We start from the raw sequence: 143,435 nt of genomic DNA on the forward strand, positions 1-143,435 counted from the left end.
ACAAATTCCTGCATCATCAGAAATCCAGAGACATTTTTTCCATTCAGCTGTATGGTTGTGTCTGCTGCTGCCTTGACAGCCATCCACGATTTTGTTTATTTTTTCTGTTTTTTTTTTTTTTTTTGGAAAGATGACGATTACGTATTTATATTGTTCGTCTTGTATTTTGCAATAGATCATTTGTTGTATTGGCAATACATGAATGTCATGTAATTTTACTCGTATTATATTTTACATTGTTTATCGTTTAACTTACCAAGCCCATAAAAACTTGGATATTTGTTCCTGCCACGTGCCAAGTCAAATTCCTGCGCAGTAAAAGAATATGTTTTGCCAAATGAAGAACGAAATAACCGTTAAATGTGTTTCCAGCCGCTGTGAAAAGTGAAATACAGTATCAGAAAAAGGAATGCGTACATTTGGAGGAGATAATTCCTCTCCACTTCGAACACAATAACACAACAGAGATGATTAACATATTACAAACAAATGGAATAGGATACTAACATGATTTTTCTTAGGTCCCCAATCCCACTAGACCAAAGGCTCCTACAATCGACACACTTGAACACTTATTTGTACAGCGAAATCTGTTTATCCTCTCTCCAACTTAGTCAAACATTCTCTCAGTTGAAAACAAAGCTTGGACATTTCTGAGAGCAACTTACATTGTTGGTCTCTTGATGTTAATGTCTGATACATTAGGGGCGTCACTGGGCCCCTAAGCAGTTGTTGGAGGTCACGGCATAGCTTAGAGGCTTCCTGATTATTACCACAAGCTTCAGCAACAAGTTGAAGCAGCATATAGCCTTGCTCTTGGGGTAAGGATTGTTGGGGAGGAGGGGCTGGGGGAACAAGGAAAGGATGTTCAAGTAGTTGAGGTATTCTCCATCTTTCATTCCGATCCCAAGCAAGACATTTTTTCATAAGATCAAGAAGCCAGGGATTAGAAACTGGACCATAAGTTATTTCATGATTCGGGTCTGTTATAACTTTGAACTTAGCCCAGAAAGTCTTGTACTCTGCAAAGGGGGTTCTCCCATATACCATCTGGTAGAGTATGCAGCCAAGCGACCAAATATCTGACGGCCGACCACACTTTATGATGTTTCCATTTGCATCACTCTCATTGCACATGAATGCCTCAGGAGACATGTAGCTTAATGTACCCACCTGCACTAGTAGAACATAAACTTTAAGCAACCAATATGACGGAAAACCTGCAGTGAGGAATACCACATAAAAACAAAAGCATAGCAAGTAGATTTGTTAACTGATATGAAGTCCCAGATTGCAGATCTAACAAACAACCTAAATTAGAAATTCCAATTGTTTTTTTGACAAGTAAAAACAATGAAAATGAGGATAAATTTTACAATCCCAAAAGCAAGAGGTAGCCATTCAACAATCTGAAAAGATATATGACTCTTTGCAAATTTATCGGCATAATAACTTCTTAGGACCAATATTCAGTATCCAAAATTAACGGATAACTTTAGAAGAGAAAAGAGACTAACATCATGTCTAAGATTACGTTGATCCAGAGTCTCAATAAAATCTTAATCCATGATGATGGGTAGAATTTAAATACCCTTTATAAACAGCACAATTTTACTTAGAAATTTACCTGATCAACAAGTGAAAGTAGAAAAGGATGTACACATATGAGAACATTACTTTTGCAGGCAAAAAGCATTAGTAATGAGCATTTGTATTCTGAGCTTGCACATTAGTGAGCAGCAAATGGCATAAAATATCCACCAAATGCAATATGCTTAATAATAAGAGTCTGCCTTTTGGCCTATCAGAACAGTGAAGTACTGGTGCTCCTTAAATTCAATTGATCAATCCATTGCCTCCAGAAGATTTAACAAAAGTAAAGCTAGAGCCAATATTCCTTAATAGCAAGTATAGCAAGTCACCAGAGCCCCATAAGTGGAAGCAATCTACATCTTGGTTCCATATAATGAAAAAATAATTTGAAGAGATGTGAACAGTACAAGTGAACATTACCTGTGAATCCCTTTGGATGTTAGTTGTATCACTCATTATGGCTTTGGCAATACCAAAATCAATCAACTTTAGAGCACCTTTGACAAGAAGAAAATTAGCAGGCTTCAAGTCAGAATGCACAATGCGTTCCTCATGTATGGTGTTGACAGCTTGCAGGATTTGCTACAAATATTTAAACTAAAAAAGTCAGTCTTTCATTTTTTTAAAATGAGATTGATAAATATGACTAAAGATGAAAGTTCATTGTGTTCCCAAGGTCATTTCAGTGCTATAATATTAAGAAAATGCCAAGATCAGTGACTTAAAATGGTTTCTTTAGGAATAACCTATATAAGAGCTCTTAAACTCTCAAGAAAAAACCTATTAAGAAAAACCCTCAACTTTTCTCTTAAAGTATTGAGCCCTTGAATTTTTATCTTTTTTATCTATTGGATCTGATTCTGTTTCATGTATATGCGTATAAAGGTTAGCATGGCAGTACATGTCATGATGCCTCAGGATATCGAAATTAAAAATAAAATCTTCAAAACAAAACAAATTATATTTTGATACACATTGCTATTGCCATATTATGATATTACTCAATCCTCCCACTTTGCACACATTTTTACTCTTCTGTAACCCAATCCTTAACAATCATGACTTGTGAGTTTATTTTGGACAAATTAGACTCAATATATTGAAACATTAAGGCTTAAAGTTAAATAAAGCTGAAGGACTTAATAGGTTTTTCTTTAAACTTCAAGTGAAATGAACTATTTAAAGTCAAAATGAATCATTACAGAGAAAAAAATGGAAAGGTACAACATTCAGAAAATGAATAGTAATCAGCAACAACCAAGGTGATATCAACCAAGCATAAGAGTTTATTCAACTTATACAGTCTTGCTTGTGAGACTAGTTATTCAACTTATACAGTCTTACTAGTGAGACTAGTGTCCCTAAAGAGCAAAAAGAAAAAGTACCCATCTTTAAAGTCAGTTATACTTCATTCAAGTGGTAAGACCAACACAGACACAAATGTTAATAATTAGTAACTAAAATCACTGAATTCTTACACTGACTTTACAGAATAAACCAGTAAAAATTCCCCCAAAAAGTCCTTTAGAGTGTAGAGCACTACTGCAAATATAATTAGCAACTATGACACAGTGTAAAGAGTAGTCAAGTACCTGCCAGTAAAATCTTAGCCAATTCTCATCTATGATCTGATTGGTGCTATCCAGTTCCTTCCATTTCTGTGAAAGCATGTGAGCCAAATCAATTTCTCCATATTCAAGGACCATGTATATATACCCATCATCCTTAACTCTGCCATCTTTGTTGCTTGCAGATCCATTCATGACTTCGCGGAGCAAATTCTTATCTGTCACCTAATACCACGAGTAAGTATTAGAGACACAACTCATACAAAAATCTAGAGTAAAGCCTTTTAGATGCTATGCTTTTGAAATATGACTATGGTTACACATAATAAAGTAGGAAAATAAGTCCCTAAAGCATGAGGTACTTAGTATGTTCAACAATAGCTTGACTAGTGCACCCACCACTATGGAGCAGTGCATGTATGCATAAAGAAGTAGAGCAAAAGATATCAAATGATTCATCCTGGGCATGTCTTGATTATATATAAATACATTACATAGGCCACCTTGAGGCATCACATCTTTAATTGTTAAAATATATTTTAAACCATCCTTCCCCGGTTAAATAGCACAAGGACTTGCTTTGATGGTGGTTACCCCATTCAAAGAAGTTTGCAATAAAAATTGATGTGATATACCAATAGATAAGTCATTATATGCATAACCCTTCTAAATTTAGAAATACAAAAATCATATGCAAGGAAATTTTAAGTCACTCCAAAGATGATTCAAAATTATATCATAAGCAAAATATTAGTATCCAGCATAGCACCAAATTAAATACAAGGCATGTTCTTCCCAAATCTCGCCAAAGTTTCTGATCAAAGCACAACAGGAGATATGACATGGGAATATTCTATCTGTTATCAGTGAATATTTGTGTGTATTTTCATGAAAATATATACAATAGGTTCCCTAACTAATTAGGAATGTAGATCCTTATTATTGAGCTAATTATATACATTAATATGATTGAATTTCCTTAAAAGTATGCAATTCGCAAAATAGGAGATACGACATGGGAATATTCCATATGCAATCATGATTGAAATAATGCTAATTAATGCAGAAACTTCTCAGTAGCAAGTAAGTACCTCATAGTCTACTAACTGTATGATATTGTTCTTTCCCTTCAATTTGTTTAGATACTCGATTTCCTGACAAAAACCATATGCAGTTGCATAGTCACGACCCTTGAGTTTGATTTTCTTGAGTGCATAGATTGTACAGTCCGAAGATATGACTTTGTGGACCTCACTACTCCCTCCGCTCCCTATCTTACCAAGCCTTTGATACAGCTTCCCATTAACTTTAAAGAACATGTCAGCGTCATAATTCCTTTTACGAGGAACTGAAACACCTTTACCACTTGTGACCTTTTCTTGCTTTTCCTGTTTAGAAGGCTCCACCAACTGCACATCTGAGGAAGGGTTTTTTGACAATGGATTCTGAGCTTGTTTATCATGAATATCCTCTGATGGTTCTCTCTCTTTAGTTGGATTATCAACAACAAATGAAGGATTCTTGGATGTGTCATTCTTGTTGGCCAGCTTCCCCTGTTTCTCCCTAGGCAGGTGATGTTCCTTAATTTGGGTATCAATAGCACAAGTAGAAGTTTGGGCTGCAACAGATTTCTGGTCAGTTCGTAGCCCATTGGTGTCCTTTAGTGAAGTATAAGACAGCTGCTCCATATTTCGTTGATTAATATGGTGAGAATTCATATTAATATCTCCCAATGGTTCAACTGCCATATGAGTGCCACTCTCTGGATGTGAACGGGAGTAATAACTTGTTGAGTTAAACATGGGTGCTGAAGTAGAATGGACAGATGTTGTTGTGGCACAAGATGAGCCAGCAACTGAAGATTGAGTAGCAGGTTGGCCTAAAAAGTTTCTAAATTGATGCAGTTGATCCTGAACTGTTGTCCTTTTTGCTAACAAAGATGTTGCACCATCAGTCCTCAAACAGATGTCAGACTCCATGTTCTGAGAATTCTGATGCTTTGATTCATCATTGAAAGCATTCAATGCCTCTATTTGATTGCTTGCATCCCATTCCATTTCTGTCAATGCAAGTGAATCCATATGAGAAGATAAGTTCTCCAATCCAGTGGCCATTTGATCATGGGCCCCTGCATGTTGGAAGACAAGGGAAAAAGAAAATATATCCAGAACATAGTGACAAATTCAAGAATGATTTCCCATCAGCAAGAATTCAGAAACTTTTATTGCACATCTTATAGAATGAGACAGAAAACTCCAACAGCAAAGCTGACTTTGAAAGAAGAAACTCGAAGCAATAGCAAGTGGTATGTTACCTTGGGAATTAGAATTTTTTGCCATTGAAAACTGGACCCTTCTCTTGCCATCAACTTGTGACAAGGACATTGGATTATTCTCTTGACAATGAATAACAGATGTGGATTGATTTCTCTGCGCATCAAATGGGTTGAAACTCTCATCAAAGGTCTTTGTGGTGATGCCTGAAATGGAAGGAGTAGTAATAGATTCTTCTTGAGTTTCCCTAACAACAGCAACTGGATTTTTGGTTGGTATAATTGAATCTTTTACAGCATGACTGGATGGAATTAGATTTTCACACTTCTTCATGCCTGTCTTAGGATCCACATCAGAGACTGCAGCTTTAGACGTTTCACGTTGCTGAACCAACATACGCCTAGGCCCTATACCATGGATTGGCATGGTACCTAAAGTAAATGTACCAAGTATTAGGAAGTTAACAAGCTTTGCAATTGAAGGGCCAATTATATGAATTCTTATCTTTCTTTTAGATAAATGAATTTCTTAGAACCATCAAAACTCATCTTTGCAGAGAAGGCTTGCAATTCCAACATTTTACATTCACAGAGTCTCTAATGCATATAGTCATCCACATTCCCAGATGGAAAACATCAACAGATGGAACATATAAAGGTTTGTATGGCACATAATTTAGCCAATCAAGCTTATTCTGATTAATTTTTTCAAAACAAAACAACAAAAGAATGCAGCTATTTTCGAAGAAGCCAGCAGTCTCAGTTGAAATTTCAACAGAAATACCCAATAAATTCACTAACTTAGCAACATCTATCACTATATTTATCGCTGTAAGTGACAACAATAACACTCAGTTTCACCTATATCAATTGACAATGGATGCTTACCAGAATTAGAAAAAAAACCCTAATTTTTCCCAGTTGCAATGAACGACGAATCTAGGGAAAGAAAACACGATAATAAAACCGTTTCATATACAATGCATATGCATATACGTATAGAGAGAGAGAGGCGGGGGGTACCGAGGGGGCGGTGGCGCTTGAAGGCAGCTTGAACATGCTTGAGAAAGTCCGGCGGGGATGAGGAAGAGAAAGACGAGGATGAAGAAGACGTTGTGTCAGCGTTGATGATCGGACGGACGAGATTCCTAGGTGGAGGAGCAGCTGAGACCGGAAGGTTAGCCTCCCCGTCCATAGCTGGATCTCAACGGCATTTCCGTATGGAAGAGTGGCAACTTTTGATAATAGAGAAGAAAATGAAGCTACCGAAACTGATTCAATTGGAGAAAATTAAGGTTTTTAGTCCGTATCCATGGAGGAGAACTGAGATTCAACATCAAGTGAACAGTGAAGGACTGAGACAGCACTCACTGATCTAACTAGCCAGTGGCCACTAGAGAGGAGAACTGGAGGAGAGTGAGGATCAAGAGTCAAGGCAGCGATTTGAAATCGGCTGATTGGCGCTCTCGAGATTTAATGGGCCGTAATTGGGCTCTTCCTGTTAATGGGCTCTAGTGGTATTCAGCACTTGGGCTGTCAGAGAAATGAGCTGATGTTGTAGGAAACTGGAGGGCCCACCAAATACATCAATTTTGAATGCAAGTTAAGTTTTCTCGACAAAGGGTAAAGTAGGAATGAGCGAGGATCATCATTACAATGCTCTAATTTGTGCCGAAATACTTGTTGAATCGGGTTAACCATGGATAAAAATATAAATAAATGAATCTTTCTATAAAATAAATAAATAGACTTATTTTAATAGTTTTTTAATATATTATAAATAATCGGATTTAACTAAAAATTTTCTTCAATAATAATTGTGTTTCGGAGTCCAATCTCTGAGGAAGAAGGTCCTGCATGCATAGACAAGGCTATGGATGCTGAGGTGTCGATTGGTTTTGTTAGAAAGATTTCCTCCTTACCAAACATACTACTTAGTACAAAGCTTAGCACTGTCCCAGTATATACTGATGTTGTTTTAACTTCTTGTGCCACATCATTGGTTTCACAAATTGATGTTAAAGTAGGATTTTTGCGTGTGTAAATTTGGTCCTCCTGCTCTCTCTTTTTTATCTATATTTTTCCTCTTTTGTTTTAGTAATATGTTTCATAATTCAGGTTCATACGTACGGATATTTTTTTTTTGTCAAATGATTATTTAATTTTTTACTGCACATATATGAGTTTAGAATATAGTTTTTGTGTATCTAGGGGCCTGTAATCCTGTAACCCTGTTGACCCATCCAATCGAGTAAGACAGATTTCAATGTCTTGGACTATAATTATGATATGATGTGCTGGATTATCATAAGATTTTGACCTGCTCCTCTTTTTTTGTGTCTGAGACCTAATTGTTAAGAGTCCCAAATCAATTCGGCCTGCTCTAAACGTGGATAGAATTGTGTGTTAATAAATTAGTTTACATAAGGAATTTTAATAAATTTTAGGTCTGACTCTCATATAAAACTCAATTACGATTTGGGTGACAGTGGTCCAACGATCATAAAAAATAATACTAACAAAAAAACCTACGTCGTAAAATACTCGTATTAAATATAATAGATATCATCATGTATTGAAGTTTCCTTGTCATGAAGAAACTAATATCACATCCCTTTGGCTCTTTAGTTAGTTAGCACAGTTAATTAGAAATGTTCCAAAGAGTTTAGATTCCCTCCGCACAGTTGTATATATATATATATATATATATATATATATATTTTTTTTTTTTTCTTTAGCTTGTTGATCGATATATAAGAAAATATAACTTTTAAAGTTTGTACATGATATGCTTTCAAAAAAAAAAAAGTTTGTACATGATATGAGAGCTACTGTTATTTTCTTTGTCATCATAATCTTTTTTTTTATATAAAATATGGATGATTTTTTTTATTTGTGATTTTAATTGTTTTATTATGGCTTCCGAGGTTAACCCTAATTGCATTCAAAATTCAAATAGGGGGCTCTATTTGTTTTTCATTTCTTTTTCTTAATATTTTATTTTCCCCTTTTTCATGTTTTCCACCTTTATAATATCCGGATAACAACGGTTCCTAGAGCCAACTTTTTTATGTATTGAATGGATTTGGATTTTGGAATAAGATTTGGGTTAAAGCGTAAAGGTGAGTTGACAGTACATTAATTTTGAGGTAATTGTTATTATTATTATTATCATTAAAGTAAAAAAGAGCTTTATTCCAGGGCGTTGGATTGGGATGCTCTGATGATTTTGAGGCTCAGAAGGAATCATGCAGCTTTTTGCTTGAAGAAAGCACTATTATGGTGTAATTAGTGTGCTACTTCTCGGTGATGCGTGTGGCTCTTACGCCTAAATATCCTTCTCGGGTTTGTCTTTTTTTAAAAATTTAATTTAGATTAAACTCGTTTTAATAAAGAGTAATTTCAAGCTTTCCCTCTTAAATGTTAAATACAAAGTTTGATTTTAATTATTTTTAAATTGAAAATGTTTAAATTGTTGTTAAAAAGTGTCTATTTCAAAAGTTTTTTTTTTTGTCCAGCATTGTTTAGAATAGACTTTTATTTTTGTTTATATATAAAAGGCATGCATTCTTAAGAAATGAAAACATTTTCTTTGTTCTCTTTCTACAAGGGGGAAATTCATCAAGTTACAGTTTAAATTTGAACATGAAAATTTGATTATTATTATTATTATTATTATTGATAACCTCCAGATCTTTCTTAGCACAGGAATAAGGTCGGGTCCAAAAGAAGGCCACAGGTCCAAAACCCATCAGATCATACGCTCGAGAGGCGGCTCGACTTCACGAACCTGGGCCGGCAACCCAGGGTGATCCGGATCAGATATGAGCACAAGCCCCATAAGGGAGTTGGCCCAATCACTCACCAGCCCTACCCGCATGCGCTCTGGAGAGCATTAAATGGCCGTTACGCATGGAGCAGGTGCCTGACACGCCCGTACGTACGGGCCTGAGTGACAAGGACAGGAAGCACTATATACTGGAGGGTCTTCTCTTGCAAGGGGGTATCTTCTTCTTTTTCTTCTCCGGCCTGGACTCCATTTTATTTTCTCTGCAACTCTTGTCTAAGGACACGACTCTTATTCAGGTAACCTGACTTGAACATCGGAGGGTCTCCGCCGGGGCATCCCCGGTGGACCCCTGACCCCCTTTTCCCTTGATTTGCAGGTCCTTTCCTCAAAGAAAACATGGAGAGACCCATTTGACAGACCCAACAGAGAGCCCAAAAAGGAATCAGATCTATATAACAGGGGACGAGGGAGAACCAGATCTATCGGATATGGAGCCCAGGGAGATTTAGAGTTATCAAAATGGCGCCGTCTGTGGGAACGAAAGAGAATTTACTATCTCTAAAGTTTCCAGATCCACCCATTGAGATCCACATAAAGAGTGAAAAACTGGAAATCTGCTGCTTTGGGTTCACGATAGCAGTGACCTCATGCTTGATGAACGGCGTCGGGGCAGCTGACGCAGGAAGGTGACAATCCAATGTCGCATCCAGTCATGGGTGTCACCGGCGAAGCCCGAAACCGTGCGTTGTAACAGCAGGGAAAGATCGGTCGTCTTGAGACGAGGAAGACAACTGCGGGAGATCGCGGGTCTCTTGCGATGCCTTCGACTTCGTACGCACCTGTGGTGGAAAGGAAAGCCGGCGAAGCACAAAGGTGGCTCTGTCATCGGCAAATCCGACGACCACAACGATAGATTGCTCGTTCAGGTCGGATCCGTGCTCGAGCTCAGAGCCGTGTTTGAGATCGGCATCACATATCAGGTCGGATATTCCAGGTTACATGGTGGTGGGATTTGAAATGGTTCCCTATAACTTTATGCATAATGCTCAGTCGGTGAAGAACATGAAAATGTATGAAAAGCACCCATCTCTAATTAAATGTGATCCTACTACTTTCTCAACGCCAATTAAGGAGAGTGAGCCAATTGTATTTACCTATGAGGTCACATTTGAGGAGAGTGATATCAAAGGTGCATTGATTCTCGAGTATGAATTCTCTAGTGGTTATCACCTTCCTTGCTGGTATTGTCCTTGTCATTTTCTTGAGAACTGTGAGGCGGGATCTGACCCGTTATGAGGAACCCGACAAGGAGGCTCAAGCACAGATGAATGAGGAATTATCTGGGTGGAAACTTGTTGTAGGGAATGTGATTCTCTGTAAAGATTCTCTGCTTTCGTTTCCACCTTAAGCACTGCAGATCCGCTATTTGCTACCTACCTCATTTATTATTTGTTTCACATGCTGATGATAGATTGATATTTTCAGTAATGTCAAGGATCACTAAATGGAAGTTGGAGAAAACAAAAGTGACGCGTCAACACAACTCACGCAAAAGTGGTCGACATGGCTCTTAATTACTGGGAGGTAAGTACCCAAATTCTTTACAGATATTACAACAATGCTATCATAAATGATTTATTAAAATTAGCTTATGCACGATCCACAACTACTGCAAGCAATTAATTATTTATCATCATCACTGTAATACCCGGCTGGCGTCCGGCATCGGAATTCTGCTTTCCGGTGGGATCCGGGATGTCGGAAGTCTCTAGAAGGGTTTGATTTATGTTTTTCTTCAATGTTTTGGTATGTTTCATAGTTTTAAAGTATAAGAAAATGAGTTTTTGAGTGAAATGAACCAAGGCAGAAAAGCCAGATTCGGCCGCCGAAGTTGAGGTTCGGCCGCCGAACATGCATGGCTTTCGGTTTCACGTGTGGCCGCCGAAGGTGGTCTGGCCAGCCACCTATAAATGGCCCTCAGTCGGTTGAAGCGGTCAGAGCACCGTTTCTTTTGTCTTCTGAGGTGAAACTCTGCCCTTTGTGAGTCTTTCTTCATGTTTTCATTAACTCATACAAAGATTTGATTAGTTTTCATGATTATTTGAAGGTTTTAAGTTAAACACTCAAAGTTTTGAAGTTTGGAGAGTTTGAAGGCAAGTTGCTCCAAAACTCCACGTTAGGATCGTTCATCTTCTTGATTTCAAGAGGTAAGTGAAGATCCTGAGCTTATTTTTATGTTTTCTGAAGGTTTTATGGGGTTTATGGAGAGAGTTGCATGAATAGGGTTCTTTGTGAGGTTTTGATGATTTTGTGCATAAAGCTTGTTTCTGTGTTGTTTGTATTGTGTGTTTGGAGTTTTTAGGTAGTTTTTGACCCCTTTGAGCATATACATGAGTGTATGCAAGTGGAGGAAGTGAGGTGTTTGAGTTGGAGAGAGTTTTGTGCATTTGGCGAGAGGCAGGGCAAGTTTCTGCCCTGCTGATGAACTCAGGTTTGGCAGCCGAAAGAACATTCGGCCGCCGAACCTCTGAAGTGGTGAGAGGAGGTGGCTTCGGCTGCCCAAGCTTGCCCCCGAGCCTTTGGACTTTCGGCTCTGGAGGGGAGTTCGGCCGCCGAAGGTTAGAGACTTTCGTCTCTAGAGTGCCTTTTGGCCTCCGAAACTTGCCCCCGAAAGGGTTCGGCTGCTGAAAGTAGAGCTTCGGCCGCCGAAGGTGCTTGAGTTTCGTCTCTGGAGAGGACTTTCGGCCGCCGAACCTGCCGCCGAAAGTGTCCTGTCCAGCTTTCCTTTGCATGCTTTGCATGGATGGTAGAGTGAGTTTAAGGGAATTCTTGGGACGTTTAATAGAGTTATTCATGAGCTAGTTTGGTCCCTCATTTGAGTCCATCTGTATAGGTACAGACCAGAGGAACCAGAGAGAGCAGCAGTGAGTACTGCTCCAGAGTTTTCAGAGCCTGCAGAGTCAGTCAGTCCAGGTAGCCAGAGGTGAGTGGAACTAAACTTAACTCTTTTACTTGACCAATGGAATGTTTTAGCATTTTTCATGCATCATGATTATGCAATAGGTTGCTTGCATTAGTATCCACGAATATGTTGCATTGTATAGTTATTTGTTGAGGTGGGTGAATGCTGAATGATTCAATAGTCTCAGACAGGAAGTCCAGGAGCCTTTGACTACGCCCTGGCAGGTATAGTAAAGTCCAGGAGCCTTTGACTACGCCCTGGCAGTTATAGTAAAGACCAGGAGCCTTTGACTACGCCCTGGCAATGGTAAGTACAGAGGTGTTATATACACATATACATATATGACAGGAAGACCAGGTGCTCGATTCTACGCCCTGGCACAGAGTTACTGGGACTATGTGGTGACAGGTTTACTCTTGTTGTGAATTGACTGTGTTATGACGCATTCCATGAGATCATATTGTAATGAATTATTTTACTGTTCTACTCACTGGGCTATAGAGCTCATCCCACTCCCTTAACCCCAGTCTTGCAGGTTCAATGTACAGTGTACAGGGAAGGTTCAGCAAAGTGCAGAAAAAGAAAAGAGAATTGTAATAGTGTAGAGTGGACATGTAATGTTAAAGAGATGTAATAGTTATGTTTGCAGTTACAGATGTGCTTGACTTAGTAGTTTGTGTTGTAAATCTATTGTTATGTACATGATCTGTATATGTATATGTTTTACTGAGTATGTGAAAAACCAGGCTTAACAGGTATGAGTTAACCCATCTAGAGCAAGCTCTAGTCAGGGGGACAGAGTACAGAGTACAGAGTACAGAGTACAGAGATAGTGCATGCACAGGTTAAGCCTTGGTTCAGAAAAGAGTTTTTATTTTCACAGAAAATGTATGATCATGTATGAGATTTACAGGGACACAGAGAGTATAGTAGGCTTGCTACAGGTTCTGGCGGCCTTACGCCGACCTGAATCCTAGCGCCGGTGACGGTCCATTTTGGGGTCGTTACAGATTGGTATCAGAGCCCTAGGTTCATATGATCGGACCTATAGAGACAGTGTCGGGCTCATAGAGGTTAGAAGTGGTCAAGCACAATAGGAAATCATGTCCACTAGGATAGGGTGTTGAGTCCTATCTGTTTCATGCTATGAGTTATGCATGTGCCTTATTGATATGTGATGTTTATGTGCTAAAGTGTTATCTTTTGTGTTGTTTTCCAGAGAGTAAAGATGAGAGGAACTCGTCGATCAGCTCGATTGACTGGAGTCCCACCAGATAGTGAGAGACCAACTGCTCGTCCTCCTGTATTGCCAAGGGCAAGGTCTCAGAGATCTAGCAGGGAAGGTACGTCAATAGACCCTAGAAGGTCTGTAGACGAGAGCAGAAGAGGTACAGCGAGAGAAGAAAGATCAGAGGAAAGGAGGGAGGCTATGGAGATTGACCAGTCTAGAGATGACAGTATGGGTATAGGCAGATTTGAGGAAGGTATGGGAGAGTCGCAGGGAGGCGTTCAGACCTCAGGTTTTGGCTATCCAGAGTATCCGATGGGAGGTATGTCGGAGTACTCTAGTTTTGTCCCATATCCTCCTTACATGCCATATATGCCTTATCCTCCTTACTATCCACCATATCCTATGTATCCACCATCCCCTACCCATCTAAGTGCAGCACACCCAGAGCCAAATGACCCAGTACCACCACCACCAGAACCAGTAGCCCCTGTTGTTGACAGACATCAACCTAGCGCATCTGGAGGTAAAGTACAAATGACGGAGTACTTGAAATTGGATGCTCCTAAATACAACACGGGAGATGATCCATTTGAATACCTCAGATCCGTTAGGATGATAACCAGTGAGTTGGGAGCTGATGATAGTAGAGCCATTGAGATGGCAGGGTTTACACTTAAATGTAAGAAAGCCAGAGAATGGTTCAAGAATTATGTGGAACCCAGGGTGGACAGTATGTCATGGGGAGAGTTCGCCAATGAATTTGCAGGGTGGGCTTTTCCAGACAGTTCTAGGGAGATGAAAGTCATAGAGTTCGAACAGTTGAGACAGACAGATGAGATGTGTAACATCCTCTGGGCCCACAACAGTAGATATTGTCCGCTTCGGGTTCGAGGGCCTTGGCCCAGCCTTCCCCTCACGGTTTTGTTTCTAAGGGTTCACGCCCAGGGTTCATGCCCAGCGTCCTTCCCCTGCATCCTTCCCCTCAAAACGCGTCTACTGTGATCTCTTGGGGCTTGCCCTTATAAGGCTTTCCCCCTCCTTACCTCTTTCCGATGTGGGATACTTTCAATCCACCTGCTTAGGGCTTCTACCCCCCTTACAGGCCTGAGCGTCCTCGCTCAGCACACCGTACTCGTGAGGCCCAGGCTCTGATACCAATTGTAACATCCTCTGGGCCCACAACAGTAGATATTGTTCGCTTCGGGTTCGAGGGCCTTGGCCCAGCCTCCCCCTCACGGTTTTGTTTCTAAGGGTTCACGCCCAGGGGTCACGCCCAGCGTCCTTCCCCTGCATCCTTCCCCTCAAAACGCGTCTACTGTGATCTCTTGGGGCTTGCCCTTATAAGGCTTTCCCCCTCCTTACCTCTTTCCGATGTGGGATACTTTCAATCCACCTGCTTAGTGGGTAGAAGCCCTAAGCAGGTGGATTGAAAGTATCCCACATCGGAAAGAGGTAAGGAGGGGGAAAGCCTTATAAGGGTAAGCCCCAATAGATCACAGTAGACGCATTTTGAGGGGAAGGATGCGGGGGAAGGACGCTGGGCGTGAACCCTGGGCGTGAACCCTTAGAAACAAAACCGTGAGGGGAAGGCTGGGCCAAGGCCCTCGAACCCGAAGCGGACAATATCTACTGTTGTGGGCCCAGAGGATGTTACAAGATGAGTGTTGATGAATTCACATATAAGTTCCTGGATTTGCTTCAGTACGTGGGTCAAGCCTATGATACTGATCAGAAGAAGGCAAGGAGATATACTATGAGATTGCATCCCAGGTATTCTTCCTTGATTCTTCCAGCAGAAAAGGAGAGTTTCCACACGATAGTGGATGCAGCCAGGTAAATAGAAGCTAGTGCCAATATTCAGAAACAGTCAAAGGCACAGGCTTCGGGTTCTAAGGCCCCTAGTTCAGGCACTTCAGGCAGTAAGAGATGGGATAGAGCAAAAGGAACAAAGAGTAAGTTCTGGAATAAAGTGAAGTCAGGTCTGGGAATAGGTAGTGGCTTAAGCTCTGGCACAGCTCCAGTCTGCAGAAGATGCGGAAAACCACATGGAGGAGTTTGTCGGTTGGGATCTACAGCTTTTGATATGTTATTTGTTTGTTTTCGGAATATTCGAGGACGAATGTTCTTAAGGGGGGAGAATGTAATACCCGGCTGGCGTCCGACATCGGAATTCTGCTTTCCGGTGGGATCCGAGATGTCGGAAGTCTCTAGAAGGGTTTGATTTATGTTTTTCTTCAATGTTTTGGTATGTTTCATAGTTTTAAAGCATAAGAAAATGAGTTTTTGAGTGAAATGAACCAAGGCAGAAAAGCCAGATTCGGCCGCCGAAGTTGAGGTTTGGCCGCCGAACATGCATGGCTTTCGGTTTCACGTGTGGCCGCCGAAGGTGGTCTGGCCAGCCACCTATAAATGGCCCTCAGTCGGTTGAAGCGGTCAGAGCACCGTTTCTTTTGTCTTCTGAGGTGAAACTCTTCCCTTTGTGAGTCTTTCTTCATGTTTTCATTAACTCATGCAAAGATTTGATTAGTTTTCATGATTATTTGAAGGTTTTAAGTTAAACACTCAAAGTTTTGAAGTTTGGAGAGTTTGAAGGCAAGTTGCTCCAAAACTCCACGTTAGGATCGTTCATCTTCTTGATTTCAAGAGGTAAGTGAAGATCCTGAGCTTGTTTTTATGTTTTCTGAAGGTTTTATGGGGTTTATGGAGAGAGTTGCATGAATAGGGTTCTTTGTGAGGTTTTGATGATTTTGTGCATAAAGCTTGTTTCTGTGTTGTTTGTGTTGTGTGTTTGGGGTTTTTAGGTAGTTTTTGACCCCTTTGAGCATATACATGAGTGTATGCAAGTGGAGGAAGTGAGGTGTTTGAGTTGGAGAGAGTTTTGTGCATTTGGCAAGAGGCAGGGCAAGTTTCTGCCCTGCTGATGAACTCAGGTTCGGCAGCCGAAAGAACATTCGGCCGCCGAACCTCTGAAGTGGTGAGAGGAGGTGGCTTCGGCTGCCCAAGCTTGCCCCCGAGCCTTTGGACTTTCGGCTCTGGAGGGGAGTTCGACCGCCGAAGGTGCCGCCGAAGGTTAGAGACTTTCGTCTCTAGAGTGCCTTTTAGCCTCCGAAACTTACCCCCGAAAGGGTTCGGCTGCCGAAAGTAGAGCTTCGGCCGCCGAAGATGCTTGAGTTTTATCTCTGGAGAGGACTTTCGGCCGCCTAACCTGCCGCCAAAAGTGTCCTGTCCAGCTTTCCTTTGCATGCTTTGCATGGATGGTAGAGTGAGTTTAAGGGAATTCTTGGGATGTTTAATAGAGTTATTCATGAGCTAGTTTGGTCCCTCATTTGAGTCCATCTGTATAGGTACAGACCAGAGGAACCAGAGAGAGCAGCAGTGAGTACTGCTCCAGAGTTTTCAGAGCCTGCAGAGTTAGTCAGTCCAGGTAGCCAGAGGTGAGTGGAACTAAACTTAACTCTTTTACTTGACCAATGGAATGTTTTAGCATTTTTCATGCATCATGATTATGCAATAGGTTGCTTGCATTAGTATCCACGAATATGTTGCATTGCATAGTTATTTGTTGATGTGGGTGAATGCTGAATGATCCAATAGTCTCAGACAGGAAGTCCAGGAGCCTTTGACTACGCCCTGGCAGGTGTAGTAAAGTCCAGGAGCCTTTGACTACGCCCTGGCAGTTATAGTAAAGACCAAGAGCCTTTGACTACGCCCTGGCAATGGTAAGTACAGAGGTGTTATATACACATATACATATATGACAGGAAGACCAGGTGCTCGATTCTACGCCCTGGCACAGAGTTACTGGGACTATGTGGTGACAGGTTTACTCTTGTTGTGAATTGACTGTGTTATGACGCATTCCATGAGATCATATTATAATGAATTGTTTTACTGTTCTACTCACTGGGCTATAGAGCTCATCCCACTCCCTTAACCCCAGTCTTGCAGGTTCAATGTATAGTGTACAGGGAAGGTTCAGCAAAGTGCAAAAAAAGAAAAGAGAATTGTAATAGTGTAGAATGGACATGTAATGTTAAAGAGATGTAATAGTTATGTTTGCATTTAGAGATGTGCTTGACTTAGTAGTTTGTGTTGTAAATCTATTGTTATGTACATGATCTGTATATGTATATGTTTTACTGAGTATGTGAAAAATCAGGCTTAACAGGTATGAGTTAACCCATCTAGAGCAAGCTCTAGTCAGGGGGACAGAGTACAGAGTACAGAGTACAGAGTACAGAGATAGTGCATGCACAGGTTAAGCCTTGGTTCAGAAAAGAGTTTTTATTTTCACAGAAAATGTATGATCATGTATGAGATTTACAGGGACACAGAGAGTATAGCAGGCTTGCTACGGGTTCTGGCGGCCTTACGCCGACCTGAATCCTAGCGCCAGTGACGGTCCATTTTGGGGTCGTTACAATCACCACCAGACAAACCTCAAAATCAAGAGTCTTTTACGCTACCTTCATTTATTGTTTTGCAGTTATTGTTAATTATAGAATTATAAAGTGTAAATAATACTTATACTTTTCACAATATTTTACATGTTCAAGCATAGTATTTTATAAATTGTTCATCTGAAGTATGAAACTAAGTGACATGTGCGACATATTATTTATTAATGAATATTATTGAATTAACAACGAGCATTCTCGTTATATACGCTCTGTGCAAGCTCTTATTTTGCAGAAAAATTCAGAAAAATGAACAAGACCTCAGTTAGGCACAAAATCAGCTGAGATGACAAAGCGACAGTAAGGCCAATGAGCTTGAATCTTACCCAAGACCTCAGTTAGGCACAAAACCAGCTGAGATGACAAAGCAACAGTAAGGCCAATGAGCATGAACCTTGCGCAAGACCTCCTAAGGGAGCAAAGAAGGCCGGCGGGATCACAAAGATCTCCCCGGAATAAAAACGGCCGGTGAGGATCTTAAAAGACCTCCCGGAGCACGAAGACCGGGATTCCCTAGAACTCCCGGGAAAACAAAGAAGACCGGGATCCCCTAGAACTCCCGGAAAAACAAAGAAGACCGGGATCCCCTAGAACTCCCGGGAAAACAAAACAAAAATGGCCGGTGAGGATCTTAAAAGACCTCCCGGAGCACGAAGATCGGGATCCCCTAGAACTCCCGGGAAAACAAAGAAGACCGGGATCCCCTAGAACTCCCGGGAAAACAAAATAAAAATGGCCGGTGAGGATCTTAAAAGACCTCCCGGAGCACGAAGACCGGGATCCCCTAGAACTCCCGGGAAAACAAAATAAAAACGATCGGTGAAGATCTCCAAGATCTCCCGGAGCAACAAAGACCAGGATCCCCAAGATCTCCTGGCATAAGAAGACCTCACTGAGCCATAGAAGACCTCAGTGAGGTCCTGGCAAAAGAAGACCTCACTGAGCCATAGAAGACCTCAGTGAGGTCCTGGCAAAAGAAGACCTCACTGAGTCATAGAAGAGTTCAGTGAGGTCCTGGCAAAAGAAGACATCACCGAGCCATAGAAGAGCTCAGTGAGGTCCTGGCAAAAGAAGACCTCACTGAGCCATAGAAGACCTCAGGAGGAAGAAGACCTCACTAAGACATAGAGATTTCAGGGAGGTAGAAGACCAGGATCCCCAAGATCTCCTGGCAAAAGAAGACCTCACTAAGACATAGAAGACCTCACTGAGCCAAAGAAGACCTCAGTGAGGTCCTGGCAAAAGAAGACCTCACTGAGACATAGAAGACCTCAGTGAGGTCCTGGCAACAGAAGACCTCACTGAGCCATAGAAGACCTTAACTGCATACCAAAATACAAAGCCAAACAGAGAATCAGGGGCAATCATAAGAGGCACCGACCTCGAGAATTGACTGCTAGCACTAAACCAACTCAGCTGGCCTAGAGAGAGATCCAGGCAACAAAGAGCCCGCAAAACGCTCGAGAGCAGACAGCCCATAAATACTCGGGGGCAAAAAACATACACGAGAGTCCAACGCTCAGATAAAAAATCAATAAGGCAAGACGGTCAAATCCAAAACAGATAGTCCGACCTCTGCAATCCAGGTTCGATCTCCCTAGAAGCTTGGAGGGGCTCTAGGTCTGCACCAACAGGGCTGTGAGCCTATAAAAGAAAAAGTTAAAGCCGAACAAACAAGCAGTCAGACTGAAACACAGCTCGTATAAGGCTCGACAAGAAAGCAAGAAATCAAGTCTGACTTTACAAAAGAGCTCGGGGCATCAAAAGTGAAGAAAGTGAAATTCCGAACTTCGGAGCTCGCGATATAGGCAGCATCACAGGCTATAGGCACAAAAGCCTAAGCAAAAAGCAAAGAACCGAGCTCCCAGCTCGGATGAACTCGCAACAGGAAAACACTCAAGTAGAATAAAGCTAAATACAAAAAAAATAACAGAGAACCAAGCTCCCTCTACAAAAAGGCCCACAAATGCAGGAACGCATAAAAGGATAAACGAAGGCGAAGGACCATGCTCACAGCTCGGATTAACTCACAATAAACAAACGTTCAGCAAGAATAACCCAGGAAGAGGAAAACAACAAAAGAACGAGTACTCTATCCCAGTGGAGCTCACAGCTCAAACCGTACCGACTACCAGAAGGTTATCTCAAGAGGAACAAGGTATTATATTCCTGAGCTCGCAATAATGACGAGATCGTGAGCCAAAAACAGAAATGCCCTCATGAGAATAAGAAAAACTCGCAAGTCAGAAACTTAACCAGACTCCGAGCTCTTAGCCCGGGTCGGTTCGACCAGCAAAGACCCAGTAGAGCCGGCCTGGTCCATCAAATAAGTAAAGTTGACAAAACCAGAAGACAGTGTGAGTAGAAAATAATGACGAGGCACAGACCGAGGTGAAATATCATTCATCATCAAATACACATCTCCAGATCGCCATACATTTAAACACCAAAGTAAAGAGATAAAAAAATAAGGCAAGAAAAGGACGTTTTGACAAGAGCCGTTCTTGAGCTGCACGGTCATTAGTGGAGCCTAAGTATTTACCCCCTCACCAGTCATGGAATAACTGCTGAGGAGGTAAAGGGGCAATTGATAACTTCCAGATCTTTTCTAGTCCAGGAATAAGGTCGGGTCCAAAAGAAGGCCACAGGTCCAAAGCCCATCAGATCATACGCTCGAGAGGCGGCTCGACTTCACGAGCCTGGGCCGGCAACCCAGGGTGATCCGGATCAGATATGAGCACAAGCCCCATAAGGGAGTAGGCCCAATCACTCACCAGCCCTACCCGCATGCGCTCTGGAGAGCATTAAATGGCCGTTACGCATGGAGCAGGTGCCTGACACGCCCGTACGTACGGGCCTAAGTGACAAGGACAGGAAGCACTATATACTGGGGGGTCTTCTCTTGTAAGGGGGTATCTTCTTCTTTTTCTTCTCCGGCCTGGACTCCATTTTATTTTCTCTGCAACTCTTGTTTAAGGACACGACTCTTATTTAGGAAACCTGACTTGAACGTCGGAGGGTCTCCGCCGGGGCATCCCCGGTGGACCCCTGACCCCCTTTTCCCTTGATTTGCAGGTCCTTTCCTCAAAAAAAACATGGAGAGACCCATTTGACAGACCTAACAGAGAGCCCAAAAAAGAATCAGATCCATATAACAAGGGACGAGTGAGAACCAAATTTATCGGATACGGAGCCTAGGGAGATTTAGAGTTATCAATTATTATTCATTAAAATCACCTAGCCAAATGTAAAAGATTTCCTGTTTTTTTCCTGGACAAATTTTTCTCCACATGACCCACCATCAATGTCTTTGTTTGATGATCTAAGTAGAGTAGCAGTAGTAGGCAACCAAAAAGAAACTTCTTCAATAATGAATAAAGATAGAGTGACGTAAATGCAAATGCGCAAAATAAATAAATAAATATTTGTGCAGAGTGCAGGCAAGTATCAATCAATGTACTAGGCAAAGCAGACAGTCCATGTAGTAATTTAATAGGAGGGACCCATATTGATTTCCTTGGCAACTGATCCAAGTATCTCTCATTTAATCGAACGGTCAGATTCCCGTCATGATCAAATATCAATATGATGATGCACAGTGGAATTAATCTACTATAAATCCAACTTTGTCCATTTCACTAGACCACCACAACTCCCTAATCCAGAGAAGAACACCTACAGAACAGCATTTCAGTTCTCTGATCTCCACAACCAGCTGTTTAGAGCATGTGAAAGAACTCATTTCTTTAGCTGAAGCTCCACTTCTTAGTTACTTCTCCATGGCTAAACCTAAACCCACAGCAAAATCCATCAAGGAAATTCACCAGAACCAAAACCAGCGTCCCAAAAGATCAGAAAAACCAGCTTCATGGTCAGTTGTTAGAGGTCTTTTTACCTGTAAGGACCAACAAAGGCAGCAGCAACAGCAACAAAAGCAACCACAGCAGGAAAAGCAAGAACAGCAGCAAAAGAAGAAACATCAAGAACAAGCCCTGGAGGAAACCAGCAGCAAGAAATGCAAGAAAATGAAGTGTTCAGGCTCACTATGCAGCAACACAAAGGTGATGCAAAGGCCTGAAACAGCCTCACCTGATGTCCAAAAGAAAAGGGTTTCAATGGGATTAACTACTGGCAATGATAACTCAAGCAGATCAATAAAGGCTCCTTTAAATGAAATTAATGGGGTTCCTTCCTCTACTAATTCTTCATTATCTGTATCTTCTAATTCATCCATTAACAATGGTGGGTCTTTCAGAGGAATGCCATTCAGGAGATTATCTGGCTGCTATGAGTGTAGAATGGTTGTAGATCCTGTTCTTGGATTCACCAGAGATCCTTCTTTGAGAAGTAGTATCTGTTCTTGCCCTGAATGTGGTGAGATCTTCGCAAAAGCTGAAAATTTGGAGGTTCATCAGGCTGTTAGGCACGCAGGTAAATTTCTATCAGATTTTCGCTCCATCTTGTAAACAACCTTTTTCTCTTTATCTCTTTAACTTTCCATTTTTGCTACTTATTTTAATGCCTTGTCTTATACCAATTTGGCTACATATGCCTTATTCAATAGCAACACCAATTCAAACTCTTTACCTCCCTCATTTTGGAATCAAACTTTACAGTATCAGAGCTGGGTCCCGAGGACACAAGCAAGAACATAGTAGAAATCATATTCCAGTCTAGCTGGCTGAAGAAACAAGCACCCATTTGCCAAATAGACAGGATCCTGAAAGTCCATAACACCCAAAGAACCATCTCCAAATTTGAAGAATACAGAGACTCCATCAAAGCAAAAGCCACCAAACTCTCAAAGAAACACCCACGTTGCATAGCAGATGGCAATGAACTCCTCAGGTTTTACTGCACCAGCTTTGCCTGCTCACTAGGCCTAAACGGCTCATCCAATCTGTGCAACTCAGTTCCTCACTGTGGCGTATGCAGCATCATCAAGAACGGGTTTAAAGAATCCAGTGGTGGAGGAGTCAATGGGAATGGGATTCTGACCACAGCAACAAGTGGCAAAGCACATGACAAAGCTGCAATATTAGACGGGAGCAATGGCAGCAGTGACAAGAGGGCAATGCTGGTGTGCAGGGTGATAGCAGGAAGAGTTAAGAAGAGTGTGGAAGGTAACATGGAGGAGTATGACTCAGTTGCTGGAGCTGTGGGATTGTATTCCAATTTGGATGAGTTGCATGTGTTTAATGCCAGGGCCATTTTGCCTTGTTTTGTTGTTATTTACAGTGGGTTTTAGTAGGTTCTAAAGTTTATTACTTGTACCTTGTGACCACAAACAGGGAGCTAATGCTGCCTATTTTGTTTCATTGCTTTGTGGGTTTTTCCAGGAAAATCTCAGAATTTCCCTTTTTTTTTTCTTTTAATGATGTTTGGCTTTATATGAGGATTCACTAGCAAAACTGCCAGAGTACATTGCAAATTTACAAGGACACACAGTTGGGATTTGTGAGAATAACAAAATAATATTTAACAATAAAATCCTCTGAATTTTAATAAAAAAATATTAAATTTTTAGATTTTATTGAGTTTTTTTTATTTTTTTTTATTTTATATCTATTAAGTGTAATTATACAAATCCTGCTATTCTTGGATAGTGGACTTTGTTTTTCTTTTTAATAGATAAAAACAACAAAGGAGAGAGAAAAAGAAGTTAATTAAAACTTGAGAGATTGTATGGCAGAAAAGAATGCATATATAAAACTTAATTCTGGAGTTTGATGTTAATATAGTACGATAATATTATTTTCTTAATATAGTACGATAATATAAAAAGAAGAAAGATTTTAATATTTCCATGACCATGCATAAGATTATCCCAAGAAAAGAAAAAGAAAGATTAGTGCTGCCAGCCTACCGCCAAACGACATCTCAAATATTCCTTTTTTTTTTTTTTTATGGTTTAGCATATACGTTTTGACTGTATGAACAGATAAAGAAGACGAGCTCATAAAACGACCCACTAGATTATTATAGAGTAAATATGATTTTAATTTTTTTTTAATTTTTAAGATTAGAATGTGAAATTTTAATTTCTTTTTATTTTTTGAAAATAAAAAATACGATTTTATTCAATCTCTTTTAACAAACTTATTCTGAAGATGCTCAGTTTGTTCCCTAAGAGCTGATTATATAGCTCTGACCATTCATGAACCACCAACGAAGACTAGTGGGTGACTAGTCACTGGGGTGAGGGTGGTGAGTCACCACCATGGCCAAGTTTTATATGTAGCTTTGTTTTGTAGCCTGTAATTGCTGTCGCGCATGGATTCTTGAATTGTGTTGCGTTTTCCATACTAGGCTAGATTTTACTATATTTATTGACTCTTGTTTTGTACTCATTGCCTCATCATTTCGAATTTTCTTGATTTCCGAACACAACAGAGGTAAACATCCAAGCATGGGCTTAATTGTGCACTTAAAATACTGTACGTGACGCGAGTAATAAACACTCATCACTTGGAAAAGATTTTGAAAAATGGATATCACCAATGGCAATGGATGCCAATGAAGTTGCCTCATCTTTGATCACGTAGATGCAAGTCAAGAAAAATCTAATAGCTTAATTACAAGGATTCCTCACCTTTCCATGGTAAACAAGTTTCATGACATTCTACTTTTTGAATCTCCCACTTTCTGACATAGTTTGAAAAAATTAAATGTCAAAATCTTACTTGAACAAAAACATGAATCTATATAACTGCATAATAGACTTTGACAATGGTTGAAAATTGCACTTATATTTAAATCATAATCATTAATTAATTTTAAAAATGAAATAATGTGATGGATTAATATGATCCATATTAATACAACCGACCAATAATGATGAGACATGAACCCAGAATCTCAGCCTTGGGTAGTTTTATAAGTAGTTTGGTCTGATCCGTTCAGATAAAAACAAACTTACGTTAGACTAAGTAAAATTTATCATATATTATTAACTACTTTCCTAGAAGTCGTGCCATTTTGCTAGAGATGGTCCTAGAGGAATTTTCCCTTTTCTTTTTGGGCAGTAGCTCTTTTTGCGGTGCTTTTGGTTTTAGAGTCGCTAAAAAGATGAAAAAGAGAGAATTGCACATCTTAAAAGAAGAAACACAGGCACGATTCATAATGCAAAAGCAGTGGAGACGGACAGAGTCAGAGAGGTTGAAATGATTGAAGAAAGAAACGTAACTTGAGAAAACTGAGAAATTGAATGAAGCCTTACAAAACAAGGGATCGAAGCTTTGAAATCAACCGAGACAAATGGGTGTGGTGGGGCTCAGTGGTGTGGGTCAGCTGGAACCCACCCATTTGCAGTTTCTGGCTCGTGTGTGTTGGGTCGTGGTCAAATGGCTGGACTAGGATAAGGGGCAAGGACCATTCCATTCTTTATCCACTAGAAACTTTGCCAGTCTCTGTCAGAAGCAATGATATTGAAGTTGCGAAGTGGGTCATGTGCTCATACTTGCTGAACAACTCTGATTCAACATACGCCTATGGCTTTGGGGGAAAAAAAACATATGCCTATAGAAAGTAAATCATGCTGCGAATGAAAGGATAAATGCCATCAATGAGATTAATCATTAGGAAACTAGGATCATGTTTGAGTTGACAAATTTAGGTTTTCAAACCCTATAATTAATGCAGCAAATCATAAGAATTATCCTATGGCAAAATTGTATATAAAATCATAAAACGAAGTCCGACAGATTTGGAGAAGGCCGTGTTCGGTCTTCTTTCTCCTTCTCAGATATTTTCTCTCTTTTTCTAGGAGTTATTTTCTTTGTCTCTGCCGCGTACAGTCAGTCGTGGGGTAGAGAGCGGTTGTCGTTCCTCATCCGGATAGCGAGTTTCTCCTCATCACTTCCGAGTGAATTGTAATATATTTTTATTGAGTTTTTTACTAGACCGTGCTTTTCTTTGAGAGGAGTTTCGTTGATCCTAGATGAGCGCTTCCACCTTGCATGTTGTTGGATGTGCTTTATCTTGTGTTGTTGTTGTTTGCTTCTTCAGCTTTTTACAGGTTGAGCTCATGGGCCATGGTTGAGCTTCAACATCTCAGGGAACACTCACAATGCTAGTTGTTTTATGGTTTACCCGTTTCTCTATGTCTAAGAGAACTTTCTGGTGTTTTTATTTCTTTCCTCCCATTTGAGTATATCTTGAGCCTAAAGTCCTCATCTTTTATTTTTCTGGAAAGAACCTTTTGCTTCTTTCCCTGATGTCCAAAAATCAACCATGCATCCAGGGACGACGCTACACAAAGCGATGACCGAGTCTCTTTTACGAGTGTGGAGCTCCAATAGCCTAGGATGTTTGGTTTGGGCTTGCTTGGGTTCTTTGGTTTATGGGCTTGGAATGTAATTACCTGTTTCCTATTAATGAATTGCCTACCTTGAGCAAAAAAAAAAAAAGTCTGTTTGGTAAAATCATCAGTAGGGAAAATTTGACTGCGAAGGTTTACCTCAGATTAGTATCTTTGTTCAAGAAGAAATTTAATTTGCATGTAATAACAACTCAATAGTGAATATAAATATACTCCATGTATTAATTTAAGATACTTACCTAATTCCATGTATTAATTTTACATATGATAGCCATAGAGAAAATTTATAATGAATCAGTGATTTCATTTAAGATATTCTAGAAATCTATATGAAATTACAACTTAATAAATTGTAGACAAATATGCACAAATGAGTCTTAAAACAAAATTCAAAATTGAAAAGAAAAATATCATTTCAGGGAAAAAACATATAAGAACTGGATTGTGAAACACTAGGATTCAGAATCATTTTAGGGATCGAATTGTGAAACACTACCACGTGGTATGTTCTATCTCAGACATGTGTTCATGCATCTGTAGAGCAACTTTTCAATCTAAATTTCAGTAAAATAACTAATACAGGGAAGAATTGTTTGTCTCTTTATCCTTCAAAATATTTATGTATCAGAAAAAAAATTAAGATTTTCGTTACATTGAAATTAGAACAGGTAATTTTCAGAAATATCCTGTGCATCAATGGGACAAGTTTTCAACTTCAAAAGACGTCTTAATCTTTGTTCTTCAAAATATTTTTTTTTCTTTTAAAAAAAAAAATATTTTAAGAGACATGAAAATGAAAATTTTTGAAAAATAAAAACAAAATGAAGAATTAAGAAAAAAAAAGAACATGTAGGAACTGGATTGCGAATCACTAGGTTCCAGAATCATTTCAGAGACTGGATTGTGAGACACTACTTACTCTCAGAATGAAATTATCCTCCAGTCTCAAAATCGGCACTTAAAGAGAGCATATGCAATGTATAATACCACATCCCATGTTGTATCTCAATTCAGTGTTTATGCATTTGTAGAGCAACTTCTCAATTTCGGTGAAAGAACTAGTATGGGCAGAATTATTTGCTTCCCAGATCTTTGTAGCCTTTTTTTGATATATTGTATTTATCACCAATCGAATTTGGATAGGATTTTTAAATTTTTATTCTCTTCATTTGGAATAAAAAATTTTATAATTAAATTATTTTTTTGTAAAATTTTTATTTGAAACAAAAAGAATTTAAAAATTTTTCATTATATATAATAATGAAATTATGAATGATTTTGTTTGTGGAAAACCATTCATACGAAGAGATTATGTTTAGAAATAACATAATTATGAGATTTAAAGTAAAATATTTTGGATTACGTGAAGAATCTTTTATTTTATTTCTTATTATTAAGAAATAGGAAACAATTAATGAAATAGGAATTCAAATGCGACCAAGAACATAACCATTAACCAGAATATCAAAAAGGTAAAAGAAAGTTAGATTGAATTTAACGTTACATCCGGATAATTGCAAATTGGTTCTTGGCATTGGACGGAAGAAAAACAATAGTAGTAAGACAAATCTACATTACATTTCCCCATTTGGACACTTCCTCCAAGCAAAGAGAAGAGAAAATTATATAATCCTTCCACAAATTGCACTGGTTAATCACAAACCCAATAGCTAAGTCTTCAATTAACTACTATACAATCCACCAATTAACCATTAATGGCAATGTAAGCATGAGAGCCCACCATCTTCCAATCAAAGATTTTAATCCTTGAGATCCACCACAAACAAGCTTCTTATCATGGTAAGTGCAAACCTGTTGGTTCCTGGAAAAAAAAAATATCAACAAATACAAGCTCAGGATGTAATCAAATCCTGTCGAAATCAAAACCCATGAGAAAAATTAAAAAAACGTAAAATATTTTTCCCTTATTACCTTAGATTTACTCACCTAGATGCACAAAAAGTGATAACATAATCAGTTCCAGAGCAAGTAAAAATGCTCGTGGGATCATCGTATGCATAACTGTAAGCAGTAGGGCAAGCTTCCTTAAACTTATTGGAGTAATACGTGGGTTTGCAAATTACAGGATTCCCATAAACTCCTTTACAGCAATACTCATCAGTGTTAAACACATCACATGCACTCCGGCAGCCGATAATCTTCCCTTTTCTCTTCATGGCAAGCTCCGACGGGCAGTTAGATCTTAAGTCCATATCACATCCGGCGACGCTGCAATTTCCTTGACCGTTGATCGGTGTTACGACTAATGGCAAATTGAACCCATCCACTAAGCTAACATCGTAGTAATCGACTGCTGCCAAAGTGAATTCAGCTAGTGAAGCTGGAGTTTGACCTGAAGCCTTACACTTTAAGGATGTGCCACAAGCACCGGTTTGACATGATCCGTTGCCGTTTTTGTCGAAATTGCAACCGGTTCGAGCCCATATTCTACCAACCCATCCAACCGGGGCATTGAAAACAATGGATTGTCCTGGTGTTAATGCAAATCCACCTCCATTGAAGTTGTCACCTGGAGTTATTGCAGGCCATACTGTCTCCTTGCAGTCGTTAATTATGGTAAAGATTCGGACACCTTCAATCACTTTCATCTCTAACATGAATTTAAAGGTAATTAATTACTTTTTTTGTTAAAATAGGAAGTAATTTTCCAAAACGACATTTATTATGGAATAGAGACGGTAAAAGAGAGCACAACATGTTAGGAAAGATGTACCTGAGGAAATGATGAGCAGAATAGAGAGAAGTGGTAAGAGCACCTTGAGACTTGCCATCTTTTCTCTGGCATAGAAGATTGAAAATGGAGGTAAAATATAAAGCAAAGGTGGTGAAGAATACGTGTGGGAGGAGAGATGTTAAAATGACAACCGACCATTAGCTCATTGTAGGAAGGCTTAAGGACTAAGGTAGATGATTCCTTCCCTAATCCTTTCATGCAAGTTTATTCAGGTTCCATTCTTCCCTTTTTTTTCTACTTTTTGATACCTTATTCTCTGTGGTCAGTAGTTCAACAGAACCTTAAACATCATAGCAATTGATCGGTTTTGAGACACAGTTGCTGAGCTTTGAGGAAAAGCTTATGTTTTTCCTGCACTTTACTAATGGGAATGAAAACTCATACGATGTGTCTAGTAAGATTTGATTCAGTAGTTAAACACTCGCGTTCAAGTCATGCACTTCAATTCCTTATTAGAAAAAATAAAGTTAAAAAAAAAAAAGGCAATCAGAAAATTACAAATATATCTTGGGCTTGACTAACACATACTTTAAAACCAAATTACTTTCTTTTTTTTTTGTGGGTGTTTTTGGGTGAAATGTTGTCGATACTATTTAATGAGAATTTTGAGGACGTTAAATCTGAAAAAGGTTTTTCATAGCAAGTTGGCATGTTTGGACCTTAAAGTTTAACAAAGTGAACTAATTGGAAAGATTGGAGGAATCTCTGAGGACGCATCTATAATTCTTTAACGGGCCGTGGTCCGGTCTCGGTTTGTAGTCCGCAATTTTGTGATTTGGCTAGAAGTCTTGGACCGAATAATTGAGTATCGATTTGTGAAGGCTCTAATTTCAGTGTGATTGTAGTTTGATTATAATTGGATAAGTCAATAATCTAAATATTTTTTTAGATATTTTTTCCCCAAATTTATAAATCGAAACGGATTAATGATTCATGGTTTAATAGAGAAAAGAACCGATTCCGTCCCTTAAACTTACCGATTTCAAATCAGATTCCAATGATAATTAATCAATGATTACGAGTTTCACTTTGATCGAATTAATACCATCCTTATTTTTGACATGATTTTTTTACTATATCACAATTCATAAGAATAAAATTGCATGTAAAAGAATAATATTTTCAGAATCTTAACATGAAATAAATTTCAAATTTATAATATAATTACTCAACCATTGAGCTATATAAGAAATGAAAGTTGTAGTTGATAATCGTAATGATAATATCGATGACATTTGAAAAATTAATTTATTCATGATATTTTTATTAATCATTTAAAAAATGAATTAGACATTTCTCTAGCAAAGAGAACGAACATATCATTTGACTAGTCGTTAATACAAATCTTAATAATCAAAAACCAAAAAATGTGTCTTAATACTATACAATCCACCAATTAACCATTAATGGCAGAGCAAGCACTAGCAGCCACCATCTTCCAATCGACAATTTTAATCCTTGAGAATGAGATCCACCGCCGCAAACAAGCTTGTGATCATGATACGTGCAAGATTGTTGATTCCTGAAATTATTACATATAAAATGTAATAAACAGACAAAAAGGGATTTATAGCATTAACTAAATAATAATTTATTAAAAATTATTATGTTATATTGCTCACCTGAATGCACAAAAGCTGACGATATAATCAGTTCCAGTGCAAGTAAAAACGCTGGTGGGATCATCATATGCATAACTATAAGAAGAAGGGCAAGCTTCCTTGAACTTCTTGGAATAAAATGTGGGTTTACATGTTACCGAATTTCCATAGATTCCTCTACAGCAATACTCATCAGTATTGAACACATCACAAGCACTCCGGCAAGCAATAACTTTTCCGTTGGACTTCACGGCGAGCTCCGACGGGCAATTGGTCCTTAAGTCCATGTCACAACCACCAACAGTACAATTTCCTTTACCATTAATTGGTGTAACAACTATTGGCAAATTGAATCCATCCACAAGGCTAACATCATAGAAATCCAGTCCTCCTGGAAGATTGAATTCAGCTAGTGAAGCAGGTGTTTGACCTGAAGCTTGACACTTGAGTGATGAACCACAGGCTCCAGTTTCACATGATCCGTTACCCTTTTTGTCAAATTTGCAACCTGTTCGAGCCCATATCCGGCCATCCCAGCCCACGGGGGCTTCGAACACAATGGCTTGACCTGATCGCAATGCAAATCCGCCTCCATTGAAATTTTCGCCTGGGAAAATTGCAGGCCAGATTGTCTCTTTGCAATAGTTTATTATAGTAAAAATTCGAGCACATTCGATCACTTTCATCTCTATTGGAATCCAGGGAATGACAAAATAAGATAATTTGAAAACGTTGAACTTAAAAAATCATAAAAAAAAAGAAGGAAAAATTGATTAATTACCTGATGAAACGGTGAGAAAAATTATCAGAATAGGTAAAACGACATTAAGATTTGCCATCTCTTGACTCAGTAGCTGTGGGAAGAAGATTGAGAATGGAGTTTAAACATATAAGAGAAATGGTGAAGAATACGTGTGGATTGAGAGGAAGGGAATGATAAAAAATTAAAACCAACAAATTAATCCTGCTAGGATTCTTTTCCTAATTATTTCCTGCAAGTTTTTTGACATTCTATTCTTGATTCTTCCCTTTTCTTGAACCTTTCTTCTTTACGTTCCATAATGTTACTGTGGTTACTGGGTCAACAGAATCTGCCACATGCATTGAAACAAATTAGTGATTTGGGTTTCTCATTCTGGCTTAGCAGCTTATGCCATTCAATAGGAACTTAGCCCATTAATTTGCTTTTGGCTTGATCCTTTGCATGTGTTTTAAAATGTAATTAACTATTCAATGCTAAAAAGTTCCTGGTTTCTTGAGTCTTTGACGTCAAGTTTTGTGAAAGCTTTGGAATATTTTCTCCCCAGTACTCAATTGCATATACATTTTGATTATCTTTGGATGTATAAACTGAAGTATATCTTTTTATTTTCCTAAATAAATAAAATTTCGGAATCAAAATGGATATGTATGTATTCAATAATGGCCATGATTCAGTACAATGACCATTGCTTAAATGCTAAATCATAATCCAACGAACAGTATGAACCCATTAAGGAAGCTGGTGGTGGCACCCCTTTGAAAGAGGCACAAACATTGACTCTTTGAAATTAAAAATTAATTTAAAAAATTAAATTCAATTGAATTAAATTTTAGTAAAATTATTTTATTCTAAACAGGTGTCTCCTTGGAAAGAAGTCCATCATTGTCAAAAGAAACAAGTTTAAAGATGGAGTGGGAACTTGAACACTGGATTGATGTGTAAATAGCAACCAAGTCAAAGTGGGGTATTTCATAATCTTTTCCATGGTTTTTGAAGATCTGCATCCTGCAACTCCTCCTTTTTATTCACACAAACAGATCCTTATCATGTTTGTATGGGCACATGTATCAATCTACATATTGGCCTACTGAAAATTATTAAAACCATCCCATTGATAATCATTCACAATATGCTCATCATTGTCTTGTGGCTATCAAGAATCCAAAGTGTTAATATTTGCTATATTGATCCAAAGGTTAAAATAAGTTCAATCATGGGTTTCAAACAAGAGAATTAATTAAAAAGAAATAAATTAAATTGAATTATTGTAAAAATATTGTTATGGCAAATAAGGGAAATATGAATTTAATATCTATTTACAAGAAAATTTTCAAACATATGGCTATATCATTCACTAGGTTTTTATCACAATCCAAGTGCAAAGCTTCAGATGAACAGGCTTTAATATGAATGGAACTGGCCCATCTTACTTTTGTTATGGAAATAAAGGTCCAGTTTTTGGCAAACTTAGCTTTCAATGCTGCTTTTTTTTTTTTTTTTTTGGGTTTCCACTTTCATATTTTCTTTTAAAAAATATAAATATATAGAAATTTGTAATATAATCAAGGTTGGACACATCAAATATCCCAATTACGACATGCCACCCAACTCAAAATTAGGTACCCTTTTGAGACATTCATTCAATATCATGATTGGGATGCCTAATCAATGGGCCAAAAGGAAAAAAGACACTTGCATAAGAAAATGAAGGGCCTAATCAAATTTTCATTCTCCTTTTTCTTTTCTTTTCTTTTCTTTTCAATTTAAAATCTCATCGGCCAAACAAAAGGAAAAAAAAGGTGTAAAATCTTGTGGAAAACCAGTTGGCACACGTGTGGTACTAATCATGTTTAGCACTAAACCCACCCCAGAGTAATCATTCAATCCATCTCTCTTAGATTAACCCATCAAGCCCTAAAAACCCATTTCCATCCTAATAATTCTTTTTAAAAAAATTCTTCCTCATTATTTAAATAAAAAAACTAAAATCCTTTTTCACCACTTCCAATTGTGCATCTTTTCATGTTCAATCAAATATAAAATGGGCTCTTTGATATTTTTAAAGTGGGCCACCCCGCTCGTGCATTGCATGAGAGCTTGGGTCCACTGCCCTCCTTTCAAGCCCATAAGAGAAAAATTAAGGAGGATAAAAAGATAATAATAATAATAATAATAAAGCACATTAAATGAGTTTCTCACATGCAGAGCACATGGCTGTGTCACCCACCTATGAAACTTAGCCTGTTTGGTTAGGAGGATGGAAAATCAAAAGGAAAGGGAAGGAAAGGAATAATAACGTAGAAAATATAAAAGAAATAAAGGAAATTATCATTATTTTACCAAAAAAAAAAACATTTTTAGGCACTTTTTCCCATTTCGTGCAGGATGCAAATTTTATGGGTTACATGCAACGAACAGAAGTCACTCTTTTTTCCTCTCTAGTCTCTATCATTTTTCCTTTTCTTCTTTTTCGTTCTTCCTTTTTTCCACCCAACCAAACATAGAACTTATTAGCTGACCCTTGGAATGAGCATGAGATCAGACTAGTGTAAATTAAATTAAAAAATGAGGGTGACAAAAAATATGTAGGTCCCCACTAAGGTGATTCAATAATTGCTCCCAAAAAATTTTCTTATAAAGATGGGAGGAGGAGGAAAAGTGTAAGCTGTAGAAAGAGAAGAAAAGGGAAGAAAAGAAAAGCTTCCTTTATCTATTTATTGACTCTAAATTGGTCAATTGCTTTTCCCACCATTACAAGCTTGCAAGTTTAACAATGGCTTCTGAGAAGGTTGAGACTGTGATAGCAGGAAACTACATAGAAATGGAGAGAGAAGAAGGAAACTCCAACTCCACTAAAAGCAAAATATCACAGTTGTTTTGGCATGGTGGCTCAGTCTATGATGCTTGGTTTAGCTGCGCTTCTAACCAGGTGAATAATATTATATATTCTCATGCAAATTAATTTTTCAGTTAACATTTTTCATGCAAGTTGATTATTTCTTCATTTTTTATGTGAATTTTGCAGGTTGCACAAGTGCTTCTCACATTGCCTTACTCATTTTCACAACTTGGAATGCTATCTGGAATTCTTTTTCAACTCTTCTATGGTTTGATGGGAAGCTGGACTGCTTACCTTATAAGTATTCTATATGTTGAATACAGAACTAGGAAGGAAAGAGAAAAGGTGGATTTTAGAAATCATGTTATTCAGGTAATTAATAAATATTTCCACTGTTGAATCCATGGCTGTACTTAGAGAAAATATACATTAAAGGATTTCTGCTTAAGGTTTCTCACTTGGGTTGTTATTAATTTTCAGTGGTTTGAAGTCCTTGATGGGCTACTGGGGAAACACTGGAGAAATGCAGGCCTCATTTTCAACTGCACTTTTCTTCTATTTGGATCTGTCATTCAATTGATTGCCTGTGCAAGGTATGCTTAGACTTCATGGGTTATTAACTCATAGTAGCTATGTGTTTTTTTTTTTTTTTTTCTAATTTTTGGATAATAATTAATTTAATTGCAGCAACATTTACTACATAAATGACAATCTGGACAAGAGAACATGGACCTACATCTTTGGAGCATGTTGTGCAACTACTGTCTTCATTCCTTCATTCCATAATTACAGAATTTGGTCTTTCTTAGGCCTTATAATGACTACTTATACTGCATGGTATCTCACAATTGCTTCTCTTATTCATGGACAGGTTAGCATTCTATATATCTAACTTAAAAAGTTCAATTTTGGCTAGATTTATCTATAATCCAATTAAGCTGGGTGTTCTTTAATTTATTATTAACTAATTTCTTCTCTCCTTTTTTTTAATTTAATTTATCGATTTGTAGATTGATGGAGTGAAACACTCTGGTCCATCCACAATGGTTCTCTACTTTACTGGGGCTACCAACATTCTTTACACCTTTGGTGGGCATGCTGTTACAGTGTAAGAAGGCTTATCACAACAATATATACTAAAAAAGAAAATATGTAATTACTTATTTTATTTATACCCATAATTACTGGAAAGAGGTTCCAACTGAGGAAACATCTTTTCCTGAGAAACTGGTAATCAACTTTTTGATAACTTTATTCTCACCGTGGGTGCCAAGATAATGAGTAAGAAATGAAAAAGTTAATATTTGGGATTTCAAGTTGATCATTACCCAAAGCAAAGATGCTGGTAAATTTGAGATAAATTTTGATTAGTGAATTAATTTTTTTTTATTTCAGGGAAATTATGCATGCAATGTGGAAGCCACAGAAGTTCAAGCTAATATATCTGATGGCAACATTATATGTGTTAACTCTAACACTTCCCTCAGCTTCTGCTGTTTATTGGGCATTTGGGGACCTTCTACTTACCCATTCTAATGCTCTCTCTTTACTCCCAAGAACTGGATATAGAGACACTGCAGTAGTCCTCATGCTGATTCATCAGGTTTAATTAATTAATCACCATTCATTAATTATTATATAAATATGACTTCAAAGATGGATTCTTTTAGGAAAAGGGTAACAAAAAGTTTCATTCTTTGGTTGCAGTTCATAACATTTGGATTTGCTTGCACTCCCTTATACTTTGTGTGGGAAAAATTCATTAGAGTACATGAAACAAAGAGTGTGTTCAAGAGAGCTTTGGCTAGACTTCCTGTGGTGATACCAATATGGTTCCTGGCTATTATCTTTCCTTTCTTTGGTCCTATCAACTCAACCGTTGGATCTCTTCTTGTCAGCTTTACAGTCTACATAATCCCAGCATTAGCACACATGATTACTTTCTCAACTGCGTCTGCTCGAGAGGTCAGCTTAGCCATCTTAATATTACTTTCAAAGGCAACGAATATTAGAATTAGAGCTAAAAAATTTATAGTTTCATCATTGCTTATGCTGATTTTTTTTTTTTTTTTTGTTTTTTTGGAAACAGAATGCAGTAGAGAGACCACCATCATTTCTTGGAGGATGGGTTGGCCAATTTTGCATGAACATATTTGTAGTAGTATGGGTTTTCATTGTGGGATTTGGATTTGGAGGATGGGCAAGTATGCTTAACTTCATACGTCAAATTGATACATTTGGGGTGTTCACCAAATGCTACCAGTGCCCACCTCACAAGGCTTGAGTATTATAATTAAATCCCTACTTTCACAAAAGAACTTTATTAACATTTTTAAGATAAAAGTGTGTAAAGAGATTGGCATTTGTAACTTTTTATTTTCTTCTTTCCTTCTAAGAGCTATTATTGATGGTTTTCCAAAAGGTGTGATGGCAATCATGGCCATCCCCCCTTATACAGACGCTATAGTTGTAACTTGTGTGTTGATTAGTTTTTTCAAGAATGCAACTCCCTTTGTTTTTGTGGGATATACTCCTTTCATTCCATTTCTTATATATAACATATTTTATAATTATTTTTTTGAAAAAATTACTATCTAGTCCCCACAGTTTAGTGAAGCTAAACTGCATAGTCCTTCTGTTATAAAAAACAAACTAAATAGCCATTGTTTTTTTAGACTTTTAACTATTTAGTCCCTAGTTGTTATTTTGAAATTATAAAAAATAAATAATTATATCTTGAAATTATAGATTCCAATTGGATCAAATAGTTAATGGTTTGAAAACACAATGACTATGGAAAAACAAGAATCACAGATTACAGTGATTTTCAAATCATGATCAAGATGAGATGCTATAAAGATTTGGAGAGTTAAGAAAGGTCCACAACTGAAATTGGGGATGGCAGTGTCATGGAGTAAGGACTGAGAATTGAAGACATGACATTGGTCTAACTTTAGCACAGATTGAGATTGGTTAGGTTCACATCCTTTCACAAGTCGCTCTCTTTTAAGTGCCAAAAAGCTTCACGTGCCACAGGAAGACCGTTGAATTGTCAATTGTTAAAATTTTGAATCAGAATTAGAGGCCGTAGTTTTGGTGTGCTTGGTTAATATACAGCTTTGGGTATTTAAGGTTGCTTTCAATTTGTTAAGGGTCTTTTCGGCTTTTCCTTTTTCTTTTTCTTTATTAGAGGTAAAATCTGTATTGATGAAAAATCTAAGCTCAAATACACGAGGGAAAACTAAGTAAATTTACATAATAGAAAACCCATAGTCTAAAGAGCAGCTAAAAACAAAAGGCCCAAAGCACAAAAAAGCCCTAATAACTTTAGTCGGTTGCCGCAAAGAAGCATCACCACCACCGACTAGAGTTAGTGCCCTAAGGTGTCGTTGAAAGAACGATTCTCCACTCAAGGATAGGAAATTACCCAACAAACAGCAATTCCGAAAATGGTGGCAATGGGCAGTCTACTCAGAACAGAGGCCAAAGGAAGGCTTTGTTCTGGTACTGAGCATATTTGGAAGGGAGACCCAAAAGAAGGGAAGGTGAAAAAGCCAAATAAGCAGGGAGGTAGGCTTTACGACATCGAAGACGAAGCGGAACCATGCTTAAAAGGCTACCATAGCATACTTGTCGATATTGAACAGAGGAGTATTGGCTAGGGGTGAGCATTCGGTCGGTTCGGTTTAAAATTGAACCGAATTAAAAAAATCGAAAACTGAAATTTTAGTTTTTATGAAAATCAAATCGAACCGATTTTGGTTAGAAACCGAATCGAACCGGTCTGATTCGGTTCGATTCGGTTTGATTTTTAATAATTTTTTTATTTTTTACACTTTATTTTTAATATTTAAAATTTAATTAAAATATTTTAATTTTAATATGATTTAATTTCTCTATATTATTGAAAAAATATATTATTATCACTAATCGATTCGGTTCGATTTTTTTAGTTTTTTTCTGATTAAAATTGAACCGAACCGAAATAATAGAAATTTCTGAAATTAAAAACCGAACCGAACTGAAATATATAAAAAATCAAACTAAATTTTTAAATCAATTCGATTCAGTTGATTTTTTTAATTTGAACCGAATACTGCTCACTCTTAATATTGGCTTAGAGAATCTCTCTCTAAGAAGAGGAGAGAGAAAGAGTCTATGGTTGTTAAGGGTCTTATCTACCTAGCTAATTGGAAGTATCTGAATGTTGGTCGGATCTCTTTGTATTTTTCGACTAAAACAAATGAATACCCAGCAAAAAATTAGTGTGAAATTCATCAATTTAGTCATTGTTTCATATAGCTCAAATTTTACCTCTAAATTATTCTTGTCCTCTAAAAATCGATGTTTTAAAGTTATTTTTGTAGGCCTCAATTTCTTTATTTTATGTTGTGACATCTATTAATAATAACTATATTTAAAAAAAAACACTATACTTAAATAATTAATTTTTTAATATTATAAGATAAATACTCAACTACTAAACTCTTGATCATGACACATGGACATATGAAAAAACTATTATTTTTACATTTATACTTGAATTACAATTTGTATTTATCGGCTAAATGTATTTAAGTAAATCTTTTTTAATCTTCAATTTTATTTTGAAAAAAAAAATATTTAGATTATTATTTATAATTATTTTATGTGAAACTGTAAAATATAAAAAAGATATTATTTTTAAATTATATAAGAAATATAAATATAAATAATAAATATCTAAATTACTTAGTGTGAAATAAACACATTATACTACAAAAGTTTTTCAAATTATCCATAAATTTTTTTCGTTATTAATCTGAAAAATAAATTAATAATTAAATTTATCAATAAATAATGAATGTGTATCTGTCTGTTGCTATGAATTTTGCTGATAATTTTTTATTGATGAATTTTAAATTTATTGATAATTTATAAACGTTTTGGAGTGGAATCAAAGATATAAAAGGAGAATGAAAAAATCTGCATGGTTATGCTTAAAACCAAAATATTGTGTGGAATTTTGGGCTGTCACGTAAGATGTAGGTCCTCAACCAAAAGGGAAAGTGGGCATATGTGTGATACAAAAGTTTATGGGGCCATTGGCTTGGGTGGTCTTATCATGACTGCTATTTAGTTGCATAGCTAAAGTCACTTGATTATCTGAATATCGAAAAAAAAAAAAAAAAACAGCTCACAAAAAGCAATCAGATCAGCACTAATACTGCTAAAGCCTCTACAACTTAAAAGCACATCATGCCTCAAAATCAACCAATGGAAGACATCAAATTTTAATTTCCAAACAAGTGATTGGACAAAAAGAGTGAAAAAAAAGGAAAGAGAGAAAGTAAAAAGGGTTTCAGTTTTGAGTCGGCTTCCTTTATTTTTCGGGATAAAGGTTGTCACTTGCAAATAGAAGAAAGCGATATGCAAGAGCAAAAGAGGGCATATGAAGAAACAATAAAACTCTACTTGCATGCATCAAACGGTAAAGTATTCAACTAACAAAATAAAGAGAGCACAAATGTTAAAAATGAACTCTCAAAATAAGTTCAGATTTATCTAAAATCAATATAAATAAAAGACAACTCCGTTTAGAGGTGGAGAGGGAGAAACTCACGTTCTAAATAAAAGATGGGTACATGACAATGGTAATTAAAGGCGAACAAAGCACCAAAAAACAAAATAAATCAAAGAGACTTTCGCCCTCCAGCGAACGAGAGAGAGAGGGGTTCACAATTAAAGTTTTTGTTCACAGGAGCATAGGCTTGAATGCAACCAAAAAAAAAAATTAAAAATGTAAGGAGTAGGTGGGTCATTTGACTAAAGATATGAACAGGTATATAGTGGCAAGTGGGTGAGGTTAACACACATGAACATGATCAGTTCCTACGTGGGGTACCCTTCACATTATGTTAAGAACTTTCTAAGGCAAAGGACTGTCTGGTCTTTTACTTGGAATATTATAGTACATATATATGAATCTAGCAATCTACTTAGCAGAAATGCTTTTGACCAGCTGCAATTGGACTTTCAGCTTTCAAGCTTCACAACTTAATGGTCCTAACTAGGGCTAGTCAAGGCCCATTAATATTAGTATTTTAGTAATTTTTATATATACCTAATTTATGTGAATAATATATCTATAGTAGATCTGTTATAAAAAAAAATAAAAATTGAAATTAAGTTTTGTATGTGTTTGCAGCGCATGCATGCCGGTTGTAAGCTTGCGGGAAGGGAGAATCAAATATCAATCAGGGGTCATGCAAATCAATTCAATAGTGTGGATGGGGTATAGGAGGAATGTGGGTCCTAATTGCTACTCTTTTTTTTTTTTTTCTGAGATATCATTTCATTAAAATAAAATAGTAGGTTGAATAAAGTACAAATTAACCATAATTAATAGACATACTAATTTGTTATAATAAATTAATAATTATATATATATATTAGGAAATATAATATAAAATTTATTGCTTTATAAACTATATTTTTTTTCAAAGTATGTAAATGATTTGTAGAGTTGAATGATTACAATTTAAAAAGTGTAGCATATATTAACATGGGAATTGGACAGATCATCAAATGCAATGATATTACAAGTAGCTAGATTTTTCTAATGCAAGCTTTTTGGGGAATTATTTTTACGGTAACTTGTGCTTGGAATCAAGCCCCTGAATTATTCAGGATTGGGCATGATATTGACAGACTCGAGAGACAACACTGGCCATGATATCGACAGACTCAGGAGCCTCCAACTCGCAAAAGCCACACATATGGCTTCTCTCTTCGTGTCTGTAGCTTGACCATTGTGTGAACCCAGAGAATAAAGGATAATATTTATAAAGGAAAAGGTGCCGACTGCCGACGGCCTCGTGGCATTGGCATGGAGATGAAGGGGAAGCAATTTTTGTCGATCAAAACTCTAAGGGTCCATGGAAGCTTCTGTGATGATTTTAAAGCTGACACTAGTAAAGTGGACTCATATTGGCTCCTCAGGAGTTGTCTCTGTCAAAAATGATCCTTTGATTATGGCAGGATAATGCTATGATATTATTATATAGAATAAGAGACCTCTTGCTGGAATACACCTGGAATGCAGCAGCTTCACAAGGACGCCCCACAAGTAAATATCTCTACTTGAGCTCCTTTAAAAAAAAAAAAAAATCTTTGCTTGAGAAAATAAATTTTCTATAGATATTTTCATGTTCATGCGGCTGAAGCATTATATTACTGTGTGCTCGTCTTCTTCTTCTTCTTTTTCCTGTCTTGGAGATGTTGGATAAGTGTAGAAATCAGCAAATAACACTAACAAACAACAAGATCCGAGCAGAAGATTTTTTTTAAAAAAAAAGGAAGGAAGAAACCTAGAAAATGAAACTTATGCACAAGTTTTAAGCTTTTAAAATGTTACAATGATCCTCTCTTAGCAAAGACCTATTCAGCTGGGCCGTCTCTTTCACTATTTAACTTGTTATTAAATATTTAAATTTAAATTTGTTAATAATATTTTAAAATTTAAAAAATAAAATTTTCAGCATAAATTTAACTTGGAATGATGACATTTTTCCATCTTTATTCTTTTTTTATGATCATGTCTCTCCTTCTTTATCTTTTTTTTTCATTGACGCATAACTGTCAGATTCCAATCACTCAGACCCATACGTACGAATATACCAGCATATGTTAGTTAGACCCGCTTTTCTACTTCCCATCATGTCACCGAACTGGACTCTCATTTGGTGGACCCAAGTATAAGGTCAGTTTAGCATATTTGGTGGACCCGAATATAAGGTCAATTTAGCATGTTTTTGTCACGGACAAAATGGCGCAATATTGAACTGGTCTACTCAGCAAGATTTAATGGACTTTGGGTCTATGTCCATATTCAGAGTGCCGCCTCAGTCTTAGTGTCAAAAATCCAACGATCATTAGTTTACATAGATTTTTCCTAATTTGGTTTCGCAAATTACATGAACATTGAAGATATTATAGATCGACTTATGATTAATACCTTATACATTTAATTTCTTAGAATTTTACAATTGCATTTTATTAATGCTACTAGAATTCAATTTTGTTGCATGTCTACCCAAATAAAAGTTGAACTCATTTCACATAAATTCAAATCGCGTGAATCGTATGGACAGCAGTGCTAGGAGCAGATTCTGTGTTGTTGAATGGTGGTGGGTGGCTGTCGTTTCTCGTTAGTTTAGTTAGGGCTCTCTGCAGATGTTTGGGCTTTAGCTTGTTGGGTCTTGTTTGTTTGAGTTTTCTTATTGTCTGGCTTTGAGTCTTTACAGGTTACACACATGTTTGTTTGAATAAAAATATTGCAAATTTATTTAATATTCTGAATTTAAATATTGCAAATTTATTTATTTAATTTGACAAAATTAATTAATAGAATTTGCAAATAAATTCTGAACTAACAAAATTATGAGTTAAGATTTTAGAATGAATTATATAATTAATTCATACAACAACAGATTACCTTTAAAAATTTAATAAATTTTATATTCATTTGATCCAGCAAAATATATATATAATTTTCTCCATTCCCGGTACTCATGTGAATGCTTTGAAACATGAAAATTTGCAATTCTTTATTTATATTTACGAAGTCATAAATTTTAATTAATTAAGAATCTACAGTGGAAGAGAAGCCTCAAATACAAAAACATTAGAGAACCGAGAAAATTTTCTTTTGTTTATCAAACAATAAAATAAATCCCTTTTCAGAATTCATATTTATATTTATACAGCATATATATTCATTTTCAAAGGAGTTGACACCTCCCCAAGTGTTTATCAAAATTAATTTTGATGGTGCGGTGGATAGAGCCAAGAATGAACCAGAGCATGATAGCCCAAACCATGGTTCCAACCACTTGTGAACCGATGACTACAAACACATAAGCTTCAAAGAGTTGCTAGAGATTAAAATAGTACACAAGGTTTTTATCTATCAATGTAATAACTAAAAGGGAATCTTGTTGAGCTTACAATAGCAATAATCACCAAACTTTTTGGTCTTGTACTTGGGTGGATTCTCTTCATTAATGAGCTTGGGGTGAGGACCTACGCTGAACTCCGACGGCGGCTCCAGGAACACTGGCCATGACATTCTTACCTTGTCTTTGTTCAATGTGCTCCTGTGAAGCACACTCTTATACTTCCCATTGCTTAAAATCTGTCAAAAACAATCCAATAATGAAAATCAGTCCATGCAATTAATGATTCATTAGGGTTGAGAAGGAGAGAGAGAGAGAGAGAGAGACCTGGAGCTGGTCACCAATATGGATGACTAGGGCATTTGGGATATAGCTGACATCATACCATTTACCATCTCTAGAGACCTGGAGGCCCTGCACATCGTTAGGTACAAGAATGGTAATGGAGGACATGTCAGTATGAGCCACCACCCCAAGAGCCAAATCTGGGCGTGGACAAGGTGGATAATAGTTTATTTTTAGTAGAAATTCTAAGTTCTCCCCACCCACTGCCTCCTTTAGTTCATTCTCTGCAAGTCCTAACCCTAATGACAAGATCTTCATGAGTTCGTCCGCGACCTTCTGCAGGTGCTTTGCGTACTCCTCGTTGGCCTCCCTGCAGCCACCGCTAACAACTGGTTAAAAGTTCATTCATTTTACCAATGGGCTTTAGCACATTGATTATAGAATTGATTATAGAGACTAAGAAATTTCAAATTTAAACGTAAATACATTGCCCTATATACATTGACCTAAGCAAAAATAAATATCAATTTTTTTTAAAAAAAAAAAAAGCCTGGAACCTGTAAGAAGGTGGATTTTTAGGCCAAAACTGGTAGTTGATGGAGGAAGTAGGCCATATCTTATGGAACAAATGATCAACCCAAGCTTTCTTGCCGTCCACTTCTTTTTGAAGAAATGTTCCATAGCCTTCTTTAGAACCTGGTGGTTTAGCATAAACTTCTTTCTCTTCTTGCGGAAGCTCGAAAAAATCCTTACCCACATTCTGTAATTTCATTATCACCTCGCTGGGTATGCCATGGTTAACGATTTGGAACATCCCCCATTCCTCGCTTGCTTCGACGACCAGATTATTGACCTTTTCTTGATCTGGGTCGCTCATATCAATCACCCGTATGCCGGCGTCGAGCCCATGGACGGTGGTGAGAGCAGGCTGCTCCTGCTCCGATCTGATGAATTCTTCAGGGATGATGTCTCTGTCTCTGTCTCTGCTGTTAGAGGCAATGACTTGAACTCTTTCCACCACCATTGAGATCCAGTTGAAATCCGATCCCTTTTCTTTTTCTTTGGATTGATGTTTGTAATTGGTTAATTTCTTCTTATATAACGGAATCAGTATCAATATCTTCAACGTTTTCAATTAATTTTCAGTTTAAACATGGGAATTCAATTAATGAAAGGTGAGTTATTGTAGAGTTTGTATTTTAATCAACATAGGTTTTTCTATTAGGAAAAAAGATAACAAAAATTTTAAATTTTAATTATTTTATACACATTCCATCTTCCATTCATTTTTATTTATTGTTTACATTAAAAAATAAAAATACCTTAATTTTTTAAAAATAAATTATTATTTTATATATATATTTTTTTATTAACTATTTTTAATTCATTAATTAATTTGTTAAATTAAAAATAATGAAGAATGAAAAAGCAAAATGGTAATTTGCCCAAACCATAGTTCCAAAGAAAAGGTCAAATTAGTTAAAATATGCTTTGATATCCTAGAATATCGGCATTGATTAGCTGGGGAGATCAATTATATATATAAATTTTGTTTAGTTGAAGAAACTACTTGTAAATATAAAAATTATTTTTGTTTCATTAATATTTTTTTATTTTATAAAAAATTAATAATTTTTTTAATAAAAAAATAAATTACTTAATTTAATTCAGTTAGGTGAACTAAACAAAATTGATAATCTGAAATCCAGAAAATAGGATTTTACAGAGGTTTTGTAGGTAATGAGAAAAACTTGGAGGTCTGAAGGAAGGGTCTCCCCTTTTATCCTTTTCTTTTCGTCCGCTAATGACATATAACGGAGTCCGCGTCGTTGGGCCACGTGTCTCTGCTGTACAGATACGGACGTACGAATATATCAGGTTCCTGTTACATGCATAACGATTTTTGATTCGCCTCTAACACGCATGTAAGGGGACCCGCTAGCAAGAAAGGCTAGCCGTTTTCTGTCTTCCGGGTCGGACAAGAAGGTGGGATTGTGGCCGAGAATGGAGAAAGCTGGACTGTGGACTCAAAGGGTTTGGGCCAGCTTGTAAAGAAAGTTTAGGTGGATTACAATCTCGCGGCGGAATGGGCCAGGTCTGGCTCTTGGGAAAGATCTGGAAACTTTCATATCGTGGGCTGTTTTCATGGGCCGATCCTTATACAGGGGTGAAGGAACCCAACGGTTATCAAAAATCATAAATTTACTTTAATTACGGCAAATTGCGAACTCATATATATTTTAAACCACCTAATCATTTTAAAAATATTTAAAATAATATAATCTGACATTTTTTATTAATAATATTTAAATTTGAGAGATTAAGCCACCTCACTTTTTAAAATTAAATATACATGTGTATGTATAAGAGTTATAATATTAGGCATCTAATCATTTTATAAAAAAAATTAAAATAATGTCACGTGCTATTTTTTGTTAATGATATTTAAATTTCAGAGATTAAGTTGAAATCTAAATGTTGAGATCTAAACTCGATAAAATTTAAAGATTATGATAGAGTTTTTTATAATAAAAATATCGTGCTGGATTATATTTAAATCTCCCATTTTAAAAAAGTTGGTATTTGAATTAAAATTTTAACTCAGCTAAATAAAATATCTGAACAGTTTTGCTACAATCACAGCAGGTCAAATATGAAGGCAACACAAACCACTAATGAAAATGCTTATGGCTTCTCAATAGCATTAGTAATTCTATTGTTATAAATAAACGATACAAATTGATGTTAATAGAGGATTGATTACAGGTTTTACATTTTTTAAAGACCTGATCAATATTTTTTTAATAAAAAATTATTTTATTTATTATTTTAATAATAAAAAATTAAAAAATTATTATTGATTTTTAAAAAATCAGTTGACTTATATGTTTTATTCATTATTTTTCTTATTTGTTATTATAGTAAATAATTTTAATTTTTAAAATATAAAATAAATATTCTGTAATTATAAAAGTTAATAATTAATAAATTTACTTTTTCTTAAAAATTAATTTCTATATTCCTGTAAGTATAAAAATTAAAGATTAATGTTATACTTAAATAAAAATTAATTTTATACTTAAAAGTCCATATAAATTGATTTGTATAAGTATAAAATTTTTTATATTTAATTAAAATTAAAAATTAATTTATATTTACATATTATAGTTGAAATCTGTCTAAATTGATTTTTTTTATTTTTATACTATAAAATATTAATTTTTATATTTTAAAAATTAAAATTATTTTATAATGTTAATAAACAAAAAAATAATGGATACAACTCACAGAGTCACCCATTTTTAAAAATTAAAATAGTAATTTCTCAATTTTTTATTATTAAAATAATAAATAAAAATAATTTTTAATTAAAAAATAAAATATTGACCATTTAGAGGAATATTTTAATCATTAAGAAATATAAAATCTACTACTATCTCCAAAATTCTCTTGGATCTGGGATTTTTATGAGCTTTTAAGTGGGTGGATTCTGTATGGGCCTTGGTTAGTTGATGGGTCAAGATGCGCATGATGTGTAAAATTTTGTCCAATTTCAACTTTAAATGCAAGTTTTGCATGACAATCAAAGAGTAATACTCTCATCCTTATATATTATTTTTAGTTGTTTTAATAATTTATTTTTTTACACTATAATAATATATAAATTAAATTATAGAACGAATAGAGTATAATATTTAATAGGCAAAAGTGAATTTTGTAAATTGAATTAAATTCAGAACATTATTTTACGTAATCTTATCTCGTTGTTTTTCTCCCTCTAAAGTGGTTGTCATCAATAGAACTACTGTCAAAGATTGGATTGATTGAGGGGCGCACTCTAATAAATGGGCGAAAAAGACATGAAGGTGGAAACACGGAGAGGTCATTCTAAGGCTGTTTGGTGCGATTTGCTTCAAGGAATTTTTAATTTGATTGTGATTTGGAATGCAATAATTAATTATCATCGACTATTACATATGTGATTGTTAAAAAATAATGTGTACATGGAATAGTCAAAAAGGGTTTAATGTTTTTCTCTTACTTTGAAATTATATTTTAATTTATTATCTTCCACATATGTTCGTACTTACAGGAGCGAGTGGTTAAGAAAAAAAAAAAAAAAAACAGAAAAAAAATGCGAGTGGCAAACAAACCATGACGGTGGTTGGTAAGATTTGTGAATGGCAGATCGACGGATGTGAACGCCTTTCCAATGGCCACGTGGACAACCAAAAGACCGCAAGAGAAACCTAACTCACCTGCGAGGGAGAGAGAAACTAATTCAGCCACGTGCACCAAATAATTTTTTGTGAAGACCAATATTTTAAAAAATTGTTTAATTCAATTGGACTATTTAAAAAAAATTCACTTTCCAAAGCATTATAATATATATTTAAAATTTTAGATTATTTTTAAAATTAAATTTTCAGTTTAATAAAATCAAAATAATTAAATTGTACAGTTATGTGTCAATTTTAATATAATTTAGTGATTAAAAATACTTTACCCTATATATATTTAAGCATCTTTCCTAAAATGCCCCTAGTCTTAGACCTGAGCTTATCTCATTGTTTTTGTTTCCCATCGAAGTTCTTTAATTTGTCCTGATATTTTTATCAAATAAGGGTTAGAGAAAAAAAAAAAAAAAATCAAGAGTGGCAAGAGAACATTTTACCAAACAAAGGTGAATTTGTCAGAACAACGCCAATTTCTTTTTTTTCAAGAAAAAATAATAATAATAAAATTGAAGATTAACATAAACTTAAGGCAAAGGCAAGGACAAATGCTTTATTTTAAAAAATTACATATATAATAAAATATAATATTATATATTTTTATTAATTATTATTGTTAATATGATAAAATTTATTTAATAATATTTTTAAAATTTTATATAATATAATTATTAATAATAATATACTCACTTAATTATAATTTTTATATATCTTATGTTTTTATACATATTAAAAAAATATTTTTTATTAATATTTTAATTATATGTTTTAAAAATATAAATTTTCATTGAGAGATATCTTAAATATTTAATGTGATATAATAATTATCAAAAGTAAATTATGAGTTATTATTATAAAATAGGATTATGTAGTAACGATTTAATAAATTTCATATGTCAAATGTTATAAATAGATGAAATGTTTGTGAAAAGTTACCGTTATTAAATATAATTTAGCAGATTCTTACTATATCTACAAGTATGAAATTTCTTATTCATTAGTCGATATCAGATAAATTTTTAAAAAATTTGATAATTAATTTTATTTTTTTATAATATAAAAATAAATATATACAAAAATCAAGATATGCATTCTTACCCATCCATTATAAACTCAAAATAATTTATTACATTCATTTATTTTATTATATTATTAATTTGAATTTTAAAATTGCTACTTATATGCACCAACTATCTAATATATATTTTTTTACAAATTTATTAGCCGCAGTTCAATTTTATTTTTAGATACATCAATATTCACTTAGAAAAATAATATTTAATGAAAATTATTTTATAAATAATATAAAATTAAATACGATTAAAATAGTCAATTTATATATTGATGTTTTGTGATCCAAATGATAGAGTTTATAGTGATTGAGTAAGCTTGAATGGAGAGAAAAAAACTTCTCCTCTTTTATTCCCTTCCATTTATCTACTAGTGACGCGTAACGGCCTCTCTGTTACAATGCCACTCGTCCTTGCCATTCAGATCCGTATGTACGGATGTGCCAGAACCCCTCTTCATGCCAGGCAGCCATTTAATTTCCTCCGGCACACATGTGGGCAGGGCTGCGAAGTGACTGGGCCTTTGTCATTCATTATGTCACGTCACCGGGCTGAGCTTCTTCCTATTGGACCTGGGCTAGGGAGTGACTCGGCTAGCTCCATGTAACGACCCAAAAATCGGACCGCTACCGGCGCTAGGATCCAGATCGGCTTAAGGCCGCCGGGACCCGTAGCAAGCCAAACATTCATCCTGTGAACCTGTTTAATCCCATACATGATCAACAACATACATGACAATTTGAACTTTTCTTTCCATTCAATCACCAAACTCAACCTGTGCATGCACTAAACATAAACATAATCATTAACCCCACCTTGGAATCCTCATCAACGCTCCAAGGGGGTGACATAACATAAATTAAGTTTGGTTTACAATAATCATCATTAAACATTAAGATCATGTATTAGAAAGGGATTAACATAATACTATGGTCAAGCACAACTCTAAACTTTCATAAGCACCATTACATAACATTACTATATCATACTTTTACATTACATATTATCCATGTCCACATCTAGCTATTACAATAACATAACTCTACTCCTGCTGACCTCCTGGTCTACCCTGTACCTGCAAACCTGGGGGTTAAGGGAGAGGGGTGAGCTTCTAGAGCCCAGTGAGCAGAATAATAAAACATAGTATTTAAAACATATGATAACATGGAATGCGTCACAACACAAACAAATCACATCAAGGATGAACTTGTCACCATTTAGCCCTCTACATATTCCAATCATGCCAGGGGCGTAGTGCAGGCCACACCTGGTCTTTCTCTTATACATAACATATCATACATAACCAATTGCGCCGGAGGCGTAGTGCAGGCCACACCCGGTCTTTCTCTTACATAGTGCCAGGGGCGTAGTGCAGGCCACACCTGGTCTTCCATATCATATCATCATGTCATAACATATGAGGGCTAATGGATCATTCAACATTCATCCACATCAACAACATATTATGCAATACAACATATTCGTGAATTCTAATGCAACACCCTAATACATCTCATGGCATTCATGATGCGTGAATCATGCTAAAACTTTCATTTAATTTCTCAATTTAAAACATTAAGTTTAGTTTAATTTCTCAATTTTCATTGAGAGATATCTTAAATATTTAATGTGATATAATAATTATCAAAAGTAAATTATGAGTTATTATTATAAAATAGGATTACGTAACAACGATTTAATAAATTTCATATGTCAAATGTTATAAATAGATGAAATATTTGTGGAAAGTTACCGTTATTAAATATAATTTAGCAGATTCTTACTATATCTACAAATATGAAATTTCTTATTTATTAGTCGATATCAAATAAATTTTTAAAAAATTCGATAATTAATTTTATTTTTTTATGATATAAAAATAAATATATACAAAAATCAAGATATGCATTCTTATCCATCCATTATAAACTCGAAATAATTTATTACATTCATCTATTTTATTATATTATTAATTTGAATTTTAAAATTGCTAGTTATATGCACCAACTATCTAATATATTTTTTTTTTACAAATTTATTAGCCGCAGTTCAATTTTATTTTTAGATACATCAATATTCACTTAGAAAAATAATATTTAATGAAAATTATTTTATAAATAATATAAAATTAAATACGATTAAAATAATCAATTTATATATTGATGTTTTGTGATCTAGATGATAGAGTTTACACTGATTGAGTAAGCTTGAATTGAGAGGAAGAAGATTCTCCCCTTTTATTCCCTTCCCTTTATCTGCTAGTGACACTTGACGGCCTCTCTACTACAAGGCCACTCATCCCTGCCGTTCAGATCCGCATGTACGGATGTGCCAGAACCTCTCTCCACGCCAGGCGGCCATTTAATTCCCTCCGGCGCTCATGCGGGCAGAGTTGCGAAGTGACTGGGCCTGTTGTCATTCCTTATGTCACGTCACCGGGTTGAACTTCTTCCTACTGGACCTGGGCTAAGGAGTGACTCGGCTTGCTCCGCATGTTTAGGTCAGGGTAGGAAGCATTGGACCGGTCTGCCGGGTGGACTTTGGGAGCTCTGGTCTTGATTCGTTTCTTTGGGCCTTGCCTTTTCCTAGGTGGTTGTGGCCCGACGGTCATCAATTGCCCCTTTACCTCCTCAGCAGTTATTGCATGATTGATGAGGGGGTAAATCCCTAGGACCTCATAATGACCATGCAGCCCAAGAGCAGCTCTTCTTAAAATGTCTCTTCCTCGCCTGTGTTATTTCCAAATTCGAATTTTTAAATCTCTGCCAAATCTTTCTTCTCTTTCTGCTCTCTGTGTGCTCCTTTCTCCAGTCTTCCTGTGAAATCATCCTTAAGGTACGTTTCTCATACTGCAATGGACAGTCCCAAACTTCTTGATATCATGAACCTAGAGTCCAATGTTACCCCTTATTCTCTTGCGACCCTTTTTTTTCGGGAGTATTTAGATACCCCTCTATTTCGAATTAGGGCTCCTTACCGCAACGAGAGGATTGCTCTTCCCGATCCTCCTCCCTCTGGTCTTATTAACCCTCAGAGGGACCTAGCCTAGTCTTTTTTGTCAAAAAACGCAAGTTTGGCTTAACCTTCCCTTTCTCCCCGTTATTTGTTAAGGTCTTTTAGTATTTCAGTACAACTCCTCGTATGCTCGCTCCCAATTCGATTCTCTTCATGTGCTCCTTTGAGTCTGTCTGTCTAAGCTGGGTTTCACCCCTATAGCTCGTCTGTTTTTTACCTTTTTTCTTCTGGTCCGTGCTAGCCAGTGTTTTTACTATTTTGCCATTCGAGGAGGGTTGTCTATCTTCTCGAGGCACAAAGATTCCATCAAAGGCTAGGCAGAGGGGTTAGCCATGGTAGAGCTGAAAAGGGGTCCCAGATTATCCTAGCAAGTAGATCTCCCTTGGAGGGATGTGCCCCCAGGCTGCAATGACTTTCCTCAACTGACCCTCTCTGAGCAGGCCGGCCTTCTCAGACTGACTTCTGTTAAGTGAAAATATGATGTTGAGAAGTACATGTTTGTGTCCAGTTTTCAGGACTGCAAGGACGCCGGTATTTGCTTTGTTAATGTATTGTTCTCCCTTATTTTCATCTTCTATTGGACATACTTCTAACTCGTTTGATTTTTATTTTTTGCAGCTTCCGAACTCCCCATGGATAAGATCAAGTCACCAAAGAATTTTGTCTTATCTCGGGAGAGCATGAGGACTGCTCTGGACGCCTTCCGAGCTAGCATGTTAGTGGCTAATGCGACTCAGGAGGTCGCCAAGATTATCTACCCCAGTCAACTGGTCGGGTCATTCCTCCTACCACGGCTTCTTCTCGCGCTCTGGCGTCAGGCTCTAAGGGTTCTCACTCGGGAGCTTCTAAGGCCTCCAACCGCAGCCGGTCTCACTCTTCCTCCAGGTTGTAACGACCCGAAAATCGGACCGCTACCGACGCTAGGATCCAGATCGGCTTAAGGCTGCCGGGACCCGTAGCAAGCCTGACATATAACCTGTAAACCTGCCAAATCCCATACATGATCATACATACTCAAAAACCTGTGAACTTTTTCTTTCCATAAACCAAGCTCAACCTGTATATACTCATAACATAACATAACCCACACACTGGAGCTCTCATCAAATGCTCCAATGGGGTAACCCAACATGCATACATTAGCTTGGTTGAACATAAACATCATAAAAACATTCTTTAGATCATGTATCCAAAGGGATAACCATACATATAGGGTCAAGCACAACCTCAAATCCTCAATATCATTATTACATATCATGACTACATAAGACATTACATTACAATTTCATCATGTCCACAAATTTCTAACTATTACATGAAATCAGACTTTACTCCTGCCGACCTCCTGGTCTACCCTGTACCTGCAAACCTGAGGGATAAGGGGGAAAGGGGTGAGCTACTAGAGCCCAGTGAGCAGAATAATATAATATTCAATTTATTTTTCATGCTTTCATGAAATGCAACATATCACAAACAATTCACATCAATGATGAACTTGTCACCAATAGCCCACTACTGAATCCAATAGTGCCAGGGGCGTAGTGCCAGGGGCGTAGTGCAGGCCACATCTGGTCTTTCTCTTATACATAACATATCATAACATATCCAATCATGCCAAGGGCGTAGTGCAGGCCACTTCCGGTCTTTCTCTTACATAATGCCAGGGGCGTAGTGCAGGCCACATCTGGTCTTTCCGCATCATATCATAACGTAGTGCGGCTAAAGGATCATTCAACATTCATCCACATCAACAACATATTATACAATGTAACATATTCGTGATTTCTAATGCTAACAACCTAAAATATCACATGGCATCCGTGATGCATGATTCATGCTAAGATTTTCATTTATTTAAAAGATAAGAGTTTATTCTACTCACCTCAGCTAGCTCTGACAAAGACTGAAGCAGCTGACTCACTGCTGGGGTCCTCGGTTCCTCGGGTCCGAACCTACACAGATGGACTCAAATGAGGGACCAAACATACTAGAACATAACTCTAAACTACTCCCCAAAAATCCCCTAGAACATCATGAAACAATCATAGAAAAACATGCAAAGAAGGGCTGGACAGGGCACTTTCGGCGGCAGGTTCGGCGGCCGAAAGTCCCTCCAGAGCCGAAAGTCAGGCAGGTTCGGCGGCACCTTCGGCGGCCGAAACTCCCAGACAGAGACGAAACTCATGCATGTTCGACGGCACTTTCGGCGGCCGAAACTACCCTCCAGAGACGAAAGTCCTCTTTCGGGGGCAGGCTTCGGCAGCCGAAGGCTGCTTCCACAAGCGGGTTCGGCGGCCGAAAGTTCATTCGGCAGCCGAAAGTTCCTTCAGCGGCCGAACCTGAGTTTCTCCAAAGTGGCAGAAACTCAGCTCCAACATGCACAAACGCCTCCCAAACCTTTCAAACATGCATAAACCTATTCTACAACACTCCCAATCATACACAATCAAGCATACAAGTTCATAGGGGTCCCAAACTAGCCTAAACCCCAACTACAACACATCAAACATACCCACATTGCTCAAAAACACACATTAAACCCATAAACTCAAAACAACCTAAACAGGCATTTCTACTCCATACTCTTGTATAAAACTTGTTTAAAATATATAGTGAGCTCAAGATCGGCCCTTACCTCTTGTAGATCGAGAGGGAAACGACCCTAGCTCGGAGATGGGAGAGATTGGGTTTCTTGAACCTCAAAGCTCCAAAACTTGCTTTATACTTGAAAATCTTCAAAACAAAGTGAAAACTAGTGAAAATCGTGAAAGATTTGAAGGAAGAAACTCAAGATCGGTGAGGGACGGCGGAGAGCTCACCTTGGCCGAAAATGGAGAGAAAAACTCGTCCGTTTTCGGCTAAGGGACCCCTTTATAGGTGGCTGGCCAGGCCACATTCGGGAGCCGAACGTGCCTCCGCATGCATGCCATGTTCGGCGGCCGAACATAAGGTTCGGCGGCCGAACCTGGTTTCCCTCACTTATGCTTTCGGGGGCCTAAGGCACACCCGAAATGCCTGCATGTTCGGCGGCCGAACTTGAGGTTCGGCGGCCGAACCTGAGTTTTTCCTCCAAGGTTATTTCATGCAAAAACTCATTTTCTTTCTTGATTAAAACATAAAACATATTAAAACATTTTATGAAAACATGATTTTACCCTCCTAGAGGCCTCCGACATCCGAGATTCCACCGGACGGTAGGAATTCCGATACCGGAGTCTAGCCGGGTATTACACAGGTCTAGGTCTCTTCTCCAGGCGATACCCTTTCTTCCACTCTTCACTCTCCGTCCTCCTGGCAGTTTCCGCAAAATAGCTTTATGCCTTGTCATTCTTGATGAACTCTCTCACTCTTCTGCCGTGAGCTCTAGCCATTGGCTCCTCCTCCCTATCAACTCCTCTGCTCCTTGCTCCAATTCTATAGCTGCTTTGCTGAGGGATTGGGTGGTTAAAGGTGGGTTGGGGTTCTATGGTAGGGGTTCCCTCTACTACGGGAAATACATTTAATGAGGTATTGAGACCCCTTTGTTGCATCACTTGTCCCAGCTAATGGGCAGTATTTTATAGTTGGAGGGCTATAGTTTGGAGTTTTTGGTTGGAAATAGTGTTTCGGGGGGTGTTCCCTGCCAAGCTGGGCAAAGGGTTAAGCAACATTGGTGATTGGTTGGTCGGAGTTGTAGGGTTGGAGAAAGAGAACTGCTGCCCTTCTTGGGCAGAGCTCAGGTCATTTGGAGTGTTAACAGTGTGATTTTCATTGTGGTTTGCCATTGTGGATTTCAGTGGGTTGTTGCAGGAAAGGAACTCCGGTGACGAGAAGATCTCCTTCGTTTCCACAGACGGCGTCAATTGATGTTCTGTGATCCAGAGAATAAAGTTTACAGTGATTGAGTAAGCTTGAATGGAGAGAAAGAAGCTTCTCCCCTTTTATTCCCTTCCCTTTGTTTGCTAGTGATGCCTAATGGCCTCTCTACTATAATGCCACCCATCCCTGCCGTTTAGATTCATATGTACGGATGTGCCAGAGCCTCTCTCCACGTCAGACGGCCATTTAATTTCCTCCGGTGCGCATGCGGGCAGGGCTGCGAAGTGACTAGATCTGTTGTCTTTCCTTATGTCACGTCATCGGGCTGAGTTTCTTCCTACTGGATCTGGGGTAGGGAGTAATCCAGCCTGCTTCGCATGTTTGGGTCAGGACAAGAGGCGTTGGACCGGTCTGCCGGGGTGGACTTTGAGAGCTCTGGGCTTAATTCGTTTTTTTGAAGCTGACCTTCTCTTGGGTGGCTGTGATCCGGCGGTCATCATATATTATTCTGTATCGTAACTTTTATCTACTTATCTTTTTTATATATATTAAAAAATATAATTTTTTAATTATATTTATTTTAAATTTATTAAATTTTATTAAATATTAAGAGATATTTTGAAAGATTTTTTTAAAATAAAATAAAGTAAAATAAAATTATAATAGTGAATTTATGTGTTATTATAGTTTAAAAAGAAAAATAAATAATAATTTTAAAATAATAAAAAAATAAATAAAAATTATAAAATGAAAAGAGTAGTATATATAAAAAAAGTATATAATAATTTTGAAATTAAAAAAAATTATAGAATAAAAAATAATATTTTTTAAAGTGGTGAATGCTCTGCATCCTGGGGTATTCCTATTTATGAATGTCCACAACCTATTCAAATGAATCAGATAATTGAGTCTCAAAACTTATATAATTGAAAAAATATAATTTTATTAGGAGCTAACAACAATTATTATTTTCAAAATTATAACCTTATGCAGAAAAAATTAAATTAAAACGGACTATTAATTTAATTTTATTGTTCAAAATTAGTTCAATTACTCAAAGTGCATTTGACTGCCAATCATAAATTTGATTCAGAATTTGTCTTGCCTTAAAATTATTTTAATGAACATTTCGCTTGTATGACCGTTGACGGGCTGACTTAAAAAAAAATAATTATTTTTTATTATGTAATTTTTATCCACTTTAATTTTATATATATATATTAAACAATAAATTTTCATTAATTTTTTAATTATATTTATTTTAAAAATACTAAAATGCATTAAATATTAAAAAAATTAAAAATAAAATAAAATTATAATAATCAATTTATATATTATTATAATATAAAAAACAATAAATTTAAAATAAAAAATTATTAAAAAAACATGTAAAAAAAGCAGCATTTTGATGAAATAGACAAATTCACTTTGATAAAAAAAAAAAAATTTCTTCAACATCCAGTTTGATAAAAAGCCCCATCCAATCACGGTCAAATGTTGGGGAAAAAAACAGTAATTAAAGAAAGCAACTGCTGATACATAATTAATGGTAATTAATGATCCGTCGCCTACTGTAATAAATGAAGATGGAAAGGAAAGGAAAGGAAAGAAAACAGAAAGGAAAGGGAGAGAAATTTTAATAGGTTCAGCTAAAAAAGGATAAAATAACGGTGCGTGGAAGTTGGTGAGACTTGTGACTGTCAAACGAAGGACGTGGACAAACCGATAGCCGTACGATAAACCTAATCCATACGAGAGGGAGAGCTCCTCATTGATAATAAATAAACAGATAAAAAAATTAAACTTATTCGGTTAATACAATTTTAAAATTTTTTATCATCCTTCTTTTCATTTAAAATTTGTAGATATAAATTAAAAGAGAAGCAAGTATATTAATTTTTAATAAAAATAAAAGTAAAAAATAAAAATTTTATTACCCTTCATTAAAATATTTATATATGATGATCTGAGATCCAATAGAATAGGATTTTACAAGAGTTTATGTATTGAAGAATAAAACTTGGCCTATCTCTTTAAAGGGTATCCTTTTTATCCTTTTTTTCCTGCTGGCTGGTGACGTATAACGGCTCTCCCATAATTGGACCACGCGTCTCTGCCATACAGATATGGGCGTACGAGGATATCAGGCGCCTGCTCCATGCGTAACGGCCTCTGATTCTCCCCCGTGCATACACTTGAGCGGATCTGTCAGGCTGTACGACGAGTCTCATTCTGGATTCTGGGTTGCACCGAGAGCTGGGCTGGACGCTGAACCCAGGAGGAGAAGAAATCCGTGGGGAGGTTATACGGGCTGGGCCGATCTCGATGGGGAAGAATTTGGTGGAGTCCGGCCTCAGGGGTCTAATGATCCGGGCCTATTTTACTTGAGAGGGCGTGCGGACCTTCCTTTCATAGGGCGTGGCCGTAATCTAAACCCAAGATTGGGAGTAGGAAAATCCAGCGATCATCAATATAAATATGATGAATTTAATTAATATTTTTAAAATATTTCTGTTATTTAAAAATAAATTAGAAAATAAAATATTTAATTTATATGTTTATATGAGAGAAAAAAATTTAAAAAAAATAAAATTATTGCTGCTTAGCACTCCGAGACTTAGCCTGGTGGAAAGTGCATCCTAATAGATCTGAGAGTATGAGGTTCGACTCCCAACTCCTGTTTACAAAAAAAAAAAATTATTGCTGCTTAATCTATTTTAATTTATTTTTCAATAATCAAATGACAGAGAATTAATACAACTTATCATTACTAGATAATCTCAATAAGCCTCCTTAAGTTTATTTCACTCTCACATTCTTCCACCACTCATCTCAGCACACAACTACCACTACTGGGGAACCTTGTTGAGCTTACAATAACAGTAATCTCCATACTTTTTGGTCTTGTATTTGGCCGGATTTTCTTCGTCGACGAGCTTGGGGTGAGGCCCCACCGTGAACTCCGTCGGAGGCTCCAAGAACACTGGCCATGACATTCTTGTTTTGTCTTTGTTCACCGTTGTCCTGTGAAGCACAGCCTTGTACTTTCCGTTGCTCAATATCTGCCAAAGCCCAAATCCATCAATATTATTTGTTAAGTTAAAATTTCACAACCTGATTATTAGTCTCGCAATGCAAAAGGACAAAATATTTAAAAATTCACTTTTTGTTTTTTGGAGAGAACGACAGAGTTACCTCAATCTGGTCACCGATATGGATGACTAGCGCATTAGGGATGTACTTGACATCGTACCAGTGACCATCTCTAGAAGCCTGAAGACCTTGAACATCATTGGGCACAAGAATGGTGATGCACGACATGTCAGTGTGAGCCACCACCCCAAGCGCCAGATCTGGCCGTGGGCACGGTGGATAATAGTTTATTTTAAGAAGGTAAACCAACTCATTCCCACCGGCAGCTTCCTTCAGTTCAGTCTCTTCAAGTCCTAGCCCTACTGACAAGCTCTTGAATAGTTTATCTACCACTCCATGTAAGCTCTTTGCGTACTCTTCATTGGCCTTCCTGCCAAGACAAAAACACCAAACAGTGTCGGAAACAACAAAAGGACGACCATGAATATTAAAAAAAAAAATGTCTCAAACCTGTAAGAAGGTGGATTTTTAGGCCAAAACTTGTAGTTAATAACAGAAGGCGGCCATATTTTGTGGAACAAATGATCAACCCAGCCTTTCTTGCCCTGAATTTCTTTCTGAAGAGATGTTCCATAGCCCTCTACAGAGTTGGTTCCCGGTGTTTTTGCATAAACTTCTTTTTCTTCCTGTGGAAGCTCAAAAAACTCCTTACCCACACTTTTAAACTGGTTCATAATCTCATCAGGGATGCCGTGGTTGATTATTTGGAACATTCCCCATTTTTGGCTAGCATCGACTATCAAATGGGTAAGCTTTTGTTCATCTAGTTCGCTCATGTCAATGACTGGCACCTCAAGGTTTACGCCATGAACGGTGGTTATTATTGGTTGCTCGTTCTCTGATCTAATGAACACTTCTGGGATGGTGTCTTTTGAAAGACAGGCAATGTCTTGCACTCTCTCAATCTCCATCCTCTCTGATAAGCTTTTCTAGCAGCCACTTCTTGTTGATATATATAGACTGGAAGACTTTTTGGATTATTGCATTTACATTGAGCTCTGCCAAAACGAGCTCAATTATTGCTAAATTAAATAATTTAGATATTTAAATTAATCAAAATACATAAATTTGAAATAAATATTTAATCTGAGATCTGTCTTTTTACCGCAGCATCCTTATTAGATGCTCTTGTGAAATTTATAATTCCACGATTCTTTACGATTTGTCAAAATCAGTTTTTTCTTTTTTTTTTTTGTTCTTCAGTTTTCTAATATGATTCATTTAAAACGAAGCCATTTATATTTGGAAAGCAAATCCGAACATCACATGAAATATTATATGGGCATGGGCTTGCAGCAAGTTAGCGATGGGATTGGTCAGAGTTAAAATTTTAAATAAATTAAACCATACCTAACCCCATCAGTTTCGGTTTCCAACCAAATCCAACGTGAAAAATTAAATATCCAACTCTTTCAGAGTAGGAATCGTATTGAACAAAGAATAGAGATAAATTAAACAGAGCTGAATTTGTCCATTTCGAAATCATCACTTCTCTAAACAAGAAAAAGCTATGCTCATTAAATTTCCCTATTCATTCCGCCATCAGGGTTGCAGATATACAGATCCTAGTTCAAAATCCTCACAAATTAATCCCAATCCAACGAATAAGTATCGGCTAATTAAATCGATTTCTCTTAGATTTTGAATCCAAACCGTTTCATGCTTAGCCCATCAAACTGTGACTATAATTAAACATGGCTTCCATATCAATTGTAGTCACAGTTGGGATATAATTTTTTTCCTTGGAAAGGAAAAGAAAAGAAGAAAAGTAAAGAAAGTAATCTGTCACGAGCAGAGGCAAGTTAAAGCAAATTGCATGCATTGCTAGCAATTAATACATGAGATGTTGAGGACATGAAGCTTGATGTTGATTTTATGATGAATCTTATCAAAAACATCTTTTCCTTCCGTGCTGATGACCGCCGGGCTTCCGGAAAGATTAGGCCCTAAGGAAGAGTGCAGACCCAAGGCTCATCAGGCTTACTCAAGCAAATCAGCCTTAAGCCACATATTCCAGTCCGATAATGTGAAACAGGCTGGGCAAGGCGCGGGTCTATCTGGAGGAAGCTTAGTCCGGTAACGTGATAAGAGGTAGGGAAAAATGTCCAGTCATCTCATAGCCCTACTTGCATGTGTGCCGAGACAATTAAATGGTCGTCTGGCGTGGAGATAGACCCTGACACATCCGTACGTACGGATCTGAACGACAGAGACAGATAGCACTGTAACAGCGAAACGGTTAGACGTCACTAATAAATAAAAGAAAAAAGAATAAAAAGAAAGAAAATCTTTTTTTCCGATCAAATTTACACCAATACTGTAAACTCTATTTTTTAAATCTCAAGATATGAGAGTGAATGAATTTTTTAGTAATAAGTTAGGCACTATTTTATAATTATCAAAGGTGTATTAAACTATCTGATCAATAGTCTATTATTGATGAATAATGATTCATTCCACTTGCATCCAATTGATAAAATCCCTATTAAGGAAGTGAGGGTAAACACACTTCCATATACAATTATTTATTATTAATTCTATATATTATTCATACAAAATCAATTAATTCTTTGAATTTTATCAAAAACCCACAAGTTAGTGTTTATATAAAATTTATATAGTAAATAAGCTCTTAAATTTCAAATCTATTAAACAAATTGGTAATTGTATAAAAATAAAACTAATTCACCATTAATCAAACTTCAACCCCTTTTTCACTCTTGAGCAGGATCCATGAATTTCTGCCCATTTGTGCCAACATCTCCCAAGCGTCTATCTGTAATTCGTGTCCTTGCCATTACCATTTTAAATAGCTCACCAAAAGCGTGCATAAGTCCAAAACTAGGCATGCTGTGGGGAGTATATAGACGTGGCCACCGTACTGTCCAAACCGGACTGGTTAAATTTCGGACCAATCGGTTAACTGAAAATTTAGATTAAGAAGTCAATTATCATCAGTACTGTTAAAATTGGTTCGAGTCCACGAACAATTCGAAATCACACGTTTCGAATTTGTATAAGTGATTTGAAATTCACTTTTAAAATAAATTTTTTTACTCGATCCGTTTTGAGATTGAATTTACGCGAATCGGATGAATTTATAAACTATTCATTTTAAAAATATTAAAAATAATATTATTTTATTTATTTATTTTATTTTTTATAGATAAAAATTAAAATATAAATGATAACTAAAAGATAAATAGTGGAGATATATTAATTTTCAAATAAGTCGTTGATTTAAAGAAATATGATATTGATATTTTTTTATTTTATATAATTTTTATTATTATGTTATTTAGAGGATTTTAATAGATTTTATTTAGATTTTAATTTAATTTTATGTGAAGTTATTTTCCATTATTTAGAGTTTAAATTATAAAAATAGTTAAAATTATAATTTTTATTATTTTTTTATATTAATTTCTTCTTATATGTGATTAGGTAATTATAATATCTGATTGAATGATGAGATAGAGTTTGAAACTTATTTATTGATTATAGTGTTTATTTTTATTTATTTGTTGATTATAGTTAGTATGATGTGGAATTTAATTAGTTTTTTTAGTTCAATTTAAATTATTATTTTCTAAATTATGAGCTATAATCGGAACATATGGGAAATTAGATGATTTGAATTCATCAGATTGATTCAATTTCAATTTGATTTTTTTTTATAAAGTAAATAATTTTAATAAATAATGGACTAATTAATTTAATAAATTTGATTTTCTTTTTGAAATATTAATGAATTTAAAATTTAAAGAGTTAACTATTATACAAATTTTGAATAAGAACTAATTTATAGGTTTTGGTAAAACTCATATATTTAATGATCAGCGTATTGATACGACATTTCATATTTTAGTTGAATGGTCTTTTACTAGAGAAGCATGGCATTGGTGTAGTTATAAGAGGAGTTGATGAAATGGTTGGAGGAATGTACAGCAGTTCTGTGGGAGTTGTGGAGGTATCGTAATGATTTAGTTTGGAACCAGAAAGGAAGAACTCCAGATGCTATATCAATAACAGCAAATCAATTAGTTATGGAATGGAGAGTGGAAGCGACAAGGAGAGCTCTGAAGTTGCAGTCGATTATGACAATGTCGGCAGCCACATGGAGTCTACTTAAATTTAATATGGTGAAGTTAAATGCGGATGCGAATTTCAATAAGTTTAGGTATTGCGGGAGTTGGCTGGATTTTAAGGGATCATATGGGGTGCTTTCTTGGAGGAAGTATGACTAATTGTGGTTTAATGGAGAGTTCAGTTTGGGCCGAAACAACAGGAATGCATGAAGTTCTGAGCTGGTTGAAGGCAGTAGATGAAGAAAGAGATATTTTTATACTCTCAAAATACCAATTGAAAAAAAAAAAAAAGAGTTTAAAAAAATTATATACTCATGAGTATTAAGTTTTTAACTATTGATTACATATAAAAATATAGAAAGTATTTTGTTATTGTAAAAATATTGTAAATATATTCATTCCCACTTGTATAAATGGTCGAAAAGCTAATATTTATTGTTTTTCTTAATTTTTTCATTAAAAAAAAATTAAAAATCACGCTTTTATTTGATAAATTATAATAAATATAATGACACTCTTAGAAAAAAAATAATAAAAAAAATTCAAAAGGCAGTACATCATTGACCTCTTAACGGTTACATTTTGCAACAACCCACTCATAATGGCATTAATGATTATGATGACTATACAGTTGTCGGCACTGGTGGGTCACTTTGAATTGATGCTTGTGATACAATAGACCTTTCATTTTACTTTTTTTTTTTTTAAGAATTAATTTTTAATACATAAACAAATGGTCATTTTTACTTCTAAAAATTTTAATTTTATAAATATTGTTTTTATAATATTTTTTTATAAATATTGTTATAAAAAAAAAGAAAGTTTTTTCATTTATATTATTCACCCATTTATAAATTTCATCATCAAAATTTTTAAATAATGAATTTAATAATAGATAAAATTAATTTACAAGAATTCATCATGGAAAAAATTATTAGCAAGGTATTTTTATTTTTTTTGGGTGGGCGATATTTTTAAATAGGAGATGAAACAATAGGACTCTAACTTGAATCTCAATTTAAGTTGCATATACTTTCAGTCATTAAACTAAACTAAACCAAACCAGGTGGCCGTCAGGTTTAATCTCCTACTCAAATACTTGCTAAAAAAATTATAATTTCAGTATTGATGAAAACTTATAGGCTTACATTCTGTCTGAATAGTTTGTAGGGGAAGAAGAAAAATAATGAGATAAAATTAGTTTTTATTTTATACTCTGTATGAGCTTGTCTATTTGGATATGTAGAAGTCTCTTAGCATAAAATATTTTCTGCTTTTATTTTAGTTTTTTGATAGTGTTTTTACCCTTAACTCTCATCATTTGAAAATTGAAGTACAGTGATTGAAGTGAGGGACTAAGAGAGTCCTAACCTCCTAAACTTTTAGAAAAAAATTATGTATATGTTAAATTTATTTCAAGAGAGTTCTAACCTCCTAAACTTCTACAAAATATATATACATGTATATATATTTTTATATCTTCTATAAGAATTAACTTAGTTTATAATATATAATTTACGCTATCATTTATTTTAGTCTCCTAAATTTATCTCTTAACAAATCTGTACTCTTTACCCTTTTTTTCTCAAGGGAACTCATTCACTGAATATAGAAGCATTATTGCCTTCCATGCAGATGAGCATAATGTCACATTATTTGCACAAAGTTGTTTATCTAGCAGCCAAGGCACCTATACATTCAGAAGATATGCCTTTAGAACTTGCAAAAGATCTCGATTCAATTCATTGACAAGTATATGTTATGACAACTCACTATAAAGATATGTTAAATACTGAACTTCTATTACATTACATCTAAAACCAAAAGCAGTAGAAAAAAGCACCACAAAAATGCCTCAGCAATTAACCGCAGCAGGAACCACAGGCAGGGAGTGAACCTAACATTTCAGAAAAAATTTCATTAAGAAACCTGAATAAACAACCACTTGAACATCCATAAAATATATAGAATAAAAAGCAAACAAACTTACTATGGTCAATTCCGCGAACATTATCTAAGCCTCGGGGTGGACCACGTGGCCCACCACCATATGGTCCACTTCCAGGCCCTCCTGGGCCACCATCCCATTTCTTTCCAGAACCAGACCCTTTCCGGTAAGCATTTGATTTTTCCATCTGAGACATGACGGTCAAAAACAAAATAATAATAATAATAATAATAATCTCCTTTAGATCATTGCCGATGTACAGCTAAATTTAAGTAAAGAACGATGGGAATGATGCGTTACCGAGAACATAGTAGCGAAGAAGACACCAATAAAATTTATAATAGCCCAGAACAAATCAGTGATAGTTTTCAGTCGCCATATTGATCGTTTCGATTTTACAACACCTGAACAAAAAGATGTGAACATGTTCATGGTTGCTGACTTATGCTCTCAAAAAAATTGGAGTGTAAAGCTGCCACAGCAATTATATTTGTTCCGCTTATGTTATTTCTTCCCCTTGAAATCTTACAAAAATATAACCAAACATGTCTATTTCCTAGCACCTCAATGCAATCAGTCATAGCTCAAGTTAATACAACTCAATCATTCAATGCACGACATAACAGTAACAATCCCATCTTCTCATGGACAATTGAACAAGGAAAGACTTTATATGACATAGAATTAAGAGACAACTAAACCCTATGTTCCAAAATATAAGAAGAATGCTAGCAATAACATACAAGTTAGACTGAAAAATGAAATGTAAAACTTTCTAGCATGAGGTACATTGTCACCAGAAGACCTAAGACTGGAGAGTAGTATTCAGTATTGTGAGGAAGAATATGTACCAACGAGAATTACAATAACTTCCCCTTCATGAAATATAATATGCTACCAATTTCGGGGAACATGTCAAATTTCTAACTTAAAATGGATTGTTATCAAATTGGTCTGAAAAAAAAAAACACAAATCTTTTCAGCTTGAGGTGAACTAAAACGAAAAATTAGATAATCAACGTGAATTAAAAGATCTAAAATGACCTTACCAGGAAATACAGAGACATATTGGGCAACAATTAACTTAATAGAGACCATATCAAGAACAATGGTATGCAAGTAACTACCGGTCCATTGCTTGATAATTTCATGAAAAGAACATGCACAAAACAACAAAGAAACTAAATATGCACCTGCTAGTGCATGCACCAGCAAGCACAAAAATTCCAGAAACAATCTTTGGGGTGATGCTGTTTTATAAAACAATTAGCGAAGGTTTGCCTATGAGAGTGCATTCATATGCAGGAGAGAGAAAAAGAAGGCAACAAGAGGAGGAAGAGGCAGGCAAAAAAATTATACTTCAAAAGCAATTTTGAAAAACAATAAATTATGCTTACTTGATCATACTTCTACAAAGACTCAGAATTTCTTTCCATTATACTTTTGAGGGAAATAAGCAGCACAAATAGCAGAAGGAAATAATGAGATGTGCTGCAATAACATGAAGATCAACTTAATGCAGCAACCATCCCAATGTAGCTGGAGGCAGTTATATGAATCCTAATCTCCAATATACTTTTAAGGTATGGCTTTTTGCAGTTGACGAAAAGCTTTAGCATTACTTAAATAGCTTCCAAATTTCGAAAATGCACATATACATACACAAACCAGACCTCAAAGCCAAATAACACCATCTTTAAAACCCCAAAAGGATCAATTTAATCAAAGGTATACACTAGAGAAACAAAACACATCCAATCTAACAAAAAATTATTAAAAGAAAAAATTCAAAAAGGTGAGAAAAGCGAATTACAACAAAATCCAGGTTTAACAATCCAAATTGAGATTAATCCCACTAGAGCATCAGACATGTAAAACTAAAAACTGAAGATTAACACGTAAATTAAACCCACTTCATGGATTCCTATATTTCTAATTAACCCTTTAATCTGAAAAGCATCAACCTCCAATTTGACGTCAAAAGATGAACCCTAGTTTCCCACAATGAAGAAAAACAAAAAAATTCCTCAAACTCAAATTGCATAACTTAATGCATTTTGGAAAGGATCGACAAAGATTAAAAACCTTAAATGGATTAAATCAAAAGGTAAAGAAGAATAAAAAGAATTCCTGACCTCGCTCGACGTAAGCCATGAGAGCTATTTCGAAGGCCCCGGTTTCTCTTCCAAAATAATTTTCTTTATGACGACGATTAAGAGCCCCATTTGGTTTTGATTGGCTAACCGCCACGGTCTTTGCGCAACTATGTCCACGCGTCAAACGATCATTGGAGATTTTTGTATATGTTTAGGCTTCGTTAGTAGTTAGTACCGTATGCTGCAATAATATGGTGGTTTAGTTTTAATTATTTAGAGGCCCAACAAAATTTCATATCCTGCTTCGGGCCCGGCCTTGCTGATTCTTTAATGGGCCCTGCGTTTTACCATATAAATAATAATAATGCGTTTTAATTTATTTTTTTTTCTTTTAAAAAAATAATGCATAAATTTACCACGAATAAGTTTCAAGGTTAAAATTTGTAATTTCACTCATTTTAATTATTTTTTTATTTAAATTAATTTAAAGTTTTTATAACTCAATTTAGTCTAAAAATTAAAATTATTGATCTGAATCTTAATTTGTTGATTTAGATAATAAGAAATCGAGAAGCTTTTTTTATTTTAATTAAAATTTTACAGAAATTAATTGTACGTGTAAAGCTCACCTCGTTAGAAGATGTAGGTGCTGCAACAGTATAAACTGCAATTTAAATTTAGAAGAATAACACAAAATCTTCAACCTCTAATTTATGCACCAAATCTAACCATTCACTTGTTGAAGATCAACTCTTCTTGAACTTCCTCTCAAATGGGTAAAAGTTGATTCCAATCTAGAGATAATGCCATGAAACAAATAAAATTCTGAACAGGATATAATTCAGAATACACTATACATATGCTGCAGAATTCAAACATTAAACACTATCTTGGTCCTGAAATCTGCTGTGAGGAGATGAAAGATAAACAAACATGGGATTCACTTGTGCTTGTTGTAGAATTATTTGCTCGTGGAAACAACACAAAGTCACTTTGCATATTCTCCTCTATCATGGAAGCCTCAGCAAATCTACGCCCATAAAATCTCAAGAAATTCAGAGATTCAACTCTCGGCTGACCTAAAGGAATATCGCCCTCCAACATTCCTACGACATTTGCCATGTTAGGCCTCCATGATGGTTCCTCGTGCAGACAACACAGAGCTACTCGCACTAATTTTTCCACCTCTTCACTTGTGACCCTCCCATCTAGCCTTGAGTCCGCTAGCTCCATGTACCTCGCTTGCTCATGCATCTCCAATGCCAATAATGGGAAATAAACAAGTCCTGATCCTGATGATGATGTTGATTGGCCACCACCGCTGCTGCTATTGTCCATGCTGTGGCTTTGTGATCGAACCGAGCAATTTTTCCTTCCACTCACAAGTTCAAGCATTACCATTCCAAAACTGTAAACATCAGTTTTTTCTGAGATTGCTGAGTTAGTTAGCCATTCAGGTGCAAGATAGCCGCGGGTTCCCCTCATTGTTGTGAATAAACTGGACTGTTCAGGGCTTAGAAGTTTTGAGAGGCCGAAATCAGATATCTTGGCTTGAAACTGATCATGCAGAAGAATATTCTCGGGTTTAACATCACAATGAATAATTTTGTGCTCACACCCAGTATGCAAGTATGCAAGCCCACGAGCAGTTCCCAGAGCTATCTCAAATCTCTCTTGCCATTCCAAGACAGGTCCACTACCAAAAAGGGTCTTGTCTAAGGAGCCACGATTCATGTACTCGTAAACCAAAAGGCGCTGTCTGCCTTGTGCACAAAATCCTCTTAACTTCACCAGATTGACGTGGTGTATACTTCCGATTACCGCAATTTCAGTACAAAAATCCTTTTTCCCTTGTACTCCTAAATTGGTTATCTTTTTTACTGCCACAACTGATTTATCAGGCAGAGTGCCCTTGTATACAGAACCAAACCCACCTGATCCAATCTGGGTTTTAAAATTATCAGTAGCCACCTCAAGCTCTTCAAGGTCATACCTTTGGGGTAAGCCTGGGATGTAGAAGGCATCAAGGTCACCAGAAGAAAGTGAGCTTGCATGACCGAGTTTTATATCTTTGTTAGAAAGTTTCCATCTTCTCCACCAAAGGAAACCAAGAACAACCATGAGGATGAGCCCAGTAAAAGGTAAAAGCACCAGAGCAATTACAGGGAGTTGTCGACTTTGATTACTGTAAGTTGTATTGACATCAGAAGGTGCTCCAACTATAACTTTAACATAACCCAACAGATCATCTTCATCGCTAGTGCTTGATATAAAGGAACCCAAGTCATTTTCAAGTGCATAGCAAGATCCAGACGAATTTTCATAAAAAATTCCCAAACAAGAACAGTCCGACGTGCAAAACTCTTGACAGATAGACAAATTTACCCCATATCTTACAGGCTCGGAGAAATCAATAGCAAAGTAATCCATACCAAAACCAAGCCTTGAATAAGAAAGAGCAGAGGAATTCAACTGACTTCCATTTTTTGTTGAATTACAAGCGCGTGGCAAGGAAAGACCACTTGGCAAGCAACCACTTGAATTTTGAGAAACTCCATGGAAACCTTGCGGACACGAACAAGTTGGTCCATTGGATGTAGCATCAAGACACAAACCAATTCTGCCACAGATGAGTGGAATTTGACAACCATCACGTGGCCCTACAAACTCCTGTTCCCCATCACCGCCAGAAAAACGTTTGACTATAAAGCGGCCAGAAGCATCCAACTGGGCAACTCGGAAGTCAGATGGTGACAAACTCACCCGAATTACAACAGCTGATCCATTATGACTGAACAGAAAGAGACCAGTTCTGTTTATTGCCATATAATCGACAACATAATTAGAGTTTGTATAAGCGTTGATATCCATTGATAACTTCCAATATGCCTGCCCTTGCCATTGTAATATTGCATCTGAATCAGTTATAGCAAGCCGGTAATCACCAGTTGATATGTTAACATTTGATGCCGCACTGGACAGCATTGCTCCCTCGGGTAATTGTTGTCCAAGGACTATTGTATCTGTTGGAAAGTGGAAGCTCTCCCAAAGCGAATCATTAAACTGATCAAGTAAAACAAGGTTACCCATCTCAGTTAGTAGCAATCCATGAACTGAAGATCTCAATGATGGAGTTGACCATTTGGGATTGCCATCTTCATCAGCAATGCTGATTCCTTGGGCTGTAAGAGCCATTTTACCTGAACTTGAGAAAGGAGCATCCCGATTAGCAGACCATATGATTGTGCCTGAAGCCACATGAATAACGCACAGGTAAAAGTTGACTTGTCCTCCAGGATTGAAGATAGCAGCTTCAAATGTTCCATTGCGAGAGAGAAGGAAAGCGCCTTCATTGTCAATGAACTTATAGTGTGAAGCAGTGAAATTTGGAGAGATGAATTCAGAGAATAAAGAACCAGAGACAAGAGAATAGAATAAGAAACTTGTGCAAAACAAAAAAGTTCTCATGTGGAGGATCAATTGAAAGATGAATAGAGAAGAGAAAAGTAGCAAGTTTGAAGAAGTGTTTTTGGTGGGGTTGGAATTGGTCCGTCCGGGCTTTCTCCATTTGTTTTCTCCAATTCTGATCTTGGTTTTGCGTTGACTTCTCTCTCTCTCTCTCTACACCGAACAAATCCTGATCTGTGACGAAGTTAGAGTTAATCATTTACTTGGTGATAACATCAGCTGAAGATGTTAATATTTAAAAATTTCATTACGGGTCAACTTGGGGAACAGGGGAATTTTTTTTTTAATAAAGAGCACTTGTGATTCATGAATTGACAACCATTTCCTTTAATTGCAATCTTTCAGCACTCTTGTCTTCTTTAAACAACACACTGACAAATCATTCACCCTCTTTTCAATCTTAATCCTTCTACTAAAGCCAACTGCCAGTTCTAAAGTGTTAAAAGATTTCAATATCACTGTGAACAAAACATGGAAAAATTATTTAGAGCTCTGTGACACATTCTTTTTCTCCGACTCACACCGCATATGTTAAAAGAATAATTAAATTTCTACAAGTATATTTTTATTGGAATTTTTATAAGTATAAGATATATTATTTTATTGACTTCTGTTTGTTTGTTATAAAAAAACTTGAGTTTAAAAAATATTTTCTATAAAATATTTTTTAAAAAAGTTAATTTATTTTTTATTACTTAATTTTAATTTAAAAATTTAAAAATTAAAAAATTATACATAATAGTATTAATAAAATCCTTAAAATATTTAAAAAATTATTTTTTTTTAAATAAAAATATTTTTTATTATTTTACTTTTTAGTATTCCAGACCTCCAAAAATACTCAGGAAAATATTTTGATCTTTAATATATCTAACATATTTTACGAATTCCCAAAAACAGTCTATTTATTAAGGCATGGTAGGTGCTTCATGAATCGGCAAACCAAGAAATGTTCTTCACATGAAGTGTCTATTCACGCATTCATCACCTTTATATATTAAGAAATAAAATAAAACACTAGACTATTGAAAGGAAAGGGGATAAAAGAAGACCCACTAATCCGAAGATATGAGTAAACACGTTACTGAAAAATATAATCAAACAGAATATGTGCATAATCAACAAGCACTTACCTGTTAGGTAATTGTACAACGACACCACTGCGCTGCACGACCTATCCTAAAAGGATACATCCTATAGTATGAAAAGAACCTCAGGTTCTCATGGGCAATTACAATCTTTTATCATAAATGCTTGGGATATGGTCTGATCTCGGCTCATATATATTTTATAGAGGAAAATTTGAAATTGCATTGCACAAGTCAGGACAATCGCCCAAAATAATATTGGAGAAGAGGCGGATGCAGAGAAGGAAATAAAGGAGATAATATATATTATTTGGTGGGTAGACGTGGATTGTAATGGTGTTCGTAGAGGATTTGGGAGGGGAGTGAGTTGGCTCAGTTTTGTAGCGAGTTTGAGCGAGCTGGGGATAGTTGGAAGAGAACAAAAGGACCTGTGAAGTGGGTCCATTGCGTTGAGTTCATTGTCAGTTAAACAATTACTCACCGAGTGCTCCGACTGAGTCAGAACAAATTCCACAAGTTAGGTTATACCGTTAAAGCAACAGCCTCCTTTCGCGCGTTTAGTAACGGTGCAAAAGCATAAGACGAGAGGATATTTCTTTCGCGCGTTAGGAGAGTTAGTGTTACTGTTATCTATACTCCGTTAATTAACAGTCGTTTAGATAAAATTAAATTTCATTTAAAAGTTAGTTTTTTATTGATTAATTATTTATATATTACATAAAATAGAGTCATTTCATTTTGATTTAAAGATAAAGTAATTAACTCGCTTTGATTTAATTTAATTCAATGATTAAAAAATATTTTAATCATTTTAAAAAATTAAATTTAATTCCTTTAATTTCTTAATAAAAAAAGAGATAAGTGGTTAAATTAATTTAACCAATTGAGTTAAATAAAATATTCTTGACTAAAAAAATTTTCAATCTTTTTATATATACCTCTACTTAAATGTGTTAATAAAATAATTAGTGAATAAAATATAGTTATATATATATATATATATATATATATATATATATATATATATTAATAACAAAATAAATTATTTCATTCTTTATACTACAGCGTCCGGGAACTCGTCTTTCTATAAATTTGAGGGTTTTATAAATATTGAGTGTGCAATAATATTTTTATTTTTTAAAAAATGTTTTTAAATTAATGAATTTAGTAGATTATTTTGGACTATCCTGTCTTGTCCTGTAGCTAGAGTACATATTTGAGTTCACATTATTAAATTTTCAACTCAGTATATATATATATATAAATTAAATTATTGCACATAATATATAAATTTAAAATTAAATTTTATATGTTTCAATTATAAATTTAAATAAAAATTAATTTTCATTTTTTTTTTTTTAAAAAAGGGGCTATATAGAATTCACATTCACAGGGATAAAAAGTTGACGTGTGGTAGGCAAAAAGCATATATGCAACAATAAACCTTTTTCTTCGCCATGAATATGACTTTATATCTTTTATAATAACGAGGCAAAATGCCTTGTTTAAGTTGATCATAAATTTTAAAAACTTTATTTAAATCCTCAATAAAATTTTTATTTCATCAAAATCAATTAATTCAAAAAGTTAATTATTATCCACTCTTTCTTTGGATTAAATCAAAATTTTTTTTATTTTTATTTTAAATTTTTATAATATATATCGGATACTTTATTCAATAAAAACAGAATCAATTTTAATTGTTATCTCTAATCATTATTCTATTTATAATTGCAAGATTGATTATGTATTACTTTTTTGTTTTTTTTTTTAATTTTCTCTCATTCACCCTTTTTTCTTTTTTCTCCTTCTCGCTTCCACTTCTTGTAAAAACTTCTATTTTACCGTCTGTATCTTTTATGCATTTAAAGTATACAGTCTGCCTCTCTCTTTCCATTGACTCTTTCCTCACCACCGAACTCTTTTCTTTATTTTTTAATTTTCACTTTATCTTTCCAAGAATTCTCACTAAATACAAAATAGAGTATTCATATATTTTAGAAGCAAAGGAGATAAAAAAAAATGAGTTAAAATGTCTGAGATCGATCAATTTTTTAATATTTTTTTAGTCTTTTCAGATTGTGATAAAAGTTTAATATCAATATTTATAGATTCTATAATTTAACTATTAAAACTGATAATTTCATAATTATGTAATATTTGAGAATCAAAACTTGCAAATTTTTAAATTTAAATTCGAATAAGAAAAAATCATTCAACAACTTTTGAGAGAAAGAAAAAAACAATCGAAAAATTTCTACTAAAGAAAGAGACGATAAAAAATAATGAGTGGATGTTAAACACTTGTAATTTAAATAACTAACATAATATTTTAATTAATTTAATTTATTTATAAATATAATTTAATTTGTTCTTACTATTTAATTAAAAATTTATTTAAATAAAAAAATTTGTTAAGAGTGTATACAACTATTTTAAAATTTATCAAGAATTTGTTGAAATTTTGTTTTCTTTTTAATTATAAGTCGGCACCTGATGTTGAATATAGGATTATCACAATGACATACGTAGTTTGTACTATATTAATACGAAATTAATTAATTTCGTGATAAGTCATATTATATTATCAAATTTCATACACTATAATAATTTCAGTTTATTTTTATTAAAACATATAATAAGATTGAAATTAAAAAAAATATATAATAAAAAAATGATTGTTAAAGGACAAGTTGGGTAACGTTAAATGAAATTAATTAAATGTTGCAACTGTCAATCGTAGATCATATAATAATAAAGCGATATAAAATAATCGATTATGGTTCAAACAATATTTACAATTATTATTATTTAAAAAAGTAATTAAAAGATGTATAAGCCCACAACCAGTCTGGAAAAGATATGCTTGTTATTATAAATAATGCAATAAATGGTAGAGTCGTCAACTGCCAGCTCATCAGATTGCGTGTATGGCGACCACGTTTCACACTAATAAGCCTTGTGTCCACGGAAAGTTACCTACATTCCTTTCGGTATATATAATTAAATTTAAGTAAATTATATTTTATTTTTTACATAATTAATTTTTATATTTTTAAAATTAAATACTTAAAATCTATTATAATTAATTCAACTAAATTAAAAGTATTATTCATAATTCTATTACTTAACGAATTAAAAGGAAAATAAATATAATATCTAAAATATTATCCTTAACATTTAAATTTTTTTTAATATAAATAAAAATTTTATTCTTATTTTTTAAATTTTAATGTAATTAATAAATATTTTTAAATTTACTTTATTTAAAATTAAAATTTTTCTATTCATTTAAATAATTAAAATTTTTTTAAAAGTACAATTTTTTATTAAATATTTTTTATAAAAATTTATAATTTATTTAAAAGTATTATTTAAAAATAGATGAAATTAAAAACATATTTTAAAAATTTTAAAATTATAAGTGTTAAAATATTTTAATAAATAGAAATTAAAAAATATAAAATGTTTAAATTAATTAAATAAAATATTATAAATAAAAATAAATGAAAACTTAAATATTTTTTTAAATAAAATATAAAATATTAAAATATTTAAATTATAATAGATATTATCAGATGGATTATATATTAATTTAAATAAATAATTTTAAAAATTAAGAATCAATTTATTAATTATATTAAAATTTAATAGTAATTTATCTATTTAAAAAGAATAATAAAAATATTTTTATATTTTTAACAGTAAAATTTAATGAAAAAATCTCTAATTTAGATGGATAATTAATAAAAAATTTATATTTTAAAAATATAAAATTATTATGTTAAAATTTAAAAATTAAAATATAATTTACTATTAATTTTAATATAATTAAAAAAATGTCCCTTACATTCTCTTTTCATTCGCCTCAAATTCTAAGTCACTCTGTCTGGGATAACAAATTTTAATGTACTTTATATAAAAAAAAAACCTTAAATAATTTCAGTAACAATTTAAAAATGAAAATATGCGCGGATAGTATAATCTATTATGAAAAAAAAAGTAAAATTTACTATATGCATAGATATATCTTTTAACTCTTTATAATGCTGATGGAGTATTTAATATAATTAAGATAATAAATTTTATGTTCCACTCATATTATTTTTAGAATTAATAAATTTTATTTTTTTTAATGTATGTTGGATAATGATATGTTAGTAAATATATCAGTAAATCTCAAGAAAACATTGGCTTATAATTAGTGGTGGATAAAAAATAAAAACAAACATATTTTATATGACATTTATTAAATAAAAATATCATAAATTATATTTAAAGTTATAATCATTAATTATTTTTGTTAGTATGTACGAGTTTTCTAGTCTCAACTTCACATAAAAATTTAAAATGGTTATCTATTATTTATCTTAATTAAAATTTATCTCGAAAAAAAATAGTAAGCTTAAAAAGCGAGTAATTAAATTTTATTTGTTGCTAAATGGTAGGCTTTAGTCTTGAGTTTTTTCTTTTATTGGTAATGTATAGTTTTATTTGCTTTTCAAAAGACTTATTTTGATTTTTTTATAATTTTATTTATTATAATTGGATTTGTATCTATTTAATTATTGATTAATTTCACGTCTTATTTTTTATTAGTATTCTTCATCTCTACTCTAAGAGAGAATTGCTGTATGTTCATATCGGTAATTCAAGATTATATCGATATGTTTGGTGATCACTACTCTTTTAAAAATTTTATTGCATTATTTTTTTTTGATGGTGTTTATTTTGGAGGCAAATAAAACCTTTTTTCATAATAATAAATTATTTGATTGTGGACTTAATCTTTTAAATTATTGATTATTATATCTATTTTGATTTTTTTAAATATTTTTATCGTGTTTACTTCTATTTGATTTTGTGCATGTCATTGTTTTTATCTATAAATTGCTTTTCCGATGTGGGACTATCATCTTCTCTGACTTATGAAGATGGATGGCGGTTCCAAACAAAAGGTGGAGATGGAGGTGGAGAGAATTGCACCTGGGCTATGGGCTTTGACTATAAACTTGGGTTGAACTATGGATTATTGGGTTTAGATGAGACTTTTCTTGATTTGACTTGTTTTGCATTTGCATGAAAAAAAAAATTCACATCGACAAAATAAGGTTATTGATTAAACTTTTGTTATTGGAAACTTTTAGGTAGGTATGTACTCTTTCCATTGTAAAAATAATATTTTTTTCGTTTTTCCAATATAAAATATAAAAAATATTATTAATATAAGCTCCATTTATGTAATACTAATTTAAATACAATTAATTCAAATGCTATGAAAACTTTATCAAGTACTCCAAACCAAAAATTTTTAGCCATATGAAACTTATAAAAATAATAATAAAAAATATATTACATTCTAAGTGGTTGCCAACATTTATTTAGACTTTCGATATTCTATAAATTAAATGAATCCCACATGAGCATTCACAGGTTTTATCTCATATTTTAATTCAGCCCTGTCCTTATTCCTCAGCCAACAATGTGGAGAAGCAACAAAAGCACAAGTTTGACAAAAACCCGTATACCGACCGTGTTTTTTTTAAAAGCAAGAGGGGATTATTGTATTTATGAAGTTGACAGTTGAAACTTATTCTACGTTACCATTCACCGGTTTAATTTGTCCGACAATAAATTAAATTTCAAAAAATTTCAATTTAATTTTTTATTCATTCAAAAAAAAAAACTTATTATACACTAAACATCTCCATCAATTATAGATTAATTTTATTAATTTTTTTTCACATATAAAAGAATAGAGAAATATTGAATTAAAGTCTCTAAAATTATTCACGTTTGTGATGATAAAAACCTTATTAAATAATAACTTTTAATATAGTAGATGATGTTTTTGAAAATTATTTTTGTGTGATATAGCAATCTGCAAAACAGAAGATGAGGTGGTTGATACTTAGAAGCAACCACTCTAACACTTAAAAATTAGTGATTTCTTTAGATGAGTAAATATAAATGATAAGATAAAGTAAGTAGAATCGAATAATAGAATGTGTACATTAAATACTGTAATTGTTTTGCTTTTATATTGTAATAAGATAAGATTAGTTAATGATTTATTTAAAAATTCAACTGGTATCGACTAATAAATAATAGATTCCGTAAATATAGACATCCTATTGGCTAACTTAATAGACAAATTTTTAATGAATCGGTCATTTTACATACAGCTGATCTTATCCTCATATCATAAGTTATTAAGTTTAAGTGTTAGAGTAATTTAGTTATAAAAGTTTCACTACATGAATTAATAGTAAATTGACAATACATTATATATTTTGAACAAATACTAAAATTAATGGTATAAATTATATAAAATTATTTATTTTAAACTTTTTAATAAAAATGTTAAAATAATTAACGATTATTAAAACAATTATTGGATAGTGCAAGTATTATCGAACATGATTAAAAAGAAAGAACTATCATTCATTGTTTAGCTTAATAAATATCATTCAGTCCATGGGATCTCCATGTAATATTTTTTTTAAAATGTCACTTGTCTAAAAGGGAATGCGTTGCCATTTCAAAAAAAAAAAAAAACAAAAAAAAGGGAATGCGTTGATTAGGGCTTGGTAAAATAGCGGTTGTTCACATGTAGAAATTTGTTCTTTGGTGGGCTGGTCTGGACCATGTAATTTCCTTAGACTATTATTATTATTATTATTATTATGAAAAGGCTTTCAATTTAAATTATAATAAAGTATGTTCCAAGGCCGACATTTATATAAATTTACTATCAAAATAAATATTCGCAGATAGATTAGAGTCCCATATTTTATGAGCGACATATGAATGTGACACTTACATATAAGAATTTCAATTAAATCTTAAATAATTTAACTAATTGTAATTAAGCTATAATAAAATATGATATTATGCGATGAAAAATAAATTAAAACAAAAATTAATCTTAGGATTAGGTCATTCCAGAGTCACTTGATCCTAAAGATAATATATCTAATTGCTTAAAAAATGCGCAAGAGATGCCGATTACCTACCAAGTTGATTCCCTAACTCCTTTTGAATTTATTATCTAATAATAATAATAATAATAATTAATTAAAAACAATTATGCTTTGGATTTCAATTTTCATGATTTTGGTAATTTGGTTTGTTTTGGTTTAGTACACTTCAATTCACTTTTGGAAGGGTGGGATTTCTTATAGTTTTGAGCCTACAGGTGGAAGGGGATATGCTGGTCATCAAGGCTGCAGTTTTAGAAGCAGAGGAGTTGTATACCAGAAATGGAAAAATATCATACAACATGAGATTGGGAGAGGAGGAGACACGCTTTTCACTGGTTTGTTTTTTGATAATGATGCAGCAGAATCCTCAGAAGGCAAAGAAGCACTATCAGCTGCAGCCATAAAAAATGGAGTCCCATGCACTGAATTACTTGCAGATATTGCTGCTTACTGTAATGATAGAAAGCTGGCTAGTAGGCATGTCAAAGATGCCTGTGATAAGCTATACATGTGGGTTTTGCTGAAGAAGAAAGAGGTATTTCCCCTCCTGCATTTGCATCTCTAGCAATGCTGTATTAATCTCCATTTGATTATTACAATTTTATCTTCAGGCGTGGTCAGGGCTTCGTTATTTGCAATTTTTTCTGTCGTTCTCTAGTACTCCTGTAAGTTTTCAGATTGAACGAAAGATATATTATGAGGAAGTTGAAGGCTTGGTGGTGGAATGGCTTGTGGCTACGTCAGCATTGGTGTTAAATTTATGTGCGTATAAACACATTAGAAGGGCTAGACTTGGTAATTACAGAGCACTCAATGAGGTTGCATGAGTGCAGTGCCAGAGACTCGGACAAGAATGGTTTGGCATCCCAGTAGTTTTTCCCCTCACTGTGCATCTCATTTCAACGATTCCTGTAGCACTTCTTGCAATTGGCGGAGATGATGGGGCCATCAATATTGGGGTGAGGCAATTAGTGAGCTCATATTTTACCTATATTATGATACGTGACCTTACATTTGGAAACGGCAGCCTAAGTTTTGCAACTGAAAGAACTGATGGAGATGGAGGTAACAGAGCTGGTAAAGCATGGTTTGCTGTAGGCAAGAATTGAAATATTAGTTAAAAGAAAATCCGTGGTGTATGAGTGGCGGATATTTCCCCAAGGCCGTGTTGACGGGCTCCTTGTTGTGGGCTTTAGTTTAGTTTTGGTGACTGTTCTTTAACGAAAGCTGCTTAGTGGACTTGGGCCCTTGTTTTTGTAAGCGCAGTTCCACATATTAATACCTATAAAAGGAATTCGGCAGAGTTTTAATTTCTCTTGTAAAACGTGGTTTCTCTTGTCAAATGTCGTGGTGCAAATGCTGTAATTTGGTTTGAACGAAATGGTGTGATTAAGTAACTTGCAAAGAAAAGGACGCGACGTGATTGGCACTTGTGACGGTAACGGTGACACTAACGTCAGTAATTTGAAAAACAATATGAAAAAATTATTTAAAATTTAAATAATTGTGTAAAAATGGTATAATTTTATCTTTATAATTATTAATTTTTATATTATAAAAAAATAAAATTAATTATAATATTTTTTTAAAATTTATGTGATCGACTAATTGATAAGGGATCTTACTCATTAATTAATTAGATATTTTATGATTGCAAGTACAATGAGAATTTGTTGAATTTTATCGATAATTTTATGAAATTTCGCTCTATATTTAAAAGTAAATTTTGATCAATAATTAAATTTAAAGCGTTAAAATTTTTTTTTTCTTAGTGAGTTCAAGTATTATCTTATCAAATTTTTACTATGTGAACCTATTTTTTAATATCGTAATTATTATATAATATCATGATTTAATAAGTTTTAATTTTGGGTTCCCCTAATTGTATTTGTTTTATTCTTAAAAACAAGATTATGCATCTGAAAGTATTCTTATATCATTGAATAACAAAAGCTTTTTAGAGGGAAGGAACTTGATATTATTATTATTATAAAACTATCTTCTGAATTATTCTTTTAAAAGGGCAAGTATATATAAGGGCCGAGATTTGTAAACCTCCAAACTTATTTATTAAAAATATTTGAAAATTTGAATTTCACCCAAATTTTAGTATATGGCTCGAGTTTAGCTTGTGAACTATATGTTAAATTGAATTTAAAAATTCATTTATTATAATAATGAGTCTTATATGAACTATTGACTAAACTATGTAATTTTAGTTCAAAGGACATAGTGTTGATATCAAGTTAATATTATAATTATATAATGAATAATTTTAGTATATTACATAATAAATTTATTTTTAAAATGCATATGAATTTGATTTCAAATGTAACAATACATTTTTAAGAATGGTAAATATAATTTTTGGATTTATTAACAAAAAAAAAATATTTATTTTAATTTCAGAGTTCAAAATAAATTGATTCTTGCTACACAAAACAATTCTTACAGAACAAAGCATTTGCCTGCTTCCTCTCCGCCCCATGTAACAGATGTCCTCCTAATCCAATGACCTAATGAATATTTGTTTTGAGCGCCAAAATTACCCTTCTCCAAGTCTTGCGGCATAAGATGAGAGATGACGTCAACAATCGGATGGTATGGACCGCTCATCGATCTCTCCAAAGCAACTTCTCACATCGGCGACTTCGTTCAGCTTCTCGTTTTTGTTCACCGTTGCAATCCCGTTCAGGTCTCTTTTTCTCTTCCTCTCTATGTTTTCTTTCTTTCTTTTTTCTTTTTGGACCAGTGGATTTGAATATGGTTTTGCAGTATAAGCTATCAACAGGCGGTGAAGTAATCAGGACGGACATTCAGGTTGGCGATGATACGCTACCGTTTTTCTCCGTCTCACTGTGGCAAAAGCAATTGGCAGCTAAGGCAGTTGCCGGTGATGTCATATTGCTGCAAAGTAAGCTTTTTATTGCTGCAATCCATGATAAATTTTCGTGTCTTTTGCATTTTGGTATTTCTGTTCGATTTAATCATCTCTTCGATTGGTGTGTGTATGTGTTGGTAATATGATTACTTTTGTGTGTTGTGAAGTTAATTTCTTTCTTTTCTTTTTTGAATGCCAGATGTCAAAATCACTAAATTTGGATGTGTCGTTGACGCCAGAACTGTCCAGTTTTCTTCCTTAATATGTCTCATCCATCCTTATGATTTGCTTATCTCAAAAGGTGTTTCACTGTCTCTCCCCTCGATTGTGTGTTTCTTTTCTGAATGTCTGACTTGTATCACTTTCTCTTTGCTTGAATTCCAGATTTTTTATGGTTGATTCTTGTTAGGTAGTCATAATTGGATGAATTAACAACGGTTCATCCAATGCTAAAAACAACGAGTGTGAAGTGGGGAAAAAAGAAAAGCATGCATAAAAAACTATTATTATTAGGATGAGATAATTTGAAGCTATCAACTTCTTAATGAGCTTGTCTAAACATATGTAGGTGTTGATGACTTAATGGGCGAATCTCGAGTGGGGAAAACAACTATGGAAAAGTTTGTGAAGGTAATAAAATGGGTGCAGCGAGCTGGATCTTCTCTTCACCACATTCGACTCAGCAACTTTGAGGTATTCTTTTTTACCTCATAATTTTTGTTGCCTCCATCAAATTTCAGGTGGCACCATTGCTATTAGCATGCGTAATATACTTGTCGTTGAGAAATTTGTATTGCATACACTGTCGGTCTCAATAAGATAGTAAACATTTCTTCTAATGATTGTGGAAAATTAAGTTCTTGCCATTTCTTTTGCATGTATTCAAATTCAAATTTCCCTTTTTTTTTCTTCGTTGTTTCATCCAATCAATGATTTTATTGCCCAGTTCACCAGCTTTGTTATTATCCAGTTAATGCTTGATTCTTAGCTTAATGCAATTTTACAACTTATATGCTTTTGATTCTTCATTTCTATGCATTTGAAGCCATTATTGAGTGTCAAAGGAAAGCAAAAGATAGGCAGATGATTCTGTTGATGACCTTAGGTTAGTACAAAAGAAATGAGCTCCCCATATGTTACTCAAGTAGTTGCACTTTTAATGGGAACAACATATTTGCCATGATGTTATTGTGAATGGCGCTGGTACTGAAGGCATGTTGTTTATGTACTCGTGAATAATTACTCAAACCAATTTGCATAGCAGAAGAGGCAGCTTCCAAGGAACTGGATAGTACCAGAACAGAGTGAACTTCGGGACTTCTTCCTGCTCTCAGAAGTATTACACCTAAGGAATTCTTGTAAGGCAGTCTTTAATGCATCTGTAGGTGAAATTTTCCTACCAATTACCTGGAGAGCACTTGGTGATTCTGATAAGGAAAAGATGTTTGTCAGCAGAAGAATAACCAATGTTGAAGATAGTAATTTAGTGGAAGATTTTACTTGTATTGGCTGTCAGTTATGTGGTTCTCCTTTGGATTCAGAGAATGGGTAGAGAAGATTGAAGCTTCTTTAGTCTTTATTGCCTAAATTTTCTTCATATGGTAATTGACAAAAGTTTTGATTACTCTATGGTTTGTTGCTTTGCTTCAGGCATATATTCAATCAAAACTCCATTCCACTCTATTGCCCGAAAAGCTCAGATCACCTTCACGTTGTTAGCTTGATATATAGGCCCCTCATGGTATGGATTTTCTTGTGCTCAACTCTTCTTCTTCCTCTTCTTTTTTGTTGAAATGATAAGAACACATCAGTTTTTAGATTGACGAAAGTCTACTCTGCTAAGGTATGGTATGTGGTTTATTTGTCATTATGCTTCTGTCTCACACTTTGTGGTTGAAATTACTTACTGGCCTGTGTTATCAGTTTCCTGCTTAGTAATTTCAAGGACAAATGTTTAAAAGCAAGTTTCCTGCTCTCTCTCTCTCTAAAAATTAACTCTTTGAATATATCGAACAAAACTTGGTAAATTTGGCTTGTTAGTTTATAATTTCCTTGACATCTTGCAACCATCATCTTTTGCATTAGAGCTTGTATTCCATCACTTCACTAGCTTCGTGTTAATATGCATTAATCCATTCCTTTCAACTGCAGTTGTATGTGTGGGATGAATCAGAATACCTGCCACTACTCATAAGAAACAAGGCTGCAGAGCTCTTGTTTGGAAACATCAAGGCTGAGAGAGTATATTCTTGCTATAGAGGGCAAAAGACTGGTCAAAACTGTGATCAGAAAAATCATTGCACAGAGACTATACCTAAAGCTACTGGGAAAGCAGTGGTGGATTCTTGCCCATCAGGTGCAGATGAGAGCCAACAAGTTGCGGGGAAGCACAATCATCATAAAAACGTAGACTTGCACCTGGTTTGGTTGATTGTCCTAAAGATGCTATTGCAACAAGGGAAGAACAGTCCTTTGAAGTTTGAAGTAACTGTAGATACCAGTTTAGAGGTCGAAAATGGAAGGTTTGAAATGGTATCTGTGTCTATTCCTTGCATGAGAACCAGATAGTAATATTGAAGTTCATTTAAGATGAAAAATGTAGAAATTCAAAAATGTTTTGCCCCACATATCTACAGCTGGCATGGGGCTTGAAATATTCAAGACCTCAGGACATTCCTGCCAAGGAACGCTCTCAGCATTAGAATCCTAGCCATCTATCTGCTAATAAGATAAGGCTCTCGGCTCTTTTAACTTTAGGCTTTTAACTGATGGGAGCAAGGTTCACAAATTAACTGGCCTTATGATGACTCCAGTCCTCTCAGCAGGATGTCAATCTTTGATGTGCTTCTATATGAAAAATATAGATCGTCAAACTGTACTTCAGGTTTCAGTTAAATATTAGTAATTTAGAATTGGCTTAGAAAGAAGCAATAAATGTCCACAAATAAGAATTATCGAAGAAATTTGAACATGGTTTTAGCCCCATAAATCAGACCTTAATTAACTCCAAATACATCACTCTGTCAAATATGAGTTTTTTTGGCTGATCATAAATGAAGTTATATACAAAAATATATCTTCTCTCTCTAGGGTTTCTTAGAGAGTGGTTTTCTCATTGTGGGTAGGGTGTTATTGAGATGGTAGGTCTTGAATTTTGCTGGAATCACCGGCTGGCCCTACCCCTTCTAGGCATGAGTGGCTCTGAGTTGGGCTAATCTGCGGATCGTGGAATTAGATTGGTTGTTTCGGGCTAATCTGTCTTCTGAGTTGGGCTGATTGGATTGTGGGCTTGAACTCTTTTCTTTTTTAAGTTGTGCTATTATGCGCATCTGAACTTAAACTTTTTTTCATAAATGAATTTTATCTTTTGATAGAAACAAAAAATCCCAAATCATTAAAGCGATAAGTAGAGCAAGAATAACAATGAAGTATACATGGAGCTTTCATCTCTACATTCTCTCCAAGCATGAAAACCTAAGCTTGAAGCCTGTCTCGTAGGAGCTATGTGAAGTAAATATTGCACCTTCTTATGATATTAAGCCGGGTTTGATTAGCTACCATCAAATGATCAGTTTAACTTGTATTATAATGTAGATATTATTTTTAGTGAAATTTTCAAGTTAATTTAAAAATTGTTTGACCTATTTATTAAAAAAAAAAAGATGAAAACGAACTGAAGATTGAAATAATTTTGATTTATAAAATTTATTAGTGCTTACCACACCATCAATTATTGGCTCATATAACCATCTAAAGTGACCACTCTCGCCTAATACAACAGCATATCAGCCAAAAATATTCCAATCACTCAAGAGAAACAGAAGATTACCCATCAACAACCTTTCTTTTAATTGAATGAGTGCTAGCTCCCAATTTGCTTCTTGTTTAACAATAAACATCTATCACTCCTCAACCATTGGGAACTTCCCTAATCATGCTTCCTTTATATATATTTAACACATAAATTATGGGTTGATTCTCTTCAAAAACAAGACAATCCTTTAGCTATCAGAAGTTTTTCTTACTAATTATAATTAATTATGCCTAATGGCAATCACTCTTGTTCAATCATATATCATGACGTGATGAACAAAAGCTAGGTTTTTTAATCTGCTAAAAAGAAGAAATAGAAAGATTTGAAATTAATTAGTAATGTGAAAGAAATGTGATGACCGCTGGATTTTTCCCTCCCATTACGAGGCCGGGCCGATAGTAGCAGCCCACAAGCAGGAGGCTCCTAAGCCCCCGAATAAGTCAGGTCCAACCCGTTCATCCTCCTGATCGGACTCCTATTTAAGTCACTCAATCAGACCGGTCCAGTCCATTTCAGCCTTAAAGCCAGCCCTTTTTTAGGTTCCGGTCCTTTTCCCTCAAATCCGGTCACAAGAAGAAAGGACTGCGGATCCAGTCATTTCGCAGCCCTGTTCACTCGTACGCCGAAGAGAATTAAATGCTTGCCTGACACAGTGAGGGTCCTGGGGTTATCTGTATGTACGTACCTGCACCAAGGGTAGGTGATCTTATAGCGGAAAGGCCATCTCGCGTGAGGGTGAAGAAAGAGGATAAAAAGGAGGAAACACTCTCCTCTAGGGTTAAGTTTTTTCTAAATTCACAAAACTCTTGTAAAACTCTATTTTCTAGATCTGAGATCATCAACTGTAATTTAATTTTAAAACTTATGAAAGCAAAGACATATGCTTCCAAATAATCACTTTAATCAGTGATAGAGACACACAACCTTCTCCATCAGCATTGTTCAACTGGGTCGGCACAACTCGGGACTCTGAAGAGGATTTTTAAAATATAATAATAAATAATTATATTACAAAAGAATACTGTAGCAAGAGCATGCTTAGAATTTCCCAATTATATAATGCATGTTTGATGAAGCTAATTAATTTCATTAAAAATTTTCATATTAACGATGGGAAAGGGATGGATGGAACCCCACAACACAAGCAGCAACAGCAAGCAAAGGCATAGCTTCATCGCTTTCAAAACCCTTAACTAACAATTAAAAAACTGATTAATCTTTTGATAATTAAATTAATTATTAATTAGAGAGCATATAGTGAAGGAATATAGCAAGTGAATCACAGACAATGAGAAAAACAACCCAATCCTGATCAAATCTTGTCTTATTTCAGATTTTTCAACGACTTGCCGGTTGGTCCATCAGCAGTTCCCTCGGAGTGAACCATTCCTAGGTAATTATAACTGCTACTACATAAAAAGAAAAGAAAAGAAAAGAAAAGAAAAGAAAACCCTCTGATGATTACTGCTTGCTTTCAAGTCTCCAATGCAGGTGTTGAATAGAAAATACATGCATTTCTCAGTTGGCTCTTGGCTGTGTTGGATAATTAAATCAATAATTAACATAGTATTTATTATAAGGTGGAGGCTTGGACCCGTTACTTCTTTTTTAAAATTATATTCTTATTCTAATTTATATTACAAGCCTTTACATATGATTTAAAAAAATTAAATACAAAAATTTAAATGATATGCATTTACAATTATAATTTTTTTATTTATTAAAATTATTTAAAATTTTTAATTAATATGCCTAATTTATTAATTTGTTTGAAAAAAAAAATTATGCCTGCCTTTATTTCATAATTGACACACTTGAAAAAAAAAAAAAAAAAACTAATGGTTTAGGGTTGTGAATTTGCTTCGGGCGTGGCAGTCTGGGGGAAATACAAAAAGTAAATAACGTGATTAACGTGATTATTAAATAATCAATGTACTGCATTACATTAGCTAGTACGTACTGCAACCCTAAAAAATAATATATATATATATTAATGATTAAAGAAGGGAATCTCCATCTCCTTGTGAAAGACAAAGGATCTCGTGTCTTACTAGGAATATACTGCTGAATATTTCTATTGGACCAAATTTTTTAATTATTTACGGAAATTAACAAATATTTTTTTTAAAAAAAAATTAGAGGGCAAGCATATTCCATCTATTTTAATGCTTAAGTACTTAATTTTTATTATAAATGAACCAATTGTGATGTGTTTTGACTTGGATTATTAATGTTTAATGCTAATGCTCCCATCACCATCCATTCATGATGATTGGCATTCATTTTGATGATCTAAGTATTTTTAGAATAAATAATAATAATAATAATAATCAAAGTAATTATTTAATTTAGGAAACGAAAGAAAAATAAATATATTACGTTAGCCAAAAAGTGCATATAGTGATCTTGAAATTGACATTAAGCTTTTTTAAATTATAGTGTTAAAAAGTTTTTGACATAATGGTAATTATTTTTATCATTTCCTCTTGTAGAATTTCACTGTCATGATGGAAGGATTGCCCAAATGCCTTTGACTTTTCATTCCCATTTCTTTCTTGTTTTTTTTTTTTAATCTACAATTGAAAGTGATTTTTAATTTAAACCATTTTAAAAAATAAAGTCATATTCATTTTTTTTTTAATGATCCAAAATGCGAAATTGGTTTCCTTAACATACACAGTCTTAACATGATCTCATTTGTGTGTTGAACCTCATACAGTTGACCTTTATTTTTATTATTTATTATTTAAATATAATAGAAAATTGTGTGGTAAAGTCGAAATAATTTATGAAAAAAAAGAAGTTAAGAAATCATTTAGACGGAAGATATTTTCTAAATTTTATATTTTTTGATATAATTAATTATGATAATGTTCAAATTTACAGTTTGAAAATTAATTAAAGCCTATGGATTCTAAATCACATCTAATTGATGTTTTTTTCATGTTTTTAATTAATTCAAGAGAAAATGATGAAAATATGAATAATAAAAAGATGACTTTGAATTCCCATTCTGAAACAGACACAGAGAAGAAGGGGAAGAAAGTTATTGATTTCTGGGACTAGGGTTATTGTCTCTCTCCCTGTCAAGCATCATCAACTCCGGCTTGATCCGGCCATCTACACGTACACATACATCCCCAGCCTGCATCTATGGTCCCCTTAGAAGAAATCTTCATCACGATGGGACCCATTTAATAATATCAATATCAAATCAAGCGGTGTCTATCAAACCAATCAAGTCCCATCTTTTTGGATTTGACTTAAAAGATTTTGCTTGTGGAGCCTTTGATGTAATCTCCATCCATTAGAATAAGCAAACATTCTCAGGGACCTGAAAGCGAACTTAGTGGAAAAGAAAGGAAGATGCTGGTGGGTTGAGACAGCGTAGCCGGCAACCGCTACTGACGTGGTCACAAAAAGGCAGCCTAGTCAGAGCCATTTGCATGACTAGGTATGTCTTGTTGAACGGTTAGAGGGTTAACTGAATCGTAACTGTCACTCAAGTAGGGCTTCGTGTCTTACGTGGGTGAGGTTAAAGTTTTTGTCCAAAACCTTTTGCTTCTCTTAACTGAGCTTTCGTGTTGATGATTTCTACGCTTAGAATAAGCAAAACCAAGTTTATTATATTTATTTATATTGTTAATAAATAAAAATAATAATTATATAAACTAAATAAAATATTATGAAAAAAATTGTAAATATTTAAATTTAAATTTATTATTACAAAAGTATTAAAAAATAATTTACTTAAAAACACAAAAAGAATTCAATTTATTTTCTTTTTAAATAAGACTAAATTGGTTTCATATAAATAATTTTCTTTTTCTGTAATTATTTATTGGAAATTAAAGGAATTAATCAAAAGTTTACACATTCAAATTAGGTTAATTAGTTGTTGAGTCGGACGGCAATCTTTTCGATGCGGTTAATGGAAAAGATCAAAACTAAAGAATGAGAAGAAAGTGGTAGAATGAAACATTTGTTGTCATATGTAATTATTTCTTAATTTAAACAGATATTAATTACAGCAATTGGTTTATAATTAAATTAATTAATGTGAAAGAAATAATTTTGAAATATTAATCACAAATCCCTTTCGACATATATATATATAAATATATAACCATTGAACTCCTATGATCAAAAGTCTCATATCTTATTTTAATTTTGAAACTTCAAGTTTATTATGGAATTAGGAATAAGCATATATATATTTTATTTTCCTAGCTTTGTCAATGAAATATCTAAAATCTTAAATTAATAAGAATATATATTATTTGAGTCATAATCCTTATATAAAAAGTCATTAACATTTTAATATTTTCGTACTTAACTTTATAAAATAAAATGACTAAATATACAAATTTTATGAGCGTAAGAAATATTCAAAGCACATATAATTTATGTCCATATATGTAAATTAAAATAATTATATTTTTTATAATAAATAAATATTAAATATTAATCAAGAAAAAAATCAAGGTTTTTAATTAACTTTTTCATAAAGTGTAGAGCTGTATAATTCGTTCAACCATTAGAAATAATAAAATTAGAAGCAATTATTGAAGATTTTCATTTCATACATGTTGCACAAAAATACATGTCACACAAAAGTAACTCACTCTCCCCTAACGAGGTCGAACTTTTACATAAAATTATCGTTAGCAGACACAATTCAGCAAACTATCGTTACACCTATAATTATGGGATTATCGACTAGTTAAATTAGTGAGATCTCTTATCAAATAGCTATCTATATTATCATCGGATTATCAGGAAATGTTTTATTTAACTCCATCTTCTTACAGAAAAGCTAGCGATCATAGAAACAAAAGCAAACAATTCTCTTACATAACTACTCTCAAATTCTAAGCAATTCCATTCTCTCGCCCTTCTCTTCAAATTTACTGACTTGAGCGTAGGAGTGGTTGCTGTAGACGCCAACCACCTCACTTTTTCTTTCTTGCAGGTTTAGCCAATCATAGTACAGTTTTATTCTGGCCGCATCATTTGGTTCCGCTGCTGAGAGACCATTGAATCTTTTATGTTTATTTGGATTAAAACCAGTCTCATATTTCTTTTTTTCTCTTAGAAAGAAATCTTTATCTTCTTTTTCTCGAAATGATCGGTAGTTCACGAGCTGCTATTAAGGTTGCTACCAATGAGGATGCTATCATTTTTTTCACCTCAAACAGTGGATAAAACACGCTTTTAATGGTCAATGAAGTAGATATCAATAATCTAAATAACGAGCAAATGATCCAATACATCCAAAAGTTGTAAGCTACTCTCGAGCAGTACAAGGCTCGGGGGGAGGCATCAGTCACGGTTCCCAAAGGAAGGGAGGAAGTCTCCGTTGACACCTCTAAGACTCGGACAGTGGTGATCAAGAGGTGGTCCAAAGAGAAGGCCGAGTTTGAAGAAGATGAATCAGATGTTGCTCCGAAAGATGTCGACTGGAAGCTGGTACGGGCTATTCAAAGGTAGTAGAAGGAGAAAGAGGAGGATTTTGGCTTGGATGGTGCCTTCCCTCTTTCGAAAGAAATCTTAGCGAAAACGTTCCTAACCAAGTTTAAGCTGCCTACTTTGGACAAATATGATGGAACAGCAGATTTTAGAAGTCACTTGGCGACCTTTAGGATGACCATGCGGCTTCAAGATGTCAATCACTTCATGTTGTGTCGAGTGTTTCCATCAACACTCACAGGTTTGGTTCATAAATGATACCAAGATCTGAGCCCATGTTTATTTAGAACTTTGCGCAGTTCGCTACGTTATTTAAATCTAGACTTATTACTTGTATACCTTCTAAAAAACTTATTTCAGACTTGTGGAAGATCCGCCAAGGAGAGAGCGAGTTTTTAAGGAGATTTATCTCACGGTTCAATGCTGAAGCAATGTAGGTTGAGGAGTTAAATCATGAGATAGTGTGTGAAGTATTAAAAAAAGGAACACGCAACGTCAATTTCATATATTTCTTAATAAAAAATCCAGCAACAACGTATCAGCAGTTGATAGACAAAGCCTAGAAATATATCAGGCTAGATGACAAAGTCCAAGCATTGAGAGAGGAAAAGAGGGCGAACCAAAAGTTAGAGAGGTAAGGACATGAAGGAGACCACATGAGTTACCCCATCTCTCGAAGGAAGGATGACCAAAATAAGTATAAGAATTATACTCTATTAAATGACTCACAGACACGTATTTTAACGTGGATCAGGAAAAATGATAAGAAAGTCAGGTGGCCACCTAAGCTCAATTCCAAGAAAGCGAAAAGACGAGACAGGACCAAATACTGTCATTTTTATGAAGATCACGATCATACAATGGGGCGTTGGTCCCACTAATCAAGACATTCATGCCAAGCCACAAGCAAGTTCCGCCAGGTCAGAAGACTGAACGTTGGTTCCACTAATTAAGGCACTCATGCTAGGCCACAAGGCAGATTCTGATTCTGCTACGCTAAAAGATCGGGCGTTGGTCCCACTAATCAAAGCATTTATGTTAGGCCACAAGACGTGTTCTACCAGGCCAGAAGATCGGACATTGGTTCTAGTAATCAAGGCAGTCATACTAGGCCACAAGGCGAGTTCTGCCAAGCCAGAAGATCGGGCGTTGGTCCCACTAATCAAGTCATTCATGCTAGACCACAGGGCAGATTTTGCAAGGTCAGAAGACCGGGCATTGGTCCAAATAATCAAGGTATTCATACTAGGCCACAAGATGGATTTCGCCAGGCCAAAAGACCGAGCGTTGGTCCTACTAATCAAGGCAATCATGCTAGGCCACAAGGCGGAATGACCGCCAGGCCAAAATACCGGGTATCAGTCCCACTAAAAAAGGCACTAATGCCAGGCCATAAGTCAGGTCACAAGGTGGGTTCTGCTAGGCCAGAAGACCGAACGTTGGTCCCACAACTACCGGGAGTTAATCCCATACAAGTTTATGAGGCATTTAAGATGCCATCCACAAGATGGGTATTTGCGATCAAGATACTAGCCTCAATCTTATAAAAAATCCTATAAGGTATCTTAGGCCCAAGGTAGGCATCCACCAGGCCATATGCCCGGATGTTAACCCCACTATTCAAAGTTTTCATGTTATTTATTTTATCACCGCTAGGATGGTTGGGGTTTAATCTCTTACCAGACTTTTAAAAGAGATACAAGATTTATGACTAAATATTGATCATGCAAAACTGTCAAAATAAAATGGAAAGACTTTTCATTCAAATAAAAAGAGTATTATAGGGAGAATGGATATCATTAGTCACCTCCTTCGGAACTTCTAATACAGGTACATCATGGGCTATTGCAGTGGAAGCTGGGCTTGGAGAATTATTTTCAGTTATTCCTTCCCCGTGCTCATCCTCGTCCTCCTCATCGTTTGGAAGGATGTCATCTATCTAGGCAAAGTCCTCAAAAGGAAACTGCTTCACTAGCTCCTTCTTAGTTGAGTCTTAACTCTCGACGAACATCTCTTCTCCTCGGGCCACCGTCTCTTAAAGCACGATATCTAATTCAACAATTCTGTTGGAGGTGACCCGGTTCTCCTCAACCTGAGACTGTAGCTCCTGGACTTGATGCTAAAGCGTGGCTACTTGATCCTTAGCACTTTTAGCTCGATTCTCAAGGGTAAGTCGGGAAGCGTTAGTCTCAACCAGGTCTACCTAGAGTTTGTTCACTGACTTCAGAGTCTCTTTCATCGTACCTTCCACTTCATCAACCCGTGTCTTCAGCCTCAAGCATTCCTCTGCCAACAGCTTTCTATCCATTTCTTGAGCACCAAACTCCCACCTCAGGACTTTATTACACTCTTTAGCTATATAGGCACAAAGGGCATTCTCCAAGGAAGAATATATAATATTGTCAAAAAGCTCATCTATCTCGACCTTGTTTAGGTGACGATGGTCCCTGGGCCTCAGAGCATTCTTGGTTAATAGGATGGCCAAGCTAGGATCTTCAAGGAGAGAGGGCGTTTGGGTTAGCGTCGGGCATTGGGTATTAGGAGGCCATGAGAAATTAACCCTTACGTTCAAAGAAATGGGTTCAGTAGAAGTGGAGATTGTAGCACAAGATTCAAAAATTAGGATAGATGTAGATGCACCGATTGTAGAAGACTGAGGCTGCGAATGAGCCGACTCTTTTATTGTAGATTAGAGAGGAGGAGGAGGAAGCATGATCACTCCTTCTGCTCGACAAGCACACTTAGGAAGGGGACCGGTTGCCCTAGTGACATTTTTGCCTTTGCGGGTAGCACGTGCTGCTTCAGCAAATTTGCTTCTTGACCTAGCCATATTTGCATAAATTGAAAAGTAAGTAAGGTAGTTTAAAATCTAAAAAAGGCAAAAAGAAAAATACCCTAATTTCTAGCTAGGGAAATGCTCTCCCCAAGGCTGGGAAGGCTGGGCGTGTGAGGACCCTGAGTCTGGCTTGCATGGAGATGACTCTGCCAAGACAAAAAGACATTCTTCACCACCTCTGTAATGTCCATTTTTTGAGGGACCTAGCCATCGTCAAGAGAAAGGCCAAAGCCTCATTCTCATCCCTCCTCAGTTGGACCCATCCTTCTCAGTTCCACCCATAGATTTCAGCTAGTTTGGAGGCGTCCAAAACCCCCGGATGACTGGTGACGGAGGATAAAAAACTTGTTTTTCCACCGCTTTAACGAAAAAAGTATTCGGTCAAATATTGTCTGGTGTTTTCACCCGCTAAAATATCAAAACTCTTCATTTCTCTGGGTACCCAGTTGATACAGTTAGAAGAAGAGGGTCATGCTCAGCTCGATGTTGTTATTAGAACAAATAAACTAGAAGCTGGCTACCACGATTCTCTAGCTGTTGGGATGCAGTTGAGCAATTGAAAGCTTGTGAAACTGGAGGACCTCAGCAAAAAATGGGTCCATGGGAAACTAAAGACCCACATACAGCTGCTCTTCATAAACTATAATGGTATCCTTTATAGAAATCTAGTCATCTGTGCAAACGCCCAAGGAGGGGGCAAAGACGCAGAAGGTTTCCTAAGAATCTGGTACTTATCGTGAAGGCGACCTATGTCTTGCTTTGTTAGGATGTAAGGAATGTCATTGATCAGACTGCCTTCGTTGTCATGAGCCTCCCTCAGCAGAATGGTAGAAGCTGGGGTACGGAAGGGATCGTTGGAGGAGAAGCTCGGGGTGAAACTCTCACCAGGAGTAAGAGAAGAAGAGAAAGTATTACTATTCATCTTAAAAGGAAATGAAAAACAAAAATTATCGTGAAAGCAAGAGAGTATAAACGAGAAAAAAGTAGCGACCGAGTCTTTTCAGAAGCAAAGATTACAGTTGTAAGCAAAAGTAATATTTGGAGAAGAAGAAGGCCTCTTATAAGATGATTTTGGCGGCATGCTTTAAATGCAACTTGAGAAACGTTGCATCTATCATTGAAGAGCTAGGTAGGCAAAACAGCGGGAACAGGAAAAGACTAATCTCAATGGGCCACGTGTCTCAGATTATGAGAACAACTGTTCCCATTGAATTTGAACAATTGAAAACCAGCAGGGGAACCTCCGTTATTACACAAGAATCGCCTAAAATGAGTAATGAGTTATCACCATAAAATAGGGTCATGTGATAAGGGTCTGATAAGCACATGCGCGGACCTGCTCAAGGAAAAGAAGACCCGAATACCGTTGCATTTGATTTTTCATCAAAATTCACCCTCTCCTTCTGAAGAGGTCGAGTCTTTACATGAAGTTACTGTCAGTGAACACAATTCAACAGATTTTCATTACATCTGTAATCACGGGATCACCAACTAGTCAAATCGGCGAGATCCCTTATCAAATAGCCATCTACATTATCATCAGATTATCAAGAAATATTATATTTAACTCCATTCTCTTATAATATAAAAGTCAGTGATCACAGAAACAAAAATATGTAATTCTCTTATATAATTACTCTCAAGTTTTAAGCAATTTCATTCTCTCATCCTTTTCTTCAAGTTTACTGACTTGTACGTCGGAGTTACTGCCGTTGGCACCAACTATTTTTTTTTTATAAATTTAGTCAATTATATTATAATTTTATTTTGACCGCATGATATATATATATGAGAAGAAATGATATTGTTTTAAAAAATGTGTATATATTATATTACAGAAAAATACTGTAACAGAGCATGCTTGGGATTTCTTTATTAATATAATGGCTGATGAAGCTAATTTCATGCAAAATTTTTATACTGCCAATCCATGAAAGATGGACCCACAACGCAAGCAACTGAACCAACCTGAAATAATAAGAATAAGGCAATGTTCGGTAATAATGATCGTAATAGCGGTTAATTATTTTATTAAGATATATCTGTTACGATAATGATTAATTAAATATTATAAAAAATAAATTTTTATAAACCACCTTCAATTTAATATTAAATTAAAATATTAAATATTATTTTTAAAAGTGTTGTGGAGTAAAACTAAATTAATATTAAGTAAAAGAAAGAAACATGCATCTTCATCACATTCAAGACTCTTATGAACTAATTAATAACTAAAAAGTTATTAATTTTCTTTATAAATTAAAGATTACTTAGAGAGCATATCATGAAGGAATATATGGAAGTGAATCACAGACAAAGAGAAAGACAAATTAGTTCAATTTCCCAATCCTCAAATGTTGTCTTATTTCAGATTTTCCAATTTCTTGAAAGCTTTGCCGGTTGGTCCATGAGCAGTTCTCTCGCAGTGGATCATCCCTAGATAAATAAAACACTTGATTAAATGCATCTAAAACATGTTTAGTTTGAACAGCTCATTAACTAATCTACTTAATTACAAGTCCCAGGTTACTTTTCCAGTTGGCTTTGAAGTTTTCAATGCAGGTGGTGAATAGAATATATACATGCATTTCTCTGTTGCCTGTGTTTTTTTTATAAACTTAATTAGGATAAGAATTAGCAACGACGAAAATGTTTCTATATTGATTTTTTTATTGTTTAATTTTAGTTTTTTTTTAAAATAAAAATTGAAAATTGAAAAGTAAATCACGTAGAACCTTCGTATTCGTATAGGCTTTAGTGTTGTTTGTAGAAGGAGAAATTGCTTATGAGGATAAGCAAATTGTAGTTTTGAAGGGAAAAAAAAAACGAAATTTATATGAAATATATTGTACTGGCAAGAATTTTAATATGAAATTTTTATGTACCATTTGTCATTTATCATTAATTCCAATTATTTCTAGAAAAAATAATATATTTCATATAACTCATTTCTCATCCATCCAGTTATATTTTTTGAGTAAATTTATTCACTTTAGTGAATATTATGGGTATAATTTGACCATCCTTTTTAATTTGCTCAAGGATATGGTCCGACAACATTACCATATCATTAGTTCTCGAATACTTATAATCCCGAATAATCGAAATTCACTCACCATAAATAGACTTAACCATTATTAGACTTAACCATTATTGTTTGACTAATGATAGTCGTTGTCCTACGATTAATTAAGAGAATTTAATAAATTTAAAATCTTTTATTCATTAGCCAATAACTTTAAATTTTATTAAAAAATAATTAACATCATTATTTTTTTACCGTTTACAATTAATAAAAAAAAATTAATATTTAAAATATACGATTCTAAGCAATCAATTTACTACATTGATTACTTACATATTACTAACTTAAATATTTGAATGGTTATTTATGTTGATGAGATTAGACTGATGATGATGTGACCGGAACGATACAGTTCTGTGATTGGTGGAACTCTGCAAGCAAGAAAACGTGAGGTGGTGGTGGGCGTTCACAGCAGCTATTCTGACGTTCAAGTCAGTACCTTGAAGAATAAAATGAATAAAATAAATGACTTAAAGCTTTGGTAGTATTAGAGATAATATATTTTTGTTTTTGTGATCGTTTTCTTTTATACTGTAAGAAAATATAAATATAGTATTTTTTGAAAATTCAGCAATAATGTGGTCGACTGGTCAATGAAAAATATCGTTTACTAATTGTTTGGTGATCCTTCAAATATGCCTGATAATGATAATTTTTATGTCAAGACTCGGTCTATCAAAAGAGGGTGAGTGTTGACGGCAAACTGAGTGTTATAGTGTTTAAATCTCCTTTTCACCTTTTCCTCGAGTAAAACCGTATTTCTCAATTGTTAGATTTTTAACACGTAATCCTTATTTTGTGATTACAACTCGTAATTTATTTTGGATCGGATATTATATAACATTATTAACAAGTACCAACCACCTCTTTTTTTTATTTTATTTTTAATTAAAAAGAGTCAAATGAGTTTCAAATCCAACATCAGTATTATTGTGAGAGTACCCATTAGTTTTTTTAAAAAAAAAATAGATATATCATATTCTTATTTTTAAAATAGATAAATATTATAAAATTAAATTTCTAATTGTAATTGAATTACTTTAATAGTATTAAAATAAAATATTTATTCTCGTCATTAAAATATTTTCACTAAAATTTTAATAGTGATTTCTATAAAAAAGAAAAATGAAGGAGGCACTCTTCTTTGATGAGCCAATTTAATTTTCCGCATTTTATGTAAAATGTGCAACATGAACTACCACATCCTGCATCATTCGTTTATGGAAAAATAAATTATATTAAATAATTTAAATTAATTATTTTAAATTAAATAAAAAATAAATTTAAAAATTATTTAGATTAATTTAGAAACAGCAATTATACCGATGGAGGTGAAGTTTTATATACATATATTGAAATGGAGAATTAATAAAAGCTAATCTACTGGCATATGGCTCATATAAAAATTAAAAACGAAATAATAAATTATAATTTTTATTATTTTAGATTTTTTTTTCCTTAGAAAACGGGATATCAGAATTTTTGGGTTAGAGATCTAAAAGAATGATCACATATATGATTTTAAAAACACAATAATTAAATAGGGCAAAATTATTTTGGAGCGTGAAGAAGTCAAGATTGTCTGCCCTAAAAGGAACCCTACAACACATGAATGCATACCCTAATTTCCTATAGCCATGTGTAAAACTCACAAAACACTTCAAATGAAAATAAAATAAAAATAAATAAATAAAAAAAAACAACTAATGGGAATTAGGGTTGTGACTTTGCTTGGGGCATGGAGTCCTAGGGAAATATGAAAAAGATAATGTACATTTAATTATCAATGAACTGCATTATAGTAGCCAGCACTGCCACCCAGAAAATATTTTAATGATTAAATAAGAGTATCTCAGAGAAAAAAAATCGTATTTTGCTAAGAATACACTGCTGTATATTTCTTTTGGACCACATTTTTAATTATTTACAGAAATTGACAAGCATTTTTAATTTTTTTAATTTTATTATAAAAAAATAATTAGATGGTAAGCATATTCCGCCTATTTTAATGCTCAAGTACTTAATTTTTATTATAAATGAACCAATTGTGATGTGTTTTGACTTGGATTATTAATTTTTTGTGCTAATGCTCTCATCACCATTGATGATTATTGGCATTTTGATGATCCAAGTTTTTTTAGAATATTTTGCAGAGTTAGCAACTTGAATCAAGTGGCACAATATAAATCATATTTTTATAAATATTTATTTAAATAAAAGTAAGACTAAATTATATTTTAATTTTTAAATTTTAACATAATTAATTCATCGCTTTTTATATTTTAAAAAATAAATCTTTAAATTTTTATATAATTATTCCGTTTAAATTGAGATTTTTCTATTTATAATTTCATTAGTTAACAATTTAAGAGAAAATAAATTAAATATTTTAAATATTTAAATTCCTCTCATGAACACTTAAATTCTTTATAATATAGAAAATAATTTTATATTACGTAAATTATATTTTGATTTTTAAATTTTAACGTAATTAACGGATCATTTTTTATATTTTTTAAACTAAATCATTAAATACATTTATATTTAATCCGTCTAAAATTATAGTTGTTTTTATCCATTATAGATATTGGCTCAAAACTATTGAATGATTAAATTTTTTTGCAAAAGTATAATTTTTTTTTTAAAATATTTTTTATAAAAATTTAAAATTTACTTAAAAATTATTTTGTATTACGTAAAAATAGCTGAAATTGTAAGTTTTTATTGAAAGTTTTAAAGTTATAATTATTGAAGTATTTTAATGAATAAAGTTGAAAAATAAAAAGTGTTAAAAATTAGTTAAATGAAATATTATAGATAAAAGTTAATAGAATTTAAGTATTCTTTCAAATAAAAAATAATGATCAAAATATTTAAATTATAATAGATGATGATACACTGATCATATAGAAATTTAAGTAATTTAAGTATATGATTTTCGAAGTATAAGGATAGAGTCATTAATTATACTAAAAATCAATAACTTAAATTTAATTTATCCATTTAAAGAGGGTAATAAATATATTTCATATTTTTAACGGCAAAACAAATTAGATGGAGGTCATTATTATGAATGGACTGATTATAGAAAAATTTAAGTATTTGATTTTAAAAATATAGAAATCGGTTTGTTAATTATATTAAAATTAAAAAATTAAAGTGAGATTTATCCTTTAAAATATATAATAAAATTTCTGTAAAATATATTTTTTAAAATAAAAATAGACATTTCATTAATGATGAGTTTTTATATTTTATAAATAGGAAGAGGGCTCCATTGCCCATGCAGCAGATGGAGCCCTATGTCACCGATGATAGGACTTCAACTCCGGTGTTCCTTTTTGACGATTTTTTTTTCTTTTTGACAAATTTAGTATTATTGAGTGAAAGTTTTTTTGTTTAGTTGGAATTTACTTTCTATTGCATAGTGTTAGGATCATCACTTATACTATGCAGACTGCTATTAAAGATAATAGTGGTTTATATATTGGTGTTGAAATTCAAATAAATTATTAACGGTTATTTTATAGTATAAATATATATTTTTTTTATAACAATTAAACTTTGAGTTCGAAAATAATCAAGAGTTGAAATTTGAGTTTAAAAATAATCGATGAATGAGCAATACTTTTGAGTTTTGGTTAATATTTCTGACTCTTTTAGCGTTTAAAATCTCTTAGCGAATTTGTTCTTTATTTATCGAGTCTTTAGTGTCTCAACTTTCTCTTGGACATTCAAGGTGTTTTCACAGTTTGTATTCTCCTACTTAGCTATTGCAAAGGTGGAGGCAGCGTCTAAGGTTGTAACGACCCGGAAATCCGGACCGCTACCGGCGCTAGGATCCAGATCGGCATAAGGCCGCCGGGACCCGTAGCAAGCCTACTATGCATCCTGTACAGCTGGTATAATCCCAAACATGATCCAACATTTTCATAAAACATTTAAAACTTTACCTTTAACCAGTTTGACCTGTGTATGCACTATGACTGAACTCATAGAACCCCTAGGGTCAGCATACCCTATGTCAAACTCGGTCCATCACATGTAACAACATAAAATAAAACTCATGTACAAAGGGATCATCCAACTCGGGCCAAGCACAATACTATAACTCTGAACATATAACATAAAGTCATATTACAATATAACTCTTTTACATCCTTACATAACTTTACATTACATCATGTCCACTTCTATTCTATTACATAAACATGACCATGGACGTAACCTGCTAATCTCCTTACTATCTCTGACCCTGCAAACCTGGGGTTAGGGGAGAGGGGTGAGCTATAAAGCCCAGTGAGCAGAAACCATAAAGAAAACAATTCATTTTTAACATATGCTTTCATGAAATGCGCCACAACACAAACATATCACATCAAGGATGAATTTGTCACCACTAGCCCTCTACATATCATAACATGTCCAACTACACCAGGGGCGATTAGGCCTCACCTAGTGTTCGCTTACATAACTCATATCATAACATGTCCGACTACACCAGGGGCGATTAGGCCTCACCTAGTGTTCGCTTGCATAAACATAGTGCCAGGGGCGACCTGGTCTTTCCATCTCATATCATATCATCATCATCATCATATACTATCATGGTGAGGGCTAGAGGATCATTCAACATTCATCCACATCAACAACATAATATGCAATGCATCATATTCGTGAATACTAGTGCAGCACAACCTATTATATATTTCATGGCATTTTATGATGAATGGATCATGCTATAACATTCGTTTAACTTTTAAAACATAAGGGTTAGTTCCACTCACCTCTGGCTAGCTCTGGACTAACTCTGAAGCAGCTAACACTGCTAAACACCTCGGTTCCTCGGGTCCGATTCTACACAGGTGGACTCCAGTGAGGTGCTAAACATACTCTAAACAACTCATAAAAGACTCCCCAAAAACCCCCTAAAACATCATAGAAGCATGCATAGAAAACACCCAAGAAAAAGGCTGGACAGGGCACTTTCGGCGGCCGAAGGTCCCTTCCAGAGACGAAAGTCAGGCAAGTTCGGCAGCACCTTCGGCGGCCGAACCCTCACTCCAGAGACGAAAGTCAGGCACTTTCGGCGGCCGAACATTACCTTCGGCGGCCGAAAGTCTGCTTTCAAGCCAAAACTCAACTTTCGGGGGCAAGGTTAGGCGGCCAATCCCTGCATCCTCAGGCAGGTTCGGCGGCCGAAACCACCTTCGGCGGCCGAATCTGAGTTCATCCAGAACTCAGCCTTTGTGCATTTCTAGCCTTCCAAACCTTCCATACACCCCAAAACAAGCACTCAACTTCTCAAACACATGCATACATCCTTAACTATGCACAAAGGAGCTTAAACAAGCTTAAACTCCCAAAAACAACATCTAAAGCATACATAGATAGCTTATGACCCACATAGGCCAAAACCATCAAAACAAACCAAACCTCACATACTCTCTCCCAATCATGCATACTCTCTCCCATATGCTCAAGGGGCTTGAAAACTGACCTAAACCCCAACACAAACATCACATGAACATACATTATCACACATTGGGCATAAAACCCACCTAAACCCTAACATGCATATCTACCCATCAAAACCATCTTAAAACTTCTTAAAACTTCATGAAACGTAAAGAAAAGCATAGATCCACACTTACCTCTTGAAGATCGAGGATTTGTGCGAGCTCTAACTTGGAGATGGGAGGAAACTACTCATTGGGTCTCCAAGCTCCCAAAACTTGATCTAAGCTTGAAAACTCTTCAAAACAACCATAGAACTCATAAAAATATGAAGGAGATGAAGAGAAAACATGAAAATGACCAAAGGAGGACATGAACACACCTGAGCTCGAGAATGGGGAGAAATCTCGCCCATTTTCGGTCTGAGGGGCTTTTATAGGTGGCCAGCCAAACCTCCTTCGGCGGCCTAACGTGCATGCGAAACACCCCCATGTTCGGCGGCCGAACTTGAGGTTCGGCGGCCGAACTTGAGGTTCGGCGGCCGAACCTGGTTTGTTCACACATAGCTTTCGGAGGCCAAAAGCACTCCCAAAACCAGCTCATGTTCGGCGGCCGAACTTCACTTTCGGCGGCCGAACCTGGCAAATGTCTCCTTGGTCTATTCTTTTCAAAACTAAATTCTTTTTCATTTAAAACCATCTAAATTCTTTTTCATTTAAAACCATGAAATCAGTAAAAATCATTTTAGAAATCACATTTTACCCCTCTAGAAGACTCTGGCATCATCAAAATTCTATATTCCAACGGAGATTCCGCCGGAAGGTAGGGATTCCGATGCCAGAATCTAGCCGAGTATTACAAAGGTGATCCAGATTGATGCCAAGGTGCTCTAAAGCTCTACGGGTTGGGTTGTGTAGCTTGTTAGGCTCCTTAGTTGGCATAGGCTTTAGTCTTCAGAATGTTTATATCTTTGCGATTGTTGTATTTTTGTCTTTTGATTGGATTTTATTCTGTCATCCATTGGCTTTTAAATGCAATTTCAGTTGCACGATAAAAGAAAAACATTATAAATTTATATGATTACTATTTTAAAATAAGATTAAGTTTTTTTTTATAAATTATCCGATCTTCAAAATTTATTGTAGAATAATCCGTTAATATCTTTTAAATTTTAAAGATATTTTCATATCATTCAATATAACTTATTAGAGTAAGATTAAGTTTTTTTTTTTATGCAATAGTCATTCAACAGTAAATAGATATAATTTGGATATGAAATTAATGGTCTTTGCCCCGCCAGCTGCATGCTGGATCCAATATTGACCAGATCATGTACTAGTTTGAAAAGAAAATTAAGGCTCCATTTTATGGAAAATAATTTATATTTAAAAAATATTTTTTATAAATTTTTTTAATAAAATAATTTATTTTTTATTATTTAATTTTAATTTAAAAAATAAAATTTATTAAAAATTTTATATATAAAAATTCTAATAAAATTATCAAGTGAAAAATAATTTTTTTTAAAAAATATTTTTTTATAAAAAAATATTTTTTATTAATTAAATTTTATGAATATTCCAAATAACTAAAAAATATGAAGAATATTTTTTTGAAAGTATTTTATGCAAACCAAAGGAAGTCTAATATTACTGTTTTAAAAAATTTCAATTGATGACGTAACAAAAGAAAATATATATATATGAAAAAGGTTAAGCCATTTGTCCAAAAGTAGTATTACAGTTTGAAGTTTTAAAAATTATATATTCAAAAAAGAAAACAAAAGAAAAATTAGGAAAAATAATTAGGACAGCACAGTGGTCCCCTGATCTAAGCATCAAACATACGTGGCGTGCAATTCATGGTTGATTATATATATATATACAAGTGCCTAGCTTTCCATTATTCTACAAACACAGAGCTCTCTTGCAAACTTAAAGGTTAAACTCAACATAAAGCACTCATTTTCCTGCGTTTTCTACAATTTGGAAGCAGATCAAGATCCAGATCCAGTGCTGCTCTAATCACAGGCTTTTGTTTCCTCCTAAATTTATTGTGTTTGTGTAGATCTGGAGGTGGAGGCTGCTGGTCTATGAAATGGTGTCTCACTGACTCTTGTTTTAGCTCTTTGCTCCTCCCTCCTGATTCCCCCTTTATATTACATCATCTCTGTACTTTCAGCTCTTTTAGCTACCTATTCAGCTCGTCATGGCTATGGCTATTGATGGAGCTCTTGAGCTTGACTTTTCCGGCTATAGCTCTACTGCAACTAATACTACAACCACCACCACCACTTCCACGGAAAATGATCAACATGACGGTAACTGGAATGGTTGGTCTCCGGTTGTCGATTGGGAAGCTTTGTCTGCCCACCATGATGACTTTCAGGATCTTATTGAATCTATGATGGACGACGGAGGATTGAACCAGACAACATGTAATTCTAACTCTCTGTCTACTGACACCATGATGGTGGATGACGAAACCAGCAGTGAAGATTTCAAGGGCTTGAGGCTTGTCCATCTATTGATGGCTGCTGCTGAGGCGCTTACGGGTGTCAACAAGAGCCGTGATCTGGCTCGGGTGATATTGGTTCGGCTCAAGGAGTTGGTGTCCCCTAATGACGGAACCAACATGGAGAGGTTGGCGGCGTATTTCACCGACGCGTTACAAGGTTTACTGGAAGGAGCCGGAGGTGGTCATGGCAAGAACTCAATAAACAATGGGCCCTACCACCATCACCACCGCGACGATCACCATCATCAAGAGGACATTCTTGCGGCATTTCAACTGCTGCAAGACATGTCTCCATACTTGAAGTTTGGGCATTTCACAGCCAATCAAGCTATTCTTGAAGCCGTAGCTCAAGACAGGAGAATTCACATAGTGGACTACGATATAATGGAGGGTATCCAGTGGGCATCATTGATGCAATCACTGGTTTCACGGACGGATGGCCCACCAACCCCACACCTCAGAATCACAGCGTTATCAAGAAGTGGCAGCGGCAAAAAATCAATCGGAACTGTCCAAGAAACTGGACGACGGCTGGTGGCTTTCGCTGCCTCTATTGGTCTACCGTTTTCTTTCCACCAGTGCAGGTTAGACTCGGACGAGAATTTTAGACCAAACGCTTTGAAGTTGGTCAGAGGAGAGGCATTGGTCATAAATTGTATGCTACAGCTCCCCCATTTTAGTTACCGTGCACCCGATTCCATCACTTCGTTTCTATCCGGAGCAAAGACTCTTAACCCGAGACTAGTAACCCTCGTGGAGGAGGAGGTGGGGTCCATTGGGGACGGTGGTTTTGTAAGCCGGTTCATTAATTCATTGCACCATTACTCCGCCGTGTACGATTCCCTGGAGGCGAGTTTTCCGATGCAGAGTCGGGCCCGGGCGTTGGTAGAAAGAGTATTTCTGGGGCCCCAGATAGCGGGAACACTAGCTCGGATATACCGGGCACGTGCAAACGAAGAGGGGAGTTCATGGGGCGAGCGGTTGGGTGCGGTAGGGTTTAGAGCAGCGAACATAAGTTTCGCCAATCATTGTCAAGCAAAGCTATTGATAGGACTATTCAATGATGGGTATAGGGTGGAGAAATTGGATGGAAATAGGCTAGTGTTGGGTTGGAAATCGAGACGCCTTCTCTCGGCCTCTATTTGGACTTCTCCTTTTGACTCTGATTTGTAAATTAATAAAGCATCTTTTCATTCTATTATTTTCTTTTCTTATGGGTGTAAATGAATCGAGCCAAACTTTGAAGAGCTCAAACTTAATTCGTTAAAATTTTTTTAAGTTCGAGTCAAATTCGAGTTTTACTTATTTTGAACTCGAGCCGAGTATTAAGAAGCTCAAATTTGGCTCGTTTAGCAAATGAGCTTAAATGAGTCGAGTTTTTATCGAGCTGAGTCAAGTTTTTATCGAGTTTCGTCTCGAATAGTTTACGAATAGTTCAATTTATTTACATGTATAATGAGTTTTACTTTAAAACTAATAAGTTTAAAATTAAAATAATTTTAGTTAAATAAATATATATACAAATTAGCTCGTAAACTTATAAAGATAAACTTTTAAATCTTAATAATCCAAATATATGCAAGTTTAAGAGTGTAACTAAATTATATAAAGCTGAATTTTAAAAAATTTATGTTTGACTCATGAAAGTATATGTAAGGTTTAAGTTTATTTCTCTTATGATAATAATTTTAGCTTACTTAACGAGACTGTTTACGAGCCTACTCATGAACTCAGAAACGAGCCGAGCTCACGAGCCTTAACGAGCCGAATACTATGGAGCTCAAGCTTGACTCGTTTACCAAACGAGCCTAAAAATTAAGCTCGAGCTTGGCTCGTTTAGAAATCGAGTCGAGCTCGGTCGATCTTTTATCGAACCGAACCTCGAGTAGCTCACGAACGGTTTGGTTCATTTACACCCCTACTTCTTCTTCTTCTTTTCTTTTTTTTTTTTTTCACTTAATGGTAATTTTCACACTTATTCTATCATATTTTAAACCAGAACCAGTGTGTACAAGTTAATCATAATTTTATTTTTTTGATAATTATGCATATATAAATCATAGGTATCACAAATACATAAACACAAGTCACCATATAAGTTTTTAGTATTTATTTTAAATTAATAAATTATGATGACCGCTGGACTTCACCACCCCGGTATAAAGGCTAACCCATGATAGCGACTCTGATCCAAAGGTCATGGGGCCTTTTCAACGAACCGGCCTGGACCACCCAGCCTTGAAGTCGGACCTCTCGTTGGCCTCAATTCTTTCACACCAAGCTCGGCCCTGAAACGTGACAGGAGAAAGGACGGCAGGCCCAGTCACCTCGCAGCCCTGTCTAGACGCGCGCCGGGGGGAATTAAATGGCCGCCTGGCAAGAAGAGGGCATCTGACGCTTTCGTAAATACGGACCTGTATGACAGAGACAAGTGACATTGTAGCTGGGGGGCCGTTGGGCATGGCTAACAAACAAAAGGAAAGGGATAAAGGGGGGAGAGGACCTTCCCCTCACCTAAGCTTACTCGACCATTGTAAACCCTATTTTTTCCTCTGGATCTCAGATCATCAATTGGCGCCGTCTGTGGGTACGAAGGAGATATTTTCATCGTCGAAGTTCCACTCTTATACAATCCACTGAGATCCATAAATGGCCAACTATAACGAAAACAACATTGCTAATACCCCCAATGACCTGAGTTCTGCCCAGGAGGGACAACAGTTCTCTTTTTTCAGTCCCACAACTCCCAACAACCAACCACCAATCCCTTTTAACCCCTCGCCGAACTCGGCAGAGAATGTGCCCGGAACTACCCTATCCAACCAGGACCTCCAAGCCATGGCCCTTCAACTACAAAACACCGCTCATTGGCTTGGACAAATAATGCAATAGAGGGGTCTCAATACCCCAGCGAACGTGTTGCCTATGGTAGAAGAACCCCAAACCAACGAACCCCAGCCTACCTTTAACCACCTCCAAACAAACAGCAGAGAAACTGGAGAAAGAAGTAGACGGGCGGGTGGAGACGAAGAGTCGGAGGCTAGAGCCCATGGAAGGAGGGTAAGGGAGCTGATAGAAAATGATGAGGCAGAGAGTCACTCGGCCAGAACAACCAGGAGGACAGAAAGTGAAGAGTGGGAGGAGGAATATCGTCTGGAGAAGAGGCCCAGACAAGAGGAAGAAAGTGTGGATCAGAAACTGCAGAGAATGAGAGAACAACTCCTAGCCGAACTAGGGGCGAAGGACCCCAAGCAGGCCCTCTTACCCACGTCCTCGCCTTTCTCGAGATGGGTACAGTAGGAAACTATCCCCAAGAAGTTCATGATGCCACCTATGGCGGCGTATGACGGAGCTGGAAACCCAAGGGAGCGCGTCCTCAACTACAAAACCTTCATGGAGCTGCAGACCTTATCGGATGCCTTGATGTGCAAGGTATTCCCCACTACGCTCACGAGGCCAACACGGGCGTGGTTCAACAGCCTAGAAGCCGGGAGTATCAGGAGTTTTGGGGATTTGGCTAATGTCTTCATCAGTCGATTTATAGCTGGAGTGCCGGCTGATAGGAAAACCAACTACTTGGAAACAGTCAAGCAAAGGAGGAATGAATCGTTGAGGGAGTACGTAGCCCGTTTTAATACGGAGGCCCTGCAAATCCCTGAGCTGGATGAAAGCAGAGCTGTAGAAGCCATGCAAAAAGGGACAACCTCCCCAGAGTTCTTCGGCTCATTGAGCAGGAAACCCCCTACTTCGCTGGTGGAGTTGATGAAGAGGGCTGAAAAGTACATAAGGCAGGATGATGCCTTGATGACGAGCAGGTTCACCAAAGAAGCAGCTGATAGGGGAAAAGCCCCGGAAGAAAGGAGGCCAGAAAGGCAGGAGAAAAAGCAAAGCAAAAGGCCTAAGACCTACAGACAGCCCTGGGACCGAAGGGACCAAAGACCATTCCTCCCTCGGGTTCCAGAGCAAAGACCATTCCCCCGTGAGTTTCAGAGACCCTGACCCCTCTCAACACCTCCAGAGCCGAAGTACTTATGGCAATCCAGAACAAGGAATTCCTCCAATGGCCAAAGCCCATGAGAGTTGAAGCAAGCCAGAGAGATCTTGACAAATACTGTCAGTACCATCGCACACACGGCCATGATACCAATAATTGCTACCAGCTAATCAGCGAAATCGAGAGGCTGATAAAGAGGGGACACCTCCAGAATTTTGTGAAAAAACCAGAGGGAGAAAGGCCTCAGCAGAAAGACCCCGGAGGGTGGGAGCAGGACTGGTGAATGATGGCTCCAGTGGAACCATCAACATGATTGTTAGGGGAACGGGAGGTCGGATGAGCAGAAGAGGAAAAAAGAGAGGTCGAGACAGAGAGGGTAGCAGCGCCAAGGTCATGCAAATAGCTGAACATTCTCCAGTGGTCATCTCTTTCTCTCCAGAGGATGCCCAGGGCATTCAGATGCCTCACGATGACGCCTCGTTATCGAAGCTATCATTCATAACTATCGGGTCAGAAAGGTCCTTGTCGACAATGAAAGCAAGGTGAACTTACTGCCGTATAGAGTCTTCCAGCAAATGAGAATCCCTGAAGAACAACTGGTTCGGGATTAGGCCTCGGTGAAGGGGATCAGAGGAGTCCCAGTGTCGGTAGAGGGAAAGGTGAAATTGGCGCTAACCCTCGGAGAAGCCCATTTAGCTAGAACTCACTATGCAGTGTTCCTGGTAGTAAAGCTTCCCCTGAATTACAACGCCATACTGGGAAGACCGGTCCTGTACGATTTCGAGGTGGTGACCAGCATAAGGTACCTGGCTATGAAGTTCCCAACTGAAGCAGGAGTGGGAGTGGTCAGAGGATGCCAAGAAGAGGCGAGAGCAGTATACCTGGCCACAATATCAGAACCGAGCTCGGCAGGAGAGAAGTTTGACTCAGAAGTCCTAAAAGTCTGGGATGAGAAGAAAGAGGCCAGAACAGAACCAGTTGGAGAACTGAAAACTTTTCCCTTATCAGAAGCAGAGACAAATAAGGTTTTTAGTCTTAATGCAGGCCTAACTGAAGAGCAGAAAACTGAAGTAATGGCCCTGATCCGAGGTCATGCATCAAGCTTCGCCTGGAAGCCGTCTGACATGCCTGGGATAGACCCTGAGGTGATGACTCATAAGTTGAATGTCCTCCCAGAAGCCAAGCCGATAAAACAAAAGAAGAGAGTGGTGGGAAGAGAGAAGCAACAAGCCACTAGGGAGGAGGTACAAAAGCTTGAGAAAGCAGGGTTTATCAGGGAAGTAATATACCCACAATGGTTAGCAAATCCTGTATTAGTAAAAAAAGTCAATGGCAAATATAAGATGTGTATAGATTTTACTGACCTCAACCAGGCATGCCCCAAAAATTGTTATCCCCTCCCTGATATTAATAAAATGGTCGATTCTACGGCCGGTTTTGATTATATGTCGTCTCTAGATGCAATGTCGGGTTATCACCAAATTCCAATGGACAAGTCGGATGAGGAGAAGACATCGTTCATAATAGAAGATGGGACTTATTATTATAGAGCCATGCCTTTTGGGCTAAAGAATGTCGGGGCAACATACCAGAGACTAATGAATAAAATTTTCAAAGACCAGATTGGTAGGAATGTCGAAGTGTACGTGGACGACATGGTGGTGAAAAGCCCAACTTTTCAGCAACACTTAATAGACCTGAGGGAGGTGTTCGAGGTATTAGAACAATATAGAATGAGGCTGAATCCAGCAAAGTGTGCTTTATTCATCAGGGGAGGAAAGTTCCTGGGATACATGGTGAGTGGAAAAGGCATCAAGCCCAATCCCGAGAAGGTGGAAGCCATCCTGAAAATGCCCGAGCCGACCTATGTGAGGGACGTCCAGAGACTTACTGGAAGGGTGGTAGCGCTCAATCGCTTCATGTCGAGGTCGGCAGAGAGATGCTTGCCGTTTTTTAAGAAGTTGAGGAAAGTTTCGAACTTCGAATGGACCGAGGACTGTCGAGAAGCTTTCAAAGAGCTCAAAAACTATCTTAGCTCGCCACATGTGCTCAATAGTCCGTTGGAAGGAGAAGAGCTCCTAATCTACTTATCAGCCTCAGAGCAAGTTGTGACCCCGGCACCACAAAACCGGCTGAGATAATGAAGCAACAGTAAGGCCAAAGTGCTTGAATCTTACGCAAGACCTCAATGGGGGAGGTAACCAGGCTCCAAAATAACCCCGGCACCCCACAACCAACGAAAACCCTGAATCTGGACAAAGCCAGAAGGCCCCAGAATGGTGATCAGACGAAGAAGGCTCAAAGTTTTAAGCAAATCTGAAAATAGGAAAAAGACGGGCATGTTTGAAAAAGGGTAAATCTCGAGCTGAGATACACAGTTCTGTGCTCGGAAGAACCAAGCGAGAGAATAGCCAAAACTCGAAGCAGGAAAATGGCAAAATAGAAGTTACAAATCCTCTCTGACCCAGGCAGAAGAAATTAAAGGCATGAGGAAACAAGCAAAACCATAGCCCCAGTTCCACTCAACGCAACACAGAGAACAAAACATGGAAGATAAACTCGTTATGCTAAGAAGGTACATGATTTAATTTGCTTTGATTGCATATAAATTATACACACGAGCTCACAATTATTAATGAATCAGCAAGATAAAAAACAAGAATGCCTTGGCAAGATTAGAAAGACTCACAAAACAGAAGTGTGGTCAGTCACTAAAATTCCAGTCCAAATGGTTTCAAGGGAAGAAGGGTTAGGGATAAAGCTGATCAGCCAACTTAATCCTTTAAAAGATCACTGAGTAAACATATAACTGGAAAGCTTTTAAGGTTAATCCAGCTCGGAAAAAATTTACAGATGGAGAAAATAGATTAAGTCTTGGACAGATTAAGTGGCTTAATTTAATTAGAAAGATAGAGAAAAGCAAAAATAATTCAAAGTGTAAACACAAATGAAAGCCACATATCATTAATAAGAAAAGAAAGTAAATTACAAATGAAAGCCACATATCATTAATGAGAAAAGAAAGTAAATTACAATTTTATCTAGTCATCTATAACTATAGGGAAAAGATTGTCCGTAAAGGACTTACATTATTAATTACATTATTACCTATGCTATCGCCTACACTACTATCTTCGGGGAGCCCAGTGCCCTCCTGCTCTGGCTCCCCGATGCCCACGAAGGGCACTACTTCCCCTCCTTGGAGCCCAGCATCTTCCCCTTGAAGCCTGGCATCATCTTCTGCGGACTGGCTGCCTTCTTACTCATCTCCCTCCTCAAGCTTGACATCCTCTTCAAGGGGCCCAGTGACAGTGCGAGAAGTTCCTTTGGGAAGAGGGACATCATCCTCCCCATAACACACCTCCTCACCATCAGAGTCCACTTTAGGGGCTCAGAGCCATGCTAATGGAGTGGAGGGGGCATCCCTGACTTCCTTCAAGCCCCTATTGAATCTTGTGGTGAACATGCGGAATCCCCTATGCTATATTTCATTTTTCAACTCGTCAGAAGCTTTGAACTCCCCAAGTCGTGCCTCACAGGCCTCCTCTATCCTGGCTTTCAGCTCAAGGGAATCCTTTTAGCGTTGAAGACGATCTTCACAGGCCTGCTCGATCTCAGTCTTCAACTCCGAAGAGTTCTTATATTCCTGTAAATGTCTCTGGCAGGCCTGATCGATCTCTGCTTTCAGTTCAGCAGGCCCCCTATATTCCTGCAGGCGCTCCTCACAAGCCAACTGGACTCTGTCTTCAGCATGCTTGGCATCCTCGAGCAGGGCTGAGCACCTCTTTTTTTAGGGTCTCGACTTCCTGGCAAAGATACTGGTTTTGAAGTTTGGATGCCTCTACTACCAGAGTCAGGCCTTTAACATCGCCAGTACGCTTGCCCAGCTCCTGCTCGAGCACAATTATCCGAGCCAAGGCCTCATCTCTTTGAGCCATAACGGTGTTGTAGCGGGCCTGAACCCCCTCACAATCTGCCTTCAGCGATTCATGCTGATACCAGGCCTCATCCCTCTGGCTCATAGCCTCGTCCCTTCCCTGACGGATCTCTTCCAGGGGAGGACAACTGCTTTAAAACCTCATCGCAACAAATCTCTGCCGCAGTTGCCCTCTCATTAGCCCTTTTAAGGGCTGCTTGGGTGTAGGATAGCTCCGCCTGTAGGGACTTTGCATGCTCCTAGGCCACAACAAGATTGCCCCAGGCATCACTGGTGGCAGCCAGATTCTCTTAAAGGCACGCCTCTTCAATCTGGCGATCCACAGAGTCTCAGAGAGACTGGTCATGGGCGTCCACCTCCATGAAGAAACCCGTCACCTAGCACGAAGAAAAACTGTTAAGATAAGGAGATAATAGGAATCAAAATGAAAACAAAAGTCAAGAAGAACAACCTACCATAAGAAGCATCTCCCTGATTATATCTCCGAGCTCCCCTTGAGTCCGGGATCGGAACGCTACTTGCTCTCTAGTAGAACTGGCCAAAAGACCAGTGAGAGCAAGCAAACGAGGGTCTGAAGCCTCGGTGGCCCCGCCGAACATACCCTCCCTTAGTATCTCCACAACAACATTTGCCGGGGACTGATGAGTAATGTCTTCTGCGTTCAAAATATCATTGTCTGGGGTAGAGAGCAGAGGCACCACTGGGGTCTTCTCCTTCTCGAGAGGAGGCAGAGCTGGGGCAGGCTGCCTAGAAGCTCGAGACCTCTTGGGGGCAGGAGCTGCAGTAGGAGCATCAGATGGAAGGGCTCGCTTGCCAGCGACCCCTCTAGGGGCAACAGCATCACCGATAGCAGCCTCCTGAGGACGAGAAGCAGCAGGGGCTGATCCGGACTTGGCCTTGCCTTTTGAAATGACCCCACCAGTAGGTCCTGCCTCGTCCTCCACGGCGGGAGCAACCTCACTCGCCAAGGCAACTACGCCTCCATCCCCGGGCACCACACCCTCAGCAGGGATGGCCTCAGCACTCTTTGGGGGAGCATCTGTGGTAGCAGGAGTGACCTCGGCCCCTATAGGTAGCACGACCCCACATTGTTCCCTAGTCACGGTGAGCTCTGATGAGGTCAGAACGGAAGACTGTCTGGACTGGGAAGCCGCAGGAGGTCGAGAAGCAGCCCGGGGCTTGCTGCTACCAGAAGGCTTGGAAGCCCTCGAGTGTGGGCCTTTGGAGCTCGGCCTAGAAGCCCGTGAAGAGGCTAGAGCTGGGGTAGTAGATCGGCCTACCGACCTGGAGGAAATAACCCGGGCCACCTCCTGAGTAGCCTCGCCCATCGAACGCCCAGCTCGGAAGGCATCTAGGGCGGCGTTCATGCTCTCCCGAGATAAGGTAAAGTTCTTCGGGGGCTTGATCTTGTCCATGGGAGAGTCAGAAGTTGCAAAAACCCAGAACCAAAATGAATTAGGAAAACTCTCGAGAAAAATCACAAAGAAAGGCAAAACAGTTAAACAAAGCAAAATACCCGCTTCCCTGTAGTCCTGGAGACTGAACACAAACATGCATTTTTCGAAATCATACTTATGTTCAACAAAAGTTAGTCGAAGGTAGCCGACCTGTTCAAAAAGACTCAGCTGGGGCAGGTCGTTGCAGCCCAGAGGGACATCCTCCCAGGAGAGCTCCACCTCCCAAGACAACCCGGAGTCTTTCTTCAGCTCTACCACTGCGAACCCCTCTACCCAGCCTTTTATCGAGTCCTTATGACCCGAGAAGATGGATAGCCCTCCGTGAGGAGCGAAATAGTAAAAGCTCTGACTTGCCCTAACCAACCTAAAGAAAGTAACAAATAGACGCGTTGTGGGTGTGAATCCCCAGCTCAGACAGATAGATTCAAAAGAGCACATGAAAAGGATAGAGTTGGGAGCCAGCATTCGAGGGGTTATCCCGAAATACCGGAAGACCTCAATAAAAAAGGGGGAAAACGGAAAGGTCAGACCATACTCTTGTTGTTTGACGAAAAAGACCAGACTGGGGTCCTTTTGAGGGTCGATCAAACCAGAAGGAGGAGGATCGGGAAGAACGATCCTCTCATTCCGATAGGGAGCCCGGATATGGAAAAGAGGGGTATCCAGGTACTCCCGAGAAAAGAAATTTTTCAGAGTAGGAGTAATACTAGACTCTAGGTTAATGATATCGGGAAGTTTTGGGCTATCCATGGAAGAACGAAGAGCGTACCTTGAAAACGGCGGGGAAGGAGGGCAGAGCTAGCAACACGCGCAGAGAGCAGAGAAGAGTGAAAGTTTTGGGGAAGATTGAGAAAATTCAAATTTTGAAACAATAAAGAGAAGAAGAGAGAAGAAGAGACGTTTCAAGGGAAACAATCCTCAGGCCGCGCGGTCATAATGATTCTCGATATTTACCCCCTCATCATTCATATAATAACTGATGAGAAGGTAAAGGGACAATTAATGACCGTTGGGCTTCACCACCCATGTATAAGGTCTAGCCCATGATAGCGACCCTGATCCAAAGGTCATGGGGCCTCTTCAACAAACCGGCCTGGACCACCCAGCCTTAAAGTTGGATCTCTCGTGGGCCTCAGTCCTTTCACACCAAGCTCGGCCCTGAAACGTGCCAGGAGAAAGGACGACATGCCTAGTCACCTCGCAGTCCTGTCTAGACGCGCGCCGGGGGAATTAAATGGTCGCCTGGTAAGGAAAGGGCATCTGACGCTTTCGTACATATGGACCTGTATTACAGAGACAAGTGACACTATAGCTGGGGGGCCGTTGGGCATGGCTAACAGATAAAAGGAAAGGGATAAAAGGGGGAGAGAACCTTCCCCTCACCTAAGCTTACTCGACCATTGTAAACCCTATTTTTTCCTCTGGATCTCAGATCATAAAATTATACTCCATCCCTTTTATAATTTTTTTATTTTTTATCTTAAAATTATTATTTTTTTATATTATAATAATATATAAGTTTACTGTTATAATTTTATTTAATTTTACTTTAAAAAAATTTAGAATATTTTTAATATTTAATAAAATTTAATACTTTTAAAATAAGTAAAATTAAAAAGTTAATAAAAATTATTTTTCTTAATAAAATGCGATGTTGCAGAGACTAAGTTAATAACGTGATCAGAATAGAGATGCGATCTGATTTGATAATCCTGCAAGACGGGAAAAGTTAGGTGGTGCACTAATTTTGTAAAATAGAGAAAGTAAGATAGTGAGTATTCACAGTAACCACTCTGTAATATGGAAAATGAGGTGAATATAAAACTTAAAAATATTTGTGTTAAAAAATAATGTATCTTTTTTTACGTAATTATTTCCTTTTATTTTATAAAAAATGAGATAAATACAATATTTTCTGATAATTTGCGATGTAATATAATATTTTATGATAATCTGCATGCCTGACAGTTTGATGAGGTATATTATCGGTTAATAGATTAGTGATCCCATAATTATAGACGTAATGAAAAAACATTTGATTGTGCCTAATAATAATAAATTTATATGAAAATTAATTCAGTGGAGAACGAGTTTTGATGATGAATCAAGTGTTTGAGTTTTTTTTTTATCGAGTTTAACTGTATTTTTCACTTATTATATTTTTGTCATAAAATACTGATTTATAGTGAGAGTTTATACTGTATTTTGAATGATTATTATATAGTTAAACGGAAAAAAAATATAAAATAAGTATAATTAAAAAAAGTATTGATTATTGTTTGAATATAAGTGTAGTTTGAATAAAATTATTGATAAAGTATAATAATTATATATGACTATTTAAATTTTGACTCCATATTTAATCTTGCATCTGTCCCTGTGACGCCATATGTTGTAGTTTCGCTGGCATAGCACAGTATCAATGAATGCAACAAGTACGATTTCAGAAGTTTAAAGTTAGATTATTTAAGTGGATTTAATTATTAAATATTTACCTTATCTCGCAAGTTTTCTATCTGTGTGTGTGTTTTTTTTAATGTCATCAGTTTTTTCAGGGGAAAAATCTGAGAGTTTCAAAAAGGTCAATCTTTTCAATAAAATAGTTTGTGGAGGAAATTGCAAAAAATTAAGAAATTGCATTTACATGCATTAGATGATCCCAAAATAAAAAGTCTTAAGATGAATTGGAAAAGTAAAGTTTTGATTGCATGTTATTGCCAATGTAAATTGAATAATAGACTTGAATTGTAAAAAAAAATAATTCTTAATATTTAATAGATAAAATACTAATTATTGTGTTGAATTCCAACAATTCTTTTCCTACATCCTTAATTGCTTAGATGTCACCCTGACGGCTGCATTTGACTAATGTTTATAAAATAAGCCACAGTCTCAACTGGCGAATAATGCAAAATTTATGATTATTATTATTAAGATTAGGAAATGTGATTTTAAATAAAAAAATAAGTAAATTAAGTTATTCATACACAATTAGAACTGATGACTACCATATTTTTTTTTATCAGAGCGAGGTTTGACTTTGGAGAAAGATACGGGTCCAAAACTCATCAAACCATACGCAAGTAGATCGATTCAATATCGTGTCATCCAGCCCGTAATAAGAAACAGATCGGACTGATTACGTATGCCGGCCTACCCACTAAAGGTCTAGTTTGATGATGCGACAGAAGATAAGGGAAGCGAGTTTAGTCACTTCGCAGCCCTGTTAGTATACGTGTCGGGAGAATTAAATGACCGCCTGTTCTGATCCGTCCGTAAGTACGACGTGAGTGACAGAGACAAATAACACTATAATAGAAAAACGATTGCTATAGCGATTATACGTCAAAATAAAATTGATATTTTCTAACTAAATTTATACACACCATAAACCTTAATTTCTGCATTTCAGAATATAATGAATTAATTTAGTTTGGTTTTTAATTTTTTATTAAATAAATCAAGTTTAATTTTAAATTTTAAATTTATTTAATATTAAGAATTCATGTATTTATAAAAATATGAGTTAATTAGGTTGTATATATAATTATTTAATTAAAGTTATTTAATTTTAAATTTATTTTTTAAATTAAAGTTCATTAAAATTATAAATAAATTGAACCTGGTTCAATAAAAACTAAGCTTATCTTATTTCATTTGCATCTCTGGATTTATATCTAAATCTATTGCAGGAGTAATGTGTGTTTTTTCAAGTCACGGAAGCAAACTGAGTCATGCGGTAATTTCAAGAAATTAACGACAGCTCTCACATAGTCGTCCTCTGAAATTGGGTTCAACAAGAGGCAGCTACGATTAGTTAAATATATTTCCAAGTGTCACATGGATATATGCATGAACCCTACTCAAATTTCTAAAAATTATCACTATCTAGTCAGTGTATAACTTTGAAAAGCAAGTAAGCAACAACAATATATCAAAAGATCATCTGACTTTCACCACACCATACAAATATATATATATGAGATCATTGGTGGGTTTCTTTTGAATTCCAAGATTGATGTTCAGATATTCAATCTGGGCTAGCTGCACCAGATATATATAAAAATATTTTCAGTTTGCATAATCTGACATACTTCACCAACTTTTCCCGCTATAGCTCCACCGCAGCTAATACTATTACAGCCGCTTCCGGAATGGCTGTTCTCCGGTTTCCCACTTTCAGGATCTTATTGGATCTATGATGAAAGATGAAGACAATCTCTATCACTGACATCACTATGGTGGAGAAGAAAACCAGCCATAAAGATTAATTTCAAGGGCTTGAGGCTTGTCCATCTATGTAAAGTTTAGATTGCATATTATTGCTGATAAATCTTTTCTTCTCTTACTTCACGATAGATCTGACTTTCTTGATCCATCATATGGATCCATCAAATGGGTCTCTCAATATTCTATTTGATTAAAGGACCTGCAAAATAATGAAAAACAGTCAGGGGTCTACCCGGGATGTCTCGGTGGAGATGTCTCGGTGGATACCCTCCAACGTTCAAATCAGATTTTATGAATTAAAGTAGTATATTTAGACAAGAGTTGCAGAGAGAAAATAAAAATGGAGTCCAGGAAGGAGATGGAAGAAGAAGTCCCTGAACCTCAAGAAGAGAGAGCCCTAAAAAGAGAGAAGACCTCCCAGTCTATAGTGCTATCTGTCCGTGTCAGATCCTTTCTCTACGTCAAGTGGCCATTTAATTCTCCCTGTCATGCGTGCGAACAGGGTTGGTGAGTGATTGGGCCTGCTTCCCTGTTGAGCCTGTGCTCGTATCTGATCCGAATTGCCCTGGGTTGCTGGTTTCGGATTTGAGAACTTGTGACCTTCTTTTGGATTCGTTTTTATTCCTGGGTTAGAAAAATCAAGCGATTATAAATTGCGAATTTGTCTATAGATGTAAATTTAATACTAGACTTGAATTGAAAAAAAAAAAAAAACTAATTTCTTGGGTTTGAATTCCAACAACTCTTTTCCCACGTTCTTAGACTTCTCACCTTGACCGCTGCATCTAAATAATATTTATAAAATAAGCCACAGTCACTACAGGGGAAATGTAATACAATATTTTATTTTTATTATATATTATTATTATTTTAATAGGAGATTGAAAAAAAATCTATACTTAATAAGGCTGTAAACATAGAAAGTTACTCATCACTTCTCATATTCGATAAAAATTAAATTTAATTCAATTTATTTATTAAATAAATAAAATTCCAATTTAATTTTTAAATTTATTTAATGTATGATATAAACTCAAATTTATGTACTCACATATTTAGTTTAATAGTAAATGTATCTGAACAAATTTAAGAAATTTCAGATTCTACTCTTCTAATTTTTAATTTTTATTTAAAAAAATTAAATTTATAAATATTTAATTTATTAAAACTCGAGAAATCATTTATTTACAAATTTATAAATTAATTTGTATATATATTAATTTATTTAAAATTATTTAATTTTAAATTAAAACTTATTAAATATAAATAAATTAAATTATTTATAAACTATTTTAAATTTATTTTGATAAAAGTTTATTTGTCCTACCTTATATTATAACAATAAAATTAACCTTAAATTTATTAATATTTAATTTAAATTCAAAACAAGTCAAATTCAAATTTCACTCCAATTTAAAAGAATTTTAATGAATTAAATTTAAATTATTCAAAATTCTGACTTGATTTGATTTATTTATATTTTTAAATTTAAATTTATTATGTAAATAATATATTTTTAATCACTCAAACAAATTGATATTAGGTTGCATTAAATGAAAGAGAGGAAAAAAAATATTATATATAGAGTATAGAGTAAAATTTAGAGCTCTCACAAAGTCGTCCTCTGAAATTGGATTCAACAAGAGGCAGCTGCGATTAATTAAATATATTTCCAACATGGATATATGCACGAACCATTTTCATTTTTCTAAAAATTATGACTACCTAGGCAGTGTATAACTTTCAAAAGCAACGGCCATATGTAGTTTTTAAATAAAAATATTAATATATAAGATCATGCATCAGTGGGTTTTTGAATTCCAAGGTTGATATATATACAGAGATATTCAATCTGGGCTATACAAGTATTTACAGAAAGCGTCATCTCAGCAGCAATAAGCCCATGCTTGACTTCAGAAGATAGACGTGTCATAAAATAATATAACCTTTGACTCGTGGACAAGTGTATCACAATCTTAAAGATAAAGCTTTTTTTCTTTTCTATTCATAAATTGCATTGCAAGCTCAGCCTATTAAATAAAATACACAGGCCTATTCAGAAACTCAGCCACCCTAAAAGAAACCCAACCCACATGAGAGAAACCACAGAATACTCTAGCACCAGTCCCAGCATTGCCATCGTTTTCGCCAGCAACATCGATGCCAACAGCATCAACACACCGTCAAGCTTAAAGCAGCATATTAGAGAAGAAGGAAACTAAAAGTGCATGCTCTCCCAGACAACAACAATTCACCACACATAGAGCCACAGAATTGTATAAAGGAAGGAACGCAAAAATACAGGGTCACTGATGAAAGCCGCCAGAAAAAGAAAGTTATGTTATGATAATTTCATTCTCGTGAAGTAACAGTTTTGAAGCAATAAGCACTTTGGTGTCTATTCCACCAGTTCTTTCAAAATTCTGACAGCTTAGAAAAAAAAGCTGAAGCTCTGGGGGCTTTTTGCCAAAATAGGGTCCCTATAAATTTTATTCGGCTATTTGGGGTTGAATGCAAAGATTTTACCGATTTGGGGTTTGCCTGCCACTTGGCAGGCGAAAAGCGAACCTGGCGCCTCTCAAAGAGGCGCCAGGCGTGGTGAACGAGGCGCCAGCCTCTTCCTGGCGCCTCGGGAAGTAGCCTGACGCCTCTCGGGAACTAGCCTGAGAGGCGCCAGGTTCCTGGCGCCTCTTAAAGAGGCGCCAGAGAATTCCCTATAAACCCCCCCCCCCTCCTCACTCCCTGCTCACCATTTCTCTCCCTTTCCTCCTTGCTCATTTCGTCTCTCTCGCTCATTTAATTTTTAAATTTTATTTTATTTTCTGTTTCTGTTTTAAATAATTAATGGCATATATTTATGTTGTTCCAAAAGTTTTACGAGGTAAATTAGCTAAAAATAGAGTAAAAAATATGTGGAAAAAATTATATAAATTAAGAATAAATGCGTGTAGTAATTTTTTTCAACATGTTTTAAGGCTTAATTATTGTTTGCAAGAAATAATTTGTTCTGGTTATAATATGCGTAATATAGAAATGGTTAATGTTTTAATTGAAACTGTTCCGTTGAATTATTTTAAGATTTTAAATTTTATTTGGTCAAAACCCGAAATAGAAAATTATTCTGATGTAGTCAATTATTATTTTCGTGTTTACGAAAAATTGGATTATGCACCTTGGATGCGTCTGCAATATAGTCTTCCTATTTCTCAAAAAGAATTTTGTAAAAGAGAGAATAGAAGATTAAGAGGTACGTTTGTAGTTAAATTTAATATTTAATTTAATGTATATTGTTTGTAATTTATTTACTAACTTATTAATTATTACTTTCAGGAGGAGGCGAACGGACAAGTTATGAAGCAAATATGTATGATTATTTAGAACAAAGAAGGGCAAGAACATTTAAATCCGCTAGACGTTCAAGTGAAGGGCGCAAATATGGAAAATGTAAAAAAAAATAGATAATTTAAATCTTACATTAGTAGTTGTTAGTATTTTAAATTTGTAATCTTTTTTTTATTGTAAAATATTTATTTTATTATGTTATGTTTATTTAATATGAATATATTGATTATAAATTAATGAGTAAAAATTATATTTAATTAATTTGCATGTTACGGTTAACATTAAATTTTATAATTTTAAAATAATAATATGTAAATAAGGATAAAAAAATATATTTCATTAAATTATAAAGAATTTAGAATGTATAAAAAAATTTAAAATATATTTAAAATTACATTTTTAAATATATAAAATATTAAATTTTTAATAAAAGAACCACATACTATTAAATTATATTTATTATTTTTAAAATTAAGGTGAAAAAAAAATTGAGAGCTATATTAATTTTATAAGCCACATTGCCATATAACCAAATTATGATTAATTTTTAAAATTTTTTTTACTCATTCAGTTATTTTAATTTCAAACATTCCAATTAAATAAATTACTACAACCCTCATAAATTTAAAAGAAAGTAAAATATACGAGCAAAATATAATTTTAAGTAATATATAAATTTAATCTGAAAATAAAATATAAATACATATATAATATATATATATTTATATAAATATATATATATATTTATATATATATATAAATTTTAGCAGTCCTGGCGCCATTCAAATAGGCGCCAGGCTCTCTGCATGGCAGGGAATCTCTGCCATGCAGAGAAGTCTCTTCATGGCAGAGAATCTCTGCCATGAAGAGAAGTCCTGGCGCCAGTTAAATAGGCGCCAGGCTCTCTGCATGGCAGACAATCTCTGCCATGCAGAGAAGTCTCTTCATGGCAGAGAATCTCTGCCATGAAGAGCCCGGTCCTTGACGCCACTTTAAGTGGCGCCAAGGACCGGTCCAGAGACCTGTCCCGAGGCGCGTGGCGCCTCGGGACAGGTATACTACCTGATCCTGGCGCTAATTTGAATGGCGCCAGGCGTGCATGGTAGTCACGAGGCGTGCAGAAGCACGCCTCGTGACTTGATATGTGCTCAGCCTGGCGCCATTCAAATTGGCGCCAGGCTGGGCATGGTAGTCCCGAGGCGTCTGGACGCCTCGGGACTACTCATACGGCATTCTGGCGCTACTTTAAGTAGCGCTAGGAAGCCTGGCGCCACTCAAATTGGCGCCAGGCTGCCCTTTATAAAACACCCCCCCAAACCCTCCACCCTCACAATTTTACTCCCCCCAACCCTCCACCCTCACAATTTTACTCTTAATACGAACCCCGCCCCCAACCCTTAAATCTTTCATTTTTAAAGTATTTCAAAAGGTTAGTTATATTTTTTATTTTTTTTATGATATAATTTAAATATTTTGATCATATAATATTTTTAATGCTGAATATAAATATAATGTTTATATTGCAGTTTTATAAACAATCTTGATTGTAAGACTATTCAATATCCACCAGTCAGAACAAACAGGTATGAGTTATTATATTGCATTAAATTTGAGAATGTTAATTAGAGACTTATTCTTTTTTTATGTTTTTAAATGTGAACTAGATTTGTGAAAAATGAATTGTCCGACTTATGGCATTGTACACTGGGATGGCTGTATTATTAGAACCGAATTAGGTTACGACTATGTTGGTGGTCAGCACAATTTCTTTCGTATGAAACGAAGGTTGACATATGAGGAACTTTTTTTGGAAATAGTTCGTTGTACAAATTTGTCAGAACGTAATCAATTCATATGCAAGATTGAATATAGGAAACCAGTATTCATCGATAACGATTACAAATTTGAACTAGTTCAGCTGCTTAACGATGACGATGTAGAGATCATGTTTGATTACGTATGTACAATGGGATCTGAAAGTATAATTTTTTATGTCGATGTTGTTAGAGATATTCAGAGAAATCAGAAAGATGATTGTGCCGGTCCCTCGTATACTGATGATTTAGGGAATTCACAATTTCCAAGTCGTCCGATTAGTGAAGAGCAAGATGAAATTATAGTATGTCCAAGTAATCCGTTTTGTATTGAAGACTTTAACCTTAATAGTGTTTATAATTTTGTCAATGAAGTTGAGGATGAAGTTGATGATTATGTCGATTCAGAGAGATTATCTGATTATGACAATAACGAGTATGAAAGTAGTTGGATTGATGACGACGAATTATTATCAGGTGATGATAATGTTGTTGTTCAGTATAGTAATCCTATTTTGCCACTTGTGCATCCACCTCCATTTTCAGAAATAGATTTTGAATTAATGCGTGTAGACCCGTATGCAAAGCCACCGTCTGATATGTTTTGGAATCCAAATAAGGAGTTTTCTGTTGGGATGATTTTTTCTAGTAGAGATGCTGTCATGGAAGCAGCGAAGGAGTACCATTTGCGTAGACATCATCATTTTTGTTCTGATGAGACTAAGAGAAAAACATATAGTATTAAATGCAAATATAAAAAACATAATTGTAAATGGCATCTGCGTGCATCAAAGAAGGAGGGATCTGAGATGTGGAGAATTGTATCTTACGATGGGCCGCATACATGTTCCAATCCAACAGTTGACAAAGATCATCCTCAATTGGATACTAAATTTGTCTGTCAATTTATTATGCCTATGATAGAAGAACAACCACACATTAAAATAAAAACCCTTCAGGCAGAAGTTAGAGATAAAATTGGATATGAACCATCATATTCAAAGACATGGAAGGCAAAACAATTTGCAATTAGGAAAATTTTTGGTGGATGGGATGAATCGTATGGAAGGCTCCGTAGGTATATGACTGCAGTGTGTCACTTCAATCCTGGTTCAATCTTCGTAATTGAAGATGATTCCCACTACATCAACGATCGTATTGATCGTACGTCTCGTGTATTTGACCGCATGTTTTGGGCTTATCGTCAATCTATTGAAGGATTTAAGCATTGTCGACCAGTAATTTTTGTTGACGGTACATTCCTATACGGTAAATATAGTGGATGTATATTGTGTGCAACAGGGCTTGATGGAAATAATCAGATATTTCCATTGGCTTTTGCAATTATTGATAAGGAGGATTCAGATAATTGGGGTTGGTTTATGTCTTGTTTGCGAACTTATGTCACAGAACGCGAAGAATTATGTGTTATTTCTGATCGTCACATTGAAATTAAGAAATCAATGCAACAAGATTGGTGGCAACCTCCAAGTGGACATCATCGATACTGCATACGTCACATTTTGAGCAATTACAATACAAAATTCAAGAACGCAACAATGAAGGAATGTTTGCGAAAGGCTGGTAAAACTTCAATTGCAATATCTTATTCATATTTAGTTTAGAATTTTAATTTACATAATCTATTCATACTTAATAATATATTTTTACCGTAACAGCTAATTATAACCAAAGGAGGAAATTCTATGAGGCGATGAATAAAATTAAGGAAGTAAATGTCGAGACATTTGAATGGGCAGTCAAGATTCCTTTGGAGAAGTGGACTCGTTCCCACGATGGTGGGAAGCGATACGGATCAATGGCGACTAACACCATTGAGTCTGTCAATGGAATGTTAAAAGGTTTTCGGGCTTTGCCAATCACAGCAATGGTGGAAAAAATATTTTATCAATGTGCGCATTACTTCGACACTAGAAGAAGTCAATTTCTCCGGCAGCAACAAGATGGCTATAGATTCACCCAGTCAACAGCAGAAATCATACAAAAAAATGCACAGTCTGCAGCTGGCCATCGTGTTACTACATTTAACAGTGATGAACTAGTTGTCGAAGTCAGAAGTGCAAAATCAGGTCAAAAACAAGTTGTAAGACTGATAGAAGGCACTTGTACTTGCGGTAAATTTCAAGAGATGCGGATCCCATGTTCACATGCCATAGCAGCATGCATGTCAAGATCTGTGGATTATGAGCAATTCGTTGATAGCTACTACACTCTCGAAAGGACACTCAAATGTTACGAAGACATGTTTAATCCATTGGGTAATTCAGACTATTGGCCTCCTGATTGTGAACTACCACTAATTCCAAACAAGAATCGAATTAGGAAAAAAGGGCGACCAAAATCATCGAGGTTCCAAAATGAAATGGATTGGAGGGTTACAAAAGTTAATATTCCGAGAAAAAATCATTGTTCTATATGTGGCCAATCAGGACATAATAAAAAGACTTGTACTGTGAATAAAAATTAATGATTTTCACATGGCATGTCATATTTTCAGCAATTTTTTACGATTCCTTGATTGTTTATGATATTTAACAATTTTATGATATGCATGTTACATCCAGAAAATGTCATCGCCACGCCAATCAAGCAGAGGAAGGAGAACATATAATAGTATTAACACTGTAGTAGACAAATATATAGATCCAAACAGTTGTTCATGGTATGGTCACAAGCGATGTTTTTCAAATCAACCAACTAATGCTTGTTTGGAACAAGGTTTTGCAAACCATATATTTGTCGGATATCATTCCAATAAAATTTCTGATTTTGGAAATGCGACAATTGCTCCTCAATCTGATTGGCAACGTTTGTGGGAAATTCGATGCGAATTGGAAGCTTACTGTGGCTACCATGACTTGCCAATTCCAAAAGCTATATCGGCAGACATGGCTCGTAATACATGTGAACAAGTAAACAAGCTCAAGGATCAACTACTTAAGGAAATTACGCTAATGGAAATGAGATTGGATAAATACCATGCTCAAAAAAGTGAATTTCCAAGTGTATACGACGATAGTCAACTATCATGTTCCAGCAATTTTAATGTACTCGATAATGACCTGTCTGATTATAGTGACAGTGATTGTAGCGATTTTATAAAATATTTGCCACATTGTCTACCGAAATGCTGTTGAAATTTTTACATGCATTGATCGTGTTATGTAATATGTTAATATATTGACAATGATATGCGTATTTATTTTCCGTATATAAGTTATTAGTTGACTTTCATGTACTCTCATTCTCATATGAACTCAAATTAATGTTTCACAGTAAATTATTTTTCAATTCAAATTATTTACGTAGTGAATTTATAGTTGTAATAACCCTTTGCAGGAATGGAGGGCTCACATGACAGTAGATTATTCATCAACCCAGGACCACGTGATACTTCATTGCTATATTCCCAAGCATCTCATAGGTCCCAAGTCGTGTGGGATGAGCCACAAGAGGCTGAAGTAATCACATGCCGACGATCATCTAGCGTATTACACGGTCATGATATTGATGATAGGCTTATTCCTTATCTCCGGGCTAGTGGATTTTACGGAGTTGTTCGATTAGGCTTCTTCCACTTAGATCACCACCTCATAACAGCTTTGGTTGAGAGATGGAGGCCAGAAACACATACTTTTATGTTACCCCATGCAGAGTGTACAGTTACACTGCAAGATATTGGACTGATATCTGGATTGCATGTTGATGGTAGTGCTGTTACTGGGACTACGGGACAGCCATGGCAATTACTATGTCAAGAATTGCTTGGTTTAGTCCCAGATCGTGAAGTTATGAAAGGAAATACTGTTCCACTCACATGGTTGAGAGATAACTTCGACCAGATTCCAGAGTTCGCTGATGAAGTTACTATTCAGAGGCATGCCCGGGCTTTCCTTTTACGGCTAATAGGTGGATCCCTATTTGTTGATAGGTCTGCTCATAGGGTCAATCTAATGTTTTTGCCACTACTCGCCAATTTCAATACATGTGGTCAATACAGCTGGGGTGCAGCCTGCCTTGCTTGGCTTTATAAAGAGCTATGCAGGGCAACATCACCACAAGTGCAGCAAATTGGCGGGCCACTGCATATTTTACAGATTTGGGCATGGGACAGAATAAAAACAATTGCCCCTACCATCTCCCAGATAAATCCCCTTCCAGATACACCTATTGGCAATCGGTATGTGCTATAAACACATGTGCTATACTATCAACATATTTTGTTACTAATTTCAATCTATAAACTTAATAGGTGGAGTAATGCTAGAAGTATTACTGAAGTTACAACTCATGTGCTTGTGCAACTTCGGTACCAACTTGATCGAATGGAAGCCGAAGAGGTCATCACTCTATACCTTTAAATTACAAGTCTTTTCAAATTTTACAATTTTAATCTTTTACATTATCTTATCGAAACAGTTTATATGGGAGCCATACTCTGATGTTGTGGTGGACGGTATGCCAGATTACTGTCTACAGGGAAGACAAATATGGAGATCGGTTGTCCCACTGATATGTTTTCATATTGTGGAGTGGCATCAACCTGACAGGGTGCTGAGGCAGTTTGGATTTTCTCAGCCCATTCCACAACCACCCCGTCAAACCGCTGATATGCATTTAATAAAATTAACATCTTCAACTACGAACTGGATGACCGAGAATCAACATTGGATTATGCTCTGGGAATCAAGGCACCGACGCATCGTCGCCAGCAATACTATGACCCAGCCATTACATTATCATTCGCAGTACATGGAATGGTACAGAATGATTGCACGTCGGTGGGTGTCTCAAAGGGGTGCATCAATCGGGGCTGTGGTAATGAGCGACTCACTATCATTTATGTATTAATTATATAAATTTTTACATTAATTAACTTTGGGAGATAGATATCTTAATAAATACATTTTACAGGAGGATGGTCTAGAGAACTGTCGTTTATGGGCGAGTCAAGTTCGTCACCCAACAGTAGACAAGATTGGAAATGCGGTCAATTCAATGTTTCATGCACTTCGTTTGTTCGATCGCATTTCCCAAATACCACCTCCACAACCGGCGCCACCTTCCCAACCGCTTCCACATGATGTACACGACGACGCACCATCGTCCTCCAGGAATCCTCCACGACATCGTCGCCAGGCTACCCAGCCATCAAGGGAGACGGAGATTCCTCGGCCTACGCCAAACACTGCTGTAATGCAGATACCATCACCGGTTGCATTCCATCCATACGGCTCATACACAGAATTAGGCCAATCGTCACAAATGCCCACTTATGGAGACGCTTTTCAGAGTCAGTATACAGGATGGACACCGGGGCCTTCTTCTATGCCTTTTCAGTCATTTACTCCAAGTCCTCCCAATTACGATCAGACTGGAGGGGAAGGCATGGCTAGCACGTCGTTCGACTTCTTCTCTCCAGCGCAACCACATACTCCATCAGAGTCTGTTTTTCCAGCATTCCCTAGACAATCACTGGATGACCCCTCAAGCCGATTAAGCTTGTTTTCTTCGGATTTTCCTGAGTTATTTTCTTCAACCCCTTACTCAGGGGATTTCGGCTTTCCAACTCAGGATCCAGTTATTGGGGAGAGTTCAAGACCTCGATCTCAACCTCCTGATTTAAATATATCTATGGCTGACGATGATGTTGGAAATTCAGAAGAAACTCAACAGGAGCCATCATTTGACGGGCGTCGATACAACACAAGACGTTCAAATGAGAGGAGACCACGACATTGTGGGACCGGCGGTCATTTATATGGTCATCATTAAACATATTTTACAATATTAATGTAAATTAATTTATGTATAATTACATTTTAATTATTAATTAATATCATTCTTATTTCTTGAATTATATTTAATTACATCATTATTAAATTCACCTTTATTAAATTAATTTTATTTAATTATAGTAATACACATTCATTACAATGGTAGTTTATTATAAGTATATAAATTTACATTTACTTGGCCTGGCGTCTGGATACGGTACTTGATTCAATTTCGGTCGGGAATAAGAAAAATCCAAATTCAGTATAGTATTTTTTGGAATCTTGAATATTACGCTAAAATTAGAATTGGTCAAATAAAAATATTAGTGAAAAAAATACTTATTCTAAATAAAAAAAATTTATTAAATTAAATTAATTAAATAAATAATAAATGAATCTTAATCTTTATTAAAAATACTTACTTATAATATTTAATTATAATAACTTCAAAAAAATTAAATAATTGGCCAGACCTGGCGCCTGTTTGAAAGGCGCCAGCGAGACCTGGCGCCTTTCAAAGAGGCGCCAAGTCTCGCCTGGCGCCTCTTTGAGAGGCGCCAGATCTCACCTGGCGCCTCTTTGAGAGGCGCCAGATCTCACCTGGCGCCTCTTTGAGAGGCGCCAGGTTCGCTTTTCGCCTGCCAGGTGGCAGGCGAACCCCAAATCGGTAAAATCTTTGCATTCAACCCCAAATAGCCGAATAAAATTTCTAGGGACCCTATTTTGGCAAAAAGCCCAAGCTCTGGTGCCTATATCCCAACAATCCTACAAATTGAAATGTTTTAATAAAATTCGTTTATAATTCAATAATTTTTTATAGTGTAAATAAATACTATTATTGATTTTTTTTCAATTATCAGAAATTCTCGTAACATAAAGACGAAAATAAATTTTAATTGAAAAAAAAGGATAAAACTCTCATGAGGAGAGATGAAACAAAATAGAAAAAAAAAATTCAAAAAATAGAAAAAAATCAAAGAACTTGAGTAAAGATTTAGTTTATTAAAAAAATAAAAGAAAAACAGACTCATCATGATACATGACTATTTAGACTTCGTCAGAAGTTTCGACCAATATCGTTTGGTTAAGACGAAATAAGAGAAAAGATAGGCTAAAAGACGAAAAGTTTTATTGAAATTTCTTAAAAATTGAAAAGTGGGTTTCTAATAGTCAAGGGAGGCTATTTATAATAGAAATAAAATCCTAATATGCAAAAATAATCCTAATCCTAATAGGAGTCTAAAATCCTAATAGCCAAGGGAGGCTATTTACAATAGAAATAAAATCCTAATATGCAAAAATAATCATAATCCTAATAGGAGTCTAAAATCTTAATAGTCAAGGGAGGCTATTTACAATAGAAATAAAATCCTAATATGCAAAATTATGAAAATATCCAAATATCTAAAAATAATAATTAAAATACAAAAATTAGCCCTAGTCCAAGTCTGCCGTAAAATCCAAGACTAGATGCTCCGTGTCATTCCCTTTCACTTGTAAAGAACTCGACCTCGAGTTGTCATCAGCAGGGTAGTACTGAAATAGATCTGTCACATTAAACGTCTTGGAAATTTTCATCTCATGTGGGATGTAATACCCGGCTAGAGTCCGGCGTCGAAAGTCCTGTAGTCCGGTGGACTTTCTGATGTCGGAATCCTCTGGAAGGGTACGGATTATGTTTTTCTATGTTTTCTATGTTTTGAAAGTATTTTCATGTTTTAAAGTGTTTAAAGAAGTAAGGTTTTGCAAGAAAAGCACCAAGGCAGAAAAGCCAAGGTTCGGCCGCCGAAGGTGACTTTCGGCCGCCGAAAGTGCATGGCATTCGGGTTCTCATTCGGCCGCCGTAGTTGGTCTGGCCAGCCAACTATAAAAGGCCCTAGGTCGGTCAAATGGATAAGATTTTCTTTCCATTTGCACGAGCTGAGGTGAGACTTGATCTTCCTTAGGTGATTTATGTGTTTTCTCAAATCTTTCATGGTTTTGATGGATTTTCATGTGGTTTTGAAGTTTTTAAGCAAAAGAGCAAGTTTCGAAGCTTGGAGAGGTTGAGAGAGGATTTCTCCATATCTCCACGTAGGGATCGTTCAATCTCTTGTTTGTAAGAGGTAAGGGAAGATCCTGAACTTCCTTTCTTGATTTTGAAGGTTTTATGGAAGTTGTATGGGTAGTATGCATGAGTAGGTTTAGATGAGGTTTTTGGTGATCTTTGGTGTATATGCATGCTTAAGTGTTATTTGGTATGTTTGTTGCAGGTGTTAGGAAAGGTTTAGACCTCTTTATGCATGTTATATGGTAAATGTTAGTTGGGAGTAGTTGCTATGCATGTTGGTAGGGCTGAGCAGAATCCGGTTCAAACCGAAAAAACCGACCGAACCGAACCGATTTGAAAATTTGGTTCGATTTTTTATATATTTCGATTTGGTTCGGTTTTAAATTTCAGAAATTTTGGTTATTTCGGTTCGGTTCGGTTTTGATCAGAAAAAAACCGAAAAAACCGAACCGAACCGATTAGGGATAATAATATGTTTTTTCAATAATATAGAGAAATTAAATTATATTAAAATTAAAATATTTTAATTAAATTTTAAAATACTAAAAATAAAGTGTAAAAAATTAAAAAAATATTAAAAATCGAAACCGATCAAACAGAACCGAATCGAACCGAATCAGACCGGTTCGATTCGATTCGGTTTCTGACCAAAATCGGTTCGGTTCGGTTTTTATAAAAACTAAAATTTCGGTTTTTGGTTTATTCGGTTCGGTTCGGTTTTGAACCGAACCGACCGAATGCTCACCCCTACATGTTGGATAGGTTTTGGGTGAAGTGTGCATGAAACAGAGCAGGTTTCTGCCCAACAGGCAAAACCAGGTTCGGCCGCCGAACCCCTTGTGGAGGCAGTTTCGGCTGCCAAAGCTTGCCCCCGAACATGTGGACTTTCGTCTCTGGAGGCAAGGTTCGGCCGCCGAAAGTACCACCGAAGGTTGAGTTTCGTCTCTGGACGAGACTTTCGGCTGCCGAAGGTGCCACCGAACATACATGAGTTTCGTCTCTGGAGGGGAGTTTCGGCCGCCGAACCTGCCGCCGAAAGTGCCCTGTCCAGCTTTCTTTTGCATGATTTATGTGATTGTTCTAGGATGCTTTAGAGGGTTTTTGGGGAGTTTCTTAGAGATGTTCTTGAGTTAGTTTGGTCCCTCATTTCAGTCCACCTGTGTAGGAACGGACCAGAGAAACCAAGGAGTTTAGCAGTGAGCACTGCTTTAGAACCTGCAGAGTCAGTACAGAGTCAGCCAGAGGTGAGTGGAACTGAACTAAATCTTTTAATACGAGCACTCAAACATTTTGTTTAGCATGTTTCATGCATCATTTATGCCATGTTTATAGTCTTGCATTAGTGAGCACGAAGATGTTGCATTAATCAGTGCATGTACAGATCGGGCGTAGCTTGGATTCATTAGCCCCCTAAATGAAGACCTGAGGAGCCCTGAAAGGGCCAGGCACACGGTACCATAGGGTGCTGAATGAAGACCTGAGGAGCTCCTTCGCGGGCCGGGCAATGTGGGGGAATTTTGAATTAGTCCGTCTGAGATTATGTGATGTACTTGTGTTGTGATGCATTCCATGAGATCATGTTTTATAACATATTTTATATGTACTACTCACTGGGCTAGTATAGCTCACCCCTCTCCCTCAACCCCAGTCTTGTAGGTACAGAGTCCAGAGAGGTCAGCAGGGTACAGATAAAGAGAAGATTTATGTAATAGCTAGTGTGGACATGTAATTGTATAAGAAAGTGTATGTTATATAGATGATGCTTGACCTTATGAGTTGTAATCCCTTTTGTATATACATGGTCTGTTATGAAAATGAATTTAGTGTATATGTATGAAAAATCAGGCTTAACATTATATGAGTGGACCCGCCTAGAGCAAAGATGAGAGCTCTAGCAGGGGTTTTATAGTACAAAGATAGTGCATGCACAGGTTAAGCCTTGGAACAGAGAAAAGTTTTAATGTTTACAGAAAATGTATGATCATGTATGGGATTTCACAGGTACACAGAGTTCACAGCAGGCTTACTACGGGTCCCGGCGGCCTTAAGCCGATCTGGATCCTAGTGCCGGTAGCAGTTCGATTTTCGGGCTGTTAAATGGGAGGTCAAGAACATAGACATTGTCATTGATCTTCTGAATGATCCGGAATGGACCAATCTTCTTGGCGTCAAGCTTTTTCTGTCCTCTACCACGCTCCTTGCGTAAATACACCATGACTTGGTCACCAACATTGAAAGACTTGAAACGCCTATGTTTATCAACTGTAACTTTATATTTGTCATTGGTTTCTGTAAAGCATTGTTGTACCTGTTTGAAAACATTCACGTGCTGCTTTGCCAAGTTGCTTGCTGCAATACTGTTGTAAGCAAATTCCACTTGGTTTTGGAGGATTTCACTCTCCTTTGGACTCATCTTGTAATGAGACAGATTCGGTAATTTTGATCCAGGAATGAGATCAATCTGATGTTGGATATCCCGCAGGGGTGGAAGCTTTGATGATTCCTCCACTATCTTAGGAAACTTCTTTAACAACTCTTTGACGGGCGGTGGTAAAGATGGTGCATCCTCCATTGTACCTTTTGCTCTCACCAATAAAGCTAGTGTGCCTCCAGATTTCTCAACTGCGCCTGATAGCTTCTGCACTCCCGTAGAAACAGCAACAGTATGCTTCCCTTCCACCTTAGAATGTTTCGCAGAACCGGAAGGCAAGATAGTAATCTTCTTTTGATTCCGCGTGAACATGTATGAATTCTCCTTCCTTTTATGCAAAGCATCAACGTCGAATTGCCAAGGGCGACCTAGCAAAATTCCACAACAATCCATATCCACAACATCACAATTAACAGGTTCAGTATAAGATTTATCGATCGAGATAGGTACGCTGCAGATTCTGTTGACCTCAATTGTCGGTCCTTCCTTAATCCATCCGACTTTGTATGGTGAGGGGTGAGGCTGTGTAGGCAACTATAATTTTTCTACCAATTGCTTAGCTATCAAATTCTCACAACTATAGCTATCGATAATTAGCCTGCAAATTGCCTCTCCTACTCGACACTTGGCCTGGAAAATCTTCCTTTTTTGCGTCTCATCCTCCTGTTTAGTTTAGCATAAGATTTTCTTCACTACATAGGTGACTGCCTTTCCCTTATTGTCGACCACAAGATTGGCGACTGGTTGAGGGTGTGCGGTGGCGGCGGGTTGGTGGATTCCCTGCTGCAAGGTCAATTGTCCGATCATCTCCCTCAATTCTGTCAAAGATGCCTCAATCGCAGCAAGTCGCGCCTCTTGGTTATCTGCCATGGTCGAACTTCGCTCTGATACCAATCTGATACAGGACTATTTAGACTCCGTTAGGAGTTTCAACCAATATCGTTTGGTTAAGACGAAATAAGAGAAAAGATAGGCTAAAAGACGAAAAGTCTTATTGAAATTTCTTAAAAATTGGAAAGTGGGTTTCTAATAGCCAAGAGAGGCTATTTATAATAGAAATAAAATCCTAATATGCAAAAATAATCATAATCCTAATAGGAGTCTAAAATCCTAATAGCCAAGAGAGGCTATTTACAATAGAAATAAAATCCTAATATGCAAAAATAACCATAATCCTAATAGGAGTCTAAAATCCTAATAGCCAAGGGAGGCTATTTACAATAGAAATAAAATCCTAATATGCAAAAATAATCCTAATCCTAATAGGAGTCTAAAATCCTAATAGCCAAGGGAGACTATTTACAATGGAAATAAAATCCTAATATGTAAAATTACAAAAATATCTAAATATCTAAAAATAATAATTAAAATATAAAAATTAGCCCTGGTCTAAGTCTGCCGTAAAATTCAAGACTAGATGCTCCGTGTCACACCAATAGTAAAATGATTGAAATTATTTTTTAAATATTTTTAATAAAAAGAAAGTGAAAATCAAAAGAAAAAATGACAGATAAGGTTTTCACACTAAGTACTTATTATTATTAAAGTTACTAACAAAAAAAATTATTTTTAGTTTTATTGTAATTATATTATATATTTTTTTGTTAAATTATAATATTTTAAAATTACTTTAAATATTTTGATCTTTTAAAATTATTTTAAATATTATTTATATAATTAAAAAATTAATAAAATTATCACAATCATTTAATAATTAACAAAATTATCACGTTACCTATTATATCAACATCATTCCACATTAGTTTAGAATTAATATTCACAAAAATCATATATTTTATTTTTAGTATAATTTATTTTATATTTTTTAATTAAACTCTATTTTTTTAATTTATAATGAAATGCACGTTATTTATATAATTAGAAATTTATTAAAATTATAACGTAACTTTTTTTTACTATTAAATATATTTAAAAATTATTATTTATATTATTATTTATTTATTTTTAATTTTTATTAATAATTTATAATAATAATTTATTTTAATATAATTTTAATTAAAATTATTATCAATTGATTTTTTTAATATGTTTAATATATTTATTATTTAACATTACTTTTAAAACTAGGTTAAGATTATTCATAATCTTATTAAATATATTAATTATAAAATATTAAAAAATAATTTAAAATAATTTAACTTGAAAATATAAAAAAATAAAATAATTTTTCTGCTTTTTTAACTTATTTTTTAAGTCTCTAAATATAATGCTAATCAAATATTTTTTTTAAATTATACTAATATTTAGAATAAATTTTAAAAAAATTAATAATATATGGATTAAATATTTAATTATCTATTTTAATTTAGCTAAATAGCTAAAAAAATATTTAATTTATTTAAAATTATAAATTCAATTTTAATTTATCTATTCCCTAAAAAAATTATTAATAAAATAAATAATTATAAAAAATTTTTATGAATCTTACTCTAAAATTTTAAATTATTATTAATTTTATCATAAAATTTATTGATATCGTGATATAATAATTTTATTAGTTTAGATAATGTAATAATTTTATTAATTTTTAATTATATAAGTAATAACGTATTATAATTAGAATAATTTTTAAAAATTAAAATTTAATTAAAAAATACAGAAAATAACTGTAACAAAATAATAAAATAAGTAAGAGATTATTTTTTTATTAACTATTATTATTATAATAGATAAAAACAAAAAATTAATTAGCATGATTTAATTTAATAATTAAAAACGTATTAATTAGTTAATAAACTCAGGTTGAATAAATTATACTTCTAATCCTCTGCTTAAAATGAAAAATTGAAGACGTTGGATTGTTGGCTTACCCTTCTCTTTTTCACATGTAAACGTATATTAATTAGTGTAACGATTCGAATATCGGACCGCTATCGGCGCTAGGATATAGATCGACTTAAGGTCGTCGGAATCCGTAACAAGCCTGACATACTCTCTGAGTACCTGTAAAATCCCATACATGATCATACATTTACTGTAAAAACATAAAACAGGTGATCCTAACGTGGAGATATGGAGAAACTCTCTCTCAAAGTCTCCAAATTTCAAAACTTTGGTTTTTAGTTCAAAATTTTCAAAATAACATGAAAACTCATCAAAATTTTAAAAGATTTGGAGAAAACATGAAGATCACCCAAGGAAGATCATGGTCTCACATCTGTCTGTGGAAATGGAAAGAACAATCTTATCAATTCACCGACCTATGGCCTTTTATAAGTGGCTGGCCAGACCATCTTCGGCGGCCAAACGTGATTCCAAAGTCATGCATGTTCGGCGGTCGAACCTGACAATTCTTTCTTGGTTCTTTTCTTACAAAAAAACTAAATTTCTTTACATTTAAACATTAAAACATACTAAAACACTTAAGAAAATATATCTATTACCTTTCTAGAGAGTTCCGACATCCAAAATTCCATTGGACTGTAAAATTTCGATCCCAGACGCTAGTCGGGTATTACAATTAGGAAAATATTACGATAAAAGGAAGATTCCTCATAATGTGCCCATCACAGCAAACGCTAATTTGTTTTTCCATCAAAATTTATGACAAAAGTATTTCGTTTATTTGGTTGTTAAACATGTTACGTCACAGTCACAAAAAATATAAAAACCCCCCAGTTTCTCATATATATAATAAAAAAAAATTACTCCATTACTTTTTAGGCTAGCTAATTATTCATAGTCATACACGTCAGCGTCATCAATTTGTAAAGCTTCAAAAATCATAAGTCGTATTAATTAAATTAAAATATATTTACATTTTCTTTGTGAGAATTAATTAATTAATAATTTTTATTTTGTAGTGACGTTCCAGGTGACGTTTTTGCATAAGTTGGTGCCCTCGTAAAATAAGATATTTATATTTATAATATAAATAAAAATGGAAAGGAAAATATGGAATGATGAGTTGTCAAAGTATTTAATAATTACAAATTGCTTCTATTTTAATTAACTATCAATAATATAAACATACCCAGCTCCATACCCAGAAGCCCAACAGGCCCAATCCTAAGAGAGATAGTGTCGTCTGGAAATCCCAACTCAATTCTTTCGTCACTTGTACTCTCTCCCATGATCAAAGCGGAGAAGAAGAAGATAGTCCAACAGGCCCCATACCCAAATCGCTACGTAATGCTTTCCCTTCTCGTTTCTATCTCACCATTCAACTAAACTACATATATTTTAGTGGTGTATTTCTAAATATTTCAATATAGCAAAATTAGAAATGTTTTTTCTTTTTTTGGGTCAAAGAGATGTTTAGAAGTCCAAAATCCCAGGAATGTGGAGCTTTCATTTGTTGTGGTCAATAAGAATGGCCTGCAATGCAACTCTTGCACAAAGTCTGGCCATCAACTTGGGCTTTTCTGATTATTTCTAAGTACCTTGCATCCTGAAATCCAAAATCCCTCCACACTGCTGGGCCTAAGAAATAGAATATCAATGTCCAAGGTTTTAGCTTCTTCCTTAGCCATTATTTTAAACCAATGGGTGGTTTTTATTTTCAAGTTTTAAAAATTTTAAAGTAGTATTTTAAGAGAATTTTCATTTTTTAGAATAAAATTTTGAAAATTCTTAAGATTTTTCTTTCTTAATTTTTCAAATTAATGGATTAAGATTTTTTTTCTTTAAAAACTTTTTTTTTCACTTAAATTATAAAAAAATTTTAAACCATAAAGTTGTTCATATTATGTTTTTATTAATATATTAAACTAACAAACTAATTAATATGTATAAGTTTTTTTAGTAAATAATTATTATGTATAAACATTATAACTCTGAAGTTTGATAATTTTGATTAAATAAAAAGATAAGTAATTATATTGTTACCATTTTTTTTTTGAAAAATTTGAATGTTTCATTTAAAAGGTTTTGAATAAATTATTATTACGCCTAAATATTTTATTAAAATTAATTAAAATTCTCATTTTTTAAAACTTAATAAAATATCTAATACACTTAGTTTAGAAAATAAATAAATATATTAGAAAATAAAGAATTTAATTTTATAAATATAGAAAATTTTAATTAATTTTAATAAAATGTAGATTCTAATTCCTTCAGGCTCGAGCTTCTTTGAATGAGATTCACAGGGTGTTTTGGTAGCATAAAAAAGAAGGAAAAAATCATGGCAAAATGAAATTTGTCCGGACGCTGGCACTCTCGCAGCCCCAACTACCGAACTACATGCCATCTGAGATTCAGAGGGAGACCATATTGCCTTGTAAAATTTTGCTTTTTTCCATTTCCCAAAACCCCTAATATGCAGAGTCGTTGTGCCTGGACACCACCTAGCATGCCTGCGCCACTCTTGTTTAAACCATCTGCTTTCTTAACCTTTCCAATTTCCAGGCATTTGCACACCCAACCCTTTGATTCCCTTACCTCTAGAAGGGGAATCTCGCATTACCCTTCTCTCGTGGCTACCTTGTCGACTCGGACTTCTTCCACCACCGACAAAGATGCCGTTCCAGTTCAGAGCGAGCCGACCCAGAAGACCCAGCAGCCATTGCAAGTAAACCCAGTTTTTGTTTCGTTGATTTCTTTTCGATTTAAGCCAGCTTTGCATGCATTGGGTGTTTTGGGTATATGGGTTTAGGATGGTTTTACTTAATTTTAGTTCTTTTTGTTGGATCTGTGGATTTTTCTTTTTTCTTTTTCTCCCAATTTAAATGGGAATGCGTTTTTTTTTTCCTTGAAAGCACTGTTGGCACTGTTTATATATATATACATAAATTTTACATCAAGCCCTCAAAGTATTTTGTCAAGCACCATTGCTTCATTTCAGCTTAAAAGTCTGTTAAGATTATGATGCTCTAGGATTAAATTGTCTTGTAGTCTTGAATATTTTATACTTACTGAAATGGTCAAATGACGTATCTTTGTTCTCTTGGATACATTCATCCTTAAATTTTTTTACTTTATTTTCTCAGGTGGCCAAACGCTTGGAGAAGTTCAAAACTACAATTTTCACGCAAATGAGTTCACTTGCCATCAAACATGGAGCAATAAATCTTGGCCAAGGTTTTCCCAACTTTGATGGTCCAGAATTCGTTAAAGAAGCAGCTATTCAAGCCATAAGGGATGCAAAGAATCAATATGCTCGAGGTTATGGGGTTCCAGAGTTCAACTCTGCAATTGCTGCCCGGTTCAAGAAAGACACTGGGATTGTAGTGGATCCTGAAAAAGAAGTTACTGTCACCTCCGGGTGCACAGAAGCCATTGCTGCAACTATACTAGGCTTGATAAATCCTGGTGATGAAGTAATCCTATTTGCCCCTTTTTATGATTCTTATGAAGCCACACTGTCTATGGCTGGTGCCAAAATCAAAAGTATTACTTTGCGTCCGCCAAATTTTGCTGTTCCCATCAATGAGCTTAAGTCCACCATATCAAAGAATACTCGTGCAATTCTTATTAACACACCACATAACCCCACTGGAAAGATGTTTACTAGGGAGGAACTCAACACTATTGCATCACTTTGTATTGAGAATGATGTTCTGGTTTTTACTGATGAAGTTTATGATAAGTTGGCCTTTGAAATGGATCACATATCTATGGCCTCTCTTCCTGGAATGTATGAGCGGACAGTAACAATGAATTCCTTAGGGAAAACATTCTCCTTAACAGGGTGGAAGATTGGTTGGGCAATTGCTCCTCCACACCTGACATGGGGAGTGCGGCAGGCACACTCTTTCCTAACTTTTGCTACCTCCACTCCAATGCAGTGGGCGGCTGCAGTGGCCCTTAAAGCCCCAGACTCCTACTATGAAGAGCTAAAAAGGGACTATATGGCAAAGAAGTCAATTTTAGCGGACGGATTGAAGGCTGTTGGTTTCAAAGTATTCCCATCAAGTGGGACATACTTTATTGTTGTTGATCACACCCCTTTTGGCCTAGAAAATGATATTGCATTCTGTGAGTATCTGATCAAGGAAGTTGGAGTGGTAGCAATCCCGACCAGTGTATTTTATTTGAACCCAGAAGATGGGAAAAATTTGGTGAGATTCACCTTCTGCAAAGACGAAGAGACTCTGAGGACTGCAGTTGAGAGGATGAAAGAGAAGCTGAAGAGAAATTGATCCTGTTTGTGTGGATCTAGTTCTCCAACTCAACCACATCTGGGGATGAAATATTGGTGCTGTAATGTTAAACCTTTCCTTTTGAAGGTAAGTAGTATATTTCTGTGTTAATTAACTTGGAGGCTATAAACTTGTGGATTTAGAGTATTAAACTGAATAACCATGCATGTGAAAAAGAGATGTCTTGGTTAGTACCTCCTTGTTCACAAAAATCAGTTAATTTGGTCATTGATAATTGCTTTTAAATATTGTTTAAATTTTTTGGCCAGTTTGTAGTAGCCTCTAGCTTCTGAGTTGGCACATTTAAAGAATTGCGACTGGTGTACACCATTTGCATGTATTATCAGAAAAATGCATTGGTCGAGAAGAAAGGGAAGAGAGAGTGAAGAGCGAGAAAGGGACATGTATGTGTGATCTGGCTGTTTGAGTCCTCGCAAGTGTGTGCAACTTTTTTCAAGCCCTTTTGTATTTTGCCTTCTTGGGCTTGATAAATGCAATAAATTTGCATTGTTCAAAAAAGAAAAATGCATTGGTCTTCGTGTTGATCAGTATCATTTTGTTCTGCTTATGATGTTATATCATAACATCATACCAAATAATTACTACTCATATATAAAATTTTAAAGCAAATTGTTTCCTATTTGACCAAGGACAAACAACAGCATCTTTGCTCACTTACTCCTTAATTCTCTCTCTGCTTTTTTTTTATCCGCCCTTTCCATAGAATATGTCAAAGCATATTCTCCAACTTTTTCTGTAAAAGGTACCAGGTAAGAAGAAAGGGGTTCTTCTTCCTCTTCCTCTCATCTCTCTTTGCTTTTCTCTCTTTCTCATCTTACAAAATTTGTGTAGGTCTACTTACCGCCGACCTCTCAGCTAGACCCCTGACCATTTTCCCTTTGTTTGTGTAGAAGGATAATATTTGTTGTATTTCACAATAGAGATTACAATCTATTTATACATGAGAGAGGGTATCTAAATAGGAAGGAAAATCAAGTCTATGATTATACAATCCCTAGGATTAAGCAACTGACCCATCTATCAATATTTACTTCCTATATTAACATATTTACTTTCTATAACTTATAACACTCCCCCTCAAGTTGGATCATAAATGTTAATCATGCCCAACTTGTTACATATATAATTGACTCGAGTCCCATTTAGAGCTTTAGTGAAAATATCTCCTAATTGTTCTCCAGTTCGGATATGTTCTGTTGATATTATCTTTTGTTGAACCTTTTCACGAACAAAATGACAATCAATCTCGATGTGTTTGGTCCTCTCGTGAAATACTGGATTGGAGGCAATGTGGATAGCTGCTTGATTATCACACCACAACTTAGCAGGCACCGAATTTGAAAACCCAACTTCTTCCAACAGTTGACGTACCCACAAGATTTCACAAACGGCTTGTGCCATGGCTCGATATTCAGATTCAGCACTAGAACGGGAGACCACATTTTGCTTCTTACTTTTCCATGAGACCAAGTTACCTCCCACAAAAACACAATACCCAGTAGTTGACCTCCTATCAACTTTCGAGCCTGCCCAATCAGCATCAGAAAAGCATTCAATATTTGAGTGCCCATGGTTACCATAGAATAGGCCTCGCCCTGGGGCACCTTTGAGGTAACAAAGAATCTGTCCCAGAGCATCCCACTGGGCAACAATAGGAGAGGACATAAACTGACTTACCACACTCACTGAATATGCAATATCAGGACGAGTCACAGTCAAATAATTCAGCTTACCAACTAATCTTCTGTACCTTCCAGGATCTGCAAATGGCTCACTGTCTTCTGTGGTAAGTTGAAGGTTAGGGGTCATTGGGGCACTACAAGGCTTAGCACCCAATTTTCCTGTTTCTGCCAACAAATCAAGAACATATTTTCTTTGAGATAAGAAGATGCCTTTCTTACACCGCATAACTTCAATTCCCAAGAAATATTTCAAGGAACCCAAATCCTTTGTATGAAACTGTGTTTTAAGAAATTCTTTTAGGGATGTGATGCCAGCAATGTCACTTCCTGTAATAACGATATCATCCACATATACTACAAGTAGAATTACTCCACCATCAGAATTTCTATAAAACACTGAGTGATCACACTTACTCATCTTCATTCCAAACTGTTGGACCACCTCACTAAACCTGCCAAATCATGCTCGAGGACTCTGTTTCAAGCCATAAAGGGATTTTCGAAGTCTACAAACCTTACCTGACTCCCCCTGAGCAACAAAACCAGGTGGTTGCTCAATATAAACCTCCTCCTGAAGATCACCATGAAGAAAAGCATTTTTAATATCCAGTTGATGCAAGGGCCAATCATGAGTAGCCGCCAAGGAAATAAACAATCGGACAGATGCGAGCTTGGCAACTGGAGAGAATGTATCAGAATAGTCAACTCCATAAGTTTGTGCATAACCTTTGGCCACTAAACGGGCCTTGAGGCGAGCAATAGATCCATCAGAGTTTACTTTTACTGCAAACACCCATTTGCACCCAATAGCCCGCTTTCCTGGGGGCAAGGACATCAACTCCCAAGTACCATTAGTGTCAAGGGCCATCATTTCCTCTTCCATTGCAGCACGCCAACCAGGATGGGACAAAGCCTCAATAACAGTTTTGGGAATTGAAATAGAATCTAAAGCAGTGACAAAACAACGAGAAGAGGAGGATAATTGATCATAAGAGACACAAGATGAAATAGGATAAGTGCAAGTACGTTTACCTTTGCGAAGAGCAATGGGCAAATCCAAATCAGACGGTGAAGGATCAGTGGGAGCAGGATCTGTCGACGAAGAAGCAGGTAGTGGAACAGAGTCAAAGTCCTCTAAGCGTCTGGAATACACATGAAAGATGGGAGGGCGACCTGGCACATGAGCGAAAGGTGTAGGAGTAG

The 143,435-nt window shown here is 35.6% G+C and overlaps 12 protein-coding genes across 16 annotated transcripts; 5 read left to right on the forward strand and 7 right to left on the reverse strand.

Annotated features, from left to right (window-relative positions):
* Positions 1–352: 352 nt before the first annotated feature.
* Positions 353–6,862, reverse strand: LOC110606359 (serine/threonine-protein kinase MPS1). Of its 2 annotated transcripts, none has more exons than XM_021745142.2 (6): positions 6,457–6,862; positions 5,476–5,865; positions 4,253–5,220; positions 3,186–3,386; positions 2,014–2,175; positions 353–1,173 (listed from the first exon to the last, which is right to left on the reverse strand). In XM_021745142.2, exons 1-6 carry the CDS (start codon positions 6,626–6,628, stop codon positions 595–597), a joined length of 2,472 nt encoding a protein of 823 aa, XP_021600834.1. In that variant the 5' UTR covers positions 6,629–6,862; the 3' UTR covers positions 353–594. The 2 variants fall into 2 exon arrangements, with proteins under 2 accessions (XP_021600834.1, XP_021600827.1); XM_021745135.2 differs by having other exon boundaries at positions 4,253–5,289.
* A 14,640-nt stretch (positions 6,863–21,502) lies between these two features.
* On the forward strand, positions 21,503–23,243 carry LOC110608614. The gene is made up of 2 exons (XM_021747883.2): positions 21,503–22,304; positions 22,490–23,243. Exons 1-2 carry the CDS (start codon positions 21,653–21,655, stop codon positions 23,119–23,121), a joined length of 1,284 nt encoding a protein of 427 aa, XP_021603575.1. The 5' UTR covers positions 21,503–21,652; the 3' UTR covers positions 23,122–23,243.
* A 4,412-nt stretch (positions 23,244–27,655) lies between these two features.
* On the reverse strand, positions 27,656–29,085 carry LOC110609730 (pathogenesis-related thaumatin-like protein 3.5). Of its 2 annotated transcripts, none has more exons than XM_021749510.2 (3): positions 28,928–29,085; positions 28,141–28,804; positions 27,656–28,015 (listed from the first exon to the last, which is right to left on the reverse strand). In XM_021749510.2, exons 1-3 carry the CDS (start codon positions 28,983–28,985, stop codon positions 27,883–27,885), a joined length of 855 nt encoding a protein of 284 aa, XP_021605202.1. In that variant the 5' UTR covers positions 28,986–29,085; the 3' UTR covers positions 27,656–27,882. The 2 variants fall into 2 exon arrangements, with proteins under 2 accessions (XP_021605202.1, XP_021605203.1); XM_021749511.2 differs by having other exon boundaries at positions 27,794–28,015; positions 28,126–28,804.
* A 1,097-nt stretch (positions 29,086–30,182) lies between these two features.
* LOC110604859 (pathogenesis-related thaumatin-like protein 3.5) lies at positions 30,183–31,547 on the reverse strand. The gene is made up of 3 exons (XM_021743162.2): positions 31,331–31,547; positions 30,571–31,237; positions 30,183–30,470 (listed from the first exon to the last, which is right to left on the reverse strand). The coding sequence occupies exons 1-3, from the start codon at positions 31,386–31,388 to the stop codon at positions 30,329–30,331; spliced, it is 867 nt and encodes a 288-aa protein (XP_021598854.1). The 5' UTR covers positions 31,389–31,547; the 3' UTR covers positions 30,183–30,328.
* A 2,424-nt stretch (positions 31,548–33,971) lies between these two features.
* On the forward strand, positions 33,972–36,679 carry LOC110604848 (auxin transporter-like protein 3). Its single transcript, XM_021743154.2, has 8 exons — positions 33,972–34,241; positions 34,338–34,523; positions 34,632–34,744; positions 34,839–35,022; positions 35,162–35,259; positions 35,547–35,754; positions 35,859–36,116; positions 36,241–36,679. Exons 1-8 carry the CDS (start codon positions 34,086–34,088, stop codon positions 36,433–36,435), a joined length of 1,398 nt encoding a protein of 465 aa, XP_021598846.1. The 5' UTR covers positions 33,972–34,085; the 3' UTR covers positions 36,436–36,679.
* Positions 36,680–42,820: 6,141 nt separating this feature from the next.
* LOC110609989 (flavonol synthase/flavanone 3-hydroxylase) lies at positions 42,821–44,494 on the reverse strand. Its single transcript, XM_021749840.2, has 3 exons — positions 43,930–44,494; positions 43,415–43,742; positions 42,821–43,326 (listed from the first exon to the last, which is right to left on the reverse strand). The coding sequence occupies exons 1-3, from the start codon at positions 44,394–44,396 to the stop codon at positions 43,114–43,116; spliced, it is 1,008 nt and encodes a 335-aa protein (XP_021605532.1). The 5' UTR covers positions 44,397–44,494; the 3' UTR covers positions 42,821–43,113.
* Positions 44,495–58,190: 13,696 nt separating this feature from the next.
* On the reverse strand, positions 58,191–59,583 carry LOC110607889 (flavonol synthase/flavanone 3-hydroxylase). 2 transcript variants are annotated; one of them, XM_043953075.1, is made up of 4 exons: positions 59,094–59,583; positions 58,686–59,013; positions 58,294–58,552; positions 58,191–58,255 (listed from the first exon to the last, which is right to left on the reverse strand). In XM_043953075.1, the coding sequence occupies exons 1-3, from the start codon at positions 59,552–59,554 to the stop codon at positions 58,340–58,342; spliced, it is 1,002 nt and encodes a 333-aa protein (XP_043809010.1). In that variant the 5' UTR covers positions 59,555–59,583; the 3' UTR covers positions 58,191–58,255; positions 58,294–58,339. The 2 variants fall into 2 exon arrangements, with proteins under 2 accessions (XP_043809010.1, XP_021602747.1); XM_021747055.2 differs by having other exon boundaries at positions 58,191–58,552.
* A 4,751-nt stretch (positions 59,584–64,334) lies between these two features.
* LOC110606006 (selenoprotein K) lies at positions 64,335–66,964 on the reverse strand. Its single transcript, XM_021744719.2, has 4 exons — positions 66,815–66,964; positions 64,980–65,083; positions 64,722–64,866; positions 64,335–64,628 (listed from the first exon to the last, which is right to left on the reverse strand). Exons 1-4 carry the CDS (start codon positions 66,831–66,833, stop codon positions 64,594–64,596), a joined length of 303 nt encoding a protein of 100 aa, XP_021600411.1. The 5' UTR covers positions 66,834–66,964; the 3' UTR covers positions 64,335–64,593.
* A 500-nt stretch (positions 66,965–67,464) lies between these two features.
* On the reverse strand, positions 67,465–71,821 carry LOC110608763 (G-type lectin S-receptor-like serine/threonine-protein kinase At5g35370). The gene is made up of 2 exons (XM_021748052.2): positions 71,377–71,821; positions 67,465–70,417 (listed from the first exon to the last, which is right to left on the reverse strand). Exon 2 carries the CDS (start codon positions 70,241–70,243, stop codon positions 67,661–67,663), a length of 2,583 nt encoding a protein of 860 aa, XP_021603744.1. The 5' UTR covers positions 70,244–70,417; positions 71,377–71,821; the 3' UTR covers positions 67,465–67,660.
* An 8,921-nt stretch (positions 71,822–80,742) lies between these two features.
* On the forward strand, positions 80,743–83,820 carry LOC110608090. 2 transcript variants are annotated; one of them, XM_021747301.2, is made up of 7 exons: positions 80,743–81,009; positions 81,090–81,228; positions 81,395–81,496; positions 81,764–81,888; positions 82,460–82,743; positions 82,846–82,936; positions 83,347–83,820. In XM_021747301.2, the coding sequence occupies exons 1-7, from the start codon at positions 80,896–80,898 to the stop codon at positions 83,761–83,763; spliced, it is 1,272 nt and encodes a 423-aa protein (XP_021602993.1). In that variant the 5' UTR covers positions 80,743–80,895; the 3' UTR covers positions 83,764–83,820. The 2 variants fall into 2 exon arrangements, with proteins under 2 accessions (XP_021602993.1, XP_021603000.1); XM_021747308.2 differs by lacking the exon at positions 81,395–81,496.
* A 19,960-nt stretch (positions 83,821–103,780) lies between these two features.
* Positions 103,781–105,571, forward strand: LOC110609886 (protein NODULATION SIGNALING PATHWAY 2). The gene has a single exon (XM_021749718.2). The coding sequence runs from the start codon at positions 104,065–104,067 to the stop codon at positions 105,544–105,546; it is 1,482 nt and encodes a 493-aa protein (XP_021605410.1). The 5' UTR covers positions 103,781–104,064; the 3' UTR covers positions 105,547–105,571.
* Positions 105,572–138,508: 32,937 nt separating this feature from the next.
* LOC110609559 (probable N-succinyldiaminopimelate aminotransferase DapC) lies at positions 138,509–140,786 on the forward strand. The gene is made up of 2 exons (XM_021749215.2): positions 138,509–138,959; positions 139,378–140,786. Exons 1-2 carry the CDS (start codon positions 138,708–138,710, stop codon positions 140,527–140,529), a joined length of 1,404 nt encoding a protein of 467 aa, XP_021604907.1. The 5' UTR covers positions 138,509–138,707; the 3' UTR covers positions 140,530–140,786.
* Positions 140,787–143,435: the final 2,649 nt, after the last annotated feature.

Source organism: Manihot esculenta, chromosome 2 (genome assembly GCF_001659605.2).
Source record: "Manihot esculenta cultivar AM560-2 chromosome 2, M.esculenta_v8, whole genome shotgun sequence".
NCBI lineage: Eukaryota > Viridiplantae > Streptophyta > Magnoliopsida > Malpighiales > Euphorbiaceae > Manihot > Manihot esculenta.

What these genes read in the sequence shown, in the direction of transcription:
- LOC110607889 (XM_043953075.1), bottom strand. Translation starts at nt 59,554, where the DNA reads ATGGAGATTGAGAGAGTGCAAGACATTGCCTGTCTTTCAAAAGACACC. An exon ending in AAAAATCCACCTTCTTACAG is followed by an intron (nt 59,014 to 59,093) that starts GTTTGAGACATT and finishes TTGTCTTGGCAG; the next exon opens with GAAGGCCAATGAAGAGTACG. An exon ending in ATATCGGTGACCAGATTGAG is followed by an intron (nt 58,553 to 58,685) that starts GTAACTCTGTCG and finishes GGGCTTTGGCAG; the next exon opens with ATATTGAGCAACGGAAAGTA.
- LOC110606006 (XM_021744719.2), bottom strand. An exon ending in TCTTCGCTACTATGTTCTCG is followed by an intron (nt 64,867 to 64,979) that starts GTAACGCATCAT and finishes GTCATGTCTCAG; the next exon opens with ATGGAAAAATCAAATGCTTA. An exon ending in TGTTCGCGGAATTGACCATA is followed by an intron (nt 64,629 to 64,721) that starts GTAAGTTTGTTT and finishes CTGAAATGTTAG; the next exon opens with GTTCACTCCCTGCCTGTGGT.
- LOC110604848 (XM_021743154.2), top strand. Translation starts at nt 34,086, where the DNA reads ATGGCTTCTGAGAAGGTTGAGACTGTGATAGCAGGAAACTACATAGAA. An exon ending in CTTCTCTTATTCATGGACAG is followed by an intron (nt 35,023 to 35,161) that starts GTTAGCATTCTA and finishes ATCGATTTGTAG; the next exon opens with ATTGATGGAGTGAAACACTC. An exon ending in TCCTCATGCTGATTCATCAG is followed by an intron (nt 35,755 to 35,858) that starts GTTTAATTAATT and finishes CTTTGGTTGCAG; the next exon opens with TTCATAACATTTGGATTTGC.
- LOC110609730 (XM_021749510.2), bottom strand. Translation starts at nt 28,985, where the DNA reads ATGGCAAGTCTCAAGGTGCTCTTACCACTTCTCTCTATTCTGCTCATC. An exon ending in TCTGCTCATCATTTCCTCAG is followed by an intron (nt 28,805 to 28,927) that starts GTACATCTTTCC and finishes AATTCATGTTAG; the next exon opens with AGATGAAAGTGATTGAAGGT. An exon ending in ATCACTTTTTGTGCATCTAG is followed by an intron (nt 28,016 to 28,140) that starts GTGAGTAAATCT and finishes TTTTTTTTCCAG; the next exon opens with GAACCAACAGGTTTGCACTT.
- LOC110606359 (XM_021745135.2), bottom strand. Translation starts at nt 6,628, where the DNA reads ATGGACGGGGAGGCTAACCTTCCGGTCTCAGCTGCTCCTCCACCTAGG. An exon ending in CAAGCGCCACCGCCCCCTCG is followed by an intron (nt 5,866 to 6,456) that starts GTACCCCCCGCC and finishes CATTTACTTTAG; the next exon opens with GTACCATGCCAATCCATGGT. An exon ending in GGCTAAGATTTTACTGGCAG is followed by an intron (nt 2,176 to 3,185) that starts GTACTTGACTAC and finishes AAATATTTGTAG; the next exon opens with CAAATCCTGCAAGCTGTCAA.
- LOC110608763 (XM_021748052.2), bottom strand. Translation starts at nt 70,243, where the DNA reads ATGAGAACTTTTTTGTTTTGCACAAGTTTCTTATTCTATTCTCTTGTC.
- LOC110604859 (XM_021743162.2), bottom strand. Translation starts at nt 31,388, where the DNA reads ATGGCAAATCTTAATGTCGTTTTACCTATTCTGATAATTTTTCTCACC. An exon ending in TTTTCTCACCGTTTCATCAG is followed by an intron (nt 31,238 to 31,330) that starts GTAATTAATCAA and finishes GGATTCCAATAG; the next exon opens with AGATGAAAGTGATCGAATGT. An exon ending in GTCAGCTTTTGTGCATTCAG is followed by an intron (nt 30,471 to 30,570) that starts GTGAGCAATATA and finishes TAATAATTTCAG; the next exon opens with GAATCAACAATCTTGCACGT.
- LOC110608614 (XM_021747883.2), top strand. Translation starts at nt 21,653, where the DNA reads ATGGCTAAACCTAAACCCACAGCAAAATCCATCAAGGAAATTCACCAG. An exon ending in TCAGGCTGTTAGGCACGCAG is followed by an intron (nt 22,305 to 22,489) that starts GTAAATTTCTAT and finishes CAAACTTTACAG; the next exon opens with TATCAGAGCTGGGTCCCGAG.
- LOC110609559 (XM_021749215.2), top strand. Translation starts at nt 138,708, where the DNA reads ATGCAGAGTCGTTGTGCCTGGACACCACCTAGCATGCCTGCGCCACTC. An exon ending in AGACCCAGCAGCCATTGCAA is followed by an intron (nt 138,960 to 139,377) that starts GTAAACCCAGTT and finishes TTATTTTCTCAG; the next exon opens with GTGGCCAAACGCTTGGAGAA.
- LOC110609989 (XM_021749840.2), bottom strand. Translation starts at nt 44,396, where the DNA reads ATGGTGGTGGAAAGAGTTCAAGTCATTGCCTCTAACAGCAGAGACAGA. An exon ending in AAAAATCCACCTTCTTACAG is followed by an intron (nt 43,743 to 43,929) that starts GTTCCAGGCTTT and finishes CGGTGGCTGCAG; the next exon opens with GGAGGCCAACGAGGAGTACG. An exon ending in ATATTGGTGACCAGCTCCAG is followed by an intron (nt 43,327 to 43,414) that starts GTCTCTCTCTCT and finishes TGTTTTTGACAG; the next exon opens with ATTTTAAGCAATGGGAAGTA.
- LOC110609886 (XM_021749718.2), top strand. Translation starts at nt 104,065, where the DNA reads ATGGCTATGGCTATTGATGGAGCTCTTGAGCTTGACTTTTCCGGCTAT.
- LOC110608090 (XM_021747301.2), top strand. Translation starts at nt 80,896, where the DNA reads ATGACGTCAACAATCGGATGGTATGGACCGCTCATCGATCTCTCCAAA. An exon ending in TGATTTGCTTATCTCAAAAG is followed by an intron (nt 81,497 to 81,763) that starts GTGTTTCACTGT and finishes AAACATATGTAG; the next exon opens with GTGTTGATGACTTAATGGGC. An exon ending in TTCGACTCAGCAACTTTGAG is followed by an intron (nt 81,889 to 82,459) that starts GTATTCTTTTTT and finishes TTTGCATAGCAG; the next exon opens with AAGAGGCAGCTTCCAAGGAA.